This window comes from Centruroides vittatus, unplaced genomic scaffold (genome assembly GCF_030686945.1).
Source record: "Centruroides vittatus isolate TY-2023 unplaced genomic scaffold, ASM3068694v2 contig_854, whole genome shotgun sequence".
In the NCBI taxonomy this organism is placed as follows: Eukaryota; Metazoa; Arthropoda; class Arachnida; order Scorpiones; family Buthidae; genus Centruroides; species Centruroides vittatus.
In genome coordinates this window covers 955300-1089551 of record NW_027122558.1, presented here as the reverse complement: position 1 = coordinate 1089551, position 134252 = coordinate 955300, and the positions used below count along the sequence as shown (strand labels likewise).

General features: G+C 32.3%; 2 protein-coding genes across 6 annotated transcripts; one reads left to right on the top strand and one right to left on the bottom strand.

Moving 5' to 3' along the window:
* Window positions 1-17161: 17161 nt before the first annotated feature.
* Window positions 17162-17782, bottom strand: LOC136982534 (dual specificity protein phosphatase 13A-like). The gene has a single exon (XM_067279029.1). It carries the CDS (start codon window positions 17780-17782, stop codon window positions 17162-17164), a length of 621 nt encoding a protein of 206 aa, XP_067135130.1.
* Window positions 17783-23154: 5372 nt separating this feature from the next.
* Pxn (Peroxidasin) lies at window positions 23155-130350 on the top strand. 5 transcript variants are annotated; one of them, XM_067279060.1, is made up of 22 exons: window positions 23155-23377; window positions 64521-64592; window positions 65542-65613; window positions 72887-72958; window positions 75397-75468; window positions 76187-76258; window positions 76340-76503; window positions 77035-77152; window positions 78922-79091; window positions 79158-79427; window positions 79753-79869; window positions 81635-81799; window positions 86897-87169; window positions 89835-90098; window positions 92562-92795; window positions 104030-105123; window positions 106175-106364; window positions 118355-118472; window positions 118796-119007; window positions 124840-125102; window positions 125173-125292; window positions 129511-130350. In XM_067279060.1, the coding sequence occupies exons 1-22, from the start codon at window positions 23223-23225 to the stop codon at window positions 129601-129603; spliced, it is 4380 nt and encodes a 1459-aa protein (XP_067135161.1). In that variant the 5' UTR covers window positions 23155-23222; the 3' UTR covers window positions 129604-130350. The 5 variants fall into 5 exon arrangements, 4 of the variants coding, with proteins under 4 accessions (XP_067135161.1, XP_067135163.1, XP_067135162.1 ...); XM_067279061.1 differs by lacking the exon at window positions 23155-23377 and adding an exon at window positions 50714-50745; XR_010881900.1 differs by lacking the exons at window positions 124840-125102; window positions 125173-125292; window positions 129511-130350 and adding an exon at window positions 118553-118636 and having other exon boundaries at window positions 118796-118933.
* Window positions 130351-134252: the final 3902 nt, after the last annotated feature.

Below are 134252 nucleotides of genomic sequence, written 5' to 3'. Positions count from 1 at the left end.
CTTGGCTACATTTTGGGCTGGTTACACAAATTTTTTCATCATTTGTTTTGCTACTAGAACGGTTATATCCGTGTGCTGTCTACTCGTTTTGTTTTTATACATAGTATAATTTATACAAGTTTTATAATTTATTATTGGTATTAAAATGGGTAAATGGACAAAGTATTCTCGGTCCTTTTGGAAAGAATGGCTTCAAGATAAAAAAATCTTAAAGGTAAGCGGGGTAATTATACAGTTTAATGGAATATGAGTATTTTTAATTATTTCATTTTAGAAGAAAGGTATACATAATAGACATTTAGAAAATGCGTAAGAATTTTTCGAGCGACCCGTATATAAAGTGCTATAAACAAAATATCATAGGACTACTTACCGATTGCGCCCCGTTCGAGACGCCATTGCTTAAGCTTGTTTTCGTCGCGGGGCGGCACCTCCGATGGCGGACGCGTACGAGACGTGTCGCGCGACATTTCTCGATGCCATCCGGTCACGTGACTATCAGAGAAATTTTCCTTATTAAGTTGCATTCTTAAATATTTGAAAATGGCTAATTTTAAATTTACTTAATTAGATTTAAACTTTAAAAAAACACAGCTCCAGTAAGTATTCAGTCGTGCTTGGCAGGAGAATTTTTAGTTTTTAATAGCTCATTTTTTAAAGAAAATTTAATATAAATTCCAGTTAAATGATATCCTAGAAAGAAAAAAATAAGAAAAATGCATAAACAAAAATGACTAATCGCAAATGCTGATATATAGAATGGTACCAAACATGGTTACTAGGGCCTAATTTTTATAATGATGAGTCAACTGACGTATCCGATTCAAAGCTCCTTGCTCTCTGCTCCAAACATTATAGCAGAGAATCGGGAAGGATGATCACTTGCTTTCTTGACCTGGTTGAAATTCAAGATGGATGTGCTACAACTATGCACAACGCAGTTGTGAATAAAATGCATGAGCTGGGTCTAGACGAAAATAAATTGATTGGAGTTGCAACTGATGGTGCTTCTTCTATGTGTGGAAGAAACAATTCTCTTTATACACATTTGACAGACTTCTGTGGGCATGATCTGATACATATAAAATGCATCTGCCACTCTTTGGATTTGGTGACATCTGCAGCGAAGGATGAACTGCCAAGTGATATCAGCTTTATGCTACAGGAAACAAGTGAACATTTTTCTCACAGTACACTGCGTAAGAACATCTACAAACATCTATTTCATGTGATGGATGATACAATTGGTGAAGTTTCGGCTGACTCATTTAAGTTATCCCAAGCACGATGGCTATCTATTTCTCTTTCTGTAGAAACAATTCTTAATCAGTATGAAGACCTGAAGTTATATTTTTCAGTTTATCCTGCAAAGGACTACAAGATATGTCTTAGTGAAATGTACGGAGATGCTAGAAATAAAGCATATTTGCTTTTTCTGGATCCCATTCTTTCGGAACTCCAGAGAGTCAACTTACTTTTTCAAAGTGAGCGTATAAATACTTTTGCAGCTATTAATGAATTACAATCACTGTTTATGTCATTTGCTAAAAGAATTATAAAACCGTCAGTCGTAAATAACTGTAGAACAATTCTTGTCCATAGATTTGATGAATTTAAAATCAGTGTACTTGCTCATACCTGACTGTGACTTGGGTGCAAATTTTCACAATTTTCTTGAAACTTCATCATTTTCAGTTCATTCAGAATTTGAGAGTAACACGTAGCATCTCACGTCGTGTCACGTAATAATTAATTCCTTTAATTTTTTTCTCTAAATGCAAGCCGCAAATGAATTGTGAGTATTTATAAAGGAGGATGCGCACACGCGGCGCGGCAAGGAAAAGCGGCAGAATGACGTTACTTTTTCTCGCCGCAGAAGTCGATCTTGTGCCGCTTTTCTCGTGCCGGTTGAATTCTATCTTTTGCGGCGCCCGCCGCCACGACGCGTTTCTATCAGCCAATAACAGTTCGTATGGTAGTCACGTGAGAAAATACAATCGCGTGGTATTTTAATGGCAGAAAGTTCAACGCGGTTAACCGAGATAACTAACATCAGAATAAAGAAGAAAGGATAATAGATTTAACACAAATTCTACACAAATAGTCATATATAATTTAATTCAACGAACAAAACTACCGAATCTTACTCGAAATAGTATTCTTTATCGAGCGATCTTAGTCGAGGAATAAGCATGTTTTGTATACCAGTTCTTTCTCGATACAAGAACATATCTCTAATCTAAAATCTTCGACAAAATCTAACTAAATAAAGCAAGCCGTACAAAATAAAATTGTAAACACGTGGATAAAGGCAGCGTCGGTATCGTTCGCCATCTTGAATACTGAATGCGTGCGCCGAGATGTAAGTGGATTGGCGCTTATGTTGTGCTGACGCGCGGCGAAGATGCGTTTGCGACACCGCTTTTCCTTGCCGCGCCGCATGTGTGCATCCTCCTTAAAGTGACCTTTGTGCTTTTATGGAATGAACTTGTACTAAATCGTATAAAGAAAACTACATTTCTGATATGTATTTTACTAAATTTACAATGATCTTTATTACTCTACTAGCTGACCCGCCACGCGTTGTTGTGGCTCAAAATGTATCTATTATAAATGTATAACACTTCCCCCGTGGGGGGAATTTCAAAAAATCCCTTCTTAGTGTACATTCTCTTGACGTACCCTATTAAAACGCAATCAAAAACGCATCTAAAATAGTATAATAAAAGCCGAGTTCTTCACAGTAAGCCTTAATCCCGTCACTTTTCCCGCTGGGGAATATCGAAAAATCCCTTTTTAGTGTATATTCTGTTGATGTAACCTATTAAAACGCAATTAAAAACGCAAAAAACCGCATGTAAAATAGTATAATAGAAGCCGAGTTCTTCACGGTAAGCCTTAATCCCGTCCATCTCCCCCCACTGGGGGGAATTTCGACATGTATATTATATAAAAACACGTGCGTATTCGAATGCAACGTTGTGTCAAAATTTCAAAGGAATCGGTAGGAACAAACGAACGTTATATTTTATGTATATAGATAGATAGAAAATGATCTGCTTTAGTTTATTCCTCACAGAAAAGCAAACTTAGGTCGTCGGAAGTTAGCGCCATCTCTTGGACATAAAAGCCTTAATCCATATATAAATATATTTTTGAAAGGGGAGAAATGGTGTAGGGGTATGAAAAATAGATAGTAGCCGATTCTCAGACCTACTGAATATGCATATAAAATTTGGTAAAAATCGGCAAAGCCGTTTCAAAGGAGTACGGTAACAAAAATTGTGACACGAGAATTTTATATATATAGAGATAATAAAAAATTCAACAACGAATTAAATTCACTTTCCGGCGACATTAGATTCCGCATTCTGTTATCGTATTTTATAATTGAAAATTTTTTATATTTTTAATTATTATAAAATGGCAAAAAAGGTAAATTTTTAAAGGAAAGATGGGTTTTAAAAAACTTGTGAATGCTAATAACGAATAAAATCGTCATTAAGTTCGACTCGACCCCTGTATCTCCCCACCCCGTCGATCTTTAATCACGAAAATTTACGTGCTCCCTCCACACACATTAACATCCTTTCATACAGAAATTACCCCCGCTCCCCGAGCTTTTATTTGCATTTCTGGACGTTTCAGGGTCGCCCGAAACATGTGAAAATCAACAATTGTATTATCACTGCACATGATCAAGTAAATACTTACCCTTGTCACCATTGTTACTTTGAGACATAATTCTTCGAACGATATCCCTCCATTGTGTACACACTTGCCTGCACACGTCCAAATCGGTATCTTTCATATATTTAAACACGTAGAAGATTATTTCTTCAGGCAATTCTGTCAATAACGGGCAACCCTGTGTAGATATCGGACGTTTTCCTGTTTCTTCAAAAGACGCACCTTCCATCTTCATAATTTTCTGGATAAAAACAGCATTTATTAACTTTTGTTACTGTTTATCTTAACTTTTATAAGTCTTCAATTTTTAAATTATAATTGAGTGATAAATTATTTTATAAAAGTATAAAATTTATAAATTATTTTATTTATAAAATCTTCATAGAAAACCATTATCTTTGATCAAAATAAACGAATTATTTGTATATTTTTGTCATTAAATAGTTTATTTAATTATAGAAACAACTAATTATCACTGTTTTGGAAATAAAAATTAAATAAATGTGTAAAATTCTATGAACAAACAAAAAACTTCTAAAATGTCACAATGTATACAATTTAAGAAGCTCAGAGTCCATTTTAACATTTTGTAAATTTTTTCAGATTCACTGACCTCGTCCAGGCAATCCCCATTTTAATTTCGAGTTGTTACTTTGTGAAACATTGCTCTAAAGTTTTGTTGTGACGTTTCATACAAAATAATAGTAACTTATAAAAAACAGATGAAATAAAACAAATATAGCAATTACCACTAATTTTTATAATTAACGTAAATGAAAATAAATCTGAAATGGCGGAAATCGGTAATCACCGAGTGACTTCTTATAGATCAGTCATTACCAGATAACAGGAACATTGTTCGGAATGGTTAATGACAATCTCACAATTAAGAAATATGACACGAGACATAGGGAAAAGACTAGGTCACCAATTATTTTTTAATATAAAATCAGATGAAAAAAATATTTAAAATGCCATTTTTTTTACCTTACGCGAAATAAAACAAATATCGGAAAATAAGGGGAACAGTATAATTATGATAAACTTAGTAAATAGCAGAACAAAACTGTGAACTTTGCAGAAAAAATCCAAAACCTTTGCAAACCAGCACAAAACACAACCTCGCCCAACAAAAAGCGAGAGAAAAAGTGAGAAATTTTACAAACGTTTCAAAGAAGAAGAAAGATCTGAAATTGTAGTAACAACCAATGACTAACATCTTTTATCGTTGTCGTAAATCTTTAGAGCCGCCGCAAACTAGCACTTTGCGAGAGCAAAATGCTAGCAAACGTGCCCTAGCACAACCGATGACGTCAAAGGCTCCGCCCCTCTCTTCTTGCTCACGTGGTTTTTCCTTTGCTAGAGCAGCGATACGAGAGTACTCTCGCTGTTCACAGAATTCAACAACGAGAGCATTACGCTAGCAAGAGAGAGCAGCGGAAAATGGATGACTACATAAACATGCCACACGTCGAAAAAGAAATAATAGAATTTTATCGATGTACGTAAATTACATGATTAATACATTCAGTATTGAAAAGAAAATGGTATAAACGTTGTATATTAAAATAGTTATTTATAAATAGGCTTAAGCCTAGTTAGGCTTAACTAATAGGCATATTTTTCCCATTCTGTTTCAAAGTTCGGAACGAAAACTGACAGATAGGTTCCGTTATAATAACTGACGGAACGAAAACTGACAAGTATAGGTTATAATAAAATCTTTGTTCTATAGCCAATCCACATCTGGATTCCACGTCATGTGGACTAGTTACGCGAGCAAACGTTGTGTAGTTTGCGGCTGCTTCGTGCTCGAGTAGCTTACCTAGCAAAAATGGCCCATAGCATCATGGGAAAAAAGGCGGGGCTTAGGAGCGCGACCGAGAGTACGCTAGCTCTTGCTTCCTGTAGTTTGCGGCGGCTCTTACAACAAATCTTGAGAACCCCCACTGTCTGAAACCTTTGTTTTTATAGTACATTAAACATTTTCCATTAGCAATGACTAATGATTTTATTGCAAGTTGTATCATATAAGACTTGATAATTACAACAAAAGGGTTTAAATTTATTTATAAGTGATTTTATATGTACAGTCGAATCCGTTTAATTGGGTAATGGTTAAATTTAATCAATTAATTATTTATTACAATTTAATTAATTTCGGTTTTACTGCCCGGACCCGCGTTAACTCGTGCAGATTTCATAGCGTTACAGGTAAATCGGGTGTTTTTGAAATTTTTTCCATATATTCTTAACGTTCACAGTTTTTCAGAAGTTTTTACCTGTGCGAAAAAATTTTATAGCCATTTTAATACACCTTTACGCGCGATTAACGCGTAATCGTTTTTAATGGGATTTTTTGTATCGGATTAATTTAATTATTCTAAACTTCTAATGCACGAATTTGACATGGGTAAAATTAATTATCTTGCTTTCCGATGTCGTAAACAATTTCTAATATATTTTTTTAATTAATAGATTTTATTATACCACTTAGGCAACCACTCGCATTCGATGGGCACCTGTCAAAATGGGAAAAATTTTCTGGTAGTAAATAGTTTATGCGTAGTCTTCGTTTAAGTATTAAACTACGTAAACCTGTGTAACGCGACCACAGCAATCGATTTTTGAACTGAAACAACATACAACAACTGTAATAAGCGACTACTTCCGCTTATTACAGTATCTGGTCTACTTAATACTGCGAATGCATCTGGTCTAAAGTATTGTTCGAACCCGTTTCAACGTTTCCCCCTCTTAATATAATGAATTGGTCAAAACTCTTGTTCGAACCCACCTCGGGCACTTCTCCCACTCTAGAAATTAGGTGCAGGTGTTAATGAATTAGTCTAGCTATAAAGGAATTTCATTTCAGTTTCTTGGAAAATGTCGGAAATACGAATTCCAAGAGCTGTGGTTAGAAGATGGTGTTAAAGTTATCAGAAAAAGTGAAAATGGTTTATCACTACGGCCATTCCGGGCAAAGTTTAACTGGGAGGAAAGTGCAATTTATTGTACTATAGACCTGCAATATTTTCCCTAGGGAATGTGTACTATAATTAATTCACGTACTTTATTAGAATACATACATCTACAGTTAAATTTTCTCGATAGTGCACTGAATGGCACGTAAGCTCCACTGATGATGATGGTTTTCGCCTGATTTTCTTAATCTCGTTCACATATTAAATTTTTTTTGCTTTTTTTAAAAACATTTATACAATAAAATATTCGTTTTTTATATTTATCTATTGTACTTTTTACATTAATTTATATTATTATATTTTTTACTGAATTTTTGCGTTTATCTTTTACCTACGTTGCAATTTACTTATTAGTAGGTAGGTATTACTTATTACCTACATAAATTTTCTTTTTTTTAAATAATTAACTTGTTTATACTTCTTTATAATGTTCTTAACCAGTTTTCATTAAGTAAACATCGAAGAAGTTTTACGTAAAGAGATTATTTTCACTAATGTTTCGACCTGTCATGAACAAAAATGACAAACCGTGGAAGAATATATATTGCTCTGCAGAGAGAAAAGGAAACCGAATCTCTTCTCCTAGCCATGCACTAGGTTAAAGTAAACAGATTGTATGGACGAAGCATCCCGGCTGCTCTAGGCGGTCCATCTTGTTTTGCCTATTTGTTTTCAATATAGACTATAACAAAAATTTTGTGACGATTCGACCCTCTCGTTCTACCCACTGGCTTCTCTCACTCCGCTCAAAGTGTCGCCGATGGGGCATCCTTCAACCCTCTCGTCCTCACTCGCTTCGCTCCTCTCTCGGCCAAACTCTCGTACTCTAGGATTGCTTTGCTCACTTCAAAACTTTGGTGACGATTTCATCGATTCCAGAGATCACTTTCTTATCTTCTTTGTGACAGAAATGCGTCGGGAAGATTTTATGCAATTTCATGTATACAATATATAGAATAGATTTAATTTTGAATTTGAAAAGAATGTTAATTTATTTTTTAACTCTTTCCGCCCTGTATGGGCAATAAGACGGCTTTTTTATCAGAACCATTACCGCTTCGGTCAAGCCGTATGGTAAAGGAGGGGCTAGACCTATCCTGGACAGTCTGCTCGTCAAATATTTCCTGGGGTTTCCCGATTCGTCCGGATTCGATTCCACATCCTCAGAGGGCTGCGATGTCACCTTAACCCTCGGCCATCCGGCCTTGAAAAACCACGTAAAGAAATAAAGTCAACAATTGATTAACAATAATTTTATTTTTCGACAATAAGTAGTATTTGAAGCATTGTTTATTTTTCTTTGTTAATTAACAGGAAAGAGAAGACAAGCATTCGCACAGCTCGGGTTTCAAAAAGGATTAAAAGCAAAGAGAACTTCTAACAGTGAGTAAATTATCTAATTATACAAAGAAGAAAATATTCGCCGTTTTTCAAATCGGCCTCACTAGAATGCACATGGAAAGTAATGCGACTCCGTCGATTCTAAGCGTGGGTTTGTTGGGGAAGATGAAACTTTCTACTCCAAGATTCGCTCCGAGGACAGGTATGTCCTATGAGTCAAGAACCATGTAAACTTTAATGTTCGAATTCAACCTGTGGAGTCAATGTTATCGTATGATAAATTTAATAATATTTTATTATATAATATTTATATTATGTAGTAGTTAAACAGGAGCAAACCTCCGGAAGATCTACAGCATATTCCATTTTTGTTTGCAAGGTAGTTACACTATGTATCTGTTTACCAATAATTTTACTACATCTGTGTTAAAAAGATAACTACAGTTAGCATAAATAACACCAACCATTGACATTAATGCTTAATTCATATAATTGTTTACTGATATCAGAACCATTAGTCTTAATTATATTGTCTGCTTATGTCGCAACAAAATAGTTTGCATCCAGAAGATAAAATTATTCATGTTTACATTAATGAACATGGGTCCGGGAGTAGAGCTTCTAGAGATACATCTGTTTACAGTATATTAGTATATATATTTGTAATGACATATTTTGCATACGGCTGTCGATAAATTACGTAACTCAGATGTGGGTGGGTGGGTGGGTGGGTATGCTGGTAATGGATACAATAGGTGAGGTGTAATAAAAACATTACATAATGCTAGGATCTCCTGGGTAAGAGAAAGGCTCATTTTTGTTTCTGAAGTGCTGCGTAGCGAACCGTAGTGTTTATGCAACTGCCTTGTACGTTACGCGTGTAATTAATAAATTAATAAATAATTAATGAAGTGATGCAACATTTGATATTCCATGCTGTGCATTATTTCTCACTTGTTAGTACAATTACTGGGGTCTATCAAATATATACGTTACGTAATTTTTGGGGTAGTTATATGCGATGACGTTACGGAACGTTATGAGAGGTGGGATAGTTGTTAAAAAGTATAAAAATAGCGTTACGTAACCTATGGACGATTCCTATATTTAAAGTGTTTTAAACTATTGTAAAACATATCCACGTACAGTCAGGGTCGGATCATCGGATAGACAAATGAGACAAATGTCTAGGGCCCAGTCAAACTATTTTGAAAAGATTTGTAAATAAGATAGTTTACTTTTCTGTTGGACAAGTGTATATAATAAACAAATAAACAAAAATATATTGCTTTTTATATGGTTATTGCGAATTCTAAAATCTAAAGAAAGTGTGTTAGGTTTCTTCTTGTGGGAGAGGAAAGGGGTTCGGTAAGAAGAAAATGTCTAGGGCCCCAAAGTGGGTTAATCCGGCCCTGGTTTGGGGGCACGATTTTGCTCACCCACTTCGAAGTTTAATAACTCCAGTGCCTTTTGTCGCAAATTTCTGAGATTTTGCAGGGAGGTTTGTGTATTAGAGGCGTTGATGATGATAAATTTTGGTGGTTAAAGGTCGAGAGGATGGAGAGAGATAGGGGAGTCATGTATCTGGAGAGGGGTAGGACTTAATGAAGATTTTATTCGTTATCAGCAATTATACTCTTTTATAAAACTCACCCTTATTCTCAAAATTAAAGTTTTTGCTATTTTATAGTAATTAAAAATATAAAAAGATTTTATAACAAAATTTGATAACAGATGGCGTCACACAATTTTATTTTTTGCTTGATAATGTAAAAGTTATTTTTTAGTAAAAACTCATAACGGCCGGAAAAGTTACGCAACTCCCGTTGTTAGATTTTTTAAATGATAATATAAAAAGGTTTTAATATTATTAATTATTACAGATGGCGCCACCGCAATTTTAAATTTTTTGCCGGGAAAGTTAAGCAACTTATTGCTGGATTTTGAATATATCAAACGATCTGTTTAATGAATCCAGGAATTTTATATGCCTGGTATTTTTATGCAAAATGTTAGATCTATGAATAATAAAACTAATACTTATTATACGCGGTTTTTATGAAATGTATTTACTGTATTAACTGAATTATGGCAAAAGCCATACGTATGATATAATAATGAACGTACAGTACTTATAAACCCGAAATATACCAACCTATCTGTACACATTATAAAGTAGTATCATGTTTGTATTTCCTATAAATAATTTTAAGAAAATTCATGAATATCTGGATAACGTTTTAATGGTTAAGTTATTTAAATATAAAATCATACAGTGGAACCTGATTAACTCGATGTGGGATAACTCGAAATCATTTACTTTGCCCTCATAGAGATTTACACGTTAAATCAAACTCGAATTCGTCGAACTGTTTAACTCTAATTGGGTTTCGACATAGTATTTTCATAACTCTCCGGAATTTTAATTTTTAAGTAAAATAATTAATTTTCACCTATAAACTAATCGAAAACTTTTTATAAAACGCGGGAACTACGTACAGTACGTCTGAAAGTAAACAAATTACTAGTGTCGTGTGACGGCGCGTGTGACGTAGATACTGTATCTGCCATTCGACCTGCCTCTTTTTCTAACATTTTTGTTACTTTCCCAGCTATTACGTATACATAACAAAGGAAAGTAATAGAATCGTGTCAAATTTGACCCTTCGAGGGTTTTTTTTTTTTTTGCAAATCTCCACGTTTTGAGACTCCTGAAACCAAAAAAGTAAAAAAGACGGCAAAAAAATCCGTGGAATATATGTACTGTACGTGGTATGTGTGTGTTGGCATCTATTTCACTTAATATCTCAGGACGGGGTAAAGAAACGAAATTTGGCACGGTAGCTTATATATAAAGGGCATTGTTGCTATTAAATTTTGGTGGTGAAAGGTCAAGGGGATGGAGAGATAGAAGGTGGTCACGTGTCATATCTCGCAAGGGGTCAGTCTTAAAGATTTTACTTATTGTTAACATTTAGTGTTTTATACAACTCGTCTCTACCCTTAAAATTAAGTCTTTTGAGAAAAAAAATGACGGTTAAAGTTACCTTAGGATCCAAAATGGCGGCCAGGGAAATTTTTCCCTACTTCGAAGACTGCGACGGAGAAAAAATTTTTCCCTAGAGTCGCGACGTCGACGACGTGGGGAATTTTTCTCCGTTCGGTTTCTACCCTGCGTTCAACGTTGCCGAGTATCCTGTAACCTCGAAACGGAGACGGTAGTGTGTAAATTTGCGACGGTAGAGGGAGCCTTTTCCTGACGTCGTGCGAGAGTAAAATCAGCGGGAAATTCGTAGGTGTGTTACGAACGAATATGCAAATGCATGATCTGTGACGTGATTTCTGGTTATTTCTGGGCAATTTTATGCAAATCGACTAGTTTCCAGTTGGAATCGTTTACTGCTGTGTTGCGACGAATTGCGTATTGGATTAATTGCTGTGTTTTTTTTCGTAACGATATTTCATTCGCGCACAAATTGCTATCGTTGAATATTTATTATTATTATTTCCTCCAGTATTAGTAAGTACTGTTATTTCTTTTATAACAATTTAATACTTAAAGTTAGAGAACCAATTAATCAGAAATTAAGGAAAAAGCGTGTTTTTTCCCTATCCTTACCTACCCTCGTTTAGTTTATTGCCAATTGTTCGATAATGACTAGTTTTGCCGATTTGAGTTGCAACGACGAATTTTGGTCGAGATGCACTTCCCGTGATTTCTACAAGTTGATGGAAGACGACTTTTCGGAGCTAGGTTTGCCTCCCCGTATCGATAACGCATCGAATTTTGCTGTAAAATTAGGCATACAGCCGACCGAGTCCGTTTGCATTCATTGCGATGAAGATAAGAATTGCTTCATATGTCAGGTGAACGACAGATCAGAAAACACTGAATTGGATCGTTTATAAATACGTGAATTCCGGCAGTACGATAATAACGGACGAATGGAAAGGATATATGCATATTGACGACATAGAAGTAGTGGTCGAACATAGAACTGTCAACGATTCGAAAAATTTCATCGACCCCCAAACAGGACATCATACTCAGAATATCGAACAATCGAAAAGTGAGTAAAAAACTCTTCTTTTTGTTGTTTTTTATTATTTATTTCGGTGAAAAAATCCGCGGAGTCTGCAGAGAAATTCAAGATGGTGGCCGGAACCGCGGCCATCTTGAATGGAGGGAAAATTTTTTCCCCGTCGCAGTCTCCGAAGTAGGGAAAAATTTCCCTGGCCGCCATTTTGATCCTAAGGTAACATTAACCAAAATGACTAAATTATTGTAAAGCATAATGCAAAATATATACATGATATCGTTATTGTTTAGGTACAATATGTAATGTAGGGCCTATTTTATGTTTTTACTTTTTCTATCCTGTGAGTTCTAAGAGGGTTTTTTCTAATAATTAAAAACGTATGAAGTTTTTATAACAAAATATCGTAACAGATAGCACCACATACAATTTTAGTTATTTATGTTGATTAATAATATACAGTAGAGCGTCGTTAATCGGAACGTCGGTAATAGGAATGGCCGGTAATCGGAACGATTTTCAGTCGGACTGTGTCTTGCTGAATCGAACATTTTTGATACTAGATTTACTTCTAAAGTATAATTTTCATGTTTTTTATATTCTTCAATATATTTATTTTGTTTGTACAAAATGAAGAAATAATTTTTAACGATACGATAGCCTCGATTATTATTATAAAAATTTTTGTTAGGCTTAAAATCGACGAAAATTCAACACGAAGCGACACGCAACGGAGAAAAATTCAACACGAAGCGACACGCAACGGAGAAAAGTTTGAACATCGGACAGGTTAATATATTTTTTCGTACAAAGTCGGTAATCGGAACAACCCCAGTCCCCAATTGATTCCGATTTTCGACGCTCTAGTGTAATTGTTATTTTTAAAAATAAAATCTCATGAAAGCCGGGAAAGTTACATAACTCGTTGCTAGATCTTTTTATTTGATTGCCAATGGATTTCTCCAACTAGCCAACCTAATAAATAAATAAATGGATTTGCGATAAATTAATTAAAAAATAATTAAGTCTGATTCTATATAAAAATTTTAACTTTTGCAACAAAATTTTTAAAATACAACAGTCGTAAAGAGTGATATGTTTGTGATAAAAAAACAAATAGATTCCAGGTGCGAAGTATCGCAATTTAAAAAAATTCTTACTCAACACTTACGAGTGAACGGATCGACCATTGGGGAAAGCATTTCTCGGTAGCTTCTTTAACTATTCGTTTAATCATTTGGAGTTTCTGGACGACCTCCAGAGGTTTGCATCGACGTAACGATTCTACGTAATAAGACCCAGGAAAATATCGTATGGATAGTTTATTACGGGTCACCGATAAATCCATGCACGAAATCTTGAATTTGAGACGAAGCCCGAATTTTTTTCTTGCATCGATCCGAGTTAACCTGGTTGCACTGTAGTAATTATAGTAGCCTATATGCCTACACCCTGTACAGTACCTCTCGAGCTTTCTTACAACTAGAGGAATTCTTAATATCTTTCATCTCCGCCGAAATTCTGTAGAAATTTTAGTTTGTCAAATATTACACGGTATTACGAATATCCGTGTTACCCGCCCTGGATAAAGTGGAATATGGTGCTTTAAATAAAAATTACTTTGTAAATGATTTGTCTAAATTAATACATAATCTTTTCTAGACTTAATTTTTGTTGGTGATTGGCGAATAAGTTATTTTTTTCTCAGTTCAGGATTTTGTCTCGGACCATACTCCGTCCTAAATAGATATTTCGGATGTTTCTCGACTAGCGAATTGAACTATGGCCGTCGGCGTATGTAATTTGTCAACATAGTCTCTGGTGTTTAAAAAAAAAAAAAATAGTTTTACATAATGTGTAAACGTATTTTTTAAAATCCTCGACATTTAACTTGATTTATTGAATTTCGGATTTTCGGGTTTTCGTTTTTCCGAATTGAATCCTCTGTTATTAAGATGAATGCGATAACTTCTCATAAAATTATATTCAACTTAATTTAATTTTTTAAGTAATATTTGTTAAAATTACGAGTAGAAATGAATTTAATGTTTTTGAAGAAGAATTTGAAAATGGATATTTTTAATCTAATTAATGTCTGTTGATGAGGTAGATTATACTTAATACTATACTTTGAGGTAATCATAGAGAAGTTATTATTTTATAAATATGCTATACGAACGGAAGATCACTATGCTAATTGGGTATGTAACGATCCAAATTTTTGCTTTCTCGATGTTTACTTAAACTTTTATTTCAGAACAATCGGATAACTAAATTTATTTATTGCTCCATGATAAAAATTCAAATTTCTGACTCCGATTATCTAAATAAAACATTACGCTATAACTTTTTTTCTTGATTGGGCTATGATTTTTTCTTTCATTTATTTTATACCTAAATTGCAAATTGCAATCGATAACACAAATTGTTTTATCGATCAAAACAATGTCTTCCCGCAACATTAGTTACGTGATTTTTTTCTCTAAACAAGAATGTTTTACCTTCAGTTTTTAGTTTTTTTCAAAATTGACAGTAAGCGTGGCAAGATAGACAACACTGTTTATTTAAGTTACCAATATTCATCGTTTGCTCGAATCGGGTGTGCATTACTTGTTGTGAGTAGGTGAAATATTCCTTAAGAAAATACTGACTGTCAGTTTTTTATACAGAAGAGTACAGTACACGAAAGTGTATAATGTTAAATTTCATAAAATGTTTCTTTAGTTTTTCCTATGCAAATGTTTTGTAAGAGATTTCTCTAATACTTTCAAACGCTTATTTTAAGACTAAATGAATGTTCGTAAATGCTGTATTGATCGGTTAACTTTCAAATCGGGTGATGGTGCGAGCCACTGGAATTGAAATCGATTACTTAAGCAATCGATTCCAATTCCATGGTCCCATAGTCACTCATCCATTTCGTTGTTGGCTCGGAGGCATGACACCCAGCATTATCCTGCCGAAACAAAGTTTTTCCCACTAAGAGGCTAGGCATATGCTGTAAACTGCGTGTCTAGAATACTAATATGTTTTTGAGTTCATTGTTCTTGGTACAAAGACTAAATCTGTTTTTTTCCGCTTGCCGAAATTGCTGCCCAAACCGTAAGAGAAACCATTTCGGTTTCGACCATTCATTTGGACCCGACGTTGTGGTCTGAGATCGTGCCAATAATAGACAGTACGCCGTCTGGACCAATTAAATTAAAACGTTTTTCATCGGAAAACAAAATTTTGTTCCGATGCCGTCCATGATCTATCGCTATACTGTTTTCGTGCACTCTTCTCTGCGATGTTACGTCAATGCATGTTTTGCTTTAACGTCACATATCTGGAATCGTGAAGTACACGAGAAACGGTTTGCCGCGATGGATTCTTGGTAGATGCGTAGCCATTTCACTCGCGGACATTTTTCTCGGTGTCATTTGTCAGGTAGACGACTCTCCTTAAGCCTCTTGTCGACAAACTCTTTTTCGTCCTGGACATTTACGATCCGCTGGCCAAACTCCTCGTCGGATAGCACGTTGAACCGCTCGTGCTCTTCGCCAGTTTCAATTTTTGCCAGCTCTTTCCCTAGCGGCGTTTTCTTCTTAAAGTTAAAGCATTTTAGCTAAGCATCTACTCTCGTAAATAATACCTAGCTACATAGCAATATATAAATTGGTAAAGTCCAGTTTTTGTAACTGGTTTTACATTTATAATTTGTATTTTTTTTTGTTTTCTAGCGTTAATTTTTGAAATAAAAGACATATTTTTACTATAAAACGTTTTCCCCCCTGTAACACGTTGCCTTACGTCGTCATCTATTTAATAAAAATTTTCCCGTGTTTAAGTAACAAATTTTGTTGATGGTCTTACAATTTTGAGCAGCGGTGTAAAGCGTGTGTGCTCGAGTGTCGCGTTGTTGCTCGAATAATAATAGTGAAAAAATTATCGGATTTAGTCCATTAATAGTTGTGCCTACTTCTCAAAGAATAGAAATAATAGTTACACTCTAATAAACAGCTCAGTTGCGAGCTGGAAAAAGTTAGACTGCACTCTGTTTATTAGAAATAAGTATGGTATATAAGCTGCCTAAGTACAATATTACGAAAATTTAATAATCGTACGAGTCATTTCATATTTAATCAATAAAATTCTCAAAGTAATAAATTAAATAGCATAATTTACATTCGTACGTTACATCGCGTAAGATTTGCCGTAGGCCTATTGCTTGCCTTATGTCGTAACTAGCAAAGAGGTCAGTGATAGGATGCAAATATACACGAGTAGGGCACTGTGATTGGCTAAATGAATATAAACAAAGATGACCGCTTTTGGTGGACTATAAACGTTTTGAATCGTAAACTATATATTTGTATCATTTTTTTTAATTTGTACTTTGTACTAAAAATAGTACGCTAGATGCCCGAGCGATATAACCAGACGGCACTACGCAGGAATGCGCTAATCCGAGTATTATCGTATACGATTAGAATTCGAATTTCTTAACCATATTTCTTAATAAAAAGTAATCGAGGTGAAAATAATTACGCGAGAGAATATGGCGAACAATTTTTCTGATAATCTAATAAAACCAATCAAACTATCGATTTTCTTACGATTCAACAGTTTTTAAATAATATTTCATTATAAGGTAACGACAGAATGATTTCATTTATTTTTACAAGCGTTTGAATTGTGATTTGGAGAACTTTCAATTTCCGCGTTTAAATTTTAAAAATCGGCAAGGTATATGAACTTGTTACATCGTCCGGATGATTTTAATTATTTTTAATGACCAATATATGTTTTATTCGCATTCGTTGCCAGTTAAGATAGCGAATTTAAGTATGGAGCGCTTAATGGCCGGCAACTAAATCTTTAGCTGCTCGGTATCTAACTAGACTATCTGAGACCTGCCTAACTAGTTCGTAGGTATTGGAGTTTGAATATGAATATTATATTTAAAACAATTAAGGTATATCTTACGTTAAAATAGTTTTTAAAATATTTAATTTAATAAAATTTTTGGCCTAATTTTAACGTAGAGAAATACAGTATAATCGGAGTACTTTGTAATTACGAAAATGCATGGCAGATTTTTAACATTGACAAAATATGGAGTAGTAGTTAATGTGTAGCGGGAGCGGGATTGCGAAGAATGTTCAAATATTTCTCCAGAATTATTAATTCGTACAGAAATCCGTCGTTAGGTCTGATTAATCGGGCAGACCTTAAGGTAGTCAGGGCTTCTTCGAGAGTCATTCTTTGTTTTATCATCAAATAGGCGCAGACGATGGTAGCCGATCTGGAGATTCCCATCACGCAGTGAACCAACACTTTGCCTCCGGAAGTAATAGCTCGGTGAATAAAGTTTGCGCCTTGTTGAAAATAAGGAAAAATTCTCTGCGAAGGCAGATCGTCCAAATTCAGTCCCATGTAGTTAATGCGCGTGTTGTGATAATAAACTGCTCCCGTGTTTACGCGCCCCGGTCTGTCTCCGTGCGCGGCATTCAAGACGTGAGTGATGCCCAGAGAAGCTAAATGTGACCTGTTCTTGGCCGCAGAAGCATTTCCTAGATAAATATTAGGATAGACTTGATCGCAGTCGGTGGGAGGACGGGGATGAAATAGGAGAAAGATCAAAGGAGATAGTCTTCTTTTTCGAGGTCTCACAGTTATAAATATATGCATGATGCGTCGAAAAATGGTTTCTATTTCATCTCTTAATACGAATTCTCGAGTATTCATTTCGGGTTATTCTAATAAAGATTTCTAAATAATTCGACTCTTCTCATTTGTTACGAAGTCGATTTCCATTATTTGCTCTCCGATATCGTTCTCTTTTAATTTGTCCTCCGTTCACCGAAAATAAGATAAATTTTTCTTTTATACGAATTATATTCTTCAATATATTATTTTAAATGTCAGATTATCCATACTCGGAATACGCACCGAAAATCCTCGTTTCGTCCTCCATTTATCGGGAAAAGGAACAAATGCGTCATTACATTAAATTTAGTTGCACTTTGCCATTAATATATTAGACCTTAACAAAATTTGGCGCGGAATTGAGTCACGAGTGGCGCCGATGCCAAATTCTGACCCACTTAACCTCGCCATCGCAGTTAATCTTTACAACCTTTGTTGGTTCCGGAAGAGTAGCTTTGACAGACGGCCGGTCGGTCGGGCAGTTACTCAAAACTTGGTATTTCTGCCGATCTTGACCTCTTTACAGACTAAATTTCGGCGAATTCCGAGCTTTAACAATCGTCGATTGCGCTTCTCAAATCGAAACGTTACGAATTATAGAAAAAGAAAAAGGGGGGGGAAAGCTTAATTCGCGGACATCCGAGAGCTTCGACGACGTCAAAAAAACTGGTAAATGTTTTTTTGCACGCAGAACGAAGCGCAGTTCGGTGGTAACCGCGGAGCAGTCGAACCTAGCAACAGAGTGGCGGAATTAACGGGAGGGGAAGAAACTATGGCCTACATGGTCTAACTTGTTAGAAAACGACGAGTTTGATTTATGGTATGAGTTCGTGAGTAATGCATCTTTAGTCTCGAGATGATTATCGTCGGCGGTCGTGGGCGTCCGAAACCATTCGAGAATTAACGACTGCATAATTCAACACTCTTCTAGATACTAAATTTCTTTATCAAATCATTAAATTGAAACTGTCATCATTAAAACCCAGCCCGAGCCCGGCTTCAAATTGTTAATAAGATTTTCGACTCACGCCTCTTTTCGAAACGAAACGAATTCATTAAATTTTAACGTCACTTTATAACCCGTAATTTAGTTATCATAATTTTTCCATTCGCCATAATCGCTCGTTTCTCTTTCTGCTCGTTTTATGTAAGATAACCGTAAAATACAATTTTTCGTGACGGCAGTAAACCGCGAAGGAAATAACACCGAATGGACGCGAATATATTATAAGGAAACATAAAGTGGAAATGGTAATGATAGTGCGGGTTATCTTTACCAGCACCTGGCTTATAATAAAACCCGGGTTAGTCGCGTCGGGTAGACGATCCGGAGCCGAATTTTAAGGAGGCAAAATTCTTTCGTAAAGTGAAATTTGCGTGGAGGAATATCCGCGGCGTTAATAGGGAGTAACCTCGCCGTACGTAACGTTATTCCCACAAAGTCACCCGGCAAATTTCGCCAACGGGGTCACCGACACGAATTGTCGTTAATTAGAACTTCTCGGAAACAATTGGGTCCAATGATACGTTTTGTTAGTTCGGACGTCGAAAGGATGCATCCCAGAAACGTTTCTTTGTTCTCCTAATAAACGCCACTTTAGAAAACTTTCCACTGGTAATTACGTAATTATACCGCATACGATCTTAATTGCCTTATTAAGAATCGATATTAGGAAATGTTCGATTACAATCGCGCGGTTAACGTTGGCGAAAACGAAAAATCTCTATTTTATATTATATAAATAATCGAATTTTTAACAATCCATAGTAATAATTCTATTTATAAATAAATTTATACATACATTTATTTAATATACAAACGTCTCGAATTACGCGTTAATGGTAAATTCTTTTTAAAATAAAATTAAGTCGAAAAATGCGGAAGACACGCGATACCATCAAAGCCGTATTTATTAAAATAATTTTAAATAAAAGTACCGCATTTACGTAATTTTCTCGCTAGGTAACCGAACAAAACGTCCGACGGGATTTTTTGTCGGGCAATTACGAGTACGGCGTTATAAGAGGGGACGTGTTTAAAAAAGTTTTCTAAAGGGGAAGAAGAGTAGATTAAAGTCGGGACGGAGTCGTCTTTTAAAAGAACTGCTACAAATTAATCCGGAGTGTCGTTTAATTTCCGACCCCACCGCCGGGTAAAAAAAATCTCCGGCCATTATTCAAATACGTAATTACCAACGCGTGCGCATTAAAGCGATAAAGCGACGCATAAAAATTGATACGACGGTTATAAAAATGAAAATAAGCAATTACAAAAAATTAATTACTTTTGATGAGGTTCGTTTTAATAGAATTTATGAAAAGTTATCCCAATAATTAACCCGCTTATTTTTTTTCTTCTTCTTTTCTCGGGGCGACGGCGTCGTCATAATTTATATTTGACGGATTTAAGATCAAATATAGATAATTAATACTCGCCGATCGATTAGACGTAACGAATACGAACCCGTCTCTTAATTAATTAATTTGTAAAACGAAAGAAATTCGACCAGACTTTTGAAGCCGATCGGAGCGAAGTCACGAAGGAATTAATGATATAAACAGTCTTAAGTAATGTTTAAAATAAAACTTATCCTACACGCTATTGTCTCCGTCGTTCTTTCGAAGGTTGTCGACTATTTTTATAACGACGTCATCTATAATGGTTATTTAACGCGTTAAAATAACGTTAAATCTCTTCCGACCGGCGGTTTTTATTCCGTACAAACCACAATTTATAATTACGTTCGTTCGAATTTCCATTAAATTTTAAGTTATTAAGCGGATGAGAGAATCGCTTAATATAAAACTTAAATTCGAACGGCGTGATAAACGGAACCTTCCGAGTTGTATAATGTATTATCTAAATATTATAATACTATATGTATGTATTATCTATCTTTTCTGTGGATTTTCGGTATTAGTTTTCGCGTTAATAAATGCCGACTTTCTAAACGAGTAAACGATTTAAACCATTTACCAACCTATGGATAATAAAGTTTAAATTACGATTATTTTTAAGAAAATCTTCGTTAACGCGATTTATACCGTAACTTTTTACGCGTACGCAATTGTTTTTTTTTCATTTAAATGATTGTAAATACTTACGCAATTAGTCAGAAATCCGACATTCGTAAAACATTTTTATTTACGGGATTTAAGAGTTATTAAAGAATCTGTCGTGTGCCAATAAACGAGAAAGTTCAACCAAAATCATTTTAAAATAACTTTTCGTCGAACCTTTCATAATTTATTCTATAATCAAAGAAAAAGTCATTTCTAATACGCTGTAGAAAACAACGATTACGAAAATTTCTCCGTCATAAAATAAGATATTTTTCTTTTTATTTCGGGGAAACTAGCCAGATAATTTCTGTGAAATTTATATTGTCCCTCGAAACTGGCTTTCTCGCGAGACGTCGGAAAAAAGCGTGATGGTAAAATTGATACTGCGTTTATTTCCCATTTCTTTTACGTAAAAAGGAAGAAATTCTTTTCTCTAAGTATTATTTTTATGACATCTCCTTTATTTAAAACATTTACGTCGATCTCTGATTTAACTTAAAAGATTTTACGTTTCTTTATCGGATAACATTTAAGTACCGTATTATTATAAACCGTACGTATATTCGGACGAATTCCGAAATTTTAAATCGAATATTTTTCTTCGGCGAGATGTTTGAAATTAGAGAATCGAAACGATTTATATTCGACTCGTTTAATTTGAAAAATATCGCGTATCTTAAGAACGTTAAAAAAATAAAGCTTTCGTCGTATTGTTAAAAAACGTATATAAATATTTAATGTGCGGTACATAATTTATGACGTTAAAGTGTAAGAAAAGAAAAGTTATTTTTTGGGCGAGAAAAAACGCATTTAATATCGAATATATTACGCTTTATTAAGGTCTCCGATCTCTTTCGCTCTTCGATCCCTTTCCAATATTGATTTCGTTCGCCGATCCCTTTCTATATCGAGATAAAATAAGAATAAATTACGAATAGGACGAAGGAAAAAAAATCAAATAGAAATTACTATTAAAAAGTTTTATTAAATCGAAACGACGTTTTAAAATTGGATTTCGCGTTAATAAAACTTAAAGATGACCGATATACCGTAATTGTTAATTATTTTATTCTAATTTTTAATCACTCCCGGACCACTCCGGATAAATTGGCCGGGTGGCGATCCGTCCAATTTTACGAAAATTCTTAATCGCTTATTCGGAATTAATTACGAGAATAATGGATATTGCGGAAGAATCCGTAATTCCGGGGATTAATTTATAGGGTAAGCAAAAAATTTACTCGGGAGTTAACCGATCTTAATAAAATATATATTCCGCCCGATCTTCGAGAAAATACGGATTCTCTCGACGGCCGTAATTGGATTTACATTCCTTCGTCCGAGTCGATTATTTTACGTAGCGAAACAGTTTGTCGATCGTGTTAAAAATTGAGTAATTTAGTAAAATTTTCGGGTCTTTGATATTTTAAAATAAATATTGTAAATATTCTAATTTACTCTCGCCCGGTTGTTTTCGATAACTCCATTCTTTTAATACGGGTAAATTAAGAGAAGACGACGATAATTACGGAAATAAAAAAGCCACGAAATTCTTATTTAGTTATTTACATTTATATATTACAAATGACGTTTTATTTCGATTCTCGTTACAATTCCTTTAAATATTTTAATTCGAAATGTACTTTTCGGCACTAATTTCTATTAGGCTGGCAAATCTTCGTTTTTCCACCGATACCGTAATTCTTATTTTTTTCTCAACGTATAAAGTCGAGAAACGGTCGAGATGCGTAAGTTTTTCGAAAATTCCGAGGCCAAATGAGTATTTTTCGGGAATTTAACGGCCGTCGGTCGATAGAAATTATTAAACGGGATTTAATAAGTCGGGAAAAATTTATCGCCTCGGACCAAGTTTAAATTAATTTTTTATTCCTAAGTTTAAGATTAATCGGCGGATGTTTATATATAAAATTGCGTTTCGAGAATGGAGAGATTGGCATTTCTAGATATATTTAAAACGTTTATTAATTTCTACAAACGTAATCGGGTGGCGATGATTTTCGGGACGATGTTCTACGGGGAAAAATTTTCCGGCCTTAATTCGTTTCGAAACCTTTGTACTCGGGGATCGCCGGGGGTCAAATTTGGTGTTTCGAACGGGTGACCGACGGACTCGGCGTAGTAGCGCGTGGCGGGGAACGATTAATCTACGAGTTAAAAAATGGCGATTAAAGAAAGTTAGGAAGGGTGTTCTTTTCGGGAGATTATAAACGGTAATTAAAACGGCGAGGAAGGAACGAGGAACGGCGTCAAACTTCGGAACTAGATTTTGTGGCGGATGGGCAAAAGAGCGAGCCGAGGCGGGGTATATAGCCGGAGCCGAGCGGGGTCGGTCGGCGAGTTAAGTCGCGAGGCGTGCGGCAGAAGTGGGAGAAAGCCGAGTTCCCAGCTGCAGAATATGGCTATTATTCTCTTATTGCTATTTATCGTCGGCGCGGCCTCTCCCGCGTTGGCATTTTGTCCTTACAGATGCCTCTGCTTCCGCACCACGGTCAGATGCATGTTCTTACAATTAGAAAAAGTCCCCGAAGTAGCCGAAGATACCACTATTTTGTAAGTACCGGCCGTAATCTAGTAATAATTTGTAAATTTTAAGCGATCTTCCTCGCTTAATTTTCTACCCGCGACCATTCGCGCCGTATTTTCGAAGGGTTATCGCTCATAAAATGTGCGGAAAACGACTTTTTTCCACTCGGAAAATCTAAATGTCATCGCGTTTTAAATATTAAACACATACGGCAATTCGAAGAGTAAACGGTCGGGAGGACGGAACTTATCTCCGGTTATCTTTATCGTGGATTGATTAAGACCTTTCTTTAAATTGCGAAATTTGTGGCCGGCCGCCGGACTGGCTAAATTTTAAGAAACTTTTCTACACCCGATTCCGACCAAATAATTCCTCCTCTGTGCAAAATGTCCGACGGTTATATATCTATATTCTCGCGCCTATTAACGACGTCGGTCGGTAGAATATATTTTGCGTGTCTTCGATATTTTTATAATGTTTATAATTCACGCTATATTTTCTCGCGTTTGTAAGAATTCGTCGAACGTCCGGCTACTTTCGTTGTCTTTGTCGTAAATTATTTGACAAACCTATAAATGCATATTTTAATATTTTTCGTTTAATGGGTCTTCGCGTTACGACTTCGGACGAAATAGAAAAACTCTCGTAATATTATAAGTCTATATTAAATTCTAAAAAATATCCGAGTACTGTTTATGTTAATTTAAATAATATCGATAGGCCGCTTCGCTTCGTAGTTCGGGCGGCAGAATATCTTTTAAGAATTGTATTTTGAACGATAATGTTTCTGGTCGGCATAAATTGATTTTGTAATCCGTTAGTAATTACGTAAAAAAACTCGCCCCGCGACTTTTGCCACGGAAATTGTTTACTTTTTTCGATTCGAAATAAACACCGACTCGACCGACGGTGACTATAAATAACAATTTAAAATAAATATAGCCTATTGTTCCAAATATCGTTACCGAAAACCAAATTACGTTTTACCTTTCGATAATGTAATCCAATAATAAACGATAGTTATTTAATTTAATTTTAAAACTGACCGATATTTGTCGTAGTATTTTTGTAACTCGGTACGCGGGATTATCGTCTTTGGTGTCGACGAACGGATCTTCCGATTGGACATCCGCTGGACTGTTAAAAGTTTCTACTCCGGCTAAATTTTTGATAGTACAAAATTTAACTCTAGAAGGATGTAAAATAGTTGCCGAACATTTTCGAAACGACTAGATTTAATTTCGTTTTCTCGCGGCCGGTCTGGCTCGAAATTCTGTTCGTGGAGATCCGATTTTGCGCCCGAGAAGTTTCTTATTCGACGGAGGATTTAACAATTGGGTCTTTAAATTTAACATTTTTAAAACGGGGTGATTTACAATTAAGTCGATCGATAATTTTTTCCCCGTACACTCGGAAGATTTGGGAAAAGAAAATAGAGCGCCACTCGATGGAAGTTGCCGCTATCTGCGGCACTCCATTTTGTTTAACGAAAGGAACGTGGGGTACAGTCGATGGAATTTTATAAAACATAAGCGTTTTGTTCTAGCTAAAGCGCAATTATCGTTATCTACATTTTACGCAATCGTAAATATGAGCGCGAAAAGCTTTCGCGGCCATTTATTCGGAAGAAAAGGGGTCCACATTTTTTCGTAGGTCGGTAAGATACGTTTTTTATTTGAATTTGTTCCTCGGCTGGGAGGCGGCAGACGACTTCGAATTTATCGAATCTCGTCTTTCGCGCGGAAGACGCGGCAATTAGTCTTCGTTTCGGATCGGTAAAGTTCGTAATCGATGTTTGAATTCGATCGTATTTTTTATCGGCTAAATCAGATTTAATTAAGGGGATTTTACCAGTCGATTTGCCAATATCTTTAGCAATTCCCACATTTTCTGTAGGAACGATTTCGAGACGGACGAAATAATCGGTGGCATTTTCGATTCCCTATTTGAGAGAATATTTTCTTATTCCGAGTTTGAAGTGGAATATATTCTTCTTCAATTGTTTTTCACAACGGATGTCGAATTTTACGTTCGCAATCGATTCTATTAATTTTTGGGGTTAATCTCGGCTTTCCGTATACGAAATATCTAATTTTTGTGCCCCGCGAAGTCATAAAATATACTTCCGTAGAATAAAATAAGCGCTTTTTTCTTAATTATAAAATCGTTTTTTCTAATTTGCTTAAGCCGGCATCCGCATTTTAAATTAAATAAAAGAAAATTCAGATACTTCGCTAATCGAAACCGCGAACGACAAAAATAATACGATAATACAATTTCCGCAATAGTATAATTTTAGTAAGTGCGATAAAAATGAAACGAAGTGTGATTCCAGATGACGTTTCGAGAAAAATTTCCGAAAATAGATAATGGCCCGTAGCGCGCATCTATCGGAATTAGAATTGACTCCCTTTTTCGGATAAACAAAGAGGACGAAGCCATCGAATGCATTCGAATAAAAAAATTCCGAAATTAAATTTCGCGAAACGGGCCACGGACTCCTAAAATGGTATTTAATAGAACCGCGTAATATTATATAATTAAAACATTTTCACGTTTTAATTAGAAGATAACTTTGAGGCAAAATAAAATTAATCGACAAAAAAACCGAAATATCGAGAACACAAACGTAAGCGTTAGACCTAAATAAATAAGAACGACGATATTAAAAAATCTTGTGTATTACCGCTTTCTTTTTTCGTCGCGGTGGCTGTTTCGATTTTAGTTTTACAGTTTTATAAATCGTTCGCGTATTGCCGATTTTTAAAAATTTCGATCGTTCTTGGCAAATTCGAGTTAAGAAAACGTTATCGGATTAAGAAAGAAAATATTAACCCGCACATTTTCACCGAAGTAATACAAGAAAGTTTCTTTTCGTTTTAGAACGGGAACGACCAATTTTAAGATCTCGTAAACTGTCGAAATCCCCCTTGACCTAATAACTTGCCGCAAATTTAGACTATTTTCGGACGACGATTACTTGCCAAAACCTTTCGGATAACGTATAAAAATGTTTAATGTAAAGAACCTGTTAAATTTTCAACTTAATTTTTCGAATTAGAAAATATCATTTATTTACAAATATATTAATTTTTATATAGAATTAAAACATTTCGTTAACTCGTTACCGCTATTTATATTATTATTATAAATCTATATCTTTAATACTTAGGTTTTAATTTAACCGCGTTTAAAATAAATTAAATTAAAAACGTAAGAATCACGAGTTAACGCGTACTTTATTCTATAATTTATCACTATTATTCTACACGCCCACGGTTTATTAGCCGTATATTAATTACGGCTCTTTGGAAAAAATGTTACGTATAACATTTCGTATAAAAACGGCGATATTATAGAAATATTAAACTACAGATCTTTACAAAGATTACGTATATCGGAAAATATTATATTAATTTATAATTCGACATTAACTTTATCGTATTACGATTAAAATGTATAACGATAAATTAAAATATACGAAGGTTCTTATTTTAAAAAATGTCCGATACTAAGTTATTAATATTCTACAGTTAATAACTGTCGCGTAGGTGTAAGGGGCTAAATAAAATGAAACTGCGAGTAAATATTATTGGCTGGCAGCCACGAGAAAAAGGGCTGACTCGGCAGCAAACCGAAACAGTCGACAGAACGGGCGAAGCGAGACTTCCTGTAGACGGATCAGTCTGCATTATTGTTGATTTAACCGTAAGGAACGTCACTAAAATAGAAATTTCGAATAAAGGTTTTTCCACGTTTAACTTTTTTGTAAAGAATTTCTTCGGTAGTTTAAAATCTCGTTCCCGATCGAAATACTCTTCTTCCCGTCTAAAGGTTATATTTCGCGATTGGCCTAAAGAATCTTTAGTTATAACGCGAAAATTTGCCACGTTTCTTTCGGAAATATTAACGTCAAAATTATAAACGAAACGAGTTAGCCGTGTACGGGTAGCGTTCGAGTAAGTCGTTCGAAAAATATCGCGTCGCTTCTTTTCTATAAACTCTTACAGTGTCCCCGTATCGACTGACCAATGATGGATAGTGTCGAAAATACTCGAGTGGATAAAAACGGAACAGTTTGTATGTCGCGAGCTTTATAAAATAAAATAGCCCGCACTTTTACTTTCGGTATTCTAAACCCGCGCTTAAAATCGTATTAAAATTAACAAATTCTATATTATTAAAGATCGAATTTTAAAGAATTTATTCTTTTATTGCTAAAAATATATAACAAGTACTTAAATGAGTTTACGAACGTTGCCTTTATTACGAGAAATCGTTCTTTAATACTAAAGTAAGTAAAATAGGATAAAGAAAATAATTAACGTAAACAAAAGAATACATTTTAAATAAATTAAAATCGAATAATTTTACTCGATTTTTATTAACAATCAAATTTGTGTTTACGAATACGAGTCACGAAAAAATATTCTTTTGTAAAGAACTTCGATAAAGCTTTTCGAAGACGAAAGCGCATATTTATAGTGGATAACAAAGTCTCCTTCCGATATGTACTGTATATATAATAAAACGCGGCGACTCTATACAGTATCATCGACCGAAAATAACATTTACAAAAGAAATTACGTAAGAATCATAATTTTAAATTTCTTCGAGAATCGGAGAGAAATATACACAATGAAAAATAATACAGGAAGTAAAAACACGAGGAGTCATAAATTGCGCAATCTTGCTCTTTGAATTTATATTCGTCTAAAGTAGAATGAGAATCGCGCAGTAGGTTAACGAAGACGGGAAGTTTAAATCGTTATTTGGGTAACGCCGACCAAATAATTACGAATAAACTTAAGCGTGTGGTTATAAAAATATTTTCCAGGGTTTTTAAACTTTTGCATTTGTCCCGTTTATTTATTTTTTATTTCTGTATCTAGTTTTTCAATCTAGAAGCTTATAACTACTGGCCCAACAACTATTGTCGAAGGTTTTCTAAAAGATTCCGCTCCGAAAAGTAATCGAGATGCCATTTTTACGGTTAGTTCGACCGGATTCTCGATCTTCGGTCTTTTACATTTTTTTTTTTCTTCTTCTTTTTAACCGGAGGCAAACGGTCAGCACTCGTCTGGAAGTTTGCCCTCGGGCTTTTATCATTCTTTCGTTGTTATAAAATCCGGATATTTGGTTGGAGTGACCAGTTTCAAATAGTTTTGCAGCCGATTCTCTCGTTCCTCGATAAAGGCCGTCTTTATGACGTATCGATGTATTCCGGGTAGTCGTTTCGTTCGGTATCTTTAAAATTATAGACTATCGGACACCAACCTTTCGGGAAAAGATAAATTTGATGTTTTGTATAATCGACGCTATGACTCATTTGTGTAAATCATTGCAAAAAAAAACAAAATTAAAGAGAAAAAATTAATGGGCTTAAAAATTAATTTCAATTTTTTAAATGCAGAGACTAAACTTTTTTTTTGTTGTTGTTTAATAAAAATTTGATTGGCAAATAATTGTAAACTAGATATACGTACACACATAGTATCACAGACGAATTTAACCACGTGTTTTCTGGCGATTTCTGTAAATTTCGAATAGTTATATTCGATTACTATTCGCGGATTCTTAGGGTTCCGCAAAGATACTTATAAGAAAAGTATTTCTAAACTGCCTATTATATAAACTGTAAGAAGTTTTATTAATCATTTTATTACTTAGAAAATAAAAACAACATTCGAGTCTTTTCGTTTCTTAGAATTTCACAATAGTTCTTTTAATTTTAAATAATAAATTAATAATAGTAGTGCTAATATTTTAAACAGTATGCATTTTGCATTACTAGTATTTATTTTCTTTTTACCTCTCCCGATGACTCGAATTATCTTACGGTAACAGAGTCAACGAGTGAAAATCCGTTGACGGTCTATTACCGTGCTATGGGTATGGGCGTCGATATACGGCATATGGCAGGGATGGCCGACTTTTGTGCACGTAAGATCTAGTTTTTATCGTAAAAATGTGTCGCGATCTTGTTGTCGTAGGCATAGTCTAAGTGGAGAGGGGGAAGTGTGAAATACATACTATGTTTATACACTGTTTCGGTACGAAGTGCACTCGCCGCTTACGAGTCGAGTCGTAACTGCGTGCATACGGTTGCGTTCGGTTACAAATATAATACATTAAGTCGAGACAGCGCTAGCGATCGACCAAAATTGGCTTGGCGATCGACTTGTTGGCCACCCCTGGTGTATGGGACGGAGGGGACTCGTTCCTTCCCGTAGTTTTGCACCGGAAAATTGTTTGTTTCGTATCGTAGGACAAAAATTAAAAGTAGAAACCGGTACTGTATGCAACAAATACGCCTTATTTTGCATATACACTCAAAACCCAACAATGAGAAATTTTTCTTAGCCATTTTGTTATTGGACATCCCCAATATTTATACAGATCCACCCTGATACAGTTTATGAATTTTCTCTAACAGATAATTTTTTTATCAATGCATTAAATAAAAAAACATATTTTATAATAAAAGTTTTGTTTTTTGCATGAAACTAATGATGTTAAAAAACATTCTAACTGTGAAATTAAAATTGCTTAATGAAAAAACTTTAAAAGTTATAATTAATAATTAGAAATCGGAATCTGGTAGCCGTTACTAAATGCAATAGTTGCCGGATCCCGATTATGGTAATTTATAATATACGACTATATCCTTCGAGCGATAGATAAAAAAAATGCCTACAAAAATTTCTTGTGTTGATATTTACTCTCGTAAATTTCAAATTTATAAAAAAAAGATATTGGATCAAATTATTCTGCAGCATTCTATCTATAAAATTTATAGAGTAATTTAATCCGAGATCTTTTTTAACCTTTTTCAAATATGTAAGGTTTAGTGTTTATATTATACTTAAAATAATTTTAATAAACTTCTGCAGATTTTGTGTGTAAAAGTAAATTTCGGTTGAGAGTAATACCGATAATTTTTAAAATTTTAAGAATCGGATATATTAAAAAATTATTATTAACTATAAACAAAGAGATTTAAATTAAGTTAGCGGGTATCGACAAAAAAACGTAACTAACCGGTGACGACTACCGTCGAATACGTTCGATAATTTTAATATTTACCTAATATTTAATAAAACTTGCATTTAGTACAATCGTTACCGTCGTCAAATACCTGTAAAATTTACTGCTTGGAATGCTACTTATAGTAACAGTTTGTGATAATGGAAAGCTCTATACACTTCCAGAAAATGACTCAAATAAAAAACAAAAAAGTTATAAAACTAGTCTTGTTATCATCTCAAATTCAGAATCAAAATATTCAAATAATAAAAATGAAGGTTCTATTTTAATGTACTAATTTAAGAATTTCTATTTATGGAAATTCACCTCTGTACTGTACTAATAAATAAAATCCAGAATGATACTTTCAGATTAAAAATCATTTGCATTTTCCAGTCAAACAATCTATGGTAAAAGTCTTATTATTACTATCAATATTCTATTTCTTTACATATTTTATGAATTTTATCATAATTTTTAAATTTATTATTGATATTAGACTTTCTATGAGACTTTTATTTGGAATACAGGGCTCTTGAAGAATGGGAACTCTTAATATGGCATATACATTCATACATATGATATATGATATATGTATATACATATGAATGTATATACTGCATTATATACTGTATATAATGCAGTATATACAGTATATAGTGTGTTTAAATTAAAAAACAAGAAATAAATGTGTAAAGGTATTAATTTTATTTGAGTATCATTCATTACATTTTACATTTCTTCCCAATAGAAATAATGAAAATTTATCACTTCTTATGTGTTATTTATAAAAAGAAGAGCAAAGTTTTGGTCATAAAATATGTTAGATAATGAAATCTGTGCATTATGAATCATTAAAATAGTAATATCATTTATCAAAATACAAGTATGGAAATTCTAAAGCAAGGACCCATGATGGTTTACCTCAGCTTACCTATCTGAAGGGAGGGCTGCCGGCATGGATAGTCTCTAATTTTGCCGTAACGAATCGATTTGTAACAAGCAGTATATGTTAGAGATGGTAAATAGTGCTAATTCTCAAACTTCTCGGGGTAAACTGCAAGAATTCAAATAAGCCTTTGCATCCAGATTCCTTACAGACAAATATTATATGGCTATTTGGCTGAAAATTTCTTACCGTATCAATCTAGAACAGGGATCGCCAAACTTTTTCACGGTGGGCCACGTAATCGAGAGAATGAGGAGCACGGGCCGCACGACTATTTTGTTCGATATAGTATACCGAATATACAAAAAATAAAGACGACTGCCGTATTTATTTACCAATACACAAACACGATGGATGCAGCTAGCTCGTAATCACTTTTCTTAGAAACTTCGTCGCAGGTACTTACGTAAAAAGCATCGTCCAAAGTTGCAAAAGGTCGCCGATTTTCTTAAAAATTATACTACTGTCAAATGCAAAAATGAGATTGGACCAATTTTGACATTTTTACTTACACTTAGTTTAATTTTTTCTACATAATAAGTTCGTGTACAAGCTACGATATTTCCATACAAATAATTATATTTTAACTCATTTGTGGCACGGTGTAGCGGAGGTCTGCAACCTTTCCGACCTGACGGACCACTAAACTTGCAATTTTGAATTCTGCGGACCACTAGCGTGAATTTTTTAAAACGATACAAAATCTGTAGAATAATGATCATAAAAGTTCAATTTTACTGTATTAATATGAAATTCACTTGTTTAATAATGCACGCCTAAAGTTTGTTGCTGCTTGTTTGAAATAAGTTTATGGATTCTTAGCGCTTTTCCACCGACGACGACAATTGCACTCACAATATTGTTTATTATTCGTTATTTATTGATAACAGTCACTTTGTATTTGGTTTTAGATTCAAATAAAAAACCCCCAATGAATGAAGAAAAGCAACTAAGCATTTTGCATTTCTTTCGTAATATTTTGCGTAAACTTCGGTCGATTGACTTCCAAATTTCTCCACCGACCACCCAAATTTTCTCGCAGACCATCAATGGTCCGCCGACCGCTGGTCTAGAAGAATAATCGAAAATGATTATTTTATTTATTTATTAACATTATTATATTATTATCAATATTAATTAATTTGAAATTTTTGACCAAGTTTTAGCTGTTTATTCCTAGTTCTTGCAATTTCTATGTTGATATATGAGATACAGTATTTGCTTTTAACATATTCATTTATACAGATTGAAATCTGATAACTTTCTAAGGCTAGAATATTAATATTTTCTAATATAAATCATTTTTTATCATTAGTTTTATTATATTATAGTAGAAATTGAATGGTTTAAGAGATTCATTACATTCAATTGGACAAATAAGCTGGTTTAATAAAATGCATTTTTATTTTATTTATTTGTGTACTATGATAAAATTGTCTTTTCAAATTATTGTCTTGAAATTTTTTATTTTTTGGATCAGAACATGATTTTATATACAATATTTTTTAAGAATATTCTCTATCATCTTACTAAATAAGAATAAGGTTTTTAATGAGGTGATTAAAATTATTAACCAATTTGGTTTTCATAACCATACTTAGAAATGTTTCTTTTATCTAGTCCGATTCCTTGAGTTTTAATAATGTACGAATTTTTAAAGTTTCATTTCCGAATATTGCACATGATTTCTAAATTATCAGGTATTTCATTATGTTTATATCAATATTATATTGTCTTTGTTTATTGTACAAAAAAACATCACTTTTCATAGTTGGACAACAAATATCAATTATTAATATCTAGATATATTAGATATATATATTCTTTGCTTTTATCATAAATCTCTGAGTCTATAATTACAATTGCTTTTTGTTTATTTGTTTTTTAAATGTATTTCATTAATGATTTTTATCAAATGATACTAGCATATGTGCAGAAACTGGATGAGGGTCCCAGAAATAACAGAAAACAACCTTCTTTTTATCCAGCAAGCAAATTTAATGAATTAATAACATTTTTGACCTCTATTTTGTAGATCTTCTTCAGTTACAAATTAGATGATAGAATATATTTCATATATATATATATATATATCAACTGTTGTTGATGTTTGACATGTCTCATTTTAAATCCTTAAATGTTTATTTCTTCTTAACTAACTTGTATAATCTTTTATTACAGTATTTACATTAGTTTTATATTTATTACTGAACTTTTTAGTATTATTCTGAGCTATTTTGGATTATAAGAAAGACTATCTCTGAATGTAGCTGTGAGGCAAAATATCTGAAAGTATAGATTTGATTAAAAAATTAATCTTATTTCTAACAATTTCATCTTGTTTTTCATCAGAAATTTTGAAAAAAAACTGTATCTGTAGTCTTTATATACTATTCTCTTAAGAACTGTTCAGTTAAAAATTTTGTTTTAAATATTCAACTACTTTATTCAATTGCTTATTTTTCATTTATTTGAGAAGTGATTTTCTATGTCTTCGTATAACTATGTAACATCAAACTATTCAATCTCTTTGTTAATGATATCACCAAAAGCACTCTGAATCAATATAGCAAAATGGTCGTTTAATAAATGGTCATGAAAATCTCAGATTTTTCAATAACATTTGTAAGTACAGCTATCCCTTGCTAAATCTTGTTTTACTGAACACAGATTTGATTAACATGCAAAATTAATTGCAGAAATCCCTTTATATGCATGGCAGAAGTTTTAATTATTGCAGCTTAATCAGCTGTCTTTACTTAACATAAATGTTTTTGTATTTGATTAATGTGATTTTGATATACATGGTAGCATCAAGAGATTAATTAACCACATTAATCAAGGGATAACTGTAATTCCATTTATTAAATGACCATTTTGATTTTTTCAAAATCTCTCCTAGTTATAATAAAAATACGCATGCTTTTCATAACAATCGATTATTTTTAATGCTTCTGTTTTGATCTACGTAATCTGTAGTTCCCGAGTCACGTGCAGTTTGTGAGATTCTGATATTTGGCAACATAATTTTATTTTACTGTTTTATGTCTTATACCATTATACAACCATAATTTTGCTAATATTTAAGATGAAGAATAGTCAAACTAAACTTGAATAGTGAAAAGGTGAGAATAAACTATATATTATTAGTTTGCATATCATTAGCATAAATTGTTTTAATATCTAGTGTATTGATGGTTATGGAGTATATGGTATTTTGCAGGCTTAAAGCCTGCACCTCCATATGAAAAAATGTATGCAACCTGCCAGAAAAGTACAAAGTTTCTTTACAGCCTGCATCCAAGATCACTGATCTCCAATATCAAATATTTAAGATATTTGTTAATCCAAATAAATAGATACCTAAATAAATATCAATAAGTATAATTGAAAAGAATTTTTTTCAATTGTTTTTATACATTTTTACAGTTTAAAAGTACTATTGAATTAAATGATAAATTCCTATGACTTCTCTTTCTAAGTATTCATATTTAATTATAATTTTATAATTGAAAGTATGCAAGTACTCAAAGTTTAAAAGATCTGAGGTATTTATTTAGTTCTAAAATATTTGATTAACTTTTGTTCAGTTTATTATTTACAGTTTGATAAGAAACTGTATTGTTATACAATATACAGTATAATTGATAATTAATTGACTTTTGTAACAAATAGTGTTGCCACCTTTTCAAAATTGCTGATTCGGATGGCAGGTCGGGTTTGTTCGAACAGAAATCCCTGACGTATGTGCAATGTTATTTTACCATGCAAAGAATAATGTGTATGCCAGTTCTAAACCAGTTAGGGACTTGTGTAGGAGCAATCTAAATTAAGAAATGGAATAACTTAGCTTTAAAGAGCTGAGAAGCAAGAAAAAAAAGATTGACAGGTTGCGATATATGTCAGCGTAAGATGGCGAATTAACTTTCGGTGAGAGTGTGAAGTCTTTTGCTGTTAAAATAAAGTAAATTTATAAAAATAGTTGCTAGTACTTTGTTTCATCATAATTTCACAATTTCTACGAAATCCGGATAATGAATTAAAAACCGGACTGTCCGGGTGAAAACTGGATGGGTGGCAACACTAGTAACAAATATTTTAGTTATTGTTTTGATTATTTCATTGTTATATTTGTTTAATTACTTATTAATAATTAGTAGTTTGATAGCAGAATAGCTAAGATGATTAAGGCATCAGTCTATCATTCTGGGGAACCCAAAATTCAATTTTGACAAACAACCCCAAAAATTTTTAATGGATGGTCTGCCCAACATATTTGGGGCAAACCACCCATCCTTTACAACCCTGTTACTTTATTGTGGGCAAACAAATCCACGATGGGTACCTTCTTAAAAGAAAAGCCATTTAGTGCCCATGGGGCAGAAAGAGCCAAAAATGAAGGGAAAAAAATTATTAATAAAATATTTTGATGTTATTTGATTTGATAAATGAAATATTTCATCAGTTAATGTAAAAATAATCTTTTCTAAATGGTGATTTTGTATTTACTTATCGTTAGCTTATCACAAAGTTTATGTTTATATTTAGATAGTTTTTTATTTTTTTTACTTTTAAACAAGTTTTTGTAAACTTTTATTTCACTATTTACTTAACTAGATTGTACAAGTATTATCTTGACTGATGTAAGATATAAATAATCATTTTTAATTAATCTACTGATTTTCTTAACTGTAAAATAATTCATTTGACTTCTGACAATTCTATCAATCTTTTGTATACAAAGTATTTTATTTCTGTTTTATCTTATAAATGAGATTTTTATGTCAACAACAGTGTCAGCTGATAAACTCAAAGCTCTTGTTAGTTTGAATCTTACCAAATTTACACTCTAAATATTTAGTTCAAAGATTTTCTTTATCATTCCAGGTGATAAATAAAGACTGTTTTTCTGACTTTGTTTACCTAATTTGCAGAACTAGTTATCCAGTATAATAAGTTCTAATAATAGTTAAGTCCTAGTTGACAATTTAAGTTGAAATTATTAAGTTAAGGACACAAAGGCATAAAAATTGATTTTTTTATCAATTCAACTATTTGAAACTGTGTATATGATGATAAACACTGCGCATACAGCCAATATCCAGCAAGAAGAAACTACAAGAAAGCAAACATTTTCATCTGTGCTTAATGGGTCTGATAATGCCTGTTAAACATGGATGAAAACATTTGCTTTCTTGTAGTTTCTTCTTGCTGGGTGTAGGTTATATGTGCAGTGTTCATTGACTTTCTTTATCTTTTTTTCAATTATTCTTTTTAATTGGAATAGTCCAGATATATTTGCTAAATATATTGGTTACATGCAGTTTAATTAATTAATATATAATCTATTATTAATATCATCACTAGTAAAATATTAATTGATATCATTTGAAATAAATCAGTGGATGTTAAATGATAATGACTGACAAAAAATTATCATCATTTGATTATCAACTGAATTCATTTAATAGGAATTCTTTTGAATGGATATATCAAACTATGACATGATTACATGAAGATTTTATATCAATTGATATTCAAATTGTTACTATTAAATAAAATAAATTTCATATATTAGTACAATGAACTCCTGCTAACTTGACCAATAGGAGTGAAGTTGTCTGAGTTTGCGGGATGTTTTCTCCAACAATGTGGAAAATGAGAACATAGATATATATAGTGTTGCCACCTTTACAAAATCGCTGGTCCGGACGGCAAGGCAGGTTTGTTCGAACAGAAGTTCCCGACGCATGCGCAATGTCATTTTACAATGCAAAGAATAACGTGCATGCCGGTTCTAAATCGGGTTGTGCGTCACACGTCAGCATAAATGAGTAACGTGGCGGAATTGGCAGATGAGTTTCAGTGAGTGTGAAGTCTTTCATTGTTCAAATGGTGTAAATTTATAACAATATTTGCAAGAACTTTGTTTCGTCGTAATTTCACAATTTCTACAAAATTCCCAGACAAAATTAATAGTTCACCCGGACAGTGAATCAATTCCCGGACTGTCCGGGTGGTAACACTATAGATATAAGTACAGTAATATATTACAATCAGCTCTATACAGAAGTTTTACTGAGCTGAGTTTATACTTCTGAATTTATTATTATAGGAAATGGGCTCAAAAAATGTTATGGCAGTATGGTATACAGCAATTTACCAGTACAGTCTTTAGTAACTTACTGACTACAGTAATATAATGCATTGTATTGCAAAAAATTTGATATTTGAAAGCACTCATGAATTATAATTTTTTCTACTGTCAAGAAATTTTAAATTACTGGAAAAAATTTGCACGAGTGATGCAAAGTCTGAGTTAACAGAGGTTTATTATTATGTAGGGTTGCAATGTGTTCTGATTTGAAACACTGTCCTGATTAGAAAACTTTCCCAAAATGTCCCAATTTGTCCATTTCTATAAAAAATATTTCAATTTGTATTTAAAAAAAGTCAAATAAGAGTTGTATGCAATAGCAAATGCATGCATGCTCCAGCCATCCTCACATCTCATGTGCACTGATAGTGATCTTTGGTGTACAGATCCCTCTGACCCTGTGTAGTGCTGTGCGATGCCTCAAAGCCATCAATGGTTTTGTGCAATCATTGACAATGGATCAATCAATGATTATATCTGTCCATGGTTTAGCTCCTTTGCTATTTTGCTCTTTTTGTCCCATGGACACTTGAGAGGACTTTTACAGTTAATCCTGTCTATTGTAGTTTTGGCCAGATCCAGATTCACAATGGGACAGCCAGTTTTCTAAGAATAAACTTATTTGAAACATGTAATGTAATAACAAATAATAAAAAATATTCAATAAAATCAATTTAATTAGAATTATTTACTTATTTTCCAGAATAGCTACTATCTATCTAATGCTGGTTATCCATTAATTTTTATTACAATGCTAGGCACAGTGTTCTGATTTCTGATTTACTTATGGCAACTCTAACTCTGTGAATTTAAAAGTATTACAGAGAAATACATATGAAATTTGATGTAGGTATACATATTTGTAAAAATTTGGCTAAAGATGTTATGGGATCACTTATGGCATATAATACTTTGGTTCTGAGAATATCATGGGTAAAATATTAAAATATTTTATTCATGTCATCATGACATCTGATCTGTTATCTCTTATCTGACAGTAAAATATTAAAATATTTTACTGTCAGATAAAAGATTTGTAATACAACTAATTATACATCAAATATTAAAACACATTTTGCATTTTTTACTATAACTTAAAAAGGAAATATCCAAAACATTCTTTTTGCATATACAATGTAATACTTCTGGACAAACCAATTAAAAGATTATTATTAGATGAAAAGAAATATACATTGAATAATATATCAATAAATTTCAATAAAATACAAGGAGTATAATAAAGAAATATGTTTCTATAATAAAATTATAATTTCTGAATCAGATTTGCATCAAAATATTTTCGTTCATGATGAACAGTTATGTTATTTTTGAGACGGAAACCTATGGAGAAATGTTAGATTTTGCTATAGTAAAAAATAGTTTTTGTGAATAGTTCTGCATTTTACTTTATAATCAGCTGATTTGTGAAAACAGTTTTGTCATAAAGAATCAAGTTTCATTCACATAAAGAAAATATTCAAACATTTTATAATTTCAAGAAAAATGTATTAATGTGTATGAAACAATACATAATTTATATATCAAATGATATTAAAAAGATTGATGTAATTTACAAACTATGATAATTAATTTTGTATAAATTACTAATTTCTAAACACGTATTTTATGTAATACAGATATGTATTTAAATATTGTTTACCAAATATATTTAACACTATTATTTTTGCAGTTTCTGTATGGTGGAAGTGAATCCAAAAAATCTTCAAACAATTAAGTTGATTTTCTATGCTCATTAAAACATGTGTTCAAATTTTTTCTTGAAGTTCCAAAAAATTTGAGAATTTTTTTGGAACTTTTTCTTTTGTAGTTAAAAAAATCAAACTAAAATATAAAGTTAAATACTTTAAATACAGAATCATTAATGTCACATATAATAACAATATGTTAAATGATTTTAATTTATCTCAGATTATTTTATTTAGTTCTAATTGATATGTTTGGATGTTAAAGGTAACAAAAGCATTTGAAATATTTCTAAAGTCTAACATTTAAAATTAAATGATTTGAATAGATCTATAAATGAATTGATTTCAAATGTTCTATTGACAAATCCATTCATATTATCTCTTATCTATTTCCACTGTTTTGCATCATTTGAATGCATTAAACAATTTCAATTGATATTTTTAATAGGATATTTATTTCGGAGTGCTCGATATTCTATATTTTTGTAAAGGAAAATATTTCAAACTCGTTATAAATTCTTCTTCCAATAATAAATTGTGACAATGTGCTAGTTTTAATTGAACATACATTACAATTATAGTCTTGTTTACATTCTTTGTTTCTTTTGGATGATTTTAATGACTTAACAAGAACTTTTATCACTCTTACCATCATAGATAAGGAAGCCAATAAAGGAATGACAAATGCAATTAAACTAGAAGTCTAAATACCAACTTTCAACCGTTAATTGAAAACTAACATTGCTACAAAATTTAAAGTGTTTCTTGTACTGGTACATGTAAATTTATTTAAATATTTTACCACTTCTGAAATTAATTTTATATCTTTACATCTTGTTTTTGAATCTATAGTTGTTATATCTAATAATATAAAATGAAATTATATATATTTTGTTTAATTGATTGATGCTGAAAAGATCTCCAAACTATAATTGTTTGTTCAATGTCATTAATTTTCAGTTTCAGAAAATAAAACAATTACAATTGTTTCTGATAATGAACAGTATTGAATGATAAGACTAATAGAAAGAATGAATCGGTTGTTCATTTATTTTTCTTTTTTCATCTAATGAAGAAAGCTAGAATTGACTGATCTTGTTCATTTAATCAGTCCATCATCAAAAACAATCAGACTCTTATTTAACAGATTTAAACTATCTAAATCAATCATATCCTTTAAGTTTGAATTGAACAGTGATTCTTTTTAAACTTTCTAAATAATTTAAGTATTTCTAAATTATTTAATCATCAAACATAAAAGAAAAGAAGCCATCTCTTAAATATAATTTAAACTAATATAATTTGTTCAATAATTTTATATTTTACTTCATTAATTTTAGTAGTAGTGGATCCAGAACTCAAAGATTAAAAAAATTTAAATAACTAATAAGGGTCTTTCATTAACCTGTGTGCCAATTGTATTGCCGGACAGTTAGATAAATCATATTCGCCATCATAAATTTTTTAAAAACAATGTTTTGAAGTTTGAACAAATAAATTTTCATTTTTTTTTTTGTGTTGATGGGAAGGACTTGAGCCCCTATAGCCTCCTTGGATCTTCCCTCGAATTTAAGGCACAAGTAAACCAAAAGTATCAAAATTCGATTAAAAAAGAAAAAAAGGAGGAGGGATGAGAGAAAAAAAGAATCATTCATTTAATTGTTCTTTTGGGATTTAATTTTAACTACTTTGAAATGTAAGATTTGGGTAAGGAATGATTCAAAATGGAAATGTTGAAAGAAAGAAAAAACTTAAATATGAAACTAAGAAAAAAGATGAAGAAAAATACTCAAATATATATGTATATTGTGAATAATATACTTTTAAACTTTTTAATAATTTGTAATTTGTTTAATTTATAAATTAACTAATTTAAAGCCATTAATCCTCTAAACAAATTTGAAATTAATCACGAAGTTATAATATGCATCAGAAAATTTTAAAACACAGCTAATAATATATAGATAAGAGTGACGCTGCAACCAGATTGTATACTGTATTGACGACTGTATTGATGAAACGTTTAAGATATATAACTCGATATATAATTATTTATATTACAAATAATTGGATCAATTCGAGAAAGTATATAAATATTTAATAAGATGATACGGAACATAAATTATTGATATTAATACAAAATTTTTATAAAATATAAAAATTATGGTCGTGTGTTTATTATATACGTTGCATTATGTTTTATTTTGTCAATAACACAATGATCATCGTGTTCTTGACAAAATTAAATATAATAAGATTAAATATTAGATTAAAAGCAGAATATCTAGCAAGAGCTCTCGCTCGACTTTATCGACACTCGGACAGGAAGTTAAAAATAATTGTTTATATTATTATTATTAATTTTGACGGTAGAGATGAGTTTTTTTTAATATAGGCTATTGTAAATGCCAATAACGAATAAAAATTTTGTCAAATACCACCCCCTCTCGAGATACGACACACGATTCCCTCTATCTCCCACCCCTTTGACCTTTAACTGGCAAAATTTCACCATTCATATTCACTAACAGCCAAGAAGTAAACTTTAGTTTTGAAAAATTTTATACAAATATTTGGTATAGAAAGTTTTAAAATATGCACCGAACATTATAAGATAAATCGGAAAATAATAAATAATTCAATACAGAATGCAATGAAATTTTACAAAACTTCAAAAAAAAGAAAGTACATTAGTTACTGTAGAAAGAGATAAAGTATTAAAACAACTAGAAAGAAAATAAAGACAAAAAGTTGAAATAGGAGATTAAAAAAAATTAAAGAAATTACTAAAATAATGTTTTGAGATTGATAAATGAATCTCAAACACTGTATAATAGAGATAATAGACTTATCGCATCGTTATCCGGGACACCAAAATGACAGTTCTATCGTCAGAATACAATTTTATTACTGGTATGCATTTCGGTCCAAAAGACTTTCATCAACCATATGAATACGTAGTTATTTACAACAAATGATTTTTTTTTTTTTCTAATATACAGCTGAACATTAAAGGCAAAAATTCCATTACATAGAATTTTGCTTTTACTTTGTTACCAATTTACTTTTCAGTGATGAAAAATTTATGACGTATCGGAGATACCGTATGCTTGTACTGTATTATAATTATATGTATTTTTGAGGAGAAGGAAATTGGATTTACGTATAATCCTTCAGATAAGTATCGAAAATAAAACACACGTGATAACTCTTACATCTTTGAGAGGATGGATAGAACATTTGAAAAAAGAAAGTGGAAGAAAAATGTCATAAAATATAGTAGTAACATATGTGATCAAATATGAAGATATCCAGTTTTTTGGAAGTGAAAATAGCTTTTTTATCTTATCTCGGATCGGGTATTATTCATTCCAGGCATTTAACATCGAAACAGGAAATAACAACGTTAATTTTTATATATTCATACCAGAAACAACAATAATGTAAAGGGGACGAGATCATTATGTCATTCGTACGCGGTTAATGGGATTTTTAATTTTGTTAAATCGTAAATAGACAATTTAAATTAATTTAATACCACCAGATAATACCGAAGATTTGTTTTTAAATTTAGAAAAATATTTAAAAATCACGTAATGGTAAAAAGATTTTGGTCTATTTATAAAGTTTCGCGATATTAAAAAAATAAAAACAAAGTCAATAAACGATATAGAATTCGTTTTAATTTAAAAAATATATACCAAAGGTGAAGATTTACTATTGAATCCGAGCTGGATTACAAATAGAAAATTTGTTTAGTATTTAAAACGTTTTGTAACTAATGCCGAACTCGATGGTTTCCATCGAGGACATCGAGCAATGTTACTAAGAAAATAAATGAAATAATTTTCTTAACTGGAATCATTTTCCCCACCCTTAAACATTTAGTGCACGCTTTCATTGTCTTATAACTTTTAATTTCGGCCCACGTGTTTATTCTTTTCAATAAAAGCGAAACAAAATGTATCGGTAATAAATCGTATAATCTTATGTTTGCCAGAGACGTTATCGTTCAAAGTCAACTATTTTGCAAATAATGTGACATCGGTAATTTATAGGACTGTTATTTTAGTTTTCTTTGTCTTTTTATACCGTCTTTTTATACCGGAACGGGGAAATATTTTTTAAATTGGCTATTTTAATTAAACTTTGTACTTAAAGTTTAATATAAAAAGCTTTAATCTTTTTTGCTATTTTTAAGAATTGGATCATTTTCTCGGAAGTGGGACAAACTCCCTATCGTCTCGTTATTTCGGACACGTAATTAATGCGCCGAAAATTTATTATAATTTACAATCTTCGGTCGTGCAAACGTTTATTTGAATTTTTATTTGGTTCTAACGTTTGAAAATTGGCTCTCGTTTCTGAGTCATTATTGCCAAGCATCGATGACTAAGCTTTGTTTAGAGTAGTTTACGTTTCCGATTTAATTCAAAACAGGAAATTATTAAAAATTATTTAATACACTTTCGAGTTTGTTTATTTCTGTAAACTTTAATTATAAAATTAGTTTAAAACATTTTTACGATATAAAAGTATTTAAATAAATTTATATCGCGAAAGCGGCTAACCGAAGCCGTAATTTTCAGAAAACCGGATCAACCAAAACTTTATATTTTAACACTATTATAAACCAAATCGTCGATTACGCGTACAGTTTAAAGGAGGGAGAGGTTGCGAAAGGTACGCGGTGGAGAGGCGGGGGATCCGAGCATTGTCCGCGTAGACTTTTTTTAGTCGTATTGGGATACGAATCTGTTCTTACGAGCTGGCTTACTAATCGAGCGAATAAATTATCAGAAAACATTTACAGAACTTCGCGTGTCGAGGGTACGCGTAATTAAAAGGGAGGGATTTGCCGAAAGTACAGTACGACGTCGCGCGCAACGGGGAGGGAGTCGAAAGTGACCGAAAAATTGTACGCGTAATTAATGGATGGCTCCGAAGTCGAATGCCAGTTTAAGTGGCATATTAATTAAAAAGACGCTAGGTCGTGGTTGTTATATCGTTTAACTTTTAAATTAAGAAGTTAAAATAACACGCGGGCCTAGTAATAATACGATTTTCGTTTATAATCTTAATATATTTTTATTTCTTAGGCCGCGACTCCACTAGCCGTAAAAGGGCCGTAAAACCCCTCGCCGTAAAAGCTTTTAATCACGTGACCATGATATTTTACGCCTAAAAGCGAGTTGAGCAGTGTTCAACTCGCTTTTACGTTGGTTTTACGACCTGCTCAGGCGTAAAATATCATGGTCACGTGATTAAAAGCTTTTACGGTGAGGGGTTTTACGGCCCTTTTACGGCTAGTGGAGTCGCGGCCTTAGTCGTTTATTCGTTCGCGATACGAATGTGCGCGAAAGACGTAGACACCTACCAAAAATGAATATTTTATTGCATTTAAAATACAGTAAAATACGTTTTCTTTAATTCACCATTAACGCGCGTTAATAGTGAATTAAAAGACTAAACATCGGCTATCGGTAATGCTCGGCGGTGCTAGTTGTACGAATCCCGATCCCGGTTTCTGCGCAGCGCTTGCCTCGGACGCTAGCATTAGCGGCCGGTGATCGATCACGTATCAAAATACTATAATATACCGAAACCAGACCGACCATTAGACGAAACGTTAATGTTTTACGCGGGCGGAAGTAGAGGATACGGCCCGAGTGCCATTGAATTTCGCGCTCGCGCCTAGTACTACGTTGCTATAAAAATTTTTTACCGTACGATTTATTATTTACTTCGTTGGAAGTAGTAATGGTAATACTCCGAAGAAATGGATTCGATTAAATAAAAATTTTAAATAAACGCATTATTATATTTACCGTCGAAATCCGAGTAACGGACCTTGACCTTAATTATCATTTCGTGTCCCGTAACTCGCCGTACAATTCCTCGGATAATTTTAAGTTAGAAAAAAATTGTGTCAAAAATAACAATTCTACTTTCTCTTAAAGAATTATTAAATTCTGTATTCTTGTTATTTTTATACGTATTTCGCGAAATAATTTAAATTATTTATTTGAAGTATAATGGTAAATTATAATTGCTAATTCTGTTCAATCTAATATTCTTGTGGTAAAAATGAATTTACATACACGCGTGCGTACAGTACGTACACACATACACACAATCAAAATATTAAATGTAATACGAGAATTCTAAAAATCCAGTTTAATGACAATATTTTTGTAGGTTAAATACAACAATTTAAACCTTAAAGTATTAAACCTACCCGCGATTAGTTAAACCGTTGTTTATTCAAAAATATTTATTTTGGATACATTTTTTTAAATGAAAACGATAGTATAGGCGAGTAAAGAAAATTACAATATGCGGTTGTAAACACTTTTGGAACAGTCCCACATTTTCAATTTGGAACCAAGTTCGTCGGAAAGACCGCGACATCCCGAGAATCTAGACCGTTTTTATTTGCGGATGCGGTATATATAATTTAAAAAAGTGCACGCGTATCGAAGATAACTCGCCGCATTTTTACCATAGAGTTTTATTTAAGTTATATCAAACTTTTACTTTATCTTCTCGTCTATTCGAATATATTGTATTTTAGTGCGTAAGAATCTCAAATAAAATTTATCGAATTTAAATCTTGTAATTTTATAACGAAAGAAGCTTTTATTACTTTTTTAAAATCAGAATTTATGTTCGAGTTAAATAATTTTACGCTTGTAATTTCAATTTTTCGTTTATTTAAAGGAAAAAATGTTTGTCGCGCGATATTAACTTTTGTAAATAACGAAAATGTATTCGTCTTAAATATAATATTCTTACTTTAAGTGTTTTTGATTATATAATTTATAAAATTAATGCTTTTATACATATTTATACGATATTTTATTTTTTATTCGCTGGCATTCGCTACAGGAGACAAGTAAGTAAAATATCTATATTAGTTAGAAAAATATTTTTCTACGTATTTAACTGGGAAGAAAATTGTTTAAAATAATTTCGAGGACATCCTTTTATTTATTTTTAATAAATAAAAAAAATTTGTCAAACAAATATATATTTTTGAAACTTCCGCCGCGGAATGTGGAGACGGCGCCATTTTGTCGTTCGTAAGTATTTTTAAACGGATTTAAGATTTGTTTATTTCCGCTAATTTCGTTTTAAATTTTTAATATTTAAGTAAATAAATATTTAAACGATCGACGTATATTTTTAACTTAACGCTCGTTTCGGCGTAGATTGCGCGGAATGTAAAGAAGCGGCGGATAAAGTATATAATTTTATTAAATCCTCGACTTTTAATAGAAAATTATAATTACTCCCTTAAAAAGTTAATAGATAATACTTAAATAAAAATCGGTAATTTGATATTTATGGCACGTTTTACGTCAGTTTTAGGAAGTAAATTACAGTTTAATTCCTACAGAATTACTTCTCGCGGGGAGTAAATTGCGTAACTTAGTTGCTACAAAAAGAAATTTATTTATTAGCCAGATGCAAATTGCTGTCGAGCCGATTCGGTTTCGTATCGACGCTCGAAATAAAAGTCAGTTTTGAAGGTTGGTTCGGCAGTTTTGTAAATATTATCTTTACAAAAGTAATAATGAAATACAAAATTGCATTGCCTTTATGTTTTTTCTTTTTTTTAAATTTCGCTTCGAGCTTTCTTTATACTTTTTAGATTTTGCTACATTTCATTTATAGATCGGTAAACGTTTCGAAACGACGGAACAACAATTATTTTCAAAATTTTATAATAAAAAATATTACGGGGGCGGCATCCGGTCGGCAATTGTTTACTTCTTAGAATTTTAATAAATATTTAAATCTTCGAAATGCGTTCGATTCCGGCACACGCGTAACAGTGTGTAATTCATAAATTGGAATTTGATTCGCTGTCTCCGAAGCGGAGAAAGAAAGCGCAATGGCACTAAATTTGGTTGTCAAAATAAATCTCGAGTCGATTTATTTTATCGTCGGTCGTCGTGACCGACGTTACAGTCATTTCGGATTACGAGGAATGCTTTTAGTTGGTCTTCTTTCTAAATTCGTCGTAAATTCGACGGAACGGTCTCGGTAGCCGGTATCGAGTCTCTTCGTTTATAAACCTATCTAAAATTAACTACGTGTAAAGTTTTAAAGTCGAGAACGTGTTGTTTTTTTAAACTTCCATTCGGAAGAAAAAGAATTCCAGTTTTAAATTCATTGTTATCCCGTCGATTTTAAATTTATATTATTTTGCCGATTGTCTCGTCACCCGAACATTAAGAGATTTTGACGTTGGCGTCTGTCAAGTAGTCCATTACCGCGGGGATGTTAGTGTCGTAACTGAAGATAATGAGAGAAATATAGTTCTTTTGTTACCTTTCAAACAGAGATCAAGGTCGTTACTTTTTCTAGATTTTCCTCTCGCCGTTTTCGCTCCGCGTAATCGAGAATTTTAACGGGATATTTTTTTTAAACTGACGTTTTTGTCCGGCACACTCGGATCAAATACATTGACCCATTGTTCTTATATTTATGAACAGATGTAAATTTAGAATGATTTTTTTTCCTCGGTTATTTTTTCGACACTCGAGGCTGACGTTGGAAATTGCATTCTAGTAGTTTATGATAATAAATGTCTGTTCTTAAGAAATTTATATTACAAAACGATGACCCTTAGTCGTAGACGTACTTGTTAGAAACCGTTGGCTTCTATTCAGAAATGTTCTAATTTTGGCAGAAGTAAAACTGTATTTCTAGTAAAATTACTTTCGAATAAGTTTATATTTTTTATTACGTAAAATTTTCGTGTAAATATTAAACAATTGGCGAAAGGTTTTAACGCATTTTAAAGTGACGATTTTGAATTTCTTCGAAATTATATTAAATGTATAGATTAAATTGATTTAAAACGTTCGGCTTACTCGTTTTTACTTAAATAATATCTCGGTCGATTTATTTAATTCCACCAGCCGGCCGCTTCGGAACTTAGAAATGTGTACTTGTCTGGTGTGGCTGTATATTTATAAACGTGCGCATTCGATATTTTATTCCTTCGTCACCTTTCCGGGAACTGTATTCTTATAGTTAAAAATATTTAAAGTTTATTATTTTACGTAAATGTATTAAGTAAATGCCGTCATTTAGTACGTTTTTGTTTAGATTTTCGACCGTGATAGAAATCGAGTTTACCACTCGTTCCGCTATAAAGTAATAACATTTTACGTTGCCGTATCGTAATCTCGGTGCTGTCCGAACGACTAAAATCGCATAGCGGCGCATTGTCGCTTCTAAATAAAGTAAAGCTTTTAATACAAAGGTGACCAACCTTAGACACGTGCTGGAAATAGCATTTTGCGTATTTGTAGTAGTATGCGGTAAGCATCCTTAAAAATAACACTTTTTTTTTCCTGTTAAGTAGGTCTGTAATCTTTCTTTTTTTTAACAATAGTGCGCTTTAAGGAATCCTTCGATTTCCAAGGATTATTAAAGTTCGTTAGAATTGTGACTAGAAGGGAAACGTTTATTTAATTTTTTTATTGCTAATGTGTGCGCTAATTTGCATTCTTTTAATTATTATTATAGTTGTTAATATCAATAAATATATAATGATAAATGTATTCGATTTAATTAGTCAAAGCTTTCATTAAATAATAATGGGCATTAAGGTCAAAACACAATTTAAAAAATTGTTTAATTAACATATTTGTAATACTGTTCTAAATTCGTATTTGTAAACATCTCAATCGTGTCTCGTTCTAACTCTATAGTTTTACATCCATTTGGGTGGTAAAATGTGGAAATTGGGACACGGAAAAGTCACGTTTCGACGAGATCGGCATGTTTATTATACGTTTAGACCACCCTGCAGGCTCGAGCGATACAGGTATTTTGTCTCGCTTTACGACAAATGCATCGGCGTACGTTATTGCGCGGAAACGGCTCTTCTAACCGGTCGTTAGAACGACGACGTGGTCGACCATTCGCAGAAAATGCTTTCTCGTATTTTTATATATTATACGAGTCGCGAGAAGGAAGTAAATTATTAAAAATATAATGCGCCTCGTATCTAATGTTTCGAAATTATAAGGGGTAGCCCACCCGCGATTTTATATTATTAATGTTTTTTCTCGTTTTCAACGATATTTTTTGTACGGTTTTATTCGAATTATGTAAATGACCGTAACGAGTAGATACAAAAGACACGACACCGACGACGGATAAAAATTGATAAAACCCGCTTAAATTCCGTCTTTTATTAGGTGTAAAAGATGAAAACTCGTTAACATCGATAAAATTTATAAATAACTAATAAAAATTAGTGGTTGCGCTTTTGCCGGCATTTAATGGTATCGGAAAGCGTAAAGAGGCGCTAAACGTTCTTTCTTACATATTCGGAATTCTTTTCGCCGTTCGTCATTTATTCCGTCTTTACTTCTACCGGAACATTTTTATGGACGGCAAACAGCTGTGGCTCGGACTTGTGGGAAAATTTGACCTCCGAAGAAAGACATTAATGTCCACCGCTTAATTGTACGGACTTTTGGATGACAGTGGGCCGAGTACGTGGGTGGACGAATTCATCATTATTATTTTTTTTTTACAATTGAGAATGCGCTTTCTTCTTTTTATTCTTTTAAAGACCAATTTGGTCAATGCTTTCAATTGAATTTGCTCTTTTATATTATCGGGTCGGTTATTTTTTCATTTAGACTAGAACATTCCACTCGATATAAAGAGGAAAAAAGGAGAGACAGAAACGTTCCTTATCTCCGAGTTTTATCTTTTTAGGCGTCGAGTGGGCTAATAAAAACACCGAAACGTCTTTTTTAAACGAAAATTATTTAGGTTTTTATTATGTAAATAAAATAATCTCGCCTAACATATCTTAAAAAATAATTTTTAATATATTAAAAATTTAAATTCGTAATCGCCAGTCGCTAAATCGCCCTCTTAGTTCGTTAGTATCGAACGGTATATTAAAACTTAGGTAATTTATTTAAAATATTTCATTCGATGTTTCGAGTAATCCGCAAAACGTAAGTCGGCATTATCGTTTTCGCTCGAAAATGGATGGAAATTTGTCAAATCGCGAGTTGTTTATATTTACAAAATTCGTTATTAATCTCGGAAAGATAATTTTAAAACATTTCGCCTCCGTTTGGTTTTGTCGCATAATAGTAATATTTTGGCCCGGAGATTTAACCGCCGTAATTTAAAGATAGTACGATATACGTGTCACGTATTACGAACGCAACGGGAAAACTGCGTAAGATATATTACTACGGTGCGCGATGTTTTCTGGTAAAACCCGAGTAGGCCCTCTCCCTCCAAATACGATTCTATCGACCCGCCCGTCTTAAATAGGATCTAATAATGTTATTCTTCGTCTTAAATAAAGCGCGTCGAAAGTAATAAGAAATAAATAAATATATATATATATATATATACTAATTTTCGGTTTAAAAATTTAGATGCCAATTCGGGACGGTCCGTAATAAGATAGATCGAGACTTTACGCGTTGGTAAAATTACGGGCAACGTTACCCACGCCGCCCGAATGCATCTACTCGAGAAATTAATGAATAAGCCAGAACCGTATGTGTTTAAAGTTCGTTAACTTTGTTTAACCCGTTTATAATTTATGTTAATGCGACTTGTAAATAATAATTTTTGCGATAAATTATGTAAATTAATTCGAAATAATATGTTTATCGCTTCCTCGTTGCCCGTCCGCGAAGGTTACGAGTTATTTTCTTTAATAATTTAAGAATTTAGATGGACTAATCGCCGCGTTAAGATTTACGGATTGCCGTTTTATCAATATATTTAACTTATAAAATTTTTCGAAACGGTTGGGAATGGCTTACTTTAAAACGATTTCTAATTTTAATATATCCGTTTCCGAAGTAAAAAACGAATTAATATTCGATCTTTTGATAGAAGAAAGAAATGTTAAACATTTCTCCGGGAGTTTGTTGTTCGTCTTACTGGCTATAAATAGACTTAGATGTAAGAAAAACACTTAAATAGCGAGAAACGAAGATTTTTTTCCTCGTTTAATATTTATTCTACTTTTTATTAATGGCGAAAAATATATTAAATTACATACTTTACGTGTTTGGCATACGTGGAAATTAATCTTTCGCATTTAATTATTCCAGAATAACAAATCTGCGATAAAATAACTATTCCGCGCAAAATATTTGACCGTAAGAATTTAAAAAAAAGGGAAATAAAGTGAAATATAATTAATTCGTAACGCAATAGAAATATCTTATCTTTGTAAAGAAGAAATTGCCGACGAAAGTGAATTTATCGGATGCCGCAAATACGTATTTTGCCCTTTAAATCTGTAAACGAAGCCGAAGAAAGTTCTGGCTTATCGTTGGAACGGAAATCCGATTCCGGAATTTACAACGACTTCTTTATAGAATGGCGTCATTGTCGACAGCTGCTCGGGAGTTGGATTTCCTCGCCCGTCGACGACGTGGCCCAGGTGGTATTCCCTCTCCGCTGGAAGCCCGCTTCCCGGCCACAATGCCTTCTTTCTCCTTTTTACTTAGCATTTGTGTCCCGCTGGCAATTATTAACCGCGTTTGTACAAAAGCGAAATATAGAAGAAATTAATTAAAGACGAGACCCGGGTACGCGCGACTAAACATCGCCTACTTAAATGAATGACACGGATGTAGAAGTGGTAAAAGGAATTATTACCGGTGCCTTCTCGTAAACCGTTACTTTATCTGATGGGAATTTCGCTTACAAAAGCCAACTCATCCGTCATCGGTGTTTATCGACGGAGCGAATTGGCCGTCTTAACGAGGTCCCGATCGTTCCTGACAACTCATGGGCGGGATCGATATTTCCGAGCGATGGATGGACGTCGGACCGGTTCGCGAAACAATTTCGACACGTCCCGGCTTCGTTTATAACTGTCGACGTTGGCCCGGAAAGTGAAACGCCGACTTTCCTACCGCGTTTGCCGTAATACGTCCTTCCTAAACGTCGATTCCCATCCTTTCCGGTTTAACGGGATTTGGCCGGTGGAAAAAATTAGCAAAAGTCGTTACGACTAATTTCGTCTTACGCCGTATATTATTAGCGGAGAAGAAGTTATCGGTTAAACTTCGAAATTCCGTCACCCAAGGCCAGACGGGTGTCGCTTTACGCCAACTATCGACGAGCGAAGTAGGCGTGAAAGGCTGTTATTAAAGAGGGAGGTTTTCTTCATTCTTCGCACGGTTCCACTAACATTTTCTCCCCCTTTTTTTAAGTTCTCTCTTCGCTAGAGGTTAGGGTCGACTGTTCTGCCGACGCTCGTACCTGGATGTAAAACTGCTATCGGTTTATAGATGCGTGCCTACGATACGTTCGCATTAAGATGTTCCGAATTCTTTTCTCTTATCCCTCGTGGCTTACGTCGGGTGAAAAGGTTTTCGGCTCTTTGAACCGACATTTTTCGATTCGAGTGTTAAAGAATAAGATATTCTTTATTCCGTCGTCTAGTTTACTGCCCGCGGAATGGCTAAGAATGGGCTTACGCCGCCGTCGAAATTCCATTACGACGGGTTTGAAGGTTTAAACTTTTTATAAATATTAACTACGCCGGTGCCGGTGGCTCTATTTATAGTTTTCTCGTTTAAAATAATTACCTTATTATTTACTTTTTGGTTTTTTTACGCTCTGCGTTTGTTTACGGTGTACTCGTAGAATATGTTTGAATCGTTGTTTTTTTTTATTTTTAAAAATAATGTCGAGCTCGAGTTTTTCCTCGTAAAAACAAAATTGCCACCACTTTGTACTGTACGACTGGCCTAGATATCTTTATCTTGGCTTTAGCCCGGTAGTATCGTGTCGATAATTTGGTAGGAAATTTTTCGAATTTTTGCTGCAAGAATGCGACTTAACGTTTCCACTGTTTCGGTTTTTTTTGGGAGGTTTAGTTTATCGTTGTCGGATTCGATGGTATTCGTGAAATTGTTACCGTTGTGTTCCGAAATGACAATAAAACGCGACTGTATACATTAATATAATATACATCGTTCTGGAAGAACGCGTTCGAATTTGTATTTTATTCGAATGCTGGCAAAGACGAAATTCTTAGAATATCGAAAGTTATTTAATATCACGATACGTATCGATCAATCTCGATCACCGCTTTTAATATACATATACGCTTAATATTTATTAACTGGTCCGGCCTTCGGCCCGGTTCCTAGTTGCTAATGGCAGCGGAGAGAGAGGGAAGAGTCGATAGTTCAAACAATTACAAATTCAACTTTCGACCTTTCGTGTTGTTCGGGTCGAGAAATACATTTTAAAGAAATTTTTTAGCAGTCACGAAACGAATTATTACAGTAATGGGGTTTAATATAGAGACGATACTTCGCACGCAATTAATCTACTTAAAAATATATTAAATTTTTATGTTTATTCGGTCTTTCTCGTAATTAGACTAAAATCGACCGTTTCACGAAACAAAAGACATTTCTACGACGTTCTAACAGAAAAGAGTCCCGAAATAACTTTTTCTGATTTTGTCCCTTCAGATTGGAATAAATGTACCAAAATATCTCGGTTCTACGCGAGTTTATGATCAAATTAAAACTTCTTATCTGTCTAAAGAAATATTACAGTACATAAATTTATACTTAATTATTTAAGTTAGGACTTTATATATTTTTCTAGGATGATTAATTAGGTTCGAACTATTTTTATTAAAAACAAGTAGAAAATTTAATATCGATATGTAAATATTGTTTGAAATAACAAAAAACACATAGGCTATAATTTGGCATTAAAATGAGACAGAACCTTTGACCACAAAATAAAATAATTTTTATTTCCCGTTCCAAATTATAACGTAATTATAATTTTATTCCAAATTTTAACATATGTATTTATAGTAAAATCTAATACTTAATTTGAATTCTTGTTTTTGCAGAATTAACAAGAATACTTATCTTCTAATTGAGAATATATTAAATTTATGGTTGACACGTTATACGACAGTGACATATAGTTATATTTTATCGTGTTAGACTTGTAACCGTTCCCACCCAACATATGTTCGTGTGGGGTATAGATGCGAGCTTTCGCGAAGATTTAAAGCCGATGTCAACGTTAGAGTCCAGAAGTTAGCCATTTGCCGAATTATTTCGTTGCCGTCAATATTATGTAATTTCTTTTCTTTATTTCGACACCGACATTTTTGAATTCAAATGTTAAAGAATAAGATATTCTCTATTGTGTCATTCAGTTTACTACTAACGAGGTTTTATATTGTCGAATTTAAAATAATTGCCGTAGTCGAAAATGAGTGCGACGTCGTCTTTTAAAATTCTAACATCGGTTACGAGTTAATTAAACAACATTTGTTTGTAAGTCCGAAGTGATTCATTTGCCGGCATGAATCATCCAACAAATTAACAGCTGTGGCTAAATTGCGCTTCCGCGAATTTAAACCACTCGTTTTTTATATCGGAAATTCAAAACATCCTATATAAACATTATCTACGTTTTAGGATTTATGCAAAAAGTTTTCTATGTCGATATAAAATCATTTTTTTTAATCGAGAAATAAAAGTTAAGGATATTTAATGTTATAAATTTAAATTACATTATGCCAGTGTTCCAATTACTACTTTTTTTTTTTCGGAAATATCTGGCTAATAAGTGTCGCGGCGGTTTTTATGCCGGGTCGCGACCCCGGTCCGTCATTGTTACGAACAGCTGCGATATTGTTTGCCATCAAACGGGGCAGACAACCGTCATCTGGAGTGTCGCGTAGTTTATTTACCACTTAATAGCGCGGAGTACTTGTAACACTTCAGTCCGTATCGTCGACCGGAAAGCACAACGTGGCTAATGTTCTTCTATTTGCGTCCGTTCGGCCATTTATCATTTTGCCGAGTGGACCGTGTACATTGTTGTCGTCCCGCACAAAATGTTATTGTTGATATAAATAAAAGATATCTTTGTCGAACGTCACCGAAAGTCAAATACGAACGAACGAACGAAAATAAGCAGACGTCGGTGCCAATATTTTTCGTTTTTAATCGCGCTCGGACTATTTTGCAGCTGTTTAAACGACCGACGGGAAGTCCAGCTCGCGGGTAACTAATTACTTACAAGAGATGTTGATGGCATTTCGTTAAATTAATTGTAATCTTAATTGACGTTTGAGGAGCCTCCGAGGAGACGAAAATAATATTTATACGATGATTTCTACGCGAAAATACTTGATTATAAACAAAGGTCGTTGCGATTAATGATATTGTATAGACTGCATCGAGTCGAACAAAAACTGATAATTGTCTAATAAATTGTCTTCAAAATTGAATTAAATAGAAAAGTTTCCTAATTATTACAAATTTTTAAATCTACGCAAGGAAACGGCCTTGGCCGATTAATGGAAAAAATCCAACAAATTTTCTGTGTAAACGTAGCAGACATTTCGGTGCCGTAATCTTTATTGTCATTGTAAATGGAGATAAAGAGCGACTTTTACGTAGTAAAAGCGATTTCCAGGATTAAGTCGAACGACGATCGTTCTTATCGCTAGTTGCGACGATAGTATTGCACTCTGCGGCTATTTCCGGCCGTATTATGGGAGGTCGAGAACGAAATGGCTTTTGTTGTTGTTAGATAATTTCGAGTGGTTTCGTACGAACTGCAGACCCGTTTCTGTCCCGTTGTAATTTATGGCGATAAGATGACATTCGCGTTTTTCGAGCGAATACGTAAAAGTAGTGAAATTTAAATTTCAAAAGTCCTTAATTATTTAGATGATCTTATTTACAAAGTGCGTGCAGGCAAAACAGAATTATAAGGATTATCCTTCATATATAACAAAAGTATAGCCTACATCTTAACCTTTAAAAATTATTTTTGTTTCGTATGATTAAGAATGTATAAATTTAGTCCGCGATATATACCTATTTGAATATACGCGATAAGAATTACGGCAGTAGTTATTTGTGTACAAGAAACAATTTCTACTTTTAATATCAAAAATTTCCTTAAAATATTACGATGATTTTATTTTACTCGAACGAAATAAAAATTTTTAATTTTAATGCCGCCAATAACTTTCATTCTTTTGTTCCGAGCGAAGGATATATTTCTGACATAAATCATAGGCTGAAATCTAGCTTTAGAAACTACTATGCATCTGTTATAAATAAAAAAAGGCCAGCCCTTTCATATAATTTTTTTCTTTTTTGTATACCCCGCCTACGCAATTCCTCGAAGTGTGGTGTTTCCTAAGTACCATTGTGACACTTCCTTAGGTGCCTGCCTACATTTTGATTGATAAGTGACACGTAGGACGAAACCGTCGTATTTAGTATGCGAATAGCGGCCGAAGATTAGGAAAAAGTTTTCACCTTTAGTCGCCTTCGCACCTACCGTCCGTAGCCTTTTGCCTCTTCGTCGTGATGAGTGAACCTTTCCATAATAAAACGTGACTTCCTTTTTCAACTAAAGTTAAGTCCAGTCTGACGTCAAACTGGAATTTTCGACCGTACGTTAACATCCTCACCTGATTTTTAATTAAAATGTACATACAATGCTCTACGGTTAATATACTCGCGTGTGTACAGTTCGTGAAGAGAGCTAGACGGATCGGTCTGTCGTATCCATTCACTTATGTAAATAAAGTTTTTCGGAGATTACACCCTTCTAAAAACCCGGCATTAATGCCTAAATTATTAAACAATTTTTAAAAAAATTTTCCTATTGAAGAAATACCGACATTATAAAAACTATAAATGTTTTAACGAAAAAATTTCTAAAACATCAATTCTTTCATAGACTGTAGTTTTAGAACTTCAAAAAAGTTATTGTTTTGAATTTACTATAATAAATACTGTAATGCTAATTAACCTATACTTAGTCAAACTACTTGCCCGATTATATGTATTATATAGGCCTCTATACCAGTGGTATTCAATCTATGGGTCGCAATCTTGTTTGGGGTGGTGGAAAATTACCTCGGGGTCGCACTGTTAAAATGTTTGAATACCATTGCTATATACTATTAAATTTTATTTAAATTATGTAGGATAAGCCCGTAAATTTAAATACATTTTAATAGTATAATATATTTATAACCTATACTTACTTTTTCCATATTAATTAAGCCTACTATTTTTAAAATTGACAAAACTTATTGTTATAAAAATTTTCAGCAGATTATTTAATGTTCCGGAGACTGCTTTTTACGATTACGCGTAAGTGCCGATATTCTTAAATTCCAGACCGAACCCCCCAAAATTATTCTTTATTCTTTAAATTTTACGAGGCAAAAATGTTCAAAAGAACAAGTAAAACCAACAGCCGATAAAAAAATCATTTTATTTGTTGTACAGTACAGTGGTCACTTCGTAGTTCGAACGTCTTCCTGGAATGAATTAAATTCGAAGCTCGAGGCACCACTATTTGTTACTAGATCCTCTCGAGACAGCTGCGAACTTCACTATATTCGTATTATTCGCTTTACGGTTAAAATTCTATTTATTTATATGTGAATTTTAAAGCGATTTACGGGCCCTTGTCAGATCGGAGCCGTAGACAATTCTAGGCCCAAGTCCAGTCCCGATAAATTTATCCAAGTTAAACGATATTATCGTGGCATACGTCAAGTGATAATGTTGTATAAAAATAGTTTTATTGTTGAGAATTTAAATAAACGTCGAATAGATCTTGTTTGTTATATATAGATAAAATAAGTAAAATCGCATTAAACGTATGGATTATCATTCGAACTGATAATTAATTTACACACAATGTAATACGGATTAACTGAATTTATTTGCAACGTGTACGCACAAATACGTGTTTTGTGGAGTGGACGGTCGGTGATTTTACCAAAAACAAGGTAGACGTGGGCTTATTTATTTCTGTAGAGGTAGGCGGCCGTAATCCTGTTAGACCCATAAACCGAACCGAGCCAGTCGGGCGTCTTTCGTCTAAATAAAGGCGTGCCAACGTTCTAATATAACTGTTTAGTTTAAACGCGATCCGTATAAGACCCGACTTTTTAGCCGCGTACGTTAATAGTCGAATGGGTACGTTTATCCGAATCTTCGGACGTACCAAACTTATCGGGCCAATTGTTGGTTTTTAATTAACTAATCTAGTACGTAGGATCTAATATTAGATATTTGTGGGCTTCCGTAATAGCATATTATACATCTTTGTGATTTTTGTATTTCGAAGATTGCGGTCAAATTACGGCAAATATCGTGTAAGATGAATATTTTTCGCTGGTTTAGTTCACCCCGGACGACGGTTAGTCTATTTGTTATCAACAATGTCAGTTTGCGTCGGCGTACGGCTTATTTGTTTATTCAGAGCGAAAGAGGTCGGGTTATTCCCTAACTAAAAGCAGATCTTGTCAAATGTAATTTGCAACTGGCCGGAAAATAGGGCAGTTAAATTTTAAAATCTTATATTACTCTACGAATATAAAAGAATTTCGGTTTCTGTTCGTTAAAAATACAAGATTGTCCAATTTGTAAATACGGTTTTACGTTATTAACAATTAAATAGGTTGGATAAAAATATAACGCGGCAGTCGTCGACTTTCTTTGGATTGTTAAGTGAGATGGCATTGTCACGTAAGTCACTTTTGATGCCGGTTGCCGCCCACGTGTTATAATAGGGAGGTGTAACAGTCATCGCCTAGTGGGTTTGGGCCGTAGCACCGGGGCCCTCTTCCGTTCGACGTCCGCTAATAGTTGCCATCTCCTTTCTATAATAATACAAAATATTAACATTACGAGTCTCTAAAACGAATCCCTTCGAATAAAAGGCCAATTTATTGACAATTTACGCTTTTTAAAACCGATTTTCGTATTTGAAATACGAAGAAACAGTATATTACTTTCCGAGTTCTTATTATGGTATTTCATTGCCTCGGATATTCCTCCCTTTTTCAATAAATTATAAATAGCTTACTAGGCGATAGTTACACGGACGTCGAGAAACAGCGGGATCCAATTAAATTCTCAATGACGTAAATATTAGTAGAAGTCGTGCTGTTAGTCGAGTCTTAACAGAATAATGAAGGACGTGTTTTCCCGTATTTATTGATTTAAATTTGATAGAATGGTTGTTTCGTAAATTTAATATTTCTTACCACGGTATTTAATGTTATGTTAGTTAATATCTATAATAAAATTTTTCGTATTAGCTTATAAAATACTTAGAAAGTTAATGTTTCGCGGTAAGTTTGAAATCATTCATCCATTGTTGTAAATTTTTGTAATAGGTGTTAGACTGGACTACTACAGCCTTCTCTTTATACCGATTATAAATGACTGGAAAATTATTCCCCATTAAAAAACCGTAATTCGAAAATTGGCATTTTTGAGATATTGTGTATTAAACTGGTCTTCGCGAGCAGAGAAACTTTGTTTTGCCTCTATCCGATCGAATTTGTCGATTTTCTCATAAAATGTAAGCTAACATCTGTTCTGACAATTCTCTTAGAAGCAGTGATCTTTCATTCTGTTATCGGTCATAGGTCGCAACCCAAACGGCCATATTCTTCTCACGTAGTCTTTACGTAAAATCTTACCTCGGCATGATAACACAACTCGTCTGTCATTAGTCGGCTTCATCGAGTGTTTCCTCTTTATCTTATTTAGGTCAAAGGTCAGGCAGGTGCATTGTTCTTGAATGGATTGTGTTTATTGATCTGTATTGTGTTCAAATACTCGATGTTATCTTCTCACGAATTTTTAACGAAACAGTTTTAGTTTAAATATTATTTCGGTAAACCGAAAATAGGTAAATTCTTAACTACGGAAATTAAAAATACCATTTTCTAAATAATAACAATTTGATAAGGGCGCTAAAACACGTCTTCGGACACAGAAAAATTACGACTCGGGGCTACGGTTACGAATATTACATAATGACAATCCATTACTTGTCCGCTCTTATTTATATTCGCGTTAAATGCGGAAGGTCGTTTTTCTTCTTAATTCTAAGCCGGTCAATTATTTCCTGTTTCGCCTTCAGCTAAGATATTCTTGGCCCGGAATGTCAACTCCAGACATCGTCTGTGGGTTTGACGTCTCCCAGAACCCAACTTTGTTTTATATCTGTGGAATCTCGGATTTACTCGATGATTGAAATAAAAAATTAAAAAGGTTCTGCGTTTTTTCGCTTTAATGTGAAAAAATTATGTATAAGACAGTTACTTTATCCTTACAGTCTATAAGTTTTTATAATATTTTACTATCTGTAAAAATGATCGGAACGACTCGATTATAGAGAGGAAACTGTCACCACTATCAGAAATGGAATTTTAAATAAAGCTTTAATATATTTTTGCATTCTTTTATTAGATTTCTTCAAATAAATCACAATAATAATAATAAATAAATAACGACATTCGTCTTTCCTAGAATAACTATTTGATTTAGTTTCCGATTCATACATTATTGTCCGCAAACAAGTTCCTTGTTAGATTCGACTGACAAGTTTGCTGACAATAAAATGATAAACGAATAGACTTCATTAGAATGTGACGTTTGAAGCGAAAGTGACGTCTTCTAAATAAGACGAATGACTTCCATTCCATCGGTCAGGTGTGAGAGGAGAACGAGGAATGTCTCTACTAACGAATGACAGTCTGTTGGCTGTTTATCAACTTAAACTGTCATTCCCCTCTTTCGAACGAAAACTCACTAAACTAGGTTATTTGCACAACAATACTCTAGATGATTAATTAATTGCGATTTAATTGCCGTTCGGAATATTTGGTCCCTTTACGTCGTCGTTAGTGTTTTGCCGTTTTGATTCACTTAGAGTTTATTATCCGCATCGATCAAATGTAAGACGTTTCTACGCGAAACCAGATCCGATACGGTCGTTGAGTGGACGGTGTTATTAAAAATATTTCGAGCAACGTCGTGGCGTTCAATGCAACCAATTAACCTCGCAGCCGGGAGTAAATTAATTCTCACTGAAACAACTGGTGGGCGGATGAGTCCGAGTGTAGGTGGAAGACTCTTCTATTGTCTACTTACATTTTGGAGGTGGGGTTCTATCTTTCTGATGGATTGTTTGCCACAAATGTTGAAGAGGTGGAGCGCTACATTTTTGAATCATATTTTGTATTGTTATATAGCTGCTTTTTGTTTGTCGTCGTCTAATTTTACGAGATTCCAAATTTGGTGAAAACACACCTACCGATATGTATCCCAAAATAATAGCTATATAAGGTATTTTAAATTTAACTTTCTATCGTTGTTAGCTCTTGGAATTGTTAAATCGTCCCGCACGTGACAATATCCCTTAATAACAGTTAACTTTTATTACAGTAAAACACATACGCGGGTTGGATAAAAGTCTATTCGGATATATATCATTCTGTACGAAAGAAAAATTCTAAATTTAGTTACGTAGATTTTCGTTCCTTTCAATTATCGAATAAACTTTTTACCCGTGTTCTTCGAAGAGGGCTGCGAGATTTATTGACTTCTCGTTTCGAAATACTGCCGTAGACTAAATCTCACGGAATAAATCGACGGCAGAACTTTTGTAAACTTGCGAAAAAGTTAGACGAGTGAAAACATTTAATATAGTATTAAAGTCTATTTATATATGCGAAAATAATACGGAAAATGTTTTCTTACAAATTTTATAGGCGTACGTAACACATTTTTCATTTATAATAAACGATATTCAAAAAATGTCGGCTTAAGCTATAAAAATGATTTATTAGTATTTGCTTCTGTTTAAATTAACCGTTATGTCGGACATTTAATGTTAACCCATATATTATCGTACGTATATTTTCTCGAAAGTACTGGTTTCGTAAGTAAAGATTTGTCAGTTTATGACCCGTAACGAGGTTTTGATAAGAAGGAAATTCTTCGATAATTGTATACGATGAATAAACTAATGCCAAAACACGCTCTTAAGTGTGTCAGTAAGGCCTCCAGGAATTTTTTAATAAATTTAATATGATAGATGAATATAAACGTCTTTTAAATATAAATTTACGTATTTAAATTTTATTTTCTAAAAACAATATAGTTTTTATTAATTACGCGCCTAATTACGCGCCTAGAAAGAGTTTTTAACTGTTTATCGTAAGTTTGGTTTTATAGGAGAAAAAAAGCCATAAAATATGTCCAACACATTTGTAAAGTCAAACAACGAAACCATTCGATTCAAATTAATACAATTAAATATTTTGTCCTCGATGCAAATATCTTATGTAAATACTAAATGCCTACTTGTCTACCTTTCTCCCTTAGGCTTGGACAGGATGACTGTCAACGACCTGCCGCGCTTCTATATTCTATATTCTGAATTATTCGATGAATCTTTTTTAAATATTTTTTCCGGCCGAGAAATGTAAAAACTCTTCTTAGAATATAATCTGGATAATATACAGCGCATTGTATTTTATTTTCCTTGGAAAATTTCGTAAGCCACATTTTATCAACGTGGCCAATAAAATTTGAAAAATAGATCGTCTTTAGTATTCTCGAAGCGGTCTCTCGTCTTCTAGTTTAAATAGATAACAGATCTATATCTCTCCGCGGGAAGCTTATGTAATACGCGAATAACACGGACGTAGGTATTAAATATCCTTTCTCCGTAAGAATTTTAAATATTTTTCGCATCTTACGCAAAACTTTTTATACTTATAAAAAGTTCCTTATAATGCATTTATTTAGGAAATGTATATAAGTAAGAATTTTTTTAAATTTAATTTTTGAAATATTAAAACGAGTTTTTATCATTTTTTCCAAAAATGATTATTCGAAACGAATGGTTAACATTGTTAATACGTTCGAACGAGCCGGATAGATCCGATGGGAGGAGAAATATATAATAACTGCTGTATTTGTAGTTACGAATTATTCGTATCTTTTTTAATACGTATTGTTCCTAAGCTTTCTAATTCGAGACTTTGTGTTTCGAACAATCGTACCTATCGTTTAATGGCCTATTATTTCTGTCATATTAAATATTTTACTCCGGATTTCGTCGTAATACTGGAATAACTTCTATTTATGCGCTAGTTCGCAATAATTTTATATATTTAGATATTCGTTTCGAATAAAAGTTTGTTTATTAAGAGATAAAAATATTATTTCTCCGCGCAAATTTCCTTTCGAATTATCGTATATTTTTCATTAGCCGTAGAAAACCGTCGACCCGAAGATTAATGTTTCGTCGCCGAAATAAATCTTTCAAAAATTCGACCAAGTTTTGAATCGGCCATTTTTCGTGCATTATTCAACTGGCGTGCGAGAATTCAAATGGATTCTTACGACCGGATTGGAAAATGTAATGTCTGTCGAATCTTTCTTCTCACGCAACTTATTAGTCTGCATTTAGATGTTTAAAAGTTGGATGGAAACCGCCGTCCAAATGATTAAACTGTCTTTAAATGCTTTTCGACAGACGTAATTTATTAGTAGTTAATACCCGAATCTACAGTAATTTTATTCGGTTAAATTCAATTTATAAAATATCGTAAACGGGTTTTTCCGCTATCCGTTCGGCGATTTTCGGATGCCATTCGAACGAGATTAATTAAATTCCGTTAGGCGAAAGCCCAAATTAGTCGGCATTCTTCGGGAGTAACGACCGGACGAGTGTCCCCGGTCGTCTGTCGATACTCGGTATCGGGACCTACGCTTTATTGTCCGACCACCGATTATTGCCTTAGGATCGACGGTAAGGAATTCGTCGATAGCTTATCGCTTAATGGTCGTCCGTTGTCACGAAGCTTAATGGTTTATTTGTTTTAACTTTATCCGAGAATTGAAGATGCTATCGTAAATCTACGTAATTTACATATAATGCGCATCTAAATGCCGATTACCGTCGACGATTCGCCAAAATGTAATTTGGAAGTTATTTTCGGGAATGCGGCTTACTTTTTGTGTCGTTATCGAGTGAACGGCCGATGCGGTATAAATGTTTATTCGATCTTAATTCGTCTCAATTTTTAACAAATTTTAATCTTTGTTTGGATTCTTCCGAAAAATTTATTGCGCTCGAGTTAATTTTTTATCTAATAAAATTATTTTCGTCCACAATTTTTAGTTTTGTAGTTAATTTAAGTCGATTTGAAATTGAAAAACTAAACGAGCGTGACGATAAAGAATTAGAAAATTGAATTCTTCTTCAAAGATTTAATGCATGAAAAAATTTCGGTCGGCGCTCGTAGACCTAGAGATTTTTAATTTTATTAATACTAATAAATTATCTTAAATATAATATTAAAAATATTTCTGGATACGCTTCGTTGGTATTTTTATCTATATTTTATTAGCATTTTTTACAGTGTAAATATAACATTTTACGAATCCTTTGCTTGTTTTTTGCAGAGATTTACGATTCAATAAAATCAAAGCTATTCTTCCAAATACTTTCGAAAAATTAAAGAATTTGAACACATTGTAAGTATAAACTTTTTCAAATTCGATATAAAATTTGCAAAACATTTCATTACGGTCGAGTTATTTTTATTTATATTAACATTAAACCGTATATAATCTATTCATTTTTTTTGTAATATATCAGAGAACTTAAGTACATTCGTACTTATCGACCAACGTGATCTAAACGTCACGTAAATCCCCAAACGGAGAATATGTACTTAAATCATATACAGTTTTTATTAACTATATTTACAGATATATTTATTTCGTTAAATGATATTTCGTCTCAAATGGCAATTATTTACTTTAATTGAACGATCTTAAATAAATCCAAAATGAATCTTTTGATTTACTTGAGAATCGAATAAATTGCTTTAAGTAGTCTTTCGATATCGAATGACTATAAAGTAGCGGCTTTCGTCAAATTTATTAGAATTTTGTTTCGTTATTGTTACGATTTATAATAATAATCATTTGGTATACTTTTTGGTCAAAATTATATACAATAAATATTTAACTAAAATAACCACCAATTATTTATTGCGACGCGGTCACTATGCCGAGTTTCGATTTTTAATTTATTCAAATTCAAATATACGCTCTCCACCTCAAATTGGTATCGGCTTGCCCCCGTACGTCGTACTTTCCTTTAACGATAGAGTGGTGCCGGTCGTCTACGTAACGCCTTACGGGGGAACATTTTTGAATTGAAATAACGTGATTTCCGGTTTACGTCGAAAGTTCTTATATAGTTAATCGGGGCCTCCCGCTCCTATGTTTTCCATATCTTATCTCGGATTTCGTCTAACTCCGTCCTCCGGATTAAGGGAAGTCGAGACGGACGGACGGGGACGCGACGGTAGTGCAGAACAGGAAAATAGGAATTATTAAACTATTTCTGTATACTTTAAAACATTGTTAATTTATATAATAAGTTTTGTTTACTTTTATCTGTTTTCTATTTTAGATTACTGAACAACAATCACATAACAAAAATAGAAAACGAAGCTTTTAACGGTTTGAAAGAATTGAGATATTTGTAAGTATTTATTTATTGAAATTTAAAGACGAAAAATCTATCTCGATTAATAAGAGTTACTGTCTATGCTAACGTAATATGATCGATGACATTTAGGTCTATTCGCACCACCATTAAGTTATCGGTCGTATTTACTTACACTTACGTCACACGCAAAGTGCTGACAATCTATAAATCAAGGCCGACGATAATACAATATAAGTGATTCGGAATAATTTTTTAGACGTATTAACGTCGACGCGACAGTTTCTATTGTTACTTTTCACCTATCAAAGGAGGGCAAATAAGTTACTAATAAAATTTGAATCGAACGTGTCACGCATTTAAATTGTAATTGATAAAAATATAATCGTCGGTAATTTAAGCCGTCAAAATTGACCATTCGCTCGTTATTTAATTTAACTACATTACAATATAATTAGATAAGATTACTACTGTAATAAATAATTTAGTTTCACTTAAGCCAACTATTATTATTATTTTCTATAAGTACAGTACAACGAACTTTTAAGCTTTAAGTGTACGTTCATTGGGTAAATTTAATATTTTAAAATAATATATACTATAAATATTTCGGTTTAGTTGTATTCTCGCTCGGACAGGATGCAGTTTAAATCGGTGTTCGAAGACCGAATCTGTATAGATAAGTTTTAAATAATATCCTTACTAAAGAATTCGTGCCGTGGGTTGAGAAAATATGCGTTTTTATTTATTCATCGGTTATTCCAAACACGTATTAGTGTTACAGATGAAATAAATAATGACTATTATTTATTTGAAAATCTAAGACAGTTTAATAGCAGCATTTGAAATTACACAGCTGGATTAGTGTCATCAATGCTGCATTGTGGTTAAATTATCGCAATGAAAATCAAGTATCTGAGAAAATATAACCGGTTGTTGAAATTACAAATGGTTAACGAGGAAATGACAGACAACAAATCTCCAGAATAAATATCCCGTATAAAAAAGCCTATAAAATATTTCTTTCGGAATTATATTTCGCAACTCTCCAAATTCGACTCCTAAAGGAAATTTAAGCGCAGCGGTCGAATTTTATATACAAAAGAAAAGAAAATAAATTAAATGTCAAATAACCTACGTCGTATATCATCCCGAAGTTAACTTCATCCGCGATTTGTTGTAGGCAGTGGAGGGTGTTCGGTAACATCCCGGTCGAGCACCAAGAAAATTACTCCTTGGCAAAAAATTAATATAAAAAGGGATTATTTAACTGTCGGTAATAGAAAATACATCACTATTAAAGCGTAGACCCAAAACACAAAATTAATAAATTCTAGCGGTTAAATGCATATAAATAAATGAAAGAAACGGTAAGAAATGCGATTAAATATTCTAGAACAGATCTGGCTAGTCATTTATATTGTATTTATTTGAAACATTTTTCATTTTTATAATAACTATTCTTTCGTTGCAGTTGTGAAATGTTCAAAATATACATTTTGCAAATTTTATACCTCATCCCGTCTTAAATTTGTAATTGCGAATGGCAATTCCGATGTATTTATCGAAGAAAGAAATGAACAAAAATAATAGTGGTATTTAAAGCCCGGGCTGGTAAAGATGGTTGGCGGTTACTCCCACTATAGAATAACGAAGTTTCTTTATATAAACGGCAATTTGTTATTGTTTTAATACATTTGTCGTATCGTATTTACTATTATTTCAATATATTAATAGATGAAATAAATTCGCAATTCGACCAAAACACTAGTAACTTCTGCTTAAATGGTTTAATACCGACAATTCAACCTAATGTATAGTCTCTAACTTTGAAATATGTTGCCAACAACAAATACAATTGTATAAAAAAAATTTGTGGCAGGAAAAGTGACCAAATTATAATAAAATGCAAATGCATTCAAAATAATTTAAATAAATTTGAATTAAATATTTAATTCACATAAGACAATTACTTCAATTGTCTTAAGAGTACCTTACAAATCGTTTTACATATAAAAATGTAAAACGATTAAAATCTTTATGTAGTAGATTTTCAAAATCTATCGTATTAGGAGAGATGCGATAAAAGTATGATCTTAGAAAAATGTCTATAAAAGGGAGTACCTAATAATTACAATTATCTTACTTTAAAGGCAAGACAATTTTCACGATTTTGGACGACAAAAATAAAAGTTTGAATACGTAAAAATCGGTCAGAAAATTCATGTAAAAAAACTGACTATTGTCACTTAAGAAATACAATAGAGACTCGTAAATCGGAACCCCGGTAATCGGCACGATTTTCGGTCGGACTGTGTCGTGCCGAATCGAACGTTTTTGATACTAAATTAACTTCTAAAGTATAATTTTCGTGTTTTTATATTCTTCAATATATTTATTTTGTTTGTACAAAATGCAGAAATAATTTTTAACGATACGATAGCCTCGATGATTATTATAAAAATTTTCGTTAGGCTTAAAATCGACGAAAATTCAACACGAAGCGACACGCAACGGAGAAAAATTTGAACATCGGATGGGTTAATATATTTTTTCGTACATAATCCGTAATCGGAACAAATCCCTAATCTGAACAACCCCAGTCCCCAATTGATTCCGATTTTCGGTTCACTACTGTACTTTCGTTTTTCGTAAAAATGAATGCCCGATTACGACGGAGACGACGAAGAAAATCGGGACGTCACGAAGGTGCGAAATTTCGGTGACGAAAAATGACGAAAGTACTGGACATTTAAAGTGGACGAATGTTTGACGCGCTACGATTCGATAGTTATTTATTGTAAACGAGATACGTAACGAATCGACGTTTATTTTTAGAAGAACGTGTTTTTAACGGATAGCCATTACTTCCTCTTCAGCTTCCGCTAAAAGTGTTTTTCGCCGGCATCGTAATCAGGACCTTCTATTTGACATAATCTATCGCCTGTTTCGATAATACACACGTTTTCTTCACCGAGTTCGGAACTAGAGTCATTCGATATTTGATTTAAATTATTATCGTATTAAAACGGCTCAGTTCGAGCTCCGAATCAGACGGTTGGGACCTTAACAGAGCTGTAGACCATACTGGTAGGAACAAAAAAGTCAAAGGAATCACGCCGTTGCGTGTGACCCTTTGTGAGATATATCCCCTCAAATTACTCTATGTGACGTACTACTGTCTACAATAAAATATAGTCGAATTGCCCGGACTATAACTTTTGGTTAACGTTACCCTCGGTGCCGAGATGGCGGCTCGTCTCCGATTCCGGCAAGGAAACGGTGGGATGCACGTTCTAACCTAACCTAACCTATTCTAATAATTTGGTTGCTAATAATTATGGTAATTTATTAGAATAGGTTAGGTTAGGTTAGAACGTGCGTCCCGCCGTTTCCTTGCCGGAATCTGAGACCGGCCGGCCGCCGTCTCGGCACCGAGGGTAACGTTAACCTAACTTTTAAATATGGATTTTACCTCGGATTTTAGGTGGGAGTCTCTCCGTTTCTTCTTCGTCTTTGTCCTTTACTACTATTTTGGTTTTGTGTAATAAAAAGAAACTGCCTTTTGTAATTCTACCAAATTCAGTTTAATGACAAAAGGTTTTTCATCTAGACCAGTGATTCCCAACCTTTTCTAGGATGCGGAACACTTTTGTGAGCAATTTTCTTTAGCGGAACACTTACTTAAGTTAATATGAAATACATAAGCTTGTCATCAGTTATTTTATTAGAATTGAGCAGTTATAATTCAAAATCTCTACTCATATTATTAATGCCAATTCTAAGACAGGAAAAAATATACCTAAATAACTTTAATGGGAAACTTGTGCCTGATGTTTTTTACATATTTCATTCAGTTTTTATCGTTGCCTTTATCTTATTCGAAACAGTAGTACACTCCGTAAGTACGAGTCGTACATATATATTTAAGGTTATGAAAATTTTATGATTTTAATTTTTTGATATTTGGCAGCTCGAATACGATTGTACACTTTCCGATTTGTGACTAAATCTGCGGAACACTTGGGAGATGCTTACGGAACACCGGTGTTCCGCGGAACACCGGTTGGGAACCACTGATCTAGACTGATAGATCTTCGTTGGTCACTTTTTGTAATAACTAGAATGTAAGGTGATGATTGGCGTGCATCATAATTTTATTTTGTTTTTTAAATTTTATCTAATTAATTTTGTTATTTTATTGTATTTTATTGTAATCTCGATATGAATTTTACATTGAATTTGGCTTCGTGTGGCACACTTTAAACCGTACGTGTTCTCTTTAGTCAAATCTTAAGTTTTGTAGTTGTATTATAATTCTCCTGTTCTTATAGCAACCCACAAAGATCGGTTGATCCTGATTGAAAATCATCTTTGTCATTAAATTAATTTGCTGGAATTAAGAAAAGTGGATTTTTACTTTATTTTTTAAACACTATGTAGTGTAATTAATTGATCGCTTGGCAATCCTTCATCTCTTTATTTCCAATTCGGTTGGATTTTTACTTGTTTGTCCAGTTTTTTGGATATTGTGTTTATACAATTTCATGATTTTCAGAAGTTTGTGATTAACATTTTTCTTTACATCCTTATCAGGAGCACAAGTAATTGAGGCTTTATCAGCTATAACAAGATCATCAAATGATGTCTGTACTTTAAGGTAATTTTTATTTGATCCAATTTTTTGGATTCACTACTTGTAACATTATCATTGTCAGCATCAATATGGATTCCTATAAAAACCCTCCTTTAAAAAATATTTTGAAATAGCATTTTTACTTATTTTATTTCAGCATGAACAGATCTTATGCATAGCTTGCAAAAGATTATATTAAAATATCAAAATAAAATAGAACTATCAAAATGCTTTAATAAATATTGAATCAGTTCATATCCATATATCATTTTAATGACAGACATAATTTCTTGGTCCACTAGATTTAATTTACTTGTGCTGTTGGGTGGAAACAACACAATTTTTATATTTTTAAGTGTTATTCCTGTGTAGTTATGAGCAATGCATCTGTCCGAAAACAAAATAATTTTCCTGTTTCTTATATCATCTTTGAATAAAGCATAACCTGCTGATTTCTAAAATTGGACATGGTTATCCATGAATTTTTGAATTTCTGTACATGGAAGGTAATTTTTTAATATTTTTAAAGCATGCATTACTACAGAAGAAAATCCAGTGAGTTGCATAACTCACTGGATTTTCTTATGTAACTTTACTAGCAAAATACTTTAAAATTGTATATGGTGTTATTTATTATGACATTTCATTAAAAAATCCTTTTTATTATTAATGCAAGCTTAATGGCAAGAAGCTTAATTTTGAGGGTAGAGACAAGTTTTATAACAAATTGTAAATGTCTATAGAGTAAAATCTTCATTAAGTCTGATCCCATTCAAGATATGACAAGTGACCCCACTTTATTTCCCCAACCTCTTGATTTTTAACCACCAAAATTTAACAGAATCAAGCCCCTTAATACACAAACCTCTTTGCAAAATTTCAGAAATTTTTGAGAAAAGGCACAGGTGTTAAGCTTCAAATTGGGAAAACAAAATTGTGCCTCTCACTCATGCTAACATCTATACATATAGAAAAAACCCTCAAACTTTTTTGCATTTCTTGGCATTTCGAGGTGCCAAATCCAAAAATGTAAAAATTTCGAGGCTCGTATTTTGACCGATTGTCTCCGTTACATATAACAAGCAGGAAAGTAGTAATTTTACATCTTTCTTTGCTTTTTTCACCGTGGCAAGAATCTTTCACCGAATCTGTCTTATCTTGTAGTAAATTAAGAAACCAGATTCATCTGCATTAAATAACTCGTATCCTTAGCATCATATCTATGTATAAATTCTTTTAATGTTATTTGCCTCTCATCTAGAATACAGATGTTTCCTCTCCTGACATTTTTAATGCTGTTAAGTTTGAACTTTTTAACCAGTCTTTGGAAGCATGAAAATTTTGTCAATTAAAGTGAGAGTACAAATCCATGTCTTTTTTCTGCAAGATCAGTCCTCAAACCAGAAGCGTTTTAACTCTGGTTATTCAATCACTCAAACACAAGTTTACTTGGCTCTTTATTTTTACTTTGTGATATTGTTTCTGACCAGGACAAAGTTATTCTGCATTTCTACAAAATTTAAGTGTCAGAGGTGATATTCCAACATGTTACATCTATCTTTCTTTTTCATTATCTAGTGCCTTAAAAACATTTAATTTAACATTGTTGATAACATCTGTCTTTTCTTTGATATATCCATATCTCCGAAATGAATGCTTGTTAATTTAATAAAGAAACATTTAAATGTAAACATTCAGATAACAGATTCGGATGACTGCACAGATTTTTGGGTATCTTGTTGTTGTATAAACCTTTAACTCTATATAATACCATAACAACAGAGTCTTCTAATTCAAAAAATAAAGCAAAATAAAAAATCATTTAAAACTTGTTTTGATATTTATTGTGATATAATGACCTTAAAAGGCAGTAGTCTTCCTTGTGATTAAATTATATTGATGTACCCTAATATAAACAATGCAAAAATTGCTTAATCAAACATCATACAATGCTCTAAATATTTTGAGTATTTAATATTTTTTGGATTATCATATATTTATCAAACAGTTCTTTTATTCCTTTTTTTCAATTTATTATGGATAAATATCAAGAATGTAAGTGGTGACAGCATTCACTTAGAAATAAAAATTCTTAATTTTAGCAGGTTTATTGAGAATACAATAAAACAACATTTGCATTTTTTAAGTTTTGTAATTTGTTTATGCCAAGAGTTGATACACCGGAATGTTCGGTTGGACAAGATACATTTGTTTCTTTAGATAAACTATGAAATTAGCATTGAAAGGTGTTAATCTGGGATCAAAATATTAATTTGATGAATAGAGGTTGTATGATATAAAGAGATTCAATAACTCATATATATTATATATAATTAACAAAAGAATGCTGCTCAGTTAAGCTTTTATTTAAAAATTCAATCAAAAACACAATTTTTTTTCATTTAGTTTTTTGGGAATTTTTTTTTATAGTAAAGTTTTATTCTTAATATCAGATGATGATAACTTTAATTTAGATATGTTATCTTTGTAAATGATATGGAATGAAGACAATAATATAACAAGTCTTTAATTTGTTATATTATTGTCTTATAGTATGTATAAATAATATAACAAATCATAGTATAGTATAGGTCATAATATAACAAATTAAAATTTTAAATTTGTAAATTGTAGTCTTTCAATTCTTATTTTTTTCCTATTAAAAAATTTCAGATATTTATATAAAAACAGAATACGATTAATAGAAGCCGACGCATTTAAAGGTCTTCACAAATTAGAACAATTGTAAGTAAGTTTTTTCTTTAAATAAATTAGCTAAATATAGTGTTGAAGTTAAAAGACCCTACTTTTTAACTTCAACTCCAGCTCGTGCTTATTGTGTTTCTGGAATTCTCTCTCTGTGCTGTGTCCTATCACAAGTCACATGGCTTATGAAACAGTGCATCCTAAATAGATTACATTTTTAAATGAGGAATTTAAAATTGGCAAAAAGTAAAACCTAACTAAGAATTATGAAAAAATATATAATGATATAAAAATAAAGTCCAAAATTAAAACTGGAATAGATAACTTGTAATAAAATGAACACCATACACACTTTTTTAGCAAAGGGTGTTTGCAGAACAAATATTTTCAGTTTATTTTATAAACCTGTTTCAGATTCAAACTACAGAATTCCAAAATTCCAAATTTTTGGTTTTTCATTTATATATTTGTTCAAATATATATTTATGTATATATAATCACAATATTTTAAAAAGAATTTTATAACATAATAATTCATCTAGTATTGTTTGTCTGCTACCAACATCTAACATAATACCAACAATTCAAACTATTTTATTGCAAATAAATAACAATTAAAACAATTAACATTTAAAATATTAAGCGCTGATTAAGATTGAAAACAATGACTGACAATGATTATGTGTTATCAGCCACACGTTGAAGCTTCTAGCTTAAAAAAAGCCTATTTAGCCAAAGATAACAATAAAAATAACCAAATTGTGATTATAAGAAGCAAAGTTTTAATTGTAATTATATTGTAATATATGTACTTTCGATACCATCAACTCACTGATAAAATTATCCATGATTACAATACACAGAATTTGCAGTATATTATGAAAAGAACAATAATAATAATTAAATTTACTGTAAAAAGTGTTAATTGAATTTCAATGCAGATTTTACATAATCATTTATATGAATCTGAATTTAAAATTGAAAATATGTTTGCGTATATATTTAAATAGACTGGTAATTGTTTATTAATTATAAACTGAATGGTTCAGCTGAAGTACTAATAACCAATAGTATTAATAACACAATTATTATTTAGTATGATATAAGAAAATATAATAAATAATGAAAATTATGTAAATATTTTAAATTATGTTATAACAACTTTTGAAATTCATTTCATTAGCAAAAATAAAAACAAATTTCAATGAAAGCCAAATGAATGCTGGATTATATTAGGCTAATAGTAACAATTAGTAATAATTAACAGTAGTAGTAATATAGTCTGATATAATCTGGCCATTGTTTGGCTTTAATATATAACTAACTGGTTTTGGATGTTGATGTTCCTAATTTGAAATTTGAGAATTTTTGATACGTAAATTTCTAAATAATTAATGGAAACTTGCTTATGTAAATTTGATAGAAATAGATCCAATTTAGATAAATGAAAAGCTGGATGATGTAGAATTTTAGAAAATTTAAGTTATTGGCATTAAAGAAATATATGCTCGCAGTACTAAATAAAAATAATATTTAAGGTTTTATTGAAAAATATTATGTATAGAATGATATCGTATAATATTGTAACGGCTACAATATTTCAATGACTCAAGACTCTATTTATCACAATTTAATACAAGCCAAGCCATTTTATAGAATGGGTTAGCAATCTTTTTGTTACTAAGGCACAATAAAAATTTAAAAAACTAACTATGGTTCTAGAGAGTGCGTCGGAAATACCACATCACCGACCCCTCTTATAAACATTAAACATCTTCCAGTGTTAAACTTTCAATAAAAATAAAAAATAAATTAAATAAAATGTAAAAAATTAAAAACATCACTGTAACTTTTCTGGATCTGGATAAACCAGAATTTCAGATAATTGCAATTTGGATAACTGAATTTTCTGTGTATATTTTCTTAAATATTTTTCTGTAATAAATTTTTGTACTAGTTTCTAACAAATAGTTCATAAATTATTAAGTTTAAAAAACAATATTATGATAAAGACATTAATAGGAAGAATACAGATTTCCCTACAGTCTAATGTAATTAAATTATTAAATTAAATGACATTTAATTTATTTATAGATCAAAGTTTAATAATATACACAAAATAATACTTACAATATATATTAAATGGTTATTTTTAATTACTTAAAAATTTGTTTTAAAAATACTTTTAAAATTAAACTTAATATATAAATATGCAATTACACATAATAATAATAAATATAATAATTGGTTAAAAATTAAAGTTGTATTTATAAAATTATAAATTAGAAACTATTGTAGTAATAATTCACAGTTTAGGAAAAGATAAAATTGTTAAGAATTGATAATTTTAATTGAAAAGTGAAGTAACTTTACATATTTGAAACACTTTAAAAATTGATATACATATCGTATGAAATCTTTTTAAAAAGCACTTAAAATATATATACATTAACTTAAGTTCTAAATTGATATTTTAGGTACATCCACTTCAATAAGATAGAAAAGATACAAACTGAAACATTTGCTGATCTTCCAGCTTTAGAAAGACTGTAAGTATTGTTCTTTACATTATATAATATAAAGAAACTTTTAAAATAGGAGTACTACTGATATAAACATTTTAAATATATGAATTTTTAAGTGCCCTATGGAAGTTTTTATAAATATTTACTTAGATAATTTTAAAGTAAGATTTTATCGTTACATTTATTTTTAATACAAATATATACGTATATCTATTAACATTAATTCGGACTTTTAAAATTATTGCTAAGAAGAGAATAATTTATTTTCAATTATGAAAAAGAAAGTAAAAATGGTTTTATACCATTTTGTACTACACAATGTATTTTTAAAAAGTAATACTTGTTTTCATTAATATTAATAAATTTTAAGAATCAAATTTGAAATCGAGTTACAAACGAACCCGAAATATTTTTATAATCCGATAAAACTTTATTTTATTCCGATCGTTTAGATTGTAGAAAATAAAGTTCTGCTCGATTATAAAGTTATTAATTAAGAACTTGTTCACTAATATTAACATTTGCATATATGTTTAATTGACCAAACTTTACGTATTTTAATTATATTATTTGGCCAAACTTAATGACGAGTGCTTAATATAGAATTTATTTAATAAAAATTACATATTGTATGATAACTATAGTAAAATATGCAAATAGTTTTTGGAAATAAAGTAACATGAATTATTCTTCTATTTTATTTTAGTGGGTACAAATTTAACATACAAATTTTATTTTTTAGCTTTTTGCATAATAATAAACTTTCTAGAATTCCTCCTGGAGTATTCCGGAAATTAGACTCATTAAGACGATTGTAAGTTTTGATTTTTTTAAATTATATTTCATTTCAAAAATTTTTAATAATTGTATAAATTTTTTGGAATAATTATTTCAGACGATTGGATTCTAATGCATTAATATGTGATTGTGAATTGTTCTGGTTAGCAAAAATGCTTAAAGATAAACAATCAACTACTCAAGCTGCAGCTACATGTGAATTTCCAAGCCCTCTTCAAGGAAAATCTATTATGGCTCTTGACAGTGATGATTTTAGATGCAGTAAGTTTAACAAAGAATAATTGTAAAATTATAAATAAAATAACTGCTAACATAATATAAATATGAATTAAACGAGACAAAGACACTATTAGATTAAGACAGTTAAAAATTTTATTTTTACAGAAGCATTTTTGACTTTCTTGAAGCAATCATCAAATTTGTAAATGAATCCATTCAATGTTTGAATTATTTCATTTACATAACTGATGATTATATTTATTAATGTCAATAATGAAATTACCAGATATATAAATAATAATTTTGTCATTATTATGTATTTTATTGATATATAATTTAAAATTTGTAAAATATTTTCAAAACTTGTGCAATATTAAAAATTGTATACTTGCAGTTAGTAATTAAGTAATCTTAACAAAGAGGCTAGTGAACTCAGTTTTCAATAATGGTGTTTTAGTTTGAGTCAGCTTATCTAAACTGCTGATGGAGGATACATCTGTTTATTACCAATGAAATAATTATATACATTATAAGTCTATTTGAGTATATTATAAAATGTAATTTTATTTTTAGAAATGCCAAAATTAACCGAAGAACCTCACGATGTGGATGTGTCATTTGGTGGTACAGCTTATTTTAATTGTAAAGCAGATGGTGATCCCAAACCTGATATTGTATGGTTGCATAACAAGTAAGGAAGGTGATTATTTTAACTATAAATTAAAATAATATGACAAACTTGGAAGTATCTTATACTTATTGTCTCCAGTAAATTATTTAAGATTAAAAAATTATTATGCCTTTATAATTAAGTATTTTTTGTTGTAGTTGTTATAGTTTATTCTTTAAGATAAAATACTAAGTTATGTGGTGTTATGATGTTTCTTGTGTTTTGAGATTTTTTTTACCACTGTCACAGAAAGACCTTTTGAATAGTGTCATGCAATAGTTTTGTTTCAAACTTGGTAATATCAGAAACATATAAAGTGATTCAAAAAGAATTTGGCAATACTTCATGGAAATGTTTTTCTTAATATTGTTATTGGATAATAGTTAGATATTATTAACTGATAAAACATGGTAGATTTATTTATATTTGGATTGTATGGCTAATTCTTTAGTTTTAATCATTGGATATTTTTTCATTATTATGTGGGAGTGGCCTAGTTTGCTCATTTGGCTTTGCCATATATCTTTTATATAAAAAGTAAAGAACAATATCATTTATACTTTTGGCTTGGTTTTAATAATTACGCATATCCAAAATTTAAGGATGACATTCATACATGAATAGAGAGAACTGTAGACAAATGCAGAACTGTATTACTCAACATTTAACAGAATAATAGCTGTTCTCTAATACCAATATGTATAAAAATTAATCCCTGATTCCTTTGAAATTATTTTTTATACATATTTTATTTATCTGTATTATTTTTGATGTGAAATTATTATATTTAAATTATTAATAATTAATAATAATAAAACTTTATGAGAAATTAACAAGAATGAGATTGCAAATTATTTTTTTAGGATGGGGAATATTAATCCACACCGTGCTTGCCTTGTCAGACCATTATTATTTCATTAATGCTGTAGATGCAGTTGGAAACTTTTCTCCTCTTCAGTACTTTCCAAAATATGACTATCCTGAGGAATGAGATTACTAGTATAAATATTAACCTTTGAAAAAGGCTAATTGAAATAATAGAAATATTAAAGGGATTAAATTATCAATAGCTTTATAATTGGTATTGGTAAGTTTAAAAGTTATAAACTTTTAAACTTACCAATATCAAATAATTTACACCAAAAATTATCTATTGACAATCTGGGATGACTAAATCAAACAGAAAACAAAACAAAAATAACATTGATATCTTAATAAGAAGTGAACAGTATGAATATTGATTAATGTGCTTATTAGATTGATCCATATTTGGTACATTGTCGAATTTAAATTTTAAAAACTATTCTATTATATGTTCATTCCAGATGATGGCTTTCTATGCAGCCATCATCTGGAACGAATATATATAGATAGCCAAAAACATTAGAAAATGAAAAAAATTTTGCTGGAACATGGTGGAACTTTTTACTTTTTCATTTATTCCAGTTAAAAGATTTTATTAATAATGTGCTTATATTAGAAAAGAGGTTGAATGTGAAATTATTTCTTTACTCTGTTGATTATTTTTTGCGTGATCATTCAGCTGTTTACATTTTTAACTTTAGAAACATAAAAGCAAAATATTGCTATTTAATCTATTCTAAAATATATTCAATTTGTTTAAGAGATTATTAGTATAAACTAAATATTTCGGTATTCGAAAGTTATATTGTTCTCGTGTGAATGACATAAATAATCGGTTATGTCAATACATGTAATATTTTAAATTTAATTTTACAAATATAGATTTCTTTTACAGAAATAATCTAATTGTAATATATTACATATAGCAATGAAATAATTCCAGAAGATGAACATCGATACAGTATTTTAAGTGATGGAACTTTAATGATACCTGAAGCTCAAGACTATCATGAAGGTGTTTATGAATGTAAAGCAAAAAATTTAGCTGGTGAAGTGAAATCTAGAGCTGCAAAAATGCAATATTACACTAATAAAGGTTTATCATTAGATTTTTTTCCTTACATTTTATCTACACAATAATTAATATTTTAAATTTTAATAGCTAAACTTCATTTTGTGGAAACTCCTTCCAATCTTAGAATCCAGTTAGGATCGATAGCTGTTTTGCCATGTAAAGCAGTTAGTACTCCACCACCAACAATTAATTGGACCCATAATAATTTATTATTGTCGTTAACTTCTAGACATCACATTTCACAAAAAGGAACATTAACAATAGAAAATGTTGAAAAAAGAGATGCTGGAATCTATAATTGCATTGCATCAAATCAGTTGACAAAAATATCTTCTTCAGCTCAGCTTACAATATTAGGTATAAAATAATTTTATAATAGTTTTTAAAGTGAAAGATTGAATTTACAAATAATAATAAACAAATGGTTTAATTAACAGTAGTATTTAGCCCATTTAATATTTACTTAATAAAATTTATTTTAACATATAAAACATTAATATTCCTTAAAGCTGGAACTACTGTATAATTGAGAAAAACTGACTTTTATACATTTCCTTTACTTTTCATAAGACATTGCTGGAAATGTACAAAATGTCAGTTTTTCATCAATTAAAATTTATTTTAATTAATCAATTTAATATTGTAAAAAAAGAATGTTAAACATAATATATTTATTTAATAGTATTACCCACTTTTCTGGAAAGACCTCGAGATCAAGAAATTACCGAAGGTCGTACAGTAAATTTAACTTGCCGTGTGGATGGATTTCCTCGACCTATTATTTCGTGGGGAAAAGATGGTAAATTCATTTTTTAATTTAGTATATTTATCTTATTATTATAATATTATATTTTTTTCCAAGATACAAAAAATGTAACTCTTGTTTTTTAAATTGATATATCATTAAAGAAAATATTAAAATTTTATCGGGTGTTTTCCTAAAAATTAATTTTCCGAAAGATTCGATTCAAAATATTTTTCTACCTAAACAAAGTAATTAAAATTATTGAATATGTATTTAAATGTCTACAGATCTAAAAATGTTTTGTTAAATGTTAGTCAAAACAGATTTAAGGGAAGGAATTAATCTTCAAATTTTCTACTTCAATCTTGTTCATATCATTTCAGAAAAATCTTCAGTTTTCATAAAATAGCTTTCTTTGTTAATATTTTTCTTTTATTTACAAATTTCCTGACATGTTGGTACTTTATTGAATGATGATTTATTATTTATTTAGTATTTCTTATGAAAAATTTTATTAATAATGTCACACCAATACCTTTAAATGCTATATAATTTTAATTACACACTAACATTTCTGATCATCTTTAACAACCTTTCTTCAAGGAAGAAAAATACATTCTAAGTAGAATGAATACTATCAGTATAGAACTTCATTCGATTTGAAAGTTAATGCATAGATCATAATTGTTCAAATTTAAATGCATGTGCCAAATGTCTGTTTTTCTGGTATACATCCAAGTCATAAAATAATCAGCAAAAATTTACAATGAAAGAAAAGAAAAACAAAATATAAGATTTATTTGTATTAAACCTATACTATCTTTCAGTACCATATTAGTAATATTTTTCATGCTCCCAATATTGTGTCACAGTCTCTGCAATTGGTTGCTTGCCCCTTTAAAGTTGCTTTGTAAATTTGACATGCTTCAGAATGTTTCTGCCTCATCTGATTTTCTCTATTATTTTATCTTGGTTCCGAGCCACCGAGATAGAGGTGGGATTAGCAAGCACATATGCTCTATGACCTCTGTATTAGAGTTGGCTTTATTGATGGTATCTTTATACTTTTTAATCTAAAGGACAAGCAATCAATTACAGAGACTACAACACAATATTTGGAGCATGGAAAGCATTACCATGATACAGAAAGATATAAGATTTAATTGTTTTTGGTTTCTTGTATTCTGTATTAGACTGAAGATTAATCTTTATCTTAATTACAAGTATTTGTTAAAAAGTTAAATCTTAATCCATCGAAATAGGACAGAATTGTAAAAACAGTGAGAAGTATAGTTAAACACTTGGTGTCATTTCTTCCAAACATATGAATAGATAATTGTCAGTTCAGTGGGTTGCCTGCCTGCCAACAGCCATTTGTATAGTGTTTTTACTTTTGTTTGTAATTTAAAATTAGATTATAACCATCCCCAATATATAACATGTACTCTTGCAAATTATCTTTCAAACAGAGATAACCTGTGGATTAGCTATCCAAAATTATGGTAAATACAATCAGTTATTTTTTAAAACATTTTAATGAGAAATATGAACAATTTTTTTAGATTGCTTATAATTTTACATCATTGTAGAAAGAAGAAAATGTTACATTTAAATTTTCTTTATACAAATTATAAGTTATTGAAAATTATATTATACAAAATTAAAATTATAGAAATGAATATTATAATTATTTTAGAACAAAAATTTTTAAATAAGAGAAATATTTTTATATTAAATTAACAACCTATAAGTTATTATTTGAAAATAGCAGATTTTTCAAAAAGAATTTTAAAAATGTCTGTGTAATTTTGTTTTCTAGGACAACCACTCAACTTAACTAGTGGACATTTTGAAGTGTTTGATGAGGGTAATATGTTACGTATTTACAACACTCAAAAATCAGACGAGGGATTCTATCAGTGTCAAGCAGAAAATGAGATAGGGCAAAGAAATTCAAGTGCTTTCCTTTTTGTTAGAGAAAAAGGTATGATATATATAATTTTATTATAGATAGAAAAGAAATAATTTTTATTCTAAAATCAACATTTAAGAAATTTAATATTATTATTAAAATATATAAAATTATATGAAAGATTATATACCAAGTGTTTAGTAAAAATGTATTCTTCCTATGTCAGTAGTGCTTGATAAAGCAAGAGTGTCTCCCCAGCATAGCAGAAAAAAGGATTTTCTGTCATTTTATTTAATATTATATGGAGAAAGTTTTGGCTGTTGCACTTTAATTGCTTTAGGGATAGTTTTTTTATCAGGACAAAAGTGGACAACCTTTTTAAGTGAATGTATAGGGTTCCTAAGCACCTGGCATAGTTGGGAAAAGTCGGGAATTTGGAAAAAGTCATGGAAAGTCAGGAAAATTGTCAAAATTTGCCTCCTTGGCTGCCTTGCTGATTTTTTGCTGATAATATGCTTGACTAAGTGTAGTTGTCTGCAGACAGCAAGAAGTAATGTTGTGCAATAGAGCTTATGAAAAGGGGTGCAAAATATTTTCAGGGTCCAAAATTTCTCCTAAGCATACACAAAATTTCCACAAAAATTTACAAAGTACAAAAAATGATGATAAATAATTTGAATTTAAATGGTATTATTTATCATTTTTAATTTTAATAATTTTGATTGTGTAACAAAACAATTTGATTTTTTTCTCATTTATTAATATTTTATAAAGTTCAGGAAATTTACTAAGAGATAAATTTAATAAATATATACTTTCATATATGGATTATACAGGATTTGTTAATGACTAATAAATAAATAATTTGCTTTTTCTTTTTTCAATGCCATTTGGTAGATTTATGGTTGTGGATTAATAACAGAATAAACTACAGTCAAACTTAGTTATAATGAGCATTAGGGGACTGGTAAGATTTCCTTGTTATAACCATTACTTGGTTATACAGGTACTGTACTTCTCACTTTACGACCGAGTTCAGTTCCGTTCCGTTCCGACGACTACATCGTTAAACGAATTGGTTGATAAGTGAGGAGCATGCGCTGGGAATATAGGATCGTTATAAAATTATACAAATTATGCAACAAACTTCAAATTTATTCATAAAAAGACATGCATATGTACATATTATCATTTGTCGGAATGAAACTGACTGAAAAAGCGGATAGCAAGCCTATTATAGTACGCTTAGTGCGCATGTCACCATTGCCACTGACCGACTGACCGACACTGAGAAAGGGGATTCCCCGAATTGCAGGTCGAAGCTCTATTGGTCGTAAGTGCGAGCGGTCGTTAAGCAGATAGGTCGTAAAGTGAGGAGTACCTGTATTTGTGAAGAGCAGTGACGTAACTAGGGGAGAATGGGTGGCTTCTTTGGGTGCAAACATGTAGGAGGTGCCCTACAGGCAGCAAAATTTGTAGCTACACCACTGATAATTAATGAAATCTATCTTTTAATTTGTAATTCTAAATAAGTTGATTCAAAAAATATATAAATATATGTAATTACATTACACTGTGTTTTTATTAATAGTTATATAAACTTCAGTATAATTAATATTTTGTGGCTGTCTGCCATAACATTGTATATAGATATTTAATAATTTAAGTTAGTTTTAGTCTTTCCCTATGTTCTGAGTTCTTGTAGAACTTTCGTTTCCAACGCTTCATCCCACGGGTGGGATTACTGTTTCCGAGAATTGGAAGAACAAAAGAAGAGATAAGGCCCTGGAGCCAGTAAAAACAATAGGACAGGAGATTCTTGGTTGAGCTCTTGAGGAGAGCAGACGTGGGAAAGTAGTGCTTCAGGTCACGAGTAGGAGAAGACTGAGGAGCCGAGAAATCTATAAAGAAGAATTCCAGACGGTAACTGTGAAGGAAGATACTAAATTAGTATCGGATGAAAATCTACAAAAAGGACAACAACCAAAGTCTCAGGGAAAAGTTCAAAGTGGTGTCTCACCCAAGATTGCAAAGCTAAGAAAAATCCCAGATATTTCAATCTTCCCCTTATTCTATCAATCTTCATCTATTACCTTCTTCTTCCTTAGTTATAAGTTATTATGTAAGTATTAGTTGTAAGTTTTGGCTCACGTATAGTTGTCGCGCTAATATATTTCATTGTTTAAATAACTACTCACCATACCGCAGTAACTTAAAAAATTATGCACTCAGAACCAATATACGGTGTGAACTCAAGATCGAACTCTTAGTTAATGGCATTTGTTTATTGAATTTTCATCTAAAAAACCATTAAGAACCTGAAGCAGAGCTCAGAAGGGGTTCGAAAATGTTTGTTTTTTCGATGTTATCACACCGTATATTGGTTCCAAGTGCGTAATTATTTTTTATTTCATTGTTTGTTAAGCCAGTACTTAACGCTTTTGTATAAAGAAAGTATTTGTAGAATTGGGATCCGAAAGAACCTGTTTGTAAGCGAAAATAAAATACTTTGTTTCAGGAAGTCTTTCGAGTATTTATTGTACTATTCCGCTCGCTGGTCTATGTACCTGTCGCAACGAACATCACAATTTAATCATTTATTTTTTCTAAATTAAAGGTAATACTCATTAATAATATGTCTGATTTCAGTTAGTCATTTGACTGTTTTTATCTACAAATCTTAAAATTGATGATTGCTTTATTTTTTGATAATGTCAATACTATCGAAAATGACAAAGAAAACTTTCTATGCACTTTGACGTTTTTAGCACCACCTTGTACAGTACTTGTGAATAATTTCTACGTTTTTGTAAACTGAGAGATTTTATTTTTATCATAGACATTTTTCTTGTATAAGGGTTGTAGCACTGCTTGTACTTAATTACTTACGAAATACAAAGCAAGACTACATACAAAAAACTTAAATTTATTACATATACGATTTATGGCGCGATTGTACAGTACAATCGGACATAGAATGGAAAACACGCGTATACACGGCGAGGTCCACACCCAAAGTAAAGTCACAAGCCGAGAGAAGTCGAAGATCGGGCTGCCAGTTTGTTGGGTTCAGTGTTCCACCTGGTGGCGGCCTTTTGAATTACGACCAAAGCTATCGCCACAAGGGTTTATTTATAACCAGAGTATATGGCAATTTTACATTCATAGTGATGATTAGGTAAATTGGCAGAGTAGTGCCAGAAGCTAGTCAAGAAAGAGGGGGAATGGTATCCAAAAAGAAAGTAAGTGATAAATAGGCTTGTAATTCATGCAGGGCTTAAAACTAATTATTCAGTGATCATAAAACTAAGTAATCCTCTCAGTTTTATTTCTTTCATGAATTTGGTATTGATTTCTTATTACTAGAACTATTAAGAATGTTTGTATGTTTGCTTAGCCACTGAAAATTTTCTTGCTATATCCATGAAGTATCCTTGTTATAACTCTGAGCAAATGTATGGAGCTACATGTAAATTAAAATCGTTATGGTGTTTTGCTCATTATAACTATGAACTCATTATATCTGTGTTTGTTGACAAGACTATGTCTTGTTTATAAAATCGTACTTCGTGCTGTCTTATTAGCTTAGAGGTATGAAAGTTAGAAGCTTAGAAGGTTCAGGGGACTGAGAACCAAAACACTATAAAATACAAAATGGTAACACTCTCTACAAACAGGCAGAAGTGCAAGATTTGTACATGCATTGCTGGTTGGTAAGTTGGAAATACAAATATTGTGAAATCGAAGCAACATTCGCTTTTTGAACTTCCCAACGTGTGTTGGGAAGTTCAAAAAGTGAATGTTGCTAAATCGAATTTTGACAAACAAATCTTTGAAAGAAACCCATTTACCTGTCTCGTGTTATTCCCCACACATTTCTGGTCACCATGTGTTATCCTTGACCGATTGACCGGAGATATCTTGTTTCATCGTCGGAACTTTTGGAAATTAGATGGCGCGTCATTATAATTTTATATTAAAACTAACTTCTGAAATAGAATTATTTTTTCTTTTTACATTTATTAATATATATATATATATATATTTCATTTGTGCAAAATAAAAAAATAATTGTATTGTGCAAACAATGCAATAGCCATCATTATTTTTTTTTTCAAAAACGGGAAATTTTCACATTGACCAAAACCAGCGATACCAAAGATGATTGGAGAATGAGAACAAGACCCACTGTGAGCGTCAAAGTGATCCCGCTTAGTAGTGAGTCTTCGAGACATGGTCTTGTCCCAAATAAGGCCTTGCCGTTTTACTTGTTTATTATAACTGAGTTTGACTGTACTTTAATTTAATAAAACATTTTATTTTTAGTTTTAATAATTTGACAATTATAAAAAAATATATAACTGTTAAGTAGAAAAAAATAACTAATTAAAAAGTTGGAGAAACAATGGCATATATGCATAGTAAGTCAAATGCTGTTTTATTTTGTCAATGTGCCCTATTATAAGGGATGTGAGGGTCAGGGAATTTGTACAAAGTTGGTCAGAGGAAAGTCAGGGAATTTAAAAAAAAAATTTGAGTAGGATTCCTGTATGTACCAAAATCATCAAATCTATGTTGTAAAATTTTATCACGTCAACTGAAATTTTTGGGAATATATTATTATTTGGTTTCTTAAATATTGAGAGAACCTTCATAAATAATCAAAAATCCATGTGTAAATATAGTTCTAAAAACAAGTTCTAATTTTATTTGTCCATCTAACTGATTTTATTCATGAGCAGATGCTTCATCCAGCTTGTTTTTTTTCCATAGCTAGCACAACATACTTCAGAGACATCTGTCATATGGTTGACAAGAGAACCAATTCCTAATAGAAAAAAATGATCCCTAAGGCATTAATGCTTGACAGTCAAAACTTTTTCACATAATACTTAAAAAAAAATGACAAAATCCTGTATTTCATGCTGTGCTAGGCAGCATTCTTATTTTGTCAGGTATGCTCCTATGGTGAGTTTTTTTACCAAACATCCAATGTATATATGAACATTTACTAGGCAATTATATATCTGTTCATTCTTTTCAAATAATCTTGCTCTTTTAACATTTAACAAAAAAAAAAAAAAAAAATGCTTTAGGCAGAAATTTCATTTTTACAAATAAAGACTATTAAAATAAAATTGAATAGTATTAAATATTGCTACTTTACAGCACCACCTGTATTTTCTCGAACACCTGATGATATGAAAGCTATAATTGGCTCAAATATTGAGTTACCATGTCATGCCAAAGGTGATCCACCACCACGTATAACTTGGAAAAAAGATGGAATAATACTTAGAATGGAAGATAATCATCATCACATCAGTCAAGCTGGAGATTTATATATGTTTAAAGTTCGAAAACAGGATGAAGGATTTTATGAATGTGTTGCAGAAAATGATATTGGATTTGCTTCAGTCTCAATGCATCTATCTATCAGAGGTGAGAAGTCAATATTTACATTAAATATTTTTATTAATTTTACTTAATGCAAATGATTATTTACAGAATATTCATAGTTCAATACACATTACATATAATCATGATACTATGTTTCCACGTGAAAGTTACACTATATTTTAAAATAATAAGAATTATATGTAAGGTGTTTCATTTTAACCAGAACAGTCAAACATCTGAAAAACTAAGTAATACCAAAAAAATGCCTGAACAGCAATTATAGGAACTAGAGGGGAAAAATACGACTGTTAGTCAATGTCATGTAGGTGTCATATTTTCAGGGTCATAGTGAAAAAATGTAGTTTTTCAAATGGAAACCCTATTCTCAAGTTTATCTTGTTAAAATACTCAAATATGCCATGTTGATTTGTTTCATGTGTTTTTAGTGACATTGTTTGATGATATGCCATCAGCATTATTTTTATCTATATTGAACCTGTTACCTAGTGGAGATTGCAATCAGATTTACATCTTTCTGAGGATGTTTTTTGTATGTGTGCACCCAAGTATGAAGACCTTTGCTTTTTTTAACTTTAATATTGTTAGTTGTATGTATTTCTTAAAATCCAAAGTTTATTTTCAAATTTTTTTTACAAAAACTGTTCAATATTGTCACCATTTTTCTCAAGGCAAAGCATTACTCTTTGTTAGAAATTTTTGAGAGAACTGCAAATACAACATGATGATGAGTGTTTTTAATTTGCTCTTTTATGCTTATATTAATGATGGCAATTCCGTGACCTGTATGATGATATCAAGATACCCATATCAAAAGTATTAGTTTTTATAAATTATAAAAGGAATATTTGATACATTTCAAAACATGCATATGTAATGTGAAAACAGGATCTTAAAGCTGACATGAAGTCTTTAAGACCACTAATTATGAACCTTAGACAGTGGTGATTACTAAATGTGTAGACTGTGCACATGCACAAGGCCCAGTTCTGTAAACTCTAGGTCCTAGCTATGCCCTGTGTAATTTATTTTTTGCTAAAATAAAAACATCAGCAATTGTGTAAACCATTTTTGTTTTGCCTGGGCAATTCCTTATTTGCATTTTTTGTCTGAGTCTCTTCTGTTGCTTTTCCCATTGTCAATGGCTGTGATTTTGTGTCACTGCAATGTGTGTAGAAGTGTTTTATGCATTTTCTGTTTACAAAGACCAAAAGTCATCTGCATCTATTGTGTAAGGAATGTCTTATTTTACAATTTGCTAAATCCTTCTAATAGTGCTTTATATGAAACACAAGTTATCAGAAATCTTATTCCCTTTCACTTTTCTGTACCAACTGGTAGCAAGTAGTCTGAATTTGGGTAGTTGATAGCGGATTTATACCTCACCAACATGCTGGCCATCTAGAGTTTTCTAGGTTTTCTTTGTGTGTCTAACACCTAAATAGTTTTTCCATTGAAAGTCCTTCCAGGAGGCATTTTCCTTTGGCATTACTTATGTTGCATTACCATATCCTTCAAACCAAACAAAACCAGTCTTTTCTACTTTTCCAAGAACTCTGCTTAAAAACTGAATACATTTAAAGGCTAGTTTTCATGAATGTTTGAACAAACTTTTGCAAGTTGAAATGGTATTGCAGAAAATCTAATGTCAGATTTTTTGCATATTGTCACATCATCAAACCAATTAATGACAAAATTGTGAAATCATCTATTAGATCATGATCTAATGGATGATTTCACAATTTTTTTCAGTACAGTAATTTCTATCAAGCTCTTCATTCTAGTCAAACAATTGAAGTGTTGGAATTGCTTCTGTATGGGAAATGACTTCAGTAAGTAGTAGCTGCTCTTCTGTAATTATGTTGGCACTCGGCTGCAGTTCGGAAAAAATTGTAGATCTATAAATTCCCACCGTTACGTCCGTCCTTCCTTAATGTTGAGAATGTGGTTAGATAGATGAAAGCCGAGACCAGCTATGGAAAGATTAGGAGCAGGAAGCCCCGAATACAAACTTCCAATGCATACTGGAAGTCTCGTTATTTAAATTCAAAAATTTTCTCCCAAAAGGAGTTAGATAGATGATTGGAACAACTCTATTGCTAACAGGAAAGGTATGATATATGGGAACAAGCCACTACTAATTTGAGGTGGAGAGCATATATTTTAAATTAAATAAATTAAAAATATGGTTAAAAATGGCAGCCTGGAATTGTGATGATGTCACAATAAATAATTGATCATTTAGTTTTTTAGTTATTTGATTGTTCTGTTTGAAATGGAACAGCCTGTTCTGTTATTTTGTTTTGTGTAATATTAGATTATAAATTTGTGTGTGCTTGCTGTTGATTTTATTTCTTTTGTTTTGTTATGTTATGTTGTCAAACTAAATATGTAAGGTTAACAACCTTGCATGTAACCAGTACAGTTGATTTTAAAAATATTATTAAACTGGTAAATTGAATTGATTGATTTCCACTTATTTTAAGAAGACTGTACATATAAAAAGCATGTTTGATAGAATGTGGTTTGTTTGAGAGTCTGTAATATCATTTTTTTTAAAATTATTTTTGTCATATCAATTGTGTACAAATTACAGGTGTGATTATATAAAATTTATTACAGATATTTAAATTTCTTCAAAAATATTTTTAAAATTTACTGTTTATTTAAATTATGTAATTTGTTACAGATGCACCTTATGGTAGTTATCCTGGAGATCGTTATTTGGTATCATCTGTAGAAGAAGCACGGTTAGAAGTAGAGAAAGCTATAAATCATACAATTAATCAGTTATTTAATAGTACAAGCCCTCGAAGACCTCCCGAATTATTACATATATTTCGATTTCCTAACGAAGATACACGCAATTTGATTCGTTCGGCCGAAATATATGAAAGAGCTTTACAAATTGTATGGAATAAAGTCGAAATGGGAATAAAATTAAATTTATCAGGTAAGTCGATTAAAATTTCAAACTGAAAAAAGTGATGTTCGTACGAATAGTTTTTGATGAAAGTGAGTTATACAGATAAAAAAAATTAATTTCGTAAATATTTGAATTTGAATCAATTTACTACAATAAATTGCTAATCTTGCATAAAGGTTAATCACCTGCTTGTAAAAATACTGGTAAAGCATATAGCTGACTGACAACAAATTGCTAATCTACAAACTACAGTTTATTTTAACTTGCTTATTTGTATATTACTCTTGCCTTGAAGATTATATGCTAACTCAATTTTCATTTGTATTTGCATTTTGCAAGTATAAAATATATTCAGAGTAAAAAAATTGTTGATCTATTTACTTTTATTATAAAATTCATAATTCTATTTTTTAATTAATGTTTACCAACTTTACTGTTTATTTCAATGTAGCACGCAACAACTTGGTTAAAAATTAGCCAAATATTTCATTTAATTAAAAACAATTTTACTTGTTCCCTATTTACTTACTGTCATAATTTGATGTGTTAAGTTACATATTTGCTTTTCTGATTTTGTATTTAGTTTTAATATTGGTAAATAACCCAATCAGCACTTTAATTTAGAATTATTAGTTTATAGGTAAAAAGGTGTTTTGTAGCATATTAAAGTTACTTGGAGATTATAAATAGGGTGACTGCACTGTGATGGAATGAGGTTCAAATTTTGACTCTAACAAATAATGAAAAAATTGGTCCTTATTTATGAGATTTTAATTTACAAAAGGTTTCCAGAGACAAAGTATGCTCATAAATTACTGTAATTACTTCACTTTAATAACTATTTACTTATTACTTTATTACTTTGAGTTAATTAATCTGAAAGAAAAATAATTGTAATTGATAATATTATAAATATATCATATCATATATATCGATATGACTTACGAACAGTTAAGCAATACCGGACAGTAAAGGTTAAGGAGTAAGAGTTTTTTTCAAGATTCCGGTATTTAGAATAGAAGATTTGTGATTATCGATATATCGTCGATAAATGGTATCTGTTCTAGTTAATTCAGAAAAAAGGAAGCAATTTTATCTCTATCTAGTCAACAATCTTCAGCTTATGTTTACAAATGTAGAAAATTGTTTCAAACAATTGTAAATATAAGCTGAAGGTGGCCTAAATTAGGTTGAAAACATTTCAATTAGTTAGGGTTTGAATAAAGGTAAAATGTGCATTATTTGTATATTTTGAATTTTGCTATGAATGAATGTGTTCAGTGTTTGTTTAGAAATTTTCTATACATATTCATTCAATTACTAATTCTTATATTGATTATCATTTGATTATTAAAATATATATACATATATATATACATTTTGTAAAGAAAAGTAAAAATGATTAAAAATGGAAATGGATATAACTTATGTAAAACTTTTCTTCTTTTAGTCTTGGACTAATGATTTAACATGTCCTCTTCCTTAATCCATATTGATCAGAGTCCAGGACACGTAATCAACTCTTTTAATACTTTTATTCAACAATGCATTTTGGGTTGACGTAAAATTGTTTTAACCTCTCCTTGGGCTACAAAAAATTTAAAAACTATATTAAAATTATAAAACCTTTTGCAAGAAAACAGTAAGGACAAACCTCATAATACTTCAATACCTTTTACAGGAGCCAAGGTATTGAAGTACAGAATTTTTATACTATTTTACAGGCTAAATTGTACTTGTAGAGATAAAGTATATTATATAGGAGAGGTCAAAAGACATAAAAGATTATATAGGTTCATTAAAAGTGAAATTAAAAGAGCATGAAGTAGCCATAAGATTAATTATTGTCATTAGTCTCTGTGAGTAATACATTGTGAAGAAAGTAAATGCATTATTGATACAAATAGTATAAATCTTTTATATAAAATTTTTATAGTTGAGAAGATTCAGAGAATATTTTGCAATAATTCAATGTTCAATATTATTAATTTAAATAAAGGGATTGAAGTCATTGGTGTGTATTATATGACATCATGCTTAATTATAAAAAGTGTTGTAGATGTGAGGCAAGATAGCAAATAAGGTATTTTGTATTAATGTATTATAAGGTATTCAAAAGGTTTTATAATTTTAAGAAATATTTATATATTTTTAAAACTTCTGTAGCCAAGGAGGGATTGAAACAAGAATTGATGGACTCTGATCAATATGGATTAAGGAAAAGGATGTGTTAAATCATTAGTCTAAGATTAAAAGAAGAAAAGTTTTATATATTTTGTATTAGGCATTATTTTTAATAAAATCACCTATGTAATTATTACTTGATCATGTAAGATTTTTTCATCTGATGTATTTTTAAAACAATTGCTTAAACAGTAGCTATGAAGTTAGTTTTCTATTTACCTTTGAATTATTTATCTTAAAACAATTTGTATAAATTAAATTTTTATTTTTAAATTAATTATATAATACGTAATTTTTAATTTTCAGAATTTTCATATTATGACATTTTATCGCCACATCAGTTAGAATTGTTGGCGAACTTGTCTGGTTGTTTAGTTCATCGACCAAAAATATCTTGTTCCGATATGTGTTTTCATAAAAAATACAGAACGTACGACGGTACTTGCAACAATTTTGATAATATTATGTGGGGAGCATCATTGACTCCATTTCAACGTCTACTTCCTCCAATTTATGAAAATGGATTCAATACACCAGTAGGTAAGATATCCATTTGCATTAAATTAAGAAAAAATTGACACTATAAAAGAAATTAAATCTTATGTTAAATATCAATTAGAAACACATTATAACAATATTTATATCAATAATTACAAAAAGTATTACCGTATTTACTCGCATATAAGACCAGGTTTTTATTCATTTTTCACTGCTTCAAAAACACAGGTCGTTCTATATGCTCGAACGAAAGGTTCTTTGCAATAATTTTTGTGAACCGTGTATTCGCATTTTTACCGGATTCTCACCCTCTTTCTTTTAAAAACAAAAGTATTTTATCTGGGTTGTTTGAATTGTTCTTGTGTATTGTCAGATGTAAGGATTAATAGCAATAGGGAAAGCAAAGTTTTTGAATTGAATTCCAAAGTCACACGGGAGCTGGATATAAGTTTTATCCATTCCTGTGTGAAAACAGATGATTCGAAAAAACTCGTAAGTGTATTCGACGAAAAGTGGATTCGAGAGCAAAAAATGTTCCCAATTGTTCGGCTTTACAAGAACATATGTTTTCAAGGAAAAATCTTGTAAAATTGACGTTTAAAATACCAGTATTTTTTGCAGGACAATGTGTGCACTTACGTGCATTTGATATTTTACTTGTGATTGTACAAAATAAAATCAGAATCGTATTAATAAATCTAATTTTCTTTATTTCGATCTTTAAAGTCGCACCTCAGGTAGTATTTTATAAGATAAATTGTTTTGTCCTGCACCCCATTCTAAACATTTTTGATCCACCATTGCTACAGTCTATTGTATATTATTTTAAGCATTGTTATTAGTCGTTTTAGCCACTCAGTTAATATATAATAAAAGATATTTTACGTGTAACTTTATTATGAGAAAAGATCATACAAAAAATTTTTAAAACAGAAGTTTACAGTAAACAATAATAAGTAATATTAATAAAGCAAATACAAAACAAAAATCACATTTCCAAAATAGTAATTTTGGAAATATGATTTTTATTTGTTATGCAGGTCTTCTGTAATACAAATAAATGACTTATCATCCTTTGGTGTTTAATATAAGAATATTTGGAAGAAATTTCTTTAAAATTGTAATAGTCTTTTGTAACTGTAGAATTTTTTTGGATGGCAAATTTTATGAAAATTAATTTGCCATCTGATGAAATTCTACAATTGAAATTTTTGCAAAGATTTGTCACCAGGAGGAAGCTAAGAAAATTATATTTACCAGTGCCTTTTCCTCAGTATCTACTGAGGAAAAGAGACTGGTAAATGTAGATTTTCTTTTTAATAAAGCTCAAGTATCCTTGAGTGGTTAGGTTGGAAAAAAAAACAAAGATTTCTGTAAGATCCGCCAGTTCCAATTTTAACTTTGTAGTTTTAATTGGATATCTTTGTGTTTTTTGAAGGATGTTTTTAAAACTTGACAGCCAAGCAGCCTAAAAAGAAAGGTTGGGTCGTCAAATGTTTATATTCTGGAACACTAGAAGTAAATAAATGGTGGTTCCCAGTTTGGACAGACTGTCTTCAAATTAATTTTTACAGTCTTTGTAATTTGATTATTTGCTAGTTTGACACATCCAATAATCCAATACTAGTTGACTCTATGGTATTACCAGCACTATTGCCAAAGTATACAAACTTCCCATTAGTTCAAATTTCAGTTTCCTCTAAATGTGGTAATGATCAATATCATGTAACATTTAATGATTTAATATCTTACCCAATCTTAAATACCCACTAAATGATATTAAAGATTGTTAGGCTTGTCTTCTTAGGCAGCTCAAAAAAATATAATAAAATACTATTCCTTCTAAATTTCCATAGTTGCCTCAATTTACCACTAAATTTAGTGGGAATCTACCAACTTGATAACACTGGATGTTTTACGGCAGTTGACTAAGTTGTCAGATTTGTTTGCAAGCCATTCATTACATATTACTTCCAATAATCAAGCAATCTCCTTAATCCAGTTCTGTGCTGGTTCCATTTATATCAGATTTTTAAGATTGTTCTCTACTTAATTCAATTGCAAATTTTTTTTATTAATATTAATTTATTCTCTATCTAGTGAAACATATCAATCATCAAATCAAGGAGCCCTTTTTCTTTTCATTTGAAACATTTGAGAAGTCTCTTGGCCATCTTAAACATTCTAATGGACGACAGATTTTCAAACATTTATAGTTTAGAAATAGAAATAGTTTAATTTCTTCTTTTTATTTTTTCTGTTCATATTTAATTTCAATTTTTACCTTTTAAATAGGGTTGATCTGATTTGAGTTTTCCATTCCTATGAAGTCAGTCATCTCGCTACTTTATGTCTAGTTTCTAAACATTTAACATTTTTAGAATTCTGTTCTTTTATTATTACTTTCCATATTTCAGACAATTTTTCCACATTATTCCTGTTTGCTACTCCATGATCTAAGCCTGCTTGTATATCTGTTCTACTGTGGTGTACTACATGAGGATGAATAATAAATACGAGATTTTACACAATAGAATAATATTTTATTATTGGTTCACATGGTCTTTTATACACTATGTTCTTTGTGATCCCAACTATACACCACCGATATATATATGGTCGGTGCGGTAAAACCGTATACACACAAAGGGGATTGATGCATTTACGCGACAATGTTCTCTGTTTGTAGCCCTTTCCGAAATAATACGAATTAACTTAAACTATCTTAAACTAACTTATAATCTAAAAGAAAATAGAGGAGAAAAGAATGAAGGGTAAGAATAGAAGAAAAAATGCTGGTGGGGTACCCGGGTTTCTTTCTTGTCTGGTCTTCACTCTTGACGAAATGGAGACTTGCATCGCAGTCACTTGTAGTTGTCCTTTTCAATAGCTCCGATCAAATAAAAGAATCTATATTGCCAAACTCTCAGTTTTAGTTTTCGTCTATGTCAGTTCTTTTCCTGTAGACGACCTAAGCACTTTGTCTCGATCCGTGACGACGACCACTTTCTTTTCCATCTGCTTCTTCTCAACGCTAGCCTCGGAATGCCTCACCCCGCTCCCTGACTTGCCTCAGGGTTTTGTTTTACACACTTGTTTTTCGGTGTTATTCTACGAAATTGTGTTCCCACCAGCGGGAAGGAAAGACCGTTAGAAAATTCGAAGAAAAGATATAGAACAAAAGATTAACAAAACTTAATATTAGGCTTAACGCTATATATATATATATATATATAGTAATACATACAACAATATGGCGTATCACCACACTATTATTCTTATACTAGCAGATAGACCCAGCGTTGCTCGGACAAAAGTTATGATAACGAAGATTAAGATTATTTACGTTATATAGTCAATCTTACTCTTTTCACAGAATGAAAGAATTGGGTCCCCCCTTTTTTAGACTAATTAGAGAATTTTTAGATGGGTCTAAAAATATGTTCAATTTCCCGAAAAAACAAAAAAAACTGCATCTGCATCTTGCACATCACTTTCTTTTAACACTTCCATTGTTACTTAACACTTCTATTGTCATTTAACACTTCCATCAACAATGGAAGTGTTAAGACTTAATCCTGTCCCTCTCCCCCGTGGGGAGGAATTTCGAAAAATCCCTTCTTACTGAGCGTTCTCGTGACATACCCTAATTATGTACCAAATTTCAACTTTCAACTCCTAACCGTTTGGGCTCTGCGCTGATTATTATTATTTTGTTGGGTTAAGTGAGATATACTCGTTAACACCGGTGGCTGTGTACTATGCCGGACCAAAGTCAAGGCATAGTAACCAAAACAGAAATTAAAGAAGTGTATCAGTGTGTGTGTCTGTATTCAGGAATTTTTCTCACAATATGACATGTATTCAATATAGTGGCCTTCTGTAGTGTGATGTATGTGTTTCTATTCAATTCTAATGTGCCCAGGCTTTTGTGTAGTGTGTGTGGTATGACACCTGTAGAGGAGAGAACAACAGGTACAATAAGCACCTTATCCATCCTCCACAGATGCCTTATTTCCTGGGCGAGTTCTGTGTACTTGCTAATTTTTTCAGTGCATGCGTTTTGTATATTGTGAGTGTTTGGAATGGATATGTCTATAATGTATGTGATTTTATTGTGTTTGTCAATGAGTGTGATGTCTGGTCTGTTGTGGTAAATTGTTTTATCTGTGATTATGGCTCTGTCGTAGTACATTTTGTGCGTGTTGTTTTCCAATACTGTCTGTGGAATGTATTTGTAGTATGGTTGTGGATGTCTGCTAATTTGTGTTTCTTTGCAAGCTCTTGGTGTATTATATTTGCTACTTGGTTATGTCTGTGTAAATAATCTGTCTGTGCCAAGAGCTTGCAACCAGAGGTGATGTGTTGTATAGTTTCTGGCATGATGTGACATTTTCTGCATGTGTCATTTGTGAGTGTTGCATCTTTGAGTATGTGTTTTCTGTAGTTTTTAGTATTTATGACCTGATCCTGTATGGCAATCATGAATCCTTCCGTCTCCCCAAAGAGGCATCCCCGAGCTAACCAGCTGTTTGACGCAGTTTTGTCAACAAAATCCTGGGCCAGATCGTAAGGATGCCTGCCATGGAGTGCCTTTCGAGCCCACGATTGCTTAATGGTGTCTATGCTTTTTATATGTTGTGTTGTGTCCATATGATGTGAGTGTAAGTTTAATGGTGTGTTATTCGAGTCTGCTAGAGTTACTGCTTTATGTAATTGTGATGTTTCTTGTTTTTTGTAGAAAAACTCTCGCAGTGACTGTATTTGTTTGTAGTGAAGGTTAACTATGTCAATCAGGCCACGTCCGCCATCTTTACGTGGAAGGGTTAATCTTTCTGTGGCAGATTTAGGATGATGTTGTTTATGCTTAGTAAGTGTTGTTCTTGTTTTCCTTTGGAGTTGCTCAAGATCAGTGTGAGTCCAATGTATAACTCCAAAAGAATATGTGAGTACTGGGATGACATATGTGTTTATTGCTTTAACTGTGTGTTTTGCATTTAATTGTGTTCTGAGAATAGCATTTAACCTACTTTGGTATTCTTTAATTAATCTTTGCTTTATTTGTGTATGTTCTGTTAGTTTGGCCTGTTGGAATCCTAAATACTTGTAGAACTCGCCCTCTTCCATGGATTCAATAACGTCTCCATTTCCAAGTGCAAAATCTTCTTTCTTCAGGATTCCTTTTTCTATGTGAACTGTTTTGCATTTATCTAGGCCAAATTCCATTTGTATGTCCTTGGTGTATGAATGTGTGATTTGTAGGAGTTGATGAAGTTGTTTTTGTGTGGATGCATAAAGTTTTATGTCATCCATGTACATGAGATGTGACAGTGTAAACTGTGTTGTTTTTTTGTGTCTGATATTGTAACCATATTGCGTGTTGTTTAACATGTTGGATAATGGGTTCAGGGCTAAGCAGAACCAGAGAGGACTCAAGGAATCTCCTTGAAAAATTCCTCGCCTAATAAAAATTTGGTTTGTTTGTATGGAAGTGTTACTAACCCTGAGATGTAGTGTTGTTCTCCAGTGCTGCATAGTGTTTTGAAAGAATGCAATGAGTGATGGATGTATTTTGTACATGTGTAGGATATGTAGCAGCCAACTGTGTGGAACACTGTCGAATGCTTTTCTGTAGTCTATATATGCCATGTGTATGTTTCTGTGTTGTCTGTGTGCTTGCCGTAGAATGACTGAATCTATGAGTAACTGTTCTTTGCATCCCCTGTGGTTTCTACGACAACCTTTTTGTTGTTCTGTTAGAATGTCGTGTTCTTCAACATGTTTGTATATTTTGTTTGCAATACAGGATGTCAATAATTTGTACAGTGTTGGAAGACATGTAATTGGTCTGTATTGTGTGGGGTCTGTGGTATTGTTGTTTTTAGGTTTCATGTAGGTGATGCCCTGAGTAAGAAAATTTGGCATGTCTTGTGGATTGATGATGATGTGTGTTAGGTGTTTAGCTAGTTCCTGGTGCAGTGATGTGAACTTTTTGTACCAGAAATTGTGAATGTTGTCTACACCAGGTGTCTTCCAGTTGTGTGTTCTGTTAACAGTGTATTGGAAATCATGTATGTTTATTTCAGCACAGGGCATAGTTGGTATGTTGTGCAAGTTTCTGTTCTCCTCCTCGATCCAGCCTGCATCGGCATTGTGCGTGACAGCACTGGACCAAAGAGAGGACCAATATGTTGTGAGTTCTTCTTCTGTTGGTGTGCCACTGTGCTGTGTAACAGTGTTTGCTTTGTTATTAATTTGTCTGTAAAAGAGTTTTTCATTGTTTGTAAATAATTTATTTTGTTGTTTTCGTAGTGTACATGTTTTGTATCGTTTGAGTCTACGTGCTTTGGCAGCAAGTTTTTGTTTTAGTGTATCAATGTATTCTGTAATGCGTGTGTTGTGATGTTCGTGTTTTGTGTGTGTTTTTATTTTCTTGAAAATGTTTTTGAGCTGTTTCCTTAATTTGGGTGTTATGTTGTTTTTAGTGTATTGTGTCAGCCTGCCTAATTGCTGTCTAATGTCATTTATTTGTGTTTCTATTCTTCTCTGCCAGGCAGGTTTGTGATAGAATTGTGTTTTCTGTGTATTTGTCTGTGATTGTACTTTCAGTCCATGTTGTGTCACTACTGTGACTGCCCCAGCATAAACTAATGTATGAATGTCTGAGAGTGTAGAAATTGAATGAATGTAGTGTGGTAGTAAGTGAGTGTTTACATAATTTAGTGTTTTTCCTACTTCCTTTGACGTGTTGATTTTTGGTATTCGTGGTCGTTGTGTGGGATCTGTACCTGTATATTTAGTGAGTGTTTCCTGAAATATAAGTGAGAGCGTATTAACTAAATCCAAGTCTATGTTATCAGTGATGGATGAGGAAGTGTCTGTAGTATCATTAGTGGTAATTGTTGTATGTGTGTTATTATCAATGCTTGTTGCTGGATTATCCTGACAGGTTACATGATCTTCATTAATGTTAGATGTTTCTGTCTGTTGATGTATTTGATCAGCAACCTGTTGTTTGATAAGTTCAAGTGTTGTTTGTGGAATAAGGTTGTTGTGTATAATTGTTCTTTTTTGATCAACAACCCTTTGTTCGGTGACAGTGAGATGAGGATACTGTTGTGTGAATCTATGGTGTAGTTGTTGTCTGTATGCTGTCATGTTTGTTTCGAGTTTTGTGATGGTGTAATAAGTACGGATGATAAACTCGTTCATTTCTACTGTCCATTTCATCCGTTGGCGTGGTTTTCCAGCCTTTGTGGTCTGTGGATGCATTGCCACAGAAACACCAAGGCTGGGTTGGTTCCTCACATCTGTTGAGGGCATTGCAGTAGCCATGCTTGGGCCGGTGCTGCTTTCTCCACCGGTAACCAAGGGAGACTGTGACCTATTTTTCGAACGTGAGCCTCTGCCTAACCCACGAACGCGGACCTTGTTAACCCGGGCGACGTCCGAGCCGGTATCACACTTTGATCTAGTTATTACCATGATGAATATCTCCACAGAATGTGGGCGTGGTCACTCTTAGCTTCATTTCTCCCCATAGACCTTACTGGCATGGGTGTCCCTACCAGGAGCTTATGCTCCAGCCTGCATTGCCCTATGGATCAGTAAAATTACTGGGCTCTCCCACCACGACCAGGTGGTGACCACGGGAGAGTTATTATTATCTATTATTATTATTATTATTATTATCAACTCGTCTCGATTATATATATAGATTAGCTATTTTATTTTACTTGTAAGTATCCTAAGCTGTTTCGAATCCACTTTTGCATTAGAATCACTTGCCTCCCTTCCTAGCATTGTTCCTAAAATCATTCCAATATTCTTCCACTTGAGTTTATAAGGTCCTAATCATTGGTCTTACGTAATACCTGTTTTTGTCTTTACTCTTTTTTATCTTTACTACATACACCCCAACTGTCTGAGGTCTGGAATCTTAATTTTCTCATTTATTAATTTGATAAATATACTATTCATCTTAAAAACCAAGTTTATCTATCTCTCCTTTAAACACATCTTCATAATCTTATATGCCTGCATAATATCCACTTTTAATATTACTCTTCTTTCTTCCCTTTTTGATCTTTCTGTTTTTCTTGTTACCATTTTCCCTCATTTTTATAGATTCTTCCATTTTGCTTCTTATCCCCTTTACAATCGTCAGAGAAATCTTCACTCTTACAAAATTCTCTCTTAAAATATTTAATTTTTCATTTTATAAATCTTTTGGGTTGTTGTTAAACTAAGTGCTGCATGCAGAAATCCTTGTAGCAGTCTCATTGGTTAAATTTGCAGTGCTTGTTTTAGTTGCTTTTCTTGCTGCAACAATAATGGCTGCCTCCATGGTAAAAATATGCAAATTGAATTCTTATATGACATGACAGTAAAGTTATAATGTTTTGATCACCATGAAAAAATATCTTGCTTGTACTAATTTTTCATTTAAAATACTCATTAGTAAAATATTTTATTTTAAATATACAAGTAATCTACTTAAGAAGATGCCCACAGCACATAGAAATTGCTGAAAAAATTCAAGTCGGAACTTCGAACACCTACTGTGTAGTCATGCTAATCCCATTTAAATCACTGGGGGCTGGATTTATAAACAAGAGCAAACTTAAAAAATTGTGACTCATATTTTTCTCTTTACCAGCTAGTACTAGGCCTGTTAGATATAGTCCACATATAAAAAAGTAACATAGCAGTAGCCTAAGGTTACAAATGAAAGTGAAAGCATATATTATATATAATACATATGAGCACTGCTGACAAGAGTTATAGCTACAGGGGGGCTATGAAGCTTAACTATCTCACAGCCTTTGTAGCTATGGCTCTGATTATATAACATAAAAAAAGTCATTGACATGCCAAGAGTTGCCCACCTATGGCCTAGGATACTGAACAAAGAAGATGAAAGAATAATAGAACAGATATATATTTAAGCAGAGGGCTTAGATCATGGAGTAGTGAACAGGAATAATGTGGAAAAATTGTCTGAAATATGGAAAGCGATAATAAAAGAAGAGAATACTAAAAATGTTAAATGTTTAGAAGTTATAAAGTAGTGAGGTGATCAGCCTCATAGTAATGGAAAACTCAAAGTAGATTTCTCCTATTTGAAGCTGAAAATTGAAATTAAAAATATTTTAATTTGTTCTTTTTATTTTTCCTCCGGTCATTTTTAAGATTTAAAAATGTTGAAAACTGTTGTTCCCTTAGAATGCCAAGGATGAGAATTCAAATTCTCATTCTGAATGGAAAGAAAATGTGCTCTCGATTTTAGGTTTGATATGTTTTACTAGATAGTTATATAACATGGGAGTCATTGTTTTGTAGCTGTATGCCATGTGTTTGTATATAGTGTATATTTTATTATTATTTTTAATTTCACTTTCTCACGCTTTTATCTCTTTCTTTTCTTTACCTATTGTTTTTCCTCTTTGGAATGTCTCTCCGACATTCCTTTCCTTATATGGTCATTGTATATCCCCTAAAACAAAGAAAGGGTGCACGACCCCTGAGGGGTCGAGTACGAAACTAGAGGGCAGGAGGGTCGTGAATGTGAGAACAAAAAGGATTCGGACTCAAGAAAGAGGGGTGAGACGGGCTTCTGGTGCGTTCTGGCAGTGTGCAGAAGAGAAAGAGTAGCGTTTCATAGACGGACTAAAGAATTTGTTGCGATCGATCCATTTTGTTTGTGATCGATTCATGAGAGTTAACTGCGAATTTTGGTATCCGAACGGTCGACAAGCGAACGAACTGAAAGGAAGAAGAGAACCCCCTCGACATATTTTGTGTAAGACCCTCGCCAAGGACGTTAAAAAAGTGACCGATTCTTCGAAGACCTCAAAGACCAACGCTGGCTACCCCCTTTCCTAACTTCTTACATTTTCTTACCTGTCCTTTATTCTCCTCCTTTAGTTTAATATTAGTTTTAATTTTAATTTTTTTTTTTTTTTCATGTTAGTAATAGTATAACATTAGCAATAAGATTAGTTTTAATTATTTTCCTTTTGTCGCGAGCTATATATGAATCGGGGAATTTTTGTACAACATTGTTCGCTCATACGATTATTTCCATCTGTCGGGACAGAAAATATACTGGCATCCTAAAAGAACCTGTAGCTGATAACTTTTACCTAAATTAAAATTTACCTTTTCCTTTTTATTTTGTTTTCCCATGTATTTCTTTTAACAAAGAAAAAAAAAAAACACATTTTCACAGTTTCCTTGTGTTGAGAATCTACTCTATTTAGTTGTTGACTTTTTCTCACATTGAATTTTTAACAATTTACATGCAATCTGCTGCAATTAATTTAGAAAATTCAGATATTTTGATAGATGCAATATATATATATATATTCACATTCTTTTAAATTAGAATATTTGATAAGAGTTTAATTCTGATGAAAACTAAAAAGATTTTTATATCTTCTTTCTTTCTTTTGAGTAAAATGATAAATAGTATTATTTCTCTTAAATTACCATTTTTACAATATAGCAACAAAGTATAGACCAAAGAAAACATTACCTTTTTTTATTTTGTACAAATTAAAAAAATATGACACATGTTGAACTTATCCATACTACCAAAGTGACATGATTTATGAAACTATTGAACACCAACACAAAATTCCTGACAATAGATGATCATATATAGAATATTTTAACTAACAACACAGTCTCCATACAGTTTCCTCTTTTGTTTTTTAAAAATCCCTCATTCTGTCTTCAAACACCTCTCTTGCTTGAACTCTCAAAAGCAATCATAATGACAATGCATTCCTTGGTTCATTTACTACTATGGGGCAAGAAAATCAGATTAAGAAGAGAGGACTAAGATACTCAAGGTCTGTTAGTTTCAGAAAGTTCAATACAATATAAAATAATGGTTTGCAAATTCTTAAAAAAGGTTTATAGCTTTTGTTTGAAATGTTAAGACTAATAATTCATTGATGAGACATTGATCCTGAAAATATTTTAAATATTTGTAACTTCTTCAATGTTATATAATAAGTCACATAAGTTATTAGTAAGTTCTGTAGAATTTTTTATTGAGAACCATTTTATATTTTTTTATGAAATTTTTGTTAATAAACTTAAAATAATTGAATGAAGTAATTATTTTTAAGTATCTAAAGCTAGATTTTGTTGATCTACTGTAATGGCCACTTGTCTATTGCAATAATATTAAATTATTCATATAATATTATGATGATTCTTTCAAATATGTATAATATAATATTAACTTTTGACATTTAAAATTTTAGGTTGGACTCCTTCAAAATTATATCATGGATTTCGAAAACCTAGTGCTCGTCTGGTATCCTCTGAAATAATAACTACAGAGAATATAACACCTGATTCTGAATATTCTCACATGCTTATGCAGTGGGGTCAATTTTTAGATCATGATTTGGATTTCTCTCTTCCTGCTGTTAGTCATGCAAGTTTTGTAGATGGTGTAGATTGCAGTGTATCTTGTGAATATTCCCCTCCTTGTTTTCCTATTGAAGTTCCACCCGGAGACAAAAGAATTCGGAATCATCAGTGTATGGAATTTGTTCGATCGAGTACGCTCTGTGGATCGGGTTTAACATCTTTATTTGTTCCCGAAATAATGCCTAGAGAACAAGCCAATCAACTCACTTCATTTATTGATGCTTCTAATGTATATGGTAGTACAGAAAAATTAGCTCTTCACCTCAGAGATCGTACCAATGAACTTGGACTACTAAGAACTGGACTCGTCACGCGCTCTGGAAAACATCTTTTACCATTTAATGATGGGCAACCTGTCGACTGCAAGCGAGATCATCAAGAAAGCAGTATGGACTGTTTTCTTGCTGGAGATCAAAGAGCAAATGAACAATTAGGTTTACTAGCAATGCATACTTTATGGATGAGAGAACATAATAGAATTGCTACTGATTTGCATTCCATTAATTCTCACTGGAATGGTGATAAATTGTATCATGAAGCAAGAAAAATTGTGGGTGCTGAAATGCAACATTTTACCTATACTCACTGGTTACCAAAAATTCTTGGGGAGAAAGGAATGAAGATGTTGGGTTCTTATCAAGGATATAATCCAAATGTTAATCCTTCTATAGCTAATGTTTTTGCTACTGCTGCATTGAGATTTGGTCATACACTTATTAATCCTATACTTTTGAGATTGAATGCATCTTTTCAGCCCATACCAGAAGGAAATCTTCCTCTCAGAAAGGCTTTCTTCTCTCCATTCAGACTTGTTGAAGAAGGCGGCATAGACCCGTTACTGAGAGGTCTGTTTTATGCAGCTACCAAAATAAGACAGTCTGATCAAATTCTTAATTCTGAACTCACAGAACATTTATTTGCAGTAAGTTTAAAATTTTGATTGTATTACTTTTAAAATTATTGCTCAAATATAAAATAAATAAATATAAATTTTTTTAAAACATTTTGACAAAATTTCTTTCATATTTCTCTTTAGAAAGGAAAAATATGAAGCAGATTCAGAAATTAAGTTTTGATTGGCAAGTAAGGTACAGAAATTTACTTCATAGAAAAATCACACCTTCTGGCAGTAACTGCTTAATAAACAAACATTATTATAATAAAGAAGTAGAGAATAATGAATATTAAAGAAACTTACTTCTCTGAACTTATGCTTATTTTTCAACATATTCTTCAACATATTCACCTTTGAGGTTCAGAGATTTGTCATAGCAACAGATAAATTTACTAGTCAAAGAAATCTTTCCACCAACTTTGCATGGTTGCTTGCTTCTCTTTATTGCTGCAGAATAACAATACATGCCAAAAGTTGTAAAGAGAGAAAAAAACTACAACAGGCAATTCAAAACAAAAGATGTGTCCTACTGAGCTCTGGAGTAATTTTGCTTCACAATAGTGCATGATCAAAGTCCACCTACAGCACAGGAATTGCTGAAAAATACAAATGCAAAATCTTTGAACACCTGCCGTATAGTCCCGGTCTATCAACTTCAAGTACACAAACAAGTGAAAGTCAGTTTTTGGAGGACAATACAACAGTGATGAAAATCTACAGACAACTATGCAAGGTTGGATCTGTAAGTTGGTGGAGTAACAAGTAGTTGCAAAAGCTCATCTGTTGCTTTAACAAATGTCTGAACCTCAAAGGTGAATATGTTGAAAAATAGCTGAACCTGTATTTTCCTATGACAGTTACTGTCATAGGAAAGTACACATTCAGTGACATAAGTTCAAAGAAGTAAGTTCCTGTTCCTTTCTAGCCAATCAGAACTCAATTTTTGAACTTTCTTTGCATTTTTTTATTTCTAAAGAGAAATATGGAGGGAATAACTTTGGACAACTTTTAAAATTGTTTTAAAAATAAATATTCTGACAAATAAAGTGATAATTGGTTATTATTTATTGTATTTTAGCCAGCTCATCTTGTTGCTCAAGATTTGGCATCTCTAAACATCCAAAGAGGAAGAGATCACGCCCTTCCCAGTTACAATGAATGGAGAAAATTTTGTAATTTAAGTGTAGCCGAAAGTTTTCATGATTTGCGACACGAGATTCATAATTTTGAATTGAGAGAGAAACTCAGGGAACTTTATGGACATCCTGGTAAGACATTATGCTCCATGCTTTTGTGAAAATTATTTTTTAATTTTAAATATATTCAAGACAACAAAATTTTGATAATCTGTATAATGCTGCACTGTAATGTCATTCAAAAAAACTGGGCTATAATTTAATATTAAAAATGATTTACACAATAATCTTTTATTTGTTTAGATGAAAGATTATTTAAACAAATTATTTCTTGTCGTGTTATAATGACTAAAATGTAACACTTAAATGATATTTAAATTTAATTTTTTTTTGTATATTTTCTTTAGTTTTTAATTAATAAAATTGACTAAACACACATTTACTTTTAACATTTGCAATTTCATTTAAAACTGTCTTATTTTTATTTTTGTTTTCTAAATGATTCACTGAAAAAATATTACTTTGTAATACAAACATTATAGTATACAAAATAATCTAAATGTCTATGTACAATTTATGGTAGTTTTTTGCAAAATGATTAATATTTGATATTAGAAAAAACTATTAAACATAGTACCCAATAGTCCAATAAATTCAACAATTGAAGAGGGTTGTAAGTCCACAACTGGCTGATTTTGGGCTATCAATAGTTTTTCCTCTGTGTATTTGTCGTTATCTGTCCATACAATAGAAATATGTATCATACCTAAATGGCTAATTGTGAGCTGTCACAAGCATTTAAAGTTTGTGTGTGTAGAATAAGAGTATACATCCAAAATGTATTTATAGTAAAACTTATGTAAAACCAGAATTGCGTAGTATCAAATAGTTTTTCAGTTTGGCAGGTTTCTGTTTTATTCAGGTTTGTTTTGAACAGGTTTTACTGCACTTCTTAAATGCTTATGGGAAAATGGCAAGATAGAATGGTATATGCCCATGGGCTTGTACCCTTTTTGTTACATAGAGGGCATTGTTGCCAAATTAATTTTCAAATAGGAAACTCTTCCTGCTCAGTACACTCTTCTTGAAACTTTTTTTAACCTGTTGAATTGCAATAAAAAATGAAAAATTCCTGGAAAAATTTTTTTATCTAATTATACTTATTGAATAAATAACTAAGAACACTAAGAGAGCCTATTTATTTGTTTAGTATAGTATTGTTAAGGTATTTTTTCTATATAGTCCAACATTATGATGAGATATCTAATTCTGTCAGTTTGATGCAAAAGGCTTAGTGTTGTGTTGGAAGTATGAGACCCCAGAAATAGTTCAGATTTAAAAAGGGCATACAAATTTTGTAAAGAATTATTGGTAAGAGACAGAGAAACAATTGATTCTGCAAGTGTCGAGTTACCTGCATTGGGACAGTGACACTGGATCTTGACCCTGACCCTTCTCTGTTATACAATGGTGAAAGGGAGATGGATAGTCTGTCCCGGGCATACCTTTCTTGTGACCCGAACCCATCTCAATTTTCCACCTGGAAACAGGTGAGAGACCAATCATGGAGCAGGGAAGGGGAATCCCAATCAATTAGAAGAGGATTTGGGGATGAGAATTCTATAAAATCTTGATCTTCAAGGACATGGCATGCTCTCTCTCCATAAGTGTCAACAACATTTTTCTTCTGTCATCAGCATCACCTTGACCCAAAGTGCTGTCAAGAGTCATGATCAAAGTCAACAAAAATCTGTGCGCACCTGCCTAGTCTTTTGGACCCCAACTTGCTGCTGCACTGGGGCTGCCCAACAAACAACATCCAAACGAGTGTCTATGCATGCAGAAGGATCAGGACATTAAATAATTTTTGTTTTCCTCAAGGACTCCTTACCTGTGTAAGAACCTTTTGCTATTAATAAATGATTTTTGTAAAGGTACTCTTGTATTCTCTCTGACCTCCTTCATCACTGCCCACATATGCGAGGGCCCTTAGACAAGAGATTAAGGATTCCCTGTAAGTCGGCATACTCGCACTGGTCAGAGAAATGGAATTTTAAGTTCTCGATCTCCACCACCATCAGCTTACTCATAGAAGCAATGTCTAATGTGAAACTTGTTGATTTTACTGATTTGCTAGTTCTTTGGAAGAATTGGAATAACCAAGAAACACATTTTGGATAACAGTATGTTGAATTATTGTTTATAATGTTAAATAAAGTGTATTAACATTGACCAAAACTCTTGTGTGCAACATAAGGATATATGTCCAGGGGCTTTGCGTGATCACAACTGTGTTGACATCTGATCTATTGGACAGATTTTGTGGGACCAGAGGTCGCCCTATGGCGGTGCAAACGGTGCAACTGCACCAGGCACCGTCATAGGGAAAGCACAGAAAATGCTACTATAGATCGTCTGCACAAAAAATAAAACCCAATCACCTTATTACTAGTTAACCCTACCCGCCTAACCTAACCTTCTTTTTAGCAGACAATAATTTGTTGTTCAGAGGAAGCTCTGGATCTGAAACACTATACTCCTAATAATGGTAACTTCCTGGGTTTAGTGTAACTGCTAGGAAAATTTGAGCCTGTGATGATGGAGCACCTCCACTGTATTGTTAATAAGGAGATTAATGTCCACTATTTTGGCAACAAGTTGATAGGCCTACTTGGAAATGAAGTTTGAAATAAAATTTTGACTATGGCAAAGTCATCTAAATATTTCTGGATTGCACTCCTGCTGTCAGTCACGTTAAACAATTATCATTAACATTGCATTTTGTTGACACTAATGAAGGTGAAGTCCAAGTATGTGAGTGTTTTGTTGTTTACAAGCCATTACCCTATGATTGATGTAATTGAGAATGCGTTGGTCACTCGATTTACAGAACCATCCAAATTTAATGATTTATGATCCTTTTTATACAATATCAAAACAACTCCTGAAAAGTCCAAATTGATAAAAGCCTGTGCCGATTTAGAAATAAGTTTAACCGATGGGGAAAAATGTGACATATCTGGTTGTGAATTGGTTGAGGAACTTTTACACCTGAATCCATTGTTGAAAGAGCTTGAATCAGCAAAACCAATAAAAGTTCAACTTATTAAACAAAACGGTTGGCAGGATATATTCCTGACTGTGTGGACAGCACTTCGAATTTTGCCGACCATACCTGTAACTGTCGCCGAAGGAGAACGAACTTTCAGTAAATTAAAACTCATTAAAACTTATTTACATTCAACCATGTGTCAGGATAGACTGTCAGATCTAGCAATTTTATCTATAGAAAATAGTATTGCCCAGGACTTGCAAATTTTTTTTATTATTTCAGAATAATTCAAGTGCAAAAGTGAGGAAGGTGGCAATCCATGCTTTTTAGTTTCTTTTTACATTTCTTAATTTGTTTCAATTTTAAATTGAAACAAATTAAGAAATGTAATTGAAACATTGTAAATAAATATAAATTTGACTTTTGCGTGAAGTAAGCGTTATCTGTTCCATAGTAGTTTGAATAAATCTTTTCAAACAAATATTGTTTCTTTTTACTGTTATTGTTTCTTATCCATACTACTACTATGCTGATCTTTTGGAGGTCTAAGTTATTAATAATGTGAAAAATGTATGTTATCTGTAGTCTCTATGTATAGTTTAATCTCTACATGGGTACGCAACAATGAGATCTGGCAACACCTGAAAACCTTGCTAGGGCTGCCTCTGTGTGGGACAGAAATCTTCTATGTGAGATCTAACTGTGGGCCACCAGAAAAATCAAATATCAAATACTTAGGATATAGCACAGTTTTTGTAGATATCAAAGCATGGGTGTATGGATATATAATTGAAGATGTTTGATCAAGAAGAATATATATTTTAGTTAAGCTTAATATTAATAAGTTCTATAAATCAAAACAAAGAATTTTAATTGTAAAAATAAATTCTTTTAATAATTTGTTTTTTCCATTGGAATTTCGAACAACTGGCACTTTGGAATAATAACTGTTGAAGAGAAGTATACAATTTCTTGATTTAAACAATGTAAGTCCTAAGATCAGTAAACATTCCCAGTTGGGAAGAGATATTGACATTGATCCTTCAGCCCAAGTTGGTCTCTAGAATTACCCCTGGAAACAGGTGCGAGAACAGTTTGGGAAGTGAGGATGAGGGACTGAGACCGAGAGTAGTTGGGTTGCAGAATTGAGAGAGCAAATTTTATAACAACCCGTGTCCTTCGGACGTGACACGAGACATGTTCTTGATCAGTTTCTATCCAACTTGTATGCCTTCTCAGATAAATCTCTTGCTGCTGATACCATACTCCTTGTTGCTCTCAACTTCTCTTTTCTTCATTGAACTGTGTATGCTTGTGCCTATCTTTAACAAGAACCACTACTCTTCTCTACTTGGTAGATCCAGAAATTTCCATCTCTTTCTGGTGGACTTTTGTAAAACTCGGAAATAAATCCAGGATTGTGTATGATTCTCTCTCAATAAATGGTTTAATCGAACAACACACCTTTCTTCATACCACATGCAACCATGTTCTGTTCATGCCATTCTGGCTTCTTCTCTCTCCAATGTAATTTCCATTTTTTTAATGAACCTTTTGATATTGAACTGTGACAAGAGTCTCACAAGCCTCGTATATTTCTGAAATTGTGCATATAATATTTACTTTGAACCTTCTTTGAACAATTACCTTCTGTTAACCAAATATAAGCAATATTTTCTTTGATTTTATTTTTTTGCCATATGAGTACTAATGAATATAATAAATTGAGAGTTGAATTATCAGGCCCACAGTGGGACAGCTGATGGTGACAGTGGCATAGCAAGGGGGGTGCAAGGGAGCCTATCATGCACTGGGTGACACTCGCAGAGGGGTGGCCTCGTAATTAGACCTCCAAGACAAACTATATGTTTCTGGAGGGGAAGGGGGGCTCCAATAAAGTGTTGTGCCCCAGGTGCCAGTTATGTTAGCTACGCCAGCGGTCCCCAACCCCCGGGCCACGGAGCAGTACCGGTCCATGGATCAAATGGTACCGGGCCGCCCAAGGAACATTAAATTATTTTCATTTTATTTGCTGTGGTGTATTTCTTTCAGGTTTGTGCAACTTTCAATGGACGAGAGGTTAACCAGGAGCCGAGAGACGTCACCTAAAACCACACCAATACCGCGCACGTACAAAATCCCCCTCTCAGCGGGCCGCGGTAAAATTATGAAACGTCGACCGGTCCGCGGCGATAAAAAGGTTGGGGACTGCTGCGCTGCACTATGCCACTGGATGGTGACGACATCCAATTGAGATTATCTGAAAAATTTTCTGAGAATCCCAACTTGGTTTCTCAGAACTTGGACATATCAGAGAAAAAGGCATGCACTTTAGCTGCCTTCCTATTGCCATATATACGACATTTTTCAAAAAATCATTAATCTCTATTCTTATTTCACACTTACTATTAATCATATTGTTCATATGTTCCAGTCATATCCATGCAGCAATTATTATCAAATCGGTCTACAATTAACAATATACAATTTTTTATATTATTATAATTTTACAACTGAATCTGAAATTTTTTGATCATTTTATACATGTGCAATATGCTTCTAAGCATTGTGATGAGAACAAGCATTATTTTATTTGAGAAACAAACAGTTTCTTAAATCTAAATCTTATTTAAATTTAAAGTTGATTTGTGATTAATTTGTTATCAGTTTTTTCATTTAACATTTTCAAGTTATTTGCAATATTTCAACATCTTTTCATTTATGATTTCATTTTGTAGACTTTATTGATCCATAAAGCATCTGTTTCAGATTTTCTTTGAACTTTGGAGAAGCAAATTTTTAGACCCATCAAAGTGCCCACCAGTGGCCAAGTGGATAAAACCACTGAAGGCTGGTAGTTGGTTGAGGATTTATGCCCTGCCAATGAGCTGGCTATGTGGAGTTTTCCAGGTTTTCTTCACATCAGTAATGCTTAAATAGGGACCAGTTTCCCATAAAAGACCTCCTGGGAAGCATTCCCCCTTGGCAAATTGCCCATGTGTTGCATTGCATTAATCAAATTAAACCAATTAGAGACATTAAATGTATGTCTTTTAGCATATTCTTATTTAATGCGTATACATGCAAGACTGGCTTGATGGGTGAAGCAAAGAGGAGATACCTTGAACAGCAAAATGAGAGGAGTGGCCAAAACTATTCAAAAAAAAAAAGAACCTAAAAATAATAATCCAAATACAGTAAAGTCCATAAATGAACATTTGTATAACTATTTAAAGTCATTTATATAGTGCCATTGCTATAAGTGCTTACTGTCAACCATTCTGAAAATGGGTGGCAATAGTTAGTTTCATCTCAAGCACAAGCCTTCATCAAGTTGTCATTGTATATATGAAGAGCAGCTAGGAATATAACTTATTATTCATTTCTAGAATTATAAAAATCTTTTGATATATTTGTATTGTTCCTTTTCTTTCTCTAGGTACATTACTTTGATAAGATATTTTCAAAAAATTACAAATAACTATATAGTTTTACTATTGAACCAACTTATATGGGTGTTGGAGGCTTGGGCCCATCCAATAATTAGAACCATTTGCATGATAGTGTATACTTCATTTGGGGCCTTTTTATGCTCTCTTTTGAGTGGAAAAGGGCCTTAAACCACAAAAAAAAAAAAAAAAAGTGTATACTTCATCAATATTGTCCAGTCATTTGTTGTATTGAATTTTTGTAACTTGATATTATACAATAGTCATTACTGAACTTAGACCAGACCACAGTTAACATGCCATCCAATCGATAGGTTTAAAAAAAATAGCTTTGACTTAGTGTATAGTCTTGGAACTAAGAAAATAAATGGTAATCTCTTTTGGGCAGATTTTGTCTTCATTTTTATTAAACAATAATTCTCCATCAGACGAAAATTTACAGGTCAACTAACCCATACCACTGGTGCTCATACACCCCCAAACTATGACACTGGCAGGAAACTTCACTGAGTGGTTTAACGATGCTGGATCATTAGCTTCATTGTCAGATCGAATGACACGTTTGCTTTTGTCTGTTGCTGATAATTCAAATTTTGATTCATTAGACCGCAGAATTTCATTCCACTTTTGTTGAGACCAGGAAAGATGCTCTTTGGCCCACTGTACCTGTTTCTTCTTTTGATGTGCTGTTAGCAAAGATTTTTTACATGCTGCATAGAATCGGAAATGCATTTCTTGCAGTCTCCTGCGTGTTGTCGAAACAGATACGTTCTTTCTAGTTGTATCATTTCATATTGTAGTTATATCCAATGTTGTGGCACAGTGGTTGTTTTTTATGATTTTTTCAAACTCCTATCATCAACTTTTGAAGTTTTTCGCTGATGTTCAGCAGCTTTGTTAGGTATAACATGGTTGTGGTTAGTGTAATGAACAATAATCTGGTGCACTGTTGTCTCGCTTAGCATTAGCTCTTTACTAATAGCTCTTTCAGACATGCCACGACTGTGTTTAGCAATAATAACATTCCTTAAATCTTCTGAAACATCTTTTCCTTTGGAAATTGTAGACAAAATGCAAAGTAAATGTAAATAAAACTAAAAAAACACCTTATATCATTCACAGGATCACTACAGGCTAAAGTGAGGCTAAAATAATCAGTTGTTTCAGAAATACTGCAATTGTAACATTATTTAAATGAAGATTATCAGCTGGTCTGTGTTCATTGATGGGAGTGACGCAGTGGTCTATGTTTTTTGATGCCTGTGACTCAAGTTTGACTGGCTCAATTTTGTTAAACTTGCAAGATATCAAGTTGGTATTTAGCAAAAATAAAAATTAATTATGGTATATTTGTTTTAAATTATGTAAAACATTCATGCAATGAATCAGTTATTTTTTTTAAACTTATCTATTGAAAGGCATGTTAACTGCAGCCTGGTCTAAGTTCAGTGGTGAGTACTGTACATTCACTGACACTACATCTGATATATAAATCTAAATGTTTCTATATTTTACTTTCAAATTTTTACAACTGTATAAAATAACTGCTTTAGTAAATCATTCAGTTAATTACATAAACATTTTGGTGCTTTACAAGATAGTATTAAACTGGAAAAAAACTAATATTTTTGGTCATATTTAATGATCTTCATCAGGTTTGATATTTGAAAATTGAACATTTACAAATACAGTGGTGCCTTGTATAACGTACGCCTCGAATAACAGACGCTGCGTTTGGCCGTTACGTGACTCGAAAAACGGACTGGCTGCGAACAACGGACTTTCCGGCATAATTGGTGACTGCTCCATGGGTGCGTTCTTTAATAGCGGTCGCTCTGCGTCTCCGCTACTACGAGAGTGCGCTGCTGTTTGTAGTAATTTAGGAACGACAGTGAAAGAAAGAAAGATGGCGGCGCCCACACTATCGATAGTATCGTGATGGAGGAATCTATAATTCTAAAATATGAGCTTTTAAAGGCAAAAGAAGGGTCCCAATTATAAAATTTAACCATAAAATGGATTATTTGTTGAAAGAGCATTCAAAATAGCCTCGAAAAAAAATTCGTAAAGACACTTACATCACCGCGTGCGCTAACTCGCGCTTTTACAATTTCTAAATTTTCATTCATAAAACCACATAATGGACCCGGAAATGAAACTATCTGAGCCATAGAGGATGCCATGTTGCTTTCCACCGTAAACTACTGCTACAAGCGGCCGTTTTTGTCGTTCAAGGGCATGCACTCCCACCGGAATTTAGGAACGCGTTTCCGCAGGAATTTTTAAACGGATGTCGCTCGCGCAGAGTTACGCGGAGGAATAAAAGAACGCACCCCATGTTTATTTTTTTTATGATACAGTACGGTTATTTTATGCTGCGGAACGAATTAGATGTTTGAACATGTATTTCTATGGGAAAATGCGTTTCGTATAATGGACGTTTCACTTAACGGATGTGCACCTGGAACGGATTAAGTATGTTATATGAGGCACCACTGTACTAATAGAAATAGAATAAAAAATTTGTTAAACCTTGTTTTGTGTTTAAATTCTTTCTTCCACAAAAACCTTGACAATCCAGTGTTAGGTGTTTATACAACTGCTAACGTTTTCAACCCCGTCGGAGTCTTCATCAGGCACAAGGTTTTTGTGGAAGAAAGAATTATCAATCATCCAGTTTACAGTAAGAAGTATAGTTGTGTTTAAATGTTATGTCTTACTTTTTGATAGTCTGGAAATTACCTAATGAACGTTACATAAACCAAAAATGAGGGTCGGTCAATGACAGGCCTGGACTTTTAAACGGGCCAAAAAAAAAGTACAAACGAAAATTGTTAACGTATAAAAAGCCCAAAATAATTACTATACTATACATAAAAAGGAAAAAAATTCTATTTATTGTGTAGTAAAACGCACGTGGTGAAAAAGAGTCCGACAAGGGGATAGGAGAAAATTAAATTTATTTTATTTTTCACCCGCGTTTGTTAATTTATACAGGATTATCGTTTGTATTCCGACACTCCTTGGACATAAATTTTTGACACTCGGGCAGAATCGTTATTCTAAGATCTCGCGACAAAAGAATTGAGGTACACGACGCGTTACAAAAGGAACGCAAAAAAAGAAACTTAGTAACTAATTACTTAAAACTACTTATACTAGAGAGGGAAAGAGAAGGTGTAGATCAGGGGTGGCCAGACTTTTTAGAACTTGAGCCATATATTGAAAACAGAATTCGTTGAAGAGCCGCATATACATATATACATATTTTTCCACAGCTAAAGACAAATTTGGTCAGTTTTTATATAGTAAAATAAACAGTACTAACACAATTTTGAAAAAATCACATTTATTAATTAACTTGCATGAAAATAAAAAAAATCACATTGATACATAAAGCTTTAAAAGATTGCACCACTATTAAAAATAATAACAATAAATCGACTGACTAACGCAAAAAAAAAAAAATACAAAACGAAATCATTTAATATTTAGTCTTTACTAGTTGAAGGATGAATTTGTAAATTGGAAACTGAGTTTGGATAATTTGGTGTGTAATTTGTAACGGCACTTTTGAGCAATTCATTTAAATGGGAATTGGTAAGCTGCGAACGAAATTTCAATTTAATAAATTTCATATTAGAATATAAAGATTCAACTTCATACATTGACCCAAATAATGATAACAGTCGACATGCTGCATTTTTTAAATGACCATAATTATAATTATTTTTTCTATTAATGTTTTTACGTATTATGTTATTTAATAAATATTACATTTATTTTTTAATAAATAATGTATAACGCTACCATATTTTGACTTTTTTATTTCAAACAATATATTATTTATTTTATATTATCCAGGAATCATACATAAAAAATAATAAACGCAAAATTAAAAAAAATAAAAACAAATTTGGTATAAATTTAAGTATCTTACAGTGAGCCACAAGTATACTAGAAAAGAGCCTTCCTTCCTTGTGTGTTTCCTTCGATAAACTTCCAGAAGGGCTTTTGTATTAGACTACTAGAGTTCCTCTCTAGATTCTGTTACGTTCGGCTTGCTGCCTCCTTCGCTCTCCCGTTGGTGCGAAATTCTTGGAGACCTCACCAAACACGTTCTTACAGCTCGATGTCTCAGCCAAAAGTGTCCAGTCTATCACCCTTTTAGCCCCTCCAGGCTATCCGTTTCTTTTGTCTTATAACCAGTTCGTCGCCACCCGCTGAGAGAAGTTTCCAGAAGAAGGGGGACAAGGAAACAAAGGGTAGAGGAATAAAGGGAAAAGGGAAAAATATATATACAAATAAAATATACGGCATAAGACCACAATTGTTCTACGATTGACTATGTACAATACAAAATAAGTTAGAAAAAATTTAAATATAAAAGGATACTTTACCCAATCAAAAACAAATATATACAAAACTTTTCCAACATTTGGGAAACTTAAAATTAACTTAGAATTATCTTAACTATATCCACAAGAACCGACAAGAAAATATGAAACTGAACTATGTACAGGAATTTCACAAAATATTTATACAATTAATTCACCTAACCATGACCAAGAAGAAACTTCTAATCTGCCATTCAAATCGAAAGTCTTTTTCCTTAACCTTGCTTGATTCTTAGCTTCATCTTGCTCATTTGTAGTTCATCTCTCTTGTAGTGTTGGGATGGTGATGCTACATTGATATAACCACTTGATTCTATTTACATAATTAACTATTTACATACATTTATGTGGCTCTAGTAATCTTTCCGTGTCATGTCATCACCCTCACATAATATTTTAAAAATTTTTGGTAACAATTTGGGGTGGGAGATCATTCTTTTAACTTTCCTTTGGAAGTCTACCCTGAGATGTCATTTCCAGGTTGATGACGTATTTGATTTGCCTTTGGCAGTCATTGCAGTGAGGCGAGTTTCATTTTTTTTTTTTGTTTTAGAATTTTGTCTGGGTTTGATGCAGCAGTCTATCCTTAACTAAATAAAATGCTCCAAAATAAGTAAGAAAACAAACTAAAAATAATCCCCAAACAAAATAAAATGGGTCAGAATCAACTCCTTATAATTTGTGTTTGATTTTGCTATTATGTGTAAATGTTCAAGCATCTGACTTTGTAAAGGTCATTATATATGATCATAAACATTAGTTTTTTCCAGTTTAATAAACCTTTTTGCATTTGAAGATGGTTTATGTTTTCTGTATCTTTATATTGTGAAATACAGTATATCGTCTGCTTTTTCAATCCAAATTGCTGAGTTTGAATTTTGAATAAATGAAAACTTGTAACTGTAAATTAAATTCAAAAGTTGTTACAATGAAAACCAGATTAAACAAAATTTGGTAAAACAATATACAAAAATTCTATTTTTGGGAACAATCAATTTATATTATATATTAATTTCAAATGCAGTTTATCTATAACATGGGAAATGAGAAGACATTTGAATATAAGTGTTGATATTGTTCCTAAAGCATTAAAATTAGATTAAACTACTTTAAAATATGTAAATATGGAATGTAGATTTTGCATTTTAACAGTTACATGTTGGATAAGTTTTAAAAAAACAATAAAATTGACTGAATTTTTTTAATGGGGGTTTTTTTTACCAGGAAATATCGACTTGTGGGTCGGTGGAGTGAGTGAGGATCCCGTCGACGGCGCTAAGTTTGGCCCGACGTTTCGCTGTCTGATAGTCGACCAATTCAAAAGACTAAGAGAAGGCGACAGGTAAGACGGCATTAAATAAACTTAACACGAAGTATCAGCCAACGAGTGTTTTTACACTAATTCATCGTATGCTATCGTAGGGTATGGAAATGACACTCGAGTGCAGGCAGATGGGAAAAAATTTTGTAATGGAAAGGACTAAATTTTGAAAACACATATGCCAAGTTAGTGCTTTATAAGTAATAAAAATAACAGCGTTGTCAGTGTTGGTAGCTTATTTAAACAAATAATTAACTAAGAGACACTTAAACAGTTTCATTTGGCCAATCTCTGTAAATATCATTCTTTGCAAACCATTATGGTATTTTAATTATTCTTTGCAGATTCTGGTACGAGAATCCGGGGATATTTACGACAGAACAATTGGTCCAAATTAAACAGAGTTCGTTAGGAAGAGTAATGTGCGATAACGGAGATAACATTACGCAGGTTACACGAGACGTTTTTATCATTCCTCGGCGTCAAAGTCCCGAAACCGTAGCATGCTCTGCACTTCCAAAAATTAACTTAAATATTTGGAAAGAATGTTGTAATGGTAAATGTATTTTATATTTAATATATCAGGAATGACTAGAATATAAAGATACAATGAATTAATATGTTCTTTTTTATAGCATGATACAAATTGACACAGTTTATGATATTTGGCAAATATATTTAATAATGCATTACATGTATATAATTCGTCTCTGTAATCCAAAAGGTTTTTGGTAGACGATTCTGTGAGACCGTCTACCAAAAAAACCTTTTGGATTACAGAGACGAATTATATACATAGTAACATACAGCAGTCCAGATACAGAGAATGCATTACATGATTAAAGAGAATGTATGTGCCATAGAGAAAAGCTGTAATGAATTGACTACGTCCTTTTTTTTTGTACTAGGTTTTGTAACTTAGATATCTTAAGACTAGAAAGTAACGAAACTTAAAAAAATATCAATGATTTGTCATAAAATTGATAATCTTTCTGACAGCAAGTCATCAGGCATAATATCAGATATATCTAATATGTAAGATACTGTCCTTTTGATACTAAATTTTTACAGATTGGATTTTTATTGCATTTGATAAACTATTTTTTTTTTTTTAATTATAGCACTCTACATAAAAAGTAATTTTTTTATTCTACAAAATTGTATTATTGAAGAGAAAATAAGTCATTTAAATTTTCAACTAAAATAGATTTAAGAGGAAAAACAGAAAACAATACTATATTATTATAATTATTTATATAATCATTCTTTATCTGCTAAGTTTAATTTTAACATTACAGTCTTTTTAAGTAAATATAACTAACAGTGTAATGTATGTAATATTTATCATCTTCAGACAACATTGGTTATTAACGTTTTACTTTATATCAAATGAAGCGTATTTCTGTAAAGCTGCTTTATATATGAATTATCTGGCCAAGAATTACAAGGTTGGAATTGATTATACTAGTTGTACTTTATCAGGCATGCAGCAGAATCTTTGATAAATTACAAACTTCCAACAAACTATGTTCTAATAACAGTATTTGGCATCTGCAATGGGTTATATAATGTTTCGTACAGTACAGTAGACCCCCCTATAACACGGAACTTATCTACCGTGTTATAGGGGGGTCTACCGTATTCAAATTTTCTTGGTCACGCGACATTCAGAATTTGAAATATTTCAATTGGTAAATACAATATATGCAGAAAATATGTCATTATTTTATGATATAAGTATCATTATATTCTGATAATCCTAAATATAAACTGTAAAATTTTTATATCTTTTGGATAAACTTTTATTACTTTAAATAAACATAGCATTTTATCAAATATTTGTTTTATGTAAGAATTTCAAATGTTGCTTTTCTGAAATACATAAGTAAAATGTCTGTAGTCTGAAAAGGGAATATGTCATGAAAAATCTCAGAATCAATTTTTTTTAATAATTCTAAACATATATTTGAAGATTAGAAATGGTACTCAACTATAAAATCAGTGGCATCTACAAGCAAGTTCTTTGCTAGATGTATACAATAGACTCTTGATAACTCAAATTTTTTTATATTCCATCCACTTTGCACTAACAAAACTAAAATAATGTAATTTTTGTAACTCAATCAGATTATAAATATCACAATATGAATAACGTAGATTTAACTATACAGTTGAACAGGTCTATCTTGAATCTCGCAGGAATGAGAAAAAAATTTGAGATAGGTTTCGAAATATATAGGTTCTTATACGGTAAGCAGTAATAGGTTTGAATGGAGTTACTGTATATGCAATTGTATTTTATTAATACAATAGCAAGTACAGTTCATACCTGTATTAGGCATAAATAAAATTAAATAAAACATTTTTAACATACACCAACAGAAATAATTTGTCAATAGTTTTCAATGCCCCGCTTTCTTTAACCAATAAGACTCGAGCAAAACTCGAAGCCAATTGGAGAAAAGCAGTATGCAATTATGTATTATATTGCAAGAGACTTTCTAAACTGTAATTTATGCTATCAAAATGTAGTCACTGAGCTTTGAATTTGTAATTGACACTTCAGTCCACAATTTGAGATATAGAGGCTTTGAGAAAAAAACCTGTATTTGAGATAAACATGGAAAATACATTGAATTTAGGCTGAAAACACAAGGAAAAGAATAAATTTCCAGATAGATTTTATCTCAAACATGTAATACAGTCGAACCCATCTATTATTTTATAGATGCATACACACACAAAATAACAAAACATTGATGTTCTTAGTCAAAAAAGTGATACAAAAGTTTGTTGTTGTTGATTCATTTGTTGCTAAACAATGTTTTTGATAGGGTTAACCATCTCAAAAACACTTTGTTTGCTGAATGATGTAGAAAGCCCTTTAAAACCTTTAGAGCTTTTCTAGCTTCCCTACATGTAGGGAGAGCATATTATTTGCTCTTGACAGGATTTATTTCTTTCTCATCTTCATTGCTTGGTTTTTTACTTTGGCAATAATGTTGTCTCCAGATAATGACGTAGCTGTCTCTGGGCATTTGTCAACGTCGATAAATCTTTTAATGACACTTTTTCATCACTCGTTGCTTTAATGAGATTGGCTCAGTCTTCTTCAATGTAGTTGGCAGAGTCTGATGGAAATCTTGATTTATTCAATGTCAAATTTTTGACCAAAACTTGCTTTTGGAAAGAAATTTGCAATGGCACTTTCTGAAATTTCATTCCAAACTGCCACTTGCATTTCATCTAGCAGGTTTACTCCAAACCTACATATCCATCTTTGATAATATGCAACATTTTTGTATAACAAGCTCTGTATTTTAATTTAAAGTTTTGAATAATTTGTTGATCTGAAAGTTATATTAGATAATAAAAATCGAACTGTTACAGATTTCAGAGTGTGAATTGTCATATGTGCACTGTAGTTGTTAATTAGACCAGGGGTCACCAAACCTTTCTCACAGCAGGTCAGATAACTGAGAGAATGACAAGTGTGGACCACATAACCATTTTGTTCAATACGGCACACCGAATACATAAAAAATAAAGACGACCGACATATTTATTTACTAATATGCAAACACGATTGTTGCAGCGGGCTCATAATCGCTTTTCTTAGAAACTTCATTGCGGGTACTGATACTTATACAAAAAGTGTTCCGATATCCAAAGTTGCAAAAAGTTGCCAAATTTTTTACTTCACTAATTTATCTGAAAATTATATTACTGTCAGATACAAAAATCAGATAAGTAAATATGCCAAAATTGGTCCAAACTTATTTTAATTTTTTTATCTACAATATATGATATTTTCATATAAATAATTATATTTTAGGTCATTTGTGGCACAGTGCAGTGGCGGGCAGAATAAACTGACCTCGTGGGCCGTACTTTGGTCACCCCTGGTTTAGACTATTTTCAACTTTCTGTACTTAAAAATTTTGTTGTGGAAGCTGTAACATCAGTATTGTAAATATGATAAGAAAACTAAGCTAGTTGTATTTTATTTTTCTAATTTCATATCTTTATTTGTAATGCTTTGATCACCAACAATTTCTATTTAATGTTGTTAAAATATATGAACTTTGTACTTGGATTTGTGTAGTTTTAGGTTGAGTATACAGTAGGAGTGCTTGGAACAAAAAAAAACCCTAATGGAATTTCATAAACTACAAAAACTATATGAATTTAGCATGATTAATTTGGTTTCAAATGTTTTCATCTACTTGATTATTTTAATTTCATACAATACTAATCTTCAGCTTTGTGATAATATTGTCCATTTCCTTGAAAATGCAAAAAAGCACACAAAATTAGGAAATGGTCTCTGGATCTTACAGAAACACAGAATTCAATGAGTATGAGAACTATGTCAGGACAAAATTTGAGTTAAGGGAGTTTTTGTCTTATCAAGAGAGTACTTTGTACTATTAAATAAAAATAAAGTTAACTATTCTTTAAGAGTGTTTGAAGAGATGGAATTTGTTTAATTAATGGTTAGATTATAGTATTTTCTGATATATATTTATTATTTTAGTACGTTATTCAAATAACTAAGTAAATATATATTTGTAAAATTTAGTTATATATAGTTAATATTTTTCTGAAATTGTATTGCAGATTATGGTTAATTCATTATTCTGTTCTTAGCAACTTTAAGTATATATACTAAAAATTATCATTTATTTATGGAATAGTAATTAATATTATTATTAATATGAATAAAGTATGCAATTTAATAAATCATGATCACAATGTTTGGTTATATTATACCAAGAATTATATCAAAAAGACAGAGGGTGTATTGCTCCACTAATTTGTAACTTTTTAACCATTAGAATAAGAAGGAAATGCCATCTATGCCACCTTATCCTTTAGATCACTCTGATATTCACTTAAAGCGAGACCTATTAATAAATTACTTTCATGTACAGTAGACCCCCCTATAACACGGCTAAAAAATTGCGATTGGGTTCGTATAACACGGTAAAACGTCATCGCCGACTCGTGTCACGACGGGATCGGTCGAATCTGGACAAATAGCCGATGTTGTACAAACCGTCGAGTTTAAACGAGCACCGGACCTACTAAAAAACATTTATTATTCGACGGCCATAAAAATTATATTTTTATTAACGATGTCTCCAAAGTTAGGCAAATTTTTCACAGAAAAATAACTTATCGGGAAACACGCGTCCGCCATTCTACGAGCCGCTCCGCCACGAAAACACACTTAAGCAATGGCGTCGTCGAACGGTGCACACTCGGTAAGTAATCCTGCAATTTTTTGTTTATAGCACAGTGTATATGGATTATTCCCAAAAAATTATACGTGATTTGGAAATGTCGAGTCAAATTAGACTAGAATCGATTAATTTTATGGAAGAAAACCTTTCAAACGGCCGTATTCGCTTAACTGCACACGTGTCGAGCCGTGATCGGCTCGCGTATTTAAGTGACTCGTACAACACGGAACATATCTACCGTGTTATGGGGAGGGTCTACTGTACTATTTTTCATTATAGCATAACTACGTAAAAGTTTTGTTATGTTGTGAAAGTGTCAAAAGAATCACTTTTTAAGTTTTGTAGACATCCTGATAAATACAATGACTTTTCAGTCTTTTTTCCCCTACAGAAAGAGGGGATAAGATATATCCCTTATTTGTAGGAAAAACTTGTGCTCTCTACACCTTTTATATATTTCAGAATCTTTGCATATTATCAAAAATCTAATAAAACTAACAAAAGTATTGTAAAACAGCATACAGAGATTCTTACTGTAAAATGAAATCAAGTTCTGAGGTTGTAAATGACTATATTGTATTCATAATCATAATGTAATAATTTTAATGAAATTAAAATCACTTTCAGTTGAAAGTAGTGGATAGAACATCAAGTATATGAGGGAGTTGTACTAGAAAATAAATAATAATACCAATAATGATTATTACATATCTCAGTTTGAGAACCACTGATGCATATAAAATAATTGTAACTGTGTTAAATTTATTCAATGTGTCTGTACATGTAATGCTATTTTTAATATTGAGGATGCAGTTTATATCAAAGATGTAATTTTTGTATGATTATCAAATTTACGCTCAGAATCTATATAGAAAACGTGTATTGAGAACAGGAACTAATAATTTTATAATAGTAGAAGTTTTTAAAAGCTTTAATATGTAAAATTGTAAAGAAAGTACTTGAATCATTTTCATATTTATAACATTCAAATGTCATTAAAAATATATTATTCATAATTTTGTAATTGTCCTTCCTTCAGTATAGATTTTTCATTCTAATATAACAATAACTGTAATTCAAAATTTACAAAATTTTGAAATGTTTTTTTATGGAATTTCAGCTTTTTCCTTTTATTTTTTCAGAATGTGGAAATGCGCCAGTACTTAATACAATTGCACACCTTCAGTATCGCACCAAGCGCTCTGCAGAATTCAGTTATCCAAAAGATAATCCTTTGGCATCGTTGGACTCCAAAGAATATAATTTTACAAATTTAACCAAGTCTTATCATAATATCGAACAGCGTATGAGAGAAAAAGATTTCGATATAACCGAGCAAAGGATAGAAGGAATAGAGGAATTAGTTGGAAAATTAGAGAAAACTATTAATAAATTAACAAAAAAGGTCATTTATTTTTATTTTATTTATAAGAATTTTAAAATATTTTAATATTTTATATATCTCTTTTATATAGTTAAGAAGATTAGAAATCGATTGCAAGACGAGAAGAAATTATTGCGTCGATTCCGAAGGCAAAAAGAGACATCACGGAGATAAATGGCAAACAGACAGATGCACTTATTGCGAATGCCAGGTATGTTGTTTGATCCTATATTTATAATATAAAGAAAAAAAAGAAATGGCTATTTGCTTCTATTGTATATTTTAATATATCAATAAGTTTAAATGTAAATACGGTAGAGAGTCGTTTATCCGAACGCCTTCCGGTCGGACCGTGTCGTGCCGAATCGAACTTTTTTGATACTAGATTTACTTCTAAAGTATAATTTTCATGTTTTTATATTCTTCAATATATTTATTTTGTTTGTACAAAATAAAGAAATAATTTTTAACGATACGATAGCCTCGATTATTATTATAAAAATTTTCGTTAGGCTTAAAAGCGACACGCAACAAAGAAAAATTTCAACATCGGACACGTTAATATATTTTTTTGTACATAATCGGTTATCCAAACAACACCAGTTCCCAATTGATTGGGATAAACGACTCTCTACCGTAAATCTATCTTACATAGAGAAACACGACTGAAACTACATCAAAAGTGAGCAGATACATATATCAGCTTTTCATCTAATGTGCCTTGCAAATATTAGTTTTTGATGTTTGAAAATTCAAAGATTTATAGCATATAATTATAAACTGTGATGGAAGGTATGTTTGCGTATCATGTAGTGTTGTTTGTTGAAGCATTGCATTGTTGATTAATGCTGACAAAATATGTCAGCATTAATTAACAAACTGATTTTTTGGGTTACTTATGTATAATTTTTACCAAATAAAACAAAACAACATATAAAAGATATAAATAACAACTTTTTAACAATCCGGCAAATGTTTAATTCATTTAAAAAAAATCAGTCGAAAACATTTTTTAACTAATTAAACATTTGCTGGATTATCTATCTATCTCCTTCTCAGCACTATTTAGATCAATTAATAAATAAACCCACCTGATTTATATTCGCTGAGCTTATTGTTTTATTCCGAACATTTTCGGCCTACCATAATAGGCCATCTTCAGGCTTTACACTTCTTGTTCGAAATGGTAACATTCCAATTTATTTGAATTTGCACTTTAAATTAATGGATTAACATACTCTCAAAACACATTGCAAGTTAACGAAAGACAAAAACATAAAGTAAAAAAGTAAAAATAAATAATAAAATACAATAACCGAATAATAACAAAAAAATTTTACATCCAAATTAATTAAGTGTGAATACTAATTCCTATGAACTCCAGCCCATATTTTTATGGATTATCAAAACCCATACTCTTTTCAATTTTGTACTTCCAAGCCGATGGTAATGCATTTGCATCTTTTGAGTTTAAGCATCTGTCCCTCGTTTTACTTTTGTAAATTTCTATTTTTTCCATTTCCATTGTGATGGACGATGAATGTCCCGTTTTAACTATCTTTGCCTCGTTCCGTTTGACTACCGCTCCGTCCGCCTGCGCCATACTCGCCAAAATCGCGCCGTCCAGTTCCTTACTCACACTATATTTATGTTCCTTTACCCGTACTTTGGGGCTTCTTCTTGTCACTCCTATATATTCTTTATCAATTCCTAATTGTTGGTTCTCATACGATATACTGTATACACCCGCTTGTTCCTCCATTCTAATTTTGTCTTTATCATTTCTTAATAGTCTATAAATATTGGGTGCTCATTTGTAAATTATGTTTGTGTTTTTGTATTTTCCCAATTCCTTCACCACCTTCCTCGTTTGCTCGTTGTATGGGAACTTCTTGAAAGTCGTGGTGCCGTTATTCGTTGCAGTTGTATCTTTTTGTTTACCGTAACTCTTGACGAGGCCTTTGATTGTGGACATTTCGTATCCCAAATTCTTCGCTACCTTTTGGATTCTATTAATTTCTTTGTTCCGGTCTAGTACGTCGGTGCAGTATAAGAAGGCCCTTTTGACGAGCGCCTTAAATGCAGATAGCTTATACTTAAACGGGTCTTTCGAACATGCCGGTATATATAAAGGAGCGTGCGTCGGTTTCAAATATACTGTCGTTTGTATGTTTCCTAGCTTAAATTCCACGTCAATATCCAAGAAATGGATGTTTCTTCGGCTTTTTTGTTCTAATTTTAGTTTCAAACCACGTTCGTCGTCGTCGATTGCAGTTAAGAAATCGTTAATGCGTCGGTCGTCTTTCCAAATTATTAATACATCATCAACGTATCGTTTGTATATAACGATGCTATCTGCGAAATCTTCGACGACGTTCTTTTCCAATTTTCTTATTACTAGTTCACGTAGGAGTCCAGACATAGGACTTCCCACGGGGACTCCTTTCTTTTGTTTATATATTACTCCATTAAATTTAAAATCCGTTGTTAATCCGTTAATTTAAAGTACAAATTCAAATAAATTAGAATGTTACCATTTCGAACAAAAAGTGTAAAGCTCGAAGATGGCCTATTATAGTAGGCCGAAAACGTTTAGAATAAAACAATAAGCTCAGCGAGTACAAATCAGGTGCGTTTGTTTATTAATTGATTTGCTGGATTGTTAAAAAGGTGTTATTTATATCTTTTATAGTTAATATATGCCTACTGGAGCTAAATAATTTAAAAATAAAATAATTTTTGTATTTGCATATTTAATAAAATATTTATATAAATGATTGAAATGTCATGCTAACCTCCATATTTCTATCATTTATATAAATATGCAAATACAAAAATGATTTTATTTCATTATTAGGTAAACATTACGTAAATAACAAAAGAAAAGAAAACTGTGAATTTGAAACTAGAACTTTAGCTTGTTGGCACCTTTTAAAAACCACGATGCTATGCAGCACTCTCGAATATACCTTCCATCACAGCTTATAACTATATGCTAAAAATCTTGACAATTCAAACGTCAAAAACTAATATTCTCAAGGCACAAAAAGCTCACATACATATTCACTCATTTTTGACGTAGTTTTACCATTCCCAAGCCGATCAAAATTGATGGTAGCCAATTGTTTTTTCTCCTTGTTACACATGAAAATTTATATCAAGGGTTACCGAAAGTACTACCAACCTCGACACCTTTACAATTCTGGCAAAGTAAACTTTAATTTAACAAACTAAATGTTTTCAGTCACGTTAAACAGTCATCATGGGGTTAATAGAACACTCGAATAACAATTTTAAATATGATGGAATATAACTCCGAGTTATACGTAAGTTCATCACACACGCATAGAATTATTGTTCATCGGGATTCTCTCTACTTTTTCGGGTCTTAGGACCTTATAGAACTTCTAACACACTCGGAAATGTTAAAATTTATTATCGAGTACATCGTATTGGTTTCCATTCTTGTCTCGTCTTATAGTAGTTCGTGGAGCACGAGCTTCTAGGCTATATCGCCCCTTGGTAAAGTGTGACGTAATTGTCACGTAATAGTAGTCGTACGCGTTTACGACGGTAGTAACGCGAGGAATAATGCCTTCCGGGAGATCTTTTAAGGTTACCCGGCTCCTATTCGGGGGTCACAGACGTGGAGAAAACCCGGAAAACTCCCAGTGGCCATCCCGTCTCGGCCGGGCGCCGACCCACGACCGAACTCCCATCGTTCGGAGAACGGAACCGAACACCGGTGGGCTCGTTTCCATTCTTACATCATCAATTTTACTTTTCTGTCGAATAATCATTAAATTGCACAGCGTATTCACTAGTCATTTTCAATTCTCGGAAATAAAGTAGGAGGTTCGGTCGAAAAGAACCTCCTAACATTCTTTTCTAAAATTTTTCAAACCACGTCCATTGAAATGTTCCAGTAAATGACGTCAAATAAGAACTGGCTACATTTTCTTTCAGGATGATAATCGGAGTAAAATTAATAACCAAAAATTTTCACTTTCCATAGTTGAAAAATACAAATTTCTTAGGATTGAATTTATTTTAATGGGAAAAGACCGAAAGAGCAGATTAATTTTAGTTTAACAGATTTTTATTCTATAAAATAAAATAATGAATATAAAAACGTTTTAGTTCCAGAATTTTCAAATAATAAGTGAAGGTAGTTAAGAAAGTGGAAAACTAGAATAGAATCATTGACTCATTACACTGGTAAAAGTTGAAATAATCCGACATTTGCGGGATTCAGTCTCCGGGAAGGTAACTTCTCGCACTTTTGATTCTGCCGGGGCGGAAAACATTCTCGGTTAGTGCGCGGTAGCCAAAATAAATACTGTTACGTTTATTTTTCGTTATTTAATAGGAATTGGCTTAGAACAGTTTACGGATGTTTACCCGAATTACAACGAAATTTATTTTTCAGGAAACGCAAGTTCTTTGCAGAGTTCGAGCCTGTCCGCCGGCGGAATGTAAAAACCCGAGGGTGCCGGAAGGGCAGTGTTGTCCCGTCTGCTGACGGACGAAATTACGTTTTTAATTCCGCATTTTATACCGTTGGCATAGAATTCCACAAAGAGCATTTCCGTTCTCACGGACGAAACAAATTAGTTACGAACAATGCGGGGCCGAGATTCGAGACGGAGCGGCCAAGTTAGAAAACCCAATAGTCCGTGCGTGGTACAGACCATTTTGCAGTCCGCGTACATTGTATAAAAAACTTGTGAATAATTTGTGCCATACGTTTATCTCATCGACACTGCCATTTGCACAGGAAAAGGTTCGATTTCCACAAAGATAAATTTGAGGAACCAGAGCTTTTGCAATACTTAAACGTATCCGATTCGAATACTTCTTACCGTCTTTGAAAATATGCCGTAGATTTTTTATACGTAAAGGTTTTACTTTAGTCGCGCTCGAGAGAGAATGTATCGTCGACGAAAATAATCTCCCGACCGACGTTTAAATTGATAAATAACGACAGAGGACTCGTTTGTACATTAAACCTATTTATTTGCCAATCAGTTACTAGCTTATTAACAAATTCGTTTTACCCACGTTTCGGCGATTTGAAGGAATTTTTTTATAAACGACTTTCGGAGCGTCCGATAAAATGTATTGTAGCATTGTTTGCAATAAAATACTTTTATGGAGAGTTGTTGGCATTGAATATTCGATGATAACCATTGTAATTTGTATTCGAATAAAAGACGACTTTTTATAACCTATCATTTCTCGAAAATAAACTGTTTTTAGTATCGCATAATGTTCGTTTGACTAATTAAAAATGAATTACTTTTAATTGTGATCACAATTTCTAAATTCTCGTTCATTAAACCACATAATGGACCCGGAAACGAAACTATCTGAGCCACGGAGGACGCCGTGTTGCTTTCCACCGTAAACTACTGCTACGAGCGGCCGTTTTTGCCGTTCGACGGCGCGCGCACCCGCGGAATTTAGAAACGCGTTCCGCAGGAATTTTTAAACGGATGTCGCTCGCGCGGTACGCGAGGAATAAAAGAACGCACCCCGTGTTCATTTTTTTAATGATACGGTACGGTTATTTTATGCTGCGGAACGAATTAGATGTTTTAATATGTATTTCTATGGGAAAATGCGTTTCGTATAACGGACGTGCACCTGGAACGGATTAAGTACGTTATATGAGGCACCACTGTATATGTAAATTCTATAGGCACTTCGCATCACTCGCTAAAAAATTGAATAATTAAATAATTTATATCGGATTAAAATCGTCTGTTTATTTACAATACTATTCGCAAATGCTTAAATAATCATAAAATTAGACTATTTTATAAAATAATCACAACAAAAAATGAAGTTTAAGCCGATCGTCTACTCGCCACGCTAGACGTCGCGAACGCCATTATCGACCGTCTACAATTGCCAGATGGCGGCGTTCGGCCGTCGCCGTTCACGTTTTAGGCTTAATACGACGACCGCGACCTCTCCAATAACGAATAACATCTGCATTAAATCCGACCCTCCGAGGTATGACACACGATATCCCTTTAGCTCTCCACTTCGTCGATCTTTAACCACAAAAATTTAATAGCATCAATGTTTCTTATACCGTGCCAAATTTCGTTATGTTATATATGATACTAGCTGACCCGGCCACGCGTTGTTGTGGCTCAAAATGTATCTATTATAAATGTGTAACACTTCCCCGTGGGGGAATTTCAAAAAATCCCTTCTTAGTGTACAGTACATTCTCTTGACGTACCCTATTAAAACACAATCAAAAACGCATTTAAAATAGTATAATAAAAGCAGAGTTCTTCACAGTAAGCCTTAATCCTGTCCCTTCCCCGCTGGGGAATATCGAAAAATCCCTTTTTAGTGTATATTCTGTTGACGTAACCTATTAAAACGCAATTAAAAACGCAAAAAACCGCATCTAAAATAGTATAATAGAAGCCAAGTTCTTCACGGTAAGCCATAATTTTGTCCATTCCCCCCAGTGGGGGAATTTCGACATGTATATTATATAAAAACACGTGCGTATTCGAATGCAACGTTGTGTCAAAATTTCAAAGGAATTGGTAGGAACAAACGAACGTTATATTTTATTTATATAGATAGATAGAAAATGATCTGCTTTAGTCCATTCTCACAGAAAGCATAATGCCTCACAGAAAAGCAAACTTAGGTCGTCGAAAGTTAGCGCCATCTGTTGGACATAAAAGCCTTAATCCATATATAAATATATTTTTGAAAGGGGGGAAATGGTGGTCTTCACATGTGCCAGAAACCTTCGTGGGAGTGTATTAAACAACTTCCCGAAGTTTCATGGCAATCGGATAAATGGTGTGGTAGTGCATGAAGGACAAACACACACACACACACACAGACACACATTCATTTTTATATATATAGATTAAACGAAATAGTCTCCAACACGCACGCACTCGCACACACATACACGGAATTTTTTCTCCGTTTTTTACTTTCCCGGCTGTTATATATACATAACGAGGAAAAGTATTGGAATCGTGTCAAATTTGACCCTTCGAGTTTTTTGCAAATCTCCTCGTTTTGAGACCTCGGGAACCCAAAAATGTCAATAAAAAACGGTAAAAATATTTCCGGTGTGTGTTGACATTTATTTCCTTTAATATCTTAGGATAGGGTAAGAGTAAAGAAACGAAATTTGGCACGATAACTTGCATATAAAGGACATCGATTCTATTAAATTTTGATTGTTAAAAATCGAGGGGTTGAAGAGATAGAAGGATGTCATTTGTCATACCTCGGAGAGGGATCGGGCTTAATGCATATGTTATTCGTTATTAGCATTTACAATTTTTTTTATAAAACTCGTCACTACTCTCAAAAATTAAGCTTTTTGCCATTTTATAATAAAGATATAAAAAGTTTTTAATAAAATATCGTAACAGATGGCGCTACACGCTGTTTTAAATGTCGCCGGGAAAGTTAAGCAACTCGTTGTTAAATTTTTTCTTTAGTTTAAGGCGTGGCGTTGGAAGAATTGAGGCCCGAATCCGACTCCGACAATGATTTTCCTTGCGCAGTTTTGATCGAAAGTCATTTTTATCACCTCTCACTCGTGCCGGATAACTTCATTCTGAGTTTTATCTTCCTAAAATCGATGAAAATTTAGCGGCCTACAGTAACACGGTGTGTACTCTTTTTTTTTTGTAATTTTTTCCGCCCTGTGGGCACTAAGAGGGCCTCTTATAGCAAGCCCATTATGGGTTCGGCCAGGCCCACAATGGGGCGGCCGGGTGGTGAGGGACGGGGAACGACATATCCGGACGGACCACCCCCGAAAAATTCCTGGGGATTTTTCGACCCGTCCGGATTCGATCCCGGGTTCCCCAGAGTGGCAGGCTGCTAACCTCGACCACTCGGCCATCCGGCCGCTTACGGTGTGTACTCTAGATAGTATCGCGCTTCAAACACTAGTAACAATAAATAACTTACAAAGCGTAAATATTCCATTAAGTTTCAAAAAGTAAAGAAATATTTATCAAATATAATACAATAACGAACCAAATATCCGACTTCCAGAAATCTGGAATTACCAAAAATCCGGTTATTTTTGAAACAGTTTAACTGTTTACTTTCCATTATTGTTTATTATATTTTAAACATATGTTTAGCCCAGAAAATCACAATATCAAAAATCCGGACCACTTTCGGTCCGAACCTTGGCTGATATTTGGTTCGGTACCGTACTTAAAATACCTTAGCGACAAGATATAAAATGATTTTATCAAGAGAATTAATTAACATTATTCTTGTAAGTTTCCTGTTTTTTTTACTCTGGGAGTCTCTGCAATAACAGGAATTATTGGACAGTCGTGCGATAGGTCCACACATCCTTTATTTATAATTGGTGTTACAAGTAGTGAGCATCGTTTTGAACTCCTTATGTCTGTCGATATTATTGATCGTCAGACCAGTCCATATTGGCACAATTCCGCCATTAATTAATGGTAGAATTCTCGTTCAATTAATTAATGCATTAATTAACGGTTACCTGGTTAACGAAATAAAATTTCTCTTCGATTCTCTTAGGAGTAGCTAATTACATAGTTGAAAACGTACATTTAATTTATATTTTAAGCTTAATTATCGTCACAAAATCAACTGTACAATTATTTGTTTTCTCAGAATGAACAGAAGATCGTTTCGCATTAAAATTTATTTTCCCGCACTTAACGATGGAACTTGGTAAATATCGACTGTGCGTAAAATTTAAGTGCTCTTAATTATATTTTGAAAATACCACAAAACTTTAATTAGATGAACGCTCTATGCCTTTTCTTCGAAACACTTCCGTGTGGAGATTTATATATTGTAAAATATTTAATACAGTAAGACCCCGCTTAACGCTGTTTCGGTATTACGCGGTAGTATTGGAATTACCCGAGATCGCACGCAGTGTCGGGATCGAGGCGTAATATCAAATTTTAAAGCTTATTATCTGCGGCGGACATTCCGACAACCGATTGATAAAACAATCCATTAGAGATTTTTGGAACAACTAGACTATCGTGGATGCTGTAGACAACATCAATCTTTCCCGGAATGGGGTGACCGAGAAATGTTTGAAAGGAGTACGGAAGAATGTATGGCCGGAGCTAAGCGAGGATGTTGACACGAGAGAATCCATTG

Excerpts from the sequence above, each read along its gene's own strand:
- LOC136982534 (XM_067279029.1), bottom strand. The coding sequence starts at position 17,782 with ATGAATACTCGAGAATTCGTATTAAGAGATGAAATAGAAACCATTTTT.
- Pxn (XM_067279060.1), top strand. The coding sequence starts at position 23,223 with ATGGCTATTATTCTCTTATTGCTATTTATCGTCGGCGCGGCCTCTCCC. Across the intron at positions 76,259-76,339 it reads TTAGACTCATTAAGACGATT|ACGATTGGATTCTAATGCAT; the intron begins GTAAGTTTTGAT and ends TAATTATTTCAG. Across the intron at positions 79,092-79,157 it reads GCAATATTACACTAATAAAG|CTAAACTTCATTTTGTGGAA; the intron begins GTTTATCATTAG and ends AAATTTTAATAG.